This window comes from Scyliorhinus torazame, chromosome 24, assembly GCF_047496885.1.
Source record: "Scyliorhinus torazame isolate Kashiwa2021f chromosome 24, sScyTor2.1, whole genome shotgun sequence".
Lineage (NCBI taxonomy): Eukaryota > Metazoa > Chordata > Chondrichthyes > Carcharhiniformes > Scyliorhinidae > Scyliorhinus > Scyliorhinus torazame.
Genome location: NC_092730.1, coordinates 44,235,262 through 44,341,945, shown reverse-complemented (window position 1 = coordinate 44,341,945; position 106,684 = coordinate 44,235,262). Strand labels below are relative to the sequence as shown.

Sequence of the window (106,684 nt, the reverse complement as noted above, 5' to 3'; positions counted from 1 at the left end):
GGGGGAGTGAGTGACCCGGGGGAGTGAGTGGACCGGGGGAGTGAGTGGACCGGGGGAGTGAGTGGACCGGGAGAGTGAGTGGAGCGGGGAGCTGAGTGAACCGGGGGAGTGAGTGAACCGGGGGAGTGAGTGAGCCGGGAGAGCGAGTGAACCGGGGGAGCGAGTGAACCAGGGGAGCGAGTGAACCGGGGGAGCGAGTGAACCGGGGGAGCGAGTGAACCAGGAGAGTGAGTGAATCAGGAGAGTGAGTGTGTGAACCAGCTGAGTGAGCAAATCAGGAGAGTGAGTAAACCAGGGGAGCAAGTAAACCAGGGGAGTGAGTAAACCAGGAGAGTGAGCAAACCAGGGGAGTGAGTGAACCAGGAGAGTGAGTGAACCAGCATAGTGAGGGAACCAGGAGAGTGAGTGAACCAGGGGAGTGAGTGAATCAGGAGAGTGAGTAAACCAGGAGAGTGAGTGAACCAGGGGAGTGAGTGAACCAGGGGTGTGAGTGAACCAGGAGAGTGAGTGAACCAGGGGAGTGAGTGAACCAGGGGAGTGAGTGAACCAGGGGAGTGAGTGAACAAGGGGAGTGAGTGAAGCAGGGGAGTGAGTGAACCAGGGGAGTGAGTGAACCAGGGGAGTGAGTGAACCAGGAGAGTGAGTGAACCAGGAGAGTGAGTGAATCAGGGGAGTGAGTGAACCAGGGGAGTGAGTAAACCCATGGAGTGAGTAACCCAGGAGAGTGAGTGAATCAGGGGAGTGAGTGAACCAGGGGAGTGTGTGAACCAGGAGAATGAGTGAACCAGGAGAGCGAGTGAACCAGGAGAGTGAGTGAGTGAACCAGCGGAGTGAGCAAACCAGGAGAGTGAGTGAACCAGGAGAGTGAGTGAACCAGGGGAGTGAGTAAACCAGGAGAGTGAGTGAACCAGGGGAGTGAGTGAACCAGGGGAGTGAGTGAACCAGGAGAGTGAGTGAACCAGGAGAGTGAGTGAACCAGGAGAGTGAGTGAACCAGGAGAGTGAGTGAACCAGGAGAGTGAGTAAACCAGGGGAGTGAGTGAACAAGGGGAGGGAGTGAACCAGGGGAGTGAGTGAACCAGGAGAGTGAGTAAACCTGGGGAGTGAGTAAACCAGGGGAGTGAGTGAACCAGGGGAGTGAGTGAACAAGGGGAGGGAGTGAACCAGGGGAGTGAGTGAACCAGGGGAGTGTGTGAACCAGGAGAGTGAGTGAACAAGGGGAGGGAGCGAACCAGGGGAGTGAGTGAACCAGGGGAGTGAGTGAACCAGGAGAGTGAGTGAACCAGGAGAGTGAGTGAACCAGGAGAGTGAGTGAACCAGGAGAGTGAGTGAACCAGGAGAGTGAGTGAACAAGGGGAGGGAGCGAACCAGGGGAGTGAGTGAACCAGGGGAGTGAGTGAACCAGGGGAGTGAGTGAACCAGGAGAGTGGGTGAACCAGGAGAGTGAGTGAACCAGGAGAGTGGGTGAACCAGGAGAGTGAGTGAACCAGGAGAGTGAGTGAACCAGGAGAGTGAGTGAACCAGGAGAGTGAGTGAACAAGGGGAGGGAGCGAACCAGGAGAGTGAGTGAACCAGGGGAGTGAGTGAACCAGGAGAGTGAGTGAACCAGGAGAGTGAGTGAACCAGGAGAGTGAGTGAACCAGGGGAGTGAGTGAACCAGGAGAGTGGGTGAACCAGGAGAGTGAGTGAACCAGGAGAGTGAGTGAACCAGGAGAGTGAGTGAATCAGGGGAGTGAGTGAACCAGGGGAATGAGTGAACCAGGAGAGTGAATAAACCAGGGGAGTGAGTGAACCAGGATGAGTGAGTAAACCAGGAGAGTGAGTGAACCAGGAGAGTGAGTGAACAAGGGAGGGAGTGAACCAGGGGAGTGAGTGAACCAGGATGAGTGAGTAAACCAGGAGAGTGAGTGAACCAGGAGAGTGAGTGAACAAGGGGAGGGAGTGAACCAGGGGAGAGAGTGAACCATGGGAGTGAGTGAACCAGGAGAATGAGTGAACCAGGGGAGTTAGTGAACCAGGAAAGTGAGTGAGCCAGGGGAGTGAGTGAGCCAGGGGAGCGAGTGAACCAGGAGAGTGAGTGAACCAATGGAGTTAGTGAACAAGGAGAGTGAGTAAACCAGGGGAGTGAGTGAACCAGGAGAGTGAGTGAATCAGGAGAGTGAGTGAACCGGGGGAGCGAGTGAACCGGGGGAACGAGTGAACCGAGGGAGCAAGGGAACCGATGTAAACCAGGGGAGTGAGTGAACCAGGGGAGTGAGTGAACCACGGGAGTTAGTGAACCAGGGGAGTGAGTGAACCAGGGGAGTGAGTGAACCAGGAGAGTGAGTGAACCCGGGGAGTGAGTGAACCCGGGGAGTGAGTAAACCCGGGGAGTGAGTGAATCAGAGGAGTGAGTGAACCAGTGGAGTGTGTGAACCAGGAGAATGAGTGAACCAGGGGAGTTAGTGAACCAGGAGAGTGAGTAAACCAGGGGAGTGAGTGAAACAGGAGAGTGAGTGAATCAGGAGAGTGAGTGAACCAGGAGAGTGAGTAAATTAGGGGAGTGAGTGAACCGCGAGAGTGAGTAAATCAGGGGAGTGAGTATATCAGGGGAGTGAGTGAACCTGGAGAGTGAGTGAACCAGGATAGTGAGTAAATCAGGGGAGTGAGTAAATCAGGGGAGTGAGTGAACCTGGAGAGTGAATGAACCAGGGGAGTGAGTGAACCGGGGGAGTGAGTGAACCGGGGAAGTGAGTGAACCGGGGGAGTGAGTGAACCGGGGGAGTGAGTGAAGCAGGAGAGTGAGTGAACCATGGGAGTGAGTGAACCATGGGAGTGAGTGAACCAGGGGAGTTAGTGAACCAGGAAAGTGAGTGAGCCAGGGGAGTGAGTGAGCCAGGGGAGTGAGTGAACCAGTGGAGTGAGTGAACTAGAGGAGTGAATGAACCAGGAGAGTGAGTGAACCAATGGAGTTAGTGAACAAGGAGAGTGAGTACACCAGGGGAGTGAGTGAACCAGGAGAGTGAGTGAATCAGGAGAGTGAGTGAACCAGGAGAGTGAGTAAATTAGGGGAGTGAGTGAACCGCGAGAGTGAGTAAATCAGGGGAGTGAGTAAATCAGGGGAGTGAGTGAACCTGGAGAGTGAGTGAACCGGGAGAGTGAATGAACCAGGGGAGTGAGTGAACCGGGGAAGTGAGTGAACCGGGGGAGTGAGTGAAGCGGGGGAGTGAGTGAAGCGGGGGAGTGAGTGAAGCGGGGGAGTGAGTGAAGCGGCGGAGTGAGTGAAGCGGCGGAGTGAGTGAAGCGGCGGAGTGAGTCAACCGGGGGAGTGAGTCAACCGGGGGAGTGAGTCAACCGGGGGAGTGAGTGACCCGGGGGAGTGAGTGACCCAGGGGAGTGAGTGGACCGGGGTAGTGAGTGGACCGGGAGAGTGAGTGGAGCGGGGAGCTGAGTGAACCGGGGGAGTGAGTGAACCGGGGGAGCGAGTGAGCCGGGAGAGCGAGTGAACCGGGGGAGCGAGTGAACCGGGGGAGCGAGTGAACAGGGGGAGCGAGTGAACCGAGGGAGCAAGGGAACCGGAGTAAACCAGGGGAGTGAGTGAACCAGGGGAGTGAGTGAACCAGGGGAGTTAGTGAACCAGGGGAGTGAGTGAACCAGGGGAGTGAGTGAACCAGGGGAGTGAGTGAACCAGGAGAGTGAGTGAATCAGGGGAGTGAGTGAACCCGGGGAGTGAGTAAACCCGGGGAGTGAGTGAATCAGAGGAGTGAGTGAACCAGTGGAGTGTGTGAACCAGGAGAATGAGTGAACCAGGGGAGTTAGTGAACCAGGAGAGTGAGTGAAGCAGGGGAGTGAGTGAACCAGGGTAGTGAGTGAATCAGAAGAGTGAATGATCCAGGGGAGTGAGTGAACCAGGAGAGTGAGTAAACCAGGGGAGTGAGTGAACCAGGAGAGTGAGTGAACCGGGGGAGTGAGTGAACCGGGGGAGTGAGTGAACCGGGGGAGTGAGTGAACCGGGGGAGTGAGTGAACCGGGGGAGTGAGTGAACCGGGGGAGTGAGTGAAGCGGGGGAGTGAGTGAACCGGGGGAGTGAGTGAAGCGGCGGAGTGAGTGAACCGGGGGAGTGAGTGACCCGGGGGAGTGAGTGACCCGGGGGAGTGAGTGGACCGGGGGAGTGAGTGGACCGGGAGAGTGAGTGGAGCGGGGAGCTGAGTGAACCGGGGGAGTGAGTGAGCCGGGGGAGCGAGTGAACCGGGGGAGCGAGTGAACCGGGGGAGCGAGTGAACCGGGGGAGCGAGTGAACCGAGGGAGCAAGGGAACCGGAGTAAACCAGGGGAGTGAGTGAACCAGGGGAGTGAGTGAACCACGGGAGTTAGTGAACCAGGGGAGTGAATGAATCAGGGGAGTGAGTGAACCCGGGGAGTGAGTAAACCCGGGGAGTGAGTGAATCAGAGGAGTGAGTGAACCAGTGGTGTGTGTGAACCAGGAGAATGAGTGAACCAGGGGAGTTAGTGAACCAGGAGAGTGAGTGAAGCAGGGGAGCGAGTGAACCAGGGTAGTGAGTAAACCAGGGGAGTGAGTGAACCAGGAGAGTGAATGAAGCAGGGGAGTGAGTGAGCCAGTGGAGTCAGTGAACCAGAAGAGTGAATGATCCAGGGGAGTGAGTGAACCAGGTGAGTGAGTAAACCAGGGGAGTGAGTGAACCAGGGGAGTGAGTGAACCAGGGGAGTGAGTGAACCCGGGGAGTGAGTAAACCAGGGGAGTGAGTGAACCATTGGAATGAGTGAACCAGGGGAGTGAGTGAACCAGGGGAGTGAACCAGGGGAGTGAGTAAACCCGGGGAGTGAGTAAACCCGGGGAGTGAGTGAACCATTGGAATGAGTGAACCAGGGAAGTGAGTGAACAAGGAGAGTGAGTAAACCAGGAGAGTGAGTAAACCAGGGGAGTGAGTAAATCAGGGGAGAGAGTGAACCGGGAGAGTGAATGAACCAGGGGAGTGAGTGAACCAGGAGAGTGAGTGATCCAGGGGAGTGAGTGAACCAGAGGAGTGAGTGAAGCAGGAGAATGAGTGAACCAGGGGAGTGAGTGAACCAGGGGAGTGAGTGAACCAAGGGAGTGAGTAAATCAGGGGAGTGAGTGAACCGGGAGAGTGAGTGAACTAGGGGAGTGAGTAAGCCCGGAGGTGGAACAGTGATTTCCACTGCTGCCTCACTGTGGCAGGGACCCGCGTTGAGTGACTGCCTGTATGGCGTTTGCATGTTCTCCCCATGTGTGTCGGTGGGTTTCCTCAGGGTGCTCCGATTTCCTCCCACAGGCCATAGATGTGCAGGTTATGTGGGTCGGCAATGCTGAATTCCCGCTGTGTCCAAGGGTGTGTCGGTTCAGTGGGGTTACGGGTTTATGGGGATAAGGCGGCGAGTGGGCGGAGCTGGGGTGCTCTTTCAGCGGGTCGCTGCAGACTCGATGAGCCGAATTGCCTCCTTCACACTGTAGTAATTCTGTGGTTCAGTGGAATGGTAGTTTGCAGAAAGTGTGAGTTTGAGGGGCTGAGTGACAGAGTAATAACAAACAAGCTGCAGGCAATGACTGCAAATTGAATCTCTCATTGGCACAAACACACAGCTACAAAGGTGATTGGTTGAGCCCGAGGGCGCAGGGCCATTTGCAGCCACACACACAGTCCCCCCAACACGGGCTCTGTAGGAGGTTTTGCTCCACATGTGATGACAGTGAAATGGGGAATACTCCCATTGATTCTCAATGCGGAATTGCTGCGGGGATCTGCGCATGCCCGGTGAACCACGCCCCAGAGACGTCACTCTGAGATTAAGCGCATGCGCAGCCGCTCCCCCAGACATTCTCCATTTGGTCAGTGAGTGGAATCGCTTTGTTGAAGCTGAGGGAAATGTCAATGTCAGGGCCCAGGTCAGCGAGGAAACAGCGTTCTCATTGCAGCAGCACCTCCATCTGGGAGTGTGAGCAAAGAGGCTCAGAGATCATTACTGACTCGGGGGGAGTTCAGGGAGAATCGGGGGCTGTTTGCAAGAGGCGCAGCGGAGCACGATCTTGTTCCGGGACTTGGAGTGAGCGGGGGGAAGGGAGAGCTCTTTCTGGGCCTGGCTTATTGTCTGATTCTGGGTTAGGATTTGGAGAGTATTTTCTTTCTTTTACTGATTATCAGTTGAAAGAATGGATTGATCTATCATTGGCCTCATCTGACCCTAACTTACATGAAATTTGTTTTCTTCTTCCTAGTTCAACAGATGAAATGATGAGTTCCAAGATGATGATTATGATGATTCCTCAGCAACGTGAATGTGCAGCCGTCTCCTTCTAACTGACTGTAAGTACAATATTAATGCAACATTGCAGAGACACAGACACAACATCAGCTCCACCGTCACAGAGCAGAAGCAGACAGATTCGCAGAGACCTCAAGTCCCAGATGAACATGTCCAATCCAACAGTCCTCATTATCCAATTGAAGAAATTCAAGTAAATCTGGCCTTCTGGAGAACATGTAAATATTATTTACAGATACACGAGAGGACAGGTGGCATAATTTTTCACAATTCACCCCTACTCTCTCAAGGAATGTTGGATCAACTTTTGACAACAGCGTTTCATCTGTAAAGTAATCAGTATAGTATTAATTAGGCTATAGATTCAGCAATCAATGTGCAAGTATCCATTGGCACTTTTTTGTAACTTTCTTAGTTTAAAATATATCAGAAGCAAAACACTTGAATAAGGCATTAACAGAAAAATGATACATTGAAATAGTTCTCCAAAGGGACACTTATCAAATTGTAAGGCCATCCTTCATTCTCACAAGTTGTGAACCTTTGATACAAGTGGAAGGTCGGATAGTACAGCTTATTGAAAAGGGCCGAATTAATCATAAACTTCTACCGAGACACCTCCCAAAACAAAATATTAAATTCCAATCCAAATATCTCACACAATCTCAGATATAATGGTACAGTGTCATTCTCATGAAACAGACATGGAAATAGATCATTTAACATATCAATGTTATCACTAAAAGTAATAATGGAGGATCAATACTGAACAGAATGTTCACCCTTAACTCACAAAACAGATATTGACAAGTACAGAAAACACAGTAAAATCTTGCACATCAGAGAGGTGGACAGACTGAGATTACCTGTCCTCTCGTGTATCTGTAAATAATATTACAGACGGAGATTAAACCCAGAATCCCATAACAGAGACAGACAGCTACAAATGCAAGCACAGAGACAGGAGTTAGAGAATCAAATTAATTTTTCCCCTCACACTTATAACAGAGACAGACAGCTACCGTGGAAAACACAATCTCACACATTCAGACACCAACAACTGAGCAAGAAGCAGTAAAATATGCCATATATCATAAATAGACAGTGAGGGTAAAAAACACACTCGCGTTTTCTTATGCACATGCTCACTCACAAGTAACTCAGGAGGAAGCACTATATATGCAGTGTATATCACAGGGACTCTCACACCATTAACTGAGCATTAAGCAGTAAAATATGTCATATCGCACACATAAACAGAGAGGTTTATACACACTCACTCACACTCTGTCTCTCACACACTCTCACACACCCACGCACTGTCTCTCCCACACACTCACAAATCAATAACTGAGCAGTAATCAAGAATATATTAATTGTATATCACAGAGAGACTGTGAGGTTAATACACACTCACTCACACACTCTCTCTCACACACACACACACACACTCTCCCTCTGATACACACACCAGTCACTGAGCAGTAATCAATTAAATATGTGATATATACCACAGAGATACAGTGAGGGTAAAACATGCACTCACTCTCTCACTCACACTCTCTCACTCAGTCACACAGCAGTAACTGAGCAGTAAGCTGTAAAATATGTGTTATGCATCATGGACAGTGAGGGTAAAGCGCACACACTCTCATATTTTAACTCTCACACACACTCACGCTCTCTCTCTCACACTCTTGTTCCTTCTCTCACAGACTCTCTCTCACACACACACATACACACCAGTCATTGAGCAGTAAGCAGTTAAATATGCGTTTTATATCGCAGAGGGACAGTGGGGGTAAAACACACATTCGCACACCAGTAACTGAGCAGTAAAATATGTGTTTTTTATCACCGAGACAATGAAGGTAAAACACACACACTCACGCAGACTATTTCTCACACTCAGACACTCCCAAACACACAGTGGCACATTCTCTCACACACACACTCTCATATTCACATACTCTCATATTCACACACTCTCACAACAGTAACTGAGCAGTGAGCAGTAAAATATGCATCATATATCACAGAGACAGTGATGGTCAAATAGATTCTCACTCTCTCTCTCACACACTCAACACACACCCCAGTAACTGAGCAGCAACAGCAAAATATGTGTTATATATCAAAGAGAGACAATGAGGGTTAAATACACATAGGCTCACTCGCTCGCACACCCACTCTCTCTCACGCTCGCCCACTCTCTCTCACACACACCCACTCTCTCACACACACACCCACACTCTCTCGCGCACACCCGCTCTCTCTCGCGCACACCCGCTCTCTCTCGCGCACGCCCGCTCTCTCTCGCGCACGCCCGCTCTCTCTCGCGCACGCCCGCTCTCTCTCGCGCACGCCCGCTCTCTCTCGCGCACGCCCGCTCTCTCTCGCGCACGCCCGCTCTCTCTCGCGCACGCCCGCTCTCTCTCGCGCACGCCCGCTCTCTCTCGCGCACGCCCGCTCTCTCTCGCGCACGCCCGCTCTCTCTCGCGCACGCCCGCTCTCTCTCGCGCACGCCCGCTCTCTCTCGCGCACGCCCGCTCTCTCTCGCGCACGCCCGCTCTCTCTCGCGCACGCCCGCTCTCTCTCGCGCACGCCCGCTCTCTCTCGCGCACGCCCGCTCTCTCTCGCGCACGCCCGCTCTCTCTCGCGCACGCCCGCTCTCTCTCGCGCACGCCCGCTCTCTCTCGCGCACGCCCGCTCTCTCTCGCGCACGCCCGCTCTCTCTCGCGCACGCCCGCTCTCTCTCGCGCACGCCCGCTCTCTCTCGCGCACGCCCGCTCTCTCTCGCGCACGCCCGCTCTCTCTCGCGCACGCCCGCTCTCTCTCGCGCACGCCCGCTCTCTCTCGCGCACGCCCGCTCTCTCTCGCGCACGCCCGCTCTCTCTCGCGCACGCCCGCTCTCTCTCGCGCACGCCCGCTCTCTCTCGCGCACGCCCGCTCTCTCTCGCGCACGCCCGCTCTCTCTCGCGCACGCCCGCTCTCTCTCGCGCACGCCCGCTCTCTCTCGCGCACGCCCGCTCTCTCTCGCGCACGCCCGCTCTCTCTCGCGCACGCCCGCTCTCTCTCGCGCACGCCCGCTCTCTCTCGCGCACGCCCGCTCTCTCTCGCGCACGCCCGCTCTCTCTCGCGCACGCCCGCTCTCTCTCGCGCACGCCCGCTCTCTCTCGCGCACGCCCGCTCTCTCTCGCGCACGCCCGCTCTCTCTCGCGCACGCCCGCTCTCTCTCACACACGCACGCCCACTCTCTCTCACACACGCACGCCCACTCTCTCTCACACACGCACGCCCACTCTCTCTCACACACGCACGCCCACTCCCCTCTTGCACACACACCAACTCTCTCTCGCGCACACCCACTCTCAAACATATCAGTAACTGAGCAGCATAAACTAATATATGCCTTATGTATCACAGAGACAATGAGGAGAAAAATTCTTGGAAGTGCAGGGTCGGATTAGGACAAGTCAGCATGGATTTAGTAAGGGGAGGTCGTGCCTCGCAAACCTGTTAGAGTTCTTTGAAGAGATAACAAATAGGTTAGACCAAGGAGAGCCAATGGATGTTATCTATCTTGACTTCCAAAAGGCCTTAGATAAGGTGCCTCACGGGAGACTGCTGAGTAAAATAAAGGCCCATGGTATTCGAGGCAAGGTACTAACATGGATTGACGATTAGCTGTCAGGCAGAAGGCAGAGAGTTGAGATAAAAGGTTCTTTTTCGGAATGGCAACCAGTGACGAGTGGTGTCCCGCAGGGTTCAGTGTTGGGGCCACAGCTGTTTTCTTTATATATTAACGATCTAGATGACGGGACTGGGGGCATTCTGGCTAAGTTTGCCGATGACACAAAGATAGGTGGAGGGGAGGTAGTATGGAGGAGGTGGGGAGGCTGCAGAAAGATTTAGACAGTTTAGGAGAGTGGTCCAAGAAATGGCTGATGAAATTCAATGTGGGCAAGTGCGAGGTCTTGCACTTTGGAAAAAAGAATAGAGGCATGGACTATTTTCTAAACGGTGACAAAATTCATAATGCTGAAGTGCAAAGGGACTTGGGAGTCCTGGTCCAGGATTCGCTAAAGGTAAACTTGCAGGTTGAGTCCGTAATTAAGAAAGCAAATGCAATGTTGTCATTCATGCAAATGCAATGTCATCTTTTAAAATCTTTCCTACTTCAAGACTGTGACAAAAACAACTTTACACCTTGGTTTCGATAAAACTAACTTTGTCTTTATTGACCAAAGTCTGCATGCAGATGGCTACAGGTTAGAGAGAGAGAGAGCTGTTAAGGTAAACCTGCTCATTCTTTCTCAAGCTCGCAAAGACATGGAGAAAACGTTCAATATTTATACAAAAGCTGTATCATTTTACAAAAACAGACCTTGTTCAAAAATGTCAATACAGTCATAACTTCTGATCAAACATGTTGTCATGGAAAGACCCTGACTCGGCTTATTTGCAGTATTTTGTCTTTAGAGGGTTTAAGACGTGGTCCTATTTTGTTTTTACCTCTGCCCTCATGATGCCTTGACGCAGATGAACCTAGGACATGAGGAGGTTGTGTTATTAGGACATTCCTAGATCGTGGCTTTGTTATCAGGTTTTAATAAGGTCAGGCACTATTTTCCCTCTTCTGGCCTTGTATGATACAATTATGTGGATTCTTAGCTTTGTCTAGTTTGTCAGGGTCTGATCTTGGCACTTAGCTGACACAGCTGTCCTACACTTGGTTACATAAATTGGCTATTTTTCCCATCATGCTATTGCTGAGTTTGTATACTTTCACATCAAGTGGCTTGGAATATAAAAGCAGGGATGTACTTCTGAAGCTTTATAAAGCATTAGTTAGGCCCCATTTAGAATACTGTGAGCAATTTTGGGCCCCACACCTCAGGAAGGACATACTGGCACTGGAGCGGGTCCAGCGGAGATTCACACGGATGATCCCAGGAATGGTAGGCCTAACATACGATGAACGTCTGAGGATCCTGGGGTTATATTCATTGGAGTTTAGGAGGTTGAGGGGAGATCTAATAGAAACTTACAAGATAATGAATGGCTTGATAGGGTGGATGTAGGGAAGTTGTTTCCATTAGCAGGGGAGACTAGGACCCGGGGGCACAGCCTTAGAATAAAAGGGAGTCACTTTAGAACAGAGGTGAGGAGAAATGTCTTCAGTCAGAGAGTGGTGGGTCTGTGGAATTCATTGCCACAGAGGGCGGTGGAGGCCGGGACGTTGAGTGTCTTTAAGACAGAAGTTGATCAATTCTTGATTTCTCGAGGAATTAAGGGCTAAGGAGAGAGAGCGGGTAAATGGAGTTGAAATCAGCCATGATTGAATGGTGGAGTGGACTCGATGGGCCGAATGGCCTTACTTCCGCTCCTATGTCTTATGGTCTTAAAACTGACACCCACACACACTCTTCTGCTCGCACTCTCTCTCTCACACACACACACCGTTAACTGAATATTACAAGGTTTTAGACATCACTGAGAATCTCACACACACTCTCTCACTCACGCGCACACTCATAAACCATTAACTGAGCAGTAAGCAGTAAAATATATGTTATGTACCATAGAGTGACAGTGAGGATAAAGCACCCACTCATACACACACACTCTCTCACACACACCAGTGAGCATCATATATCACGGAGAAACAATGAGGGCAAATCACACCTTCACACTCTCCATACAGGCACTATCTCTCACACACACTCATGCTCTCTCACACACCAGTCACTGAGCAGTAAGCAGTTAAATATGCATTGTATGTCTCAGGGGGACAGTGAGGGTAAAACACACTCTCGCCACTCTCACATACTCACACACTCCAGCAACTGAGCAGTGAGCAGCAAAATATGTTGTATATGATAGACAGACAGTCAGGGTAAAACACACACTCGCACACTCTCCAACACCTGTTACTAAGCAGTAAAATGTGTTATATATCACAGAGATGATGTGGAGATGCTGCCGTTGGACTACGGTGAGCACAGTAAGAAGTCTTACAACACCAGGTTAAAGTCCAAAAGGTTTGTTTCGAAGCACCACCTGTGGGACTTGAACCTGGTGTTGTTAGAACATAGAACAGTACAGCACAGAACAGGCCCTTCGGCCCTCGATGTTGTGCCGGGCTTTGTCCGAAACCAAGATCAAACTATCCCACTCCCTGTCATTCTGGTGTGCTCCATATGCCTATCCAATAACCGCTTGAAAGTTCCTAAATGTCCGACTCCACTATCACAGCAGGCAGTCCATTCCACATTCTAACCACTCTCTGAGTAAAGAAACTACCTCGGACATCCCTCCTATATCTCCCACCCCAAACCTTATAGTTATGCCCCCTTGTAACAGCTACATCCTCCCGAGGAAATAGTCTCTGAACGTCCGCTCTATCTATCCCCCTCATCATCTTGCAACCCTCTATTAAGTCGCCTCTCATCCTCCTTCACTCCTATGAGAAAAGCTTTAGCTCCATCAACCTTTCCTCATAAACCTACCCTCCAATCCAGGCAGTATCCTGGTAAATCTCCTCTGCACCCTTTCCAATGCTTCCACATCCTTCCAATAATAAGGTGACCAGAACTGCATACAATACTCCAAATGTGGTCTCATCAGGGTCGTGTAAATTGCAGCATAACCCCACGGCTCTTAAACACAAGCCCCTGTTAATAAACACTAACACGCTATAGATCTTCTTCACGGCTCTGTCCACTTGAGTGGCAACCTTCAGAGATCTGTGGACATGAACCCCAAGATCTCTCTGTTCCTCCACATTCCTCTGAACCCTGCCGTTGACCCTGTAATCCGCATTCAAATTTGTCCGACCAAAATGAATCACCTCGCACTTATCAGGGGTTAAACTCCATCTGCCATTTTGCGGCCCAGCTCTGCATCTTATCAATGTCTCTTTGCAGCCTACAACAGCCCTCCACCTCATCCACTACTCCATCAATCTTGGTGTCATCAGCAAATTTACTGACCCACCCTTCAGCCCCCTCCTCCAAGTCATTGATAAAAATCACAAATAGCAGAGGACCCAGCACTGCTCCCTGTGGTACACCGCTGGTAACTGGTCTCCAGTCTGAAAATTTTCCATCCACCACCACCCTCTGTCTTCTATGTGATAGCCAGTTACTTATCGAATTGGCCAAATTTCCCTCGATCCCATACCTCCTTACTTTCTTCATGACCTGACCATGGGGAACCTCATCAAAAACCTTACTGAAATCCATGTATAGTACATCAACTGCTCTACTTTCATCTGCACACTTCGCTCCTCAAAGAATTCAATCAAATTTGTGAGGCAAGACCCTTCACGAATCCTTGTTGACAATCCCGGATTAAGCTGCATCTTTCCACATGGTCATTAATCCTATCCCTCAGGACACTTTCCATGAACTTATCGACCACCAAGGGCAGCACGGTGGCACAGTGGTTAGCATTGCTGCCTATGGCGCTGAGGACCCGGGTTCGAATCCTGGCCCTGGGTCACTGTCCGTGTGGAGTTTGCGCATTCTCCCAGTGTCTGCGGGGGTTTCACCCCCACAACCCAAAGATGTGCAAGTTAGGTGGATTGGACAAGCTAAATTGCCCCTTAATTGGGCAATCTTTCCAAATGGTCATTAAACCTATCTCTCAGGACCCTTTCTACTAACCTACCGACCACCGAAGTAAGACTAACTGGCCTATAATTACTAGGGTCATTCCTATTGCCTTTTTTGAACAGAGGAACAACATTCGCCACTCTCCGGTCCTCTGGCACTATCCCCGTGGACAGTGAGGACCCAAAGATCAAAGCCAAAGGCTCTGCAATCTCATCCCATGCCTCCTAAAGAAACCGAGGATATTTCCCATCTGGCTCAGGGGACATGTTGCCCCTCAGATTTTTCAAAATTCCTCATAAATCTTCCCTCAGAACATCTACCTCCTCCAGCCTACCCGCCTGTCTCACACACTCATCCTCAAAAACATAGCCCCTCTCTTTGGTGAACACTGAAGAAAAGTATTCATTCAACGCCTCTCCTGTCTCTTCTGATGCCACACAGAAGTTCCCACTACTGTCCTTGACCGGCCCTAACCTCACCCTGGTCATTCTTTTATTTCTCACATAAGAGGAAAAAGCCTTGGGGTTTTCATTGATCCGACCCGCCAAGGACTTCTCATGCCCCCTCCTCGCTCTCCTAAGCCCTTTTTTAAGCTCATTCCTTGCTACTTTCTAACCCTCAAGCGACCCTACTGAACCTTGTTTTCTCATCCTTACATACGCTTCCTTTTTCCTCTTGACATGACATTCAACCTGTTTTGTGAACCATGGTCCCCTCACACGGGCATTTGCTCCCTGCCAGACAGGGACATACCTATCAAGGACACGCAGTATTTGTTCCTTGACCAAGCTCCACTTTTCATTTGTGCTTTTCCCTGACAGTTTCTGTTCCCATCTAATGCTTCCGAATTCTTGCCTAATCGCATCATCATTAACCCTCCCACAATTATTATTATTTTTTTTAAAATAATTTTTATTAAAGGTTTTCATAAAATATCAATAACAAAATGAAAAAGAAACCCACCAGGGTTAAGTACAAAACACAGTCCAGAAAAACAACCCTCCATATCCCCCTCCCGCCCTGTACATAAATAATAAATTAACATTGACACCCTGACTTAATACAACAAGTATATCCAACCCCTCAGACCCTCCAGTGTAAATAACAAAACCAAAAAAAATAAAGTGAACCCCCCCCCCCCGCCCCCCCCCCCCCGCCCGAGTTGCTGCTGCCATTAACCAATGTCTACCGCTCTGCCAGGAAGTCTAAGAACGGTTGCCACTGCCTAAAGAACCCTTGTACCGACCCTCTCAAGGCGAATTTCACCCTCTCCAACTTAATAAACCCCGCTATATCGTTGATCCAGGATTCGACGCTTGGCCGCCTCGCATCCTTCCACTGAAGAAGAATCCTTCGCCGGGCTACCAGGGATGCAAAGGCCAGAATTCCGGCCTCTTTCGCCTCCTCTGCCCCCAAATTTTGAGGGCAGCCACCACCACCGGGCTCGTGGTATACCTCCTTGGAGGGAGCGGCAGCGGTGCCGTTGCCAGCGCCCCCAGTCTCATACCCACACAAGATGCCGTCTCCAGCCTCTTCCATGCGGCCCCCTCCCCCTCCATCACCGACTTGCGCACCATCGTCGCATTGGCGGCCCAGTAGTATCCACAGAGGTTGGGCATCACCAGTGCCCCCCTATCTCTCCTCCGCTCCAGGAACACCCTTCTCACCCTCGGGGTCCGTCGCGCCCACACAAACCCCATTATACTCCTGTTAACCCGCCTGAAAAAGCCTTCGGGATAAACACTGGGAGGCACTGGAACAGGAATAAAAACCTTGGGAGCACCGTCATTTTGATTGACTGCACCCTACCCGCCAAGGACAGCGGCAACGCGTCCCACCTCTTGAACTCCTCCTCCATTTGCTCCACCAGCCTTGTAAAGTTAAGCCTATGCAGGGCCCCCCAGCTCCTGGCCACCTGGACTCCCAGATACATGAATCTCCTCTCCGCCTTTTTTAGTGGGAGATCGCCAATCCCCCTCTCCTGGTCCCCTGGATGAACTACGAACAGCTCGCTCTTCCCCATGTTGAGGATGTACCCCGAAAAGTCCATGAATTCCCTAAGAATCCTCATTACTTCTGGCATTCCTCCCACCGGGTCCATCACAGACAGCAGCAGGTCGTCCGCATAAAGTGACACCCTATGCTCCTCCCCACCACGCACCAACCCCCTCCAGTTCCTTGACTCCCTCAGTGGCATAGCCAGGGGTTCAATCGCCAGTGCGAAGAGAAGGGGGGATAGGGGACACCCCTGTCTCATCCCTCGGTGCAACCGAAAGTACTCTGACCTCTTCCTGTTTGTGGCCACACTCGCCATCGGGACCTCATACAACAGCCTAACCCACCTGACAAACCCCTCCCCAAACCCAAACCTCTTCAGCACCTCCCACAGATACCCCCACTCTACCCTATCGAAGGCTTTCTCAGCGTCCATCGCTACCACTATTTCCGCCTCCCACTCCCTCGCCGGCATCATGATAACGTTCAAAAGCCTCCGCACATTCGCGTTCAACTGCCACCCGTTCACAAACCCCGTCTGGTCTTCATGGATGATCTGCGGCACACAATCCTCAAGGCTAAGACCTACGCCAGCACCTTGGCATCTACATTTAGCAAGGAAATCGGTCTGTAAGACCCACACTGCAGGGGATCCTTGCCCGCTTCAGGATCAAGGAGATCAGTGCCCGGGACATCGTCGGGGGCAAAGCCCCCTCCTCCCTTGCCTCATTGAAGGTCCTAACTAACAGCGGGCCCAACAGGTCCAGATATGTTTTCAAGAATTGGACCGGGAAACCGTCCGGCCCCGGTTCCTACCTTGCCTGCATGCTTCCTATCCCTTTGATCAGCTCCTCCAGCCCTATTGGGGCCCCAAATCCCGCCACCAGTCCCTCTTCCACCTTTGGAAACCTCAATTGGTCCAGGAAGCGGCCCATCCCTCCCTCCTCCCGTGGGCTCGGATCGGTACAATTCCTCGTAGAAGTCCCTGAAGACCCCATTGATGCCCGCTCCACTCCGCCCCCCCCCCCCCCCCCCCCCCCCCCCCACTGTCCTTAACTTAGCTGCGTCCTGCTTCTGAAGCTGATGTGCCAGCATCCGGCTTGCCTTTTCCCCATACTCGTAAATCGCCCCCTGGGCCTTCTTCCACTGCACCTCCGCCTTCGTGGTGGTCACCAGGTCGAATTTGGCCTGGAGGCTGCGCCTCTTCCTCAACAATCCTTCCTCGGGCTCCTCCGCATACCTCCTGTCTACCCTCACCATCTCCCCCACCAGCCTCTGTCCCCACTCCCTCCGCTCCTTGTGGGCCCTAATGGAGTTCAGCTCTCCCCTCACCACCGCCTTCAGTGCCTCCCATAGCATCCCCACTCGGACCTTCCCGTTGGCGTTGGTCTCCAGGTACCTCTCTATACTTCCTCGGACCCACTCGCTCACCTCCTCGTCCGCCAACAGCCCCACCTCCGAGCGCCACAGCGGGCGCTGGTCCCTCTCCTCCCCCATCTCCAAGTCCACCCAATTCGGGGCGTGGTCCTAAATGGCTATTGCCGAATACTGAGTATCCTCTACTCTCGCTATCAACGCCCAACTCGAGATGAAAAAGTCGATTCGGGAATAACCCTTATGGACATGTGAGAAGAATGAAAATTCCCTAGCCCCCGGCCTTGCAAATCACCAAGGGTCCACCCCTCCCATCTGGTCCATAAACCCCCCTCAGCACTCTAGCCGCCGCCGGCTTCCTACCCGTCCTAGACCTGGAGCGATCCAGTGTCGGGTCCAGCACCGTGTTAAAGTCTCCCCCCATGATCAGGCCCCCCACTTCCAAGTCTGGGATCCGACCCAACATACGCCGCATAAAACCCGCATCGTCCCAGTTTGGGGCATACACATTGACCAGTACCACCCTCTCTCCCTGCAACTTACCACTTACCATCATGTACCTGCCGCCATTATCTGCCACAATGCTCGACGCCTCAAACGACACCTTCCTTCCCACGAAGATCGCCACCCCTCGATTTTTGGCATGCAGCCCCGAGTGAAACACCTGACCTACCCACCCTTTCCTCAATCTTACTTGGTCTGCCACCTTCAGGTGTGTCTCCTGAAGCATAACCACATCCGCCTTGAGCCCCTTCAGGTGTGCGAACATGCGGGCCCGCTTAATCGGCCCATTCAGTCCCCTTACATTCCAGGTTATCAGCCGGATCAGGGGGCTACCCGCCCCCCTCTCCCGCCGACTAGCCATGGCCCCTCCTTGGCCAGCCACGTGCCCACACCCCACACCCGGCCCGTTCCCCACAGCGGCATACCCCCGTCTAGTCCCCCCCCCACCTCCACTCTCTCCAGCTCCTCCTTGACCATAGCAGCAGCTCGATTTCCCCCCCCACTCAACCCCCCTCCCCCGGTTAGGACCCATCCTAGCTGATTTACTCCCCCCATTGCACTTCTGCAAGTCAGCTGTCTCCTGCTGACCCCGGCCACTCCCGCCTCTCCTTCGACTCCTCCCATTGTGTGGCACACCCTCCTCTCCCATCCCCATCCATAGGCTCTCCCCCTCCCCCTTCTGTTCTAAGCGCGGGAAACAACCCTCGCTTCCCCGCCCCGGCCCCGCCCCCTCCAGTCTTCAGCGTGGGAAAAAGCTCACGCTTTCCACCTACCAGGCCCCGCCACCTCTGACGCAGCTCCTTTTACAGGCCCTGTCCCCTCACCCCTGACTCAGGCCTCCCCATCCCCCGCGGGGCCCCATCTCACCTTCAAGAGCCCCCCGACCAACCCAACCAAAACAGTGCCCAACCCGCCCCAGCCACCTTCTCCGACCCAAAAGAGAAAAAACACAAAGAAAAAGAAACCCGGAGCAATACAAAAGCCCCCCCCTCGAAACAAAAAGAAACATAGCATATCAACCATAGTCCCCAATCGCCCGTCCCGACCCTCAATCTGTGTCCAACTTCTCGGCCTGAACAAAGGCCAACACCTCCTCTGGAGACTCAAAATAGTGGTGCCGGTCCTTGTAGGTAACCCACAGTCGCTCCGGCTGTAACATGCCAAACTTCACCCCCTTCCTGTGCAGCACCGCCTTCGCTCGATTGTACCCGGCCCCCCTCTTCGCCACCTCCGCTCTCCAGTCCTGATATATCCGAACCTCCGCGTTCTCCCACCTGCTGCTCCTCTCCTTCTTGGCCCACCTGAACACACATTCCCGATCGACGAACCGATGGAACCTCACCAGCACCGCCCGCGGAGGCTCATTAACCTTGGGCCTCCTCGCCAGCACTCGATGGGCCCCTTCCAGCTCCAGGGGCTCCTGGAAGGACCCCGCTCCCATCAGCGAGTTCAACATGGTGACCACATAGTCCCTCACGTCCGGCCCCTCCGGGAGGCCCAGAATCCGCAGATTCTTCCACCTCGACCGATTCTCCATCTCCTCGAACCGCTCCTGCCATTTCTTGTGGAGCGCCTCGTGCGCCTCCACCTTTCCTGCCAGGCCTCAGATCTCGTCCTCATTGTCAGAGATCTTTTGTCGAGCCTCGCGGATCGCCACTCCCTGGGCCGTCTGTGTCTCCAGCAGCTTATCAATAGAAGCCTTCATCGTCTCTAGCAGGTCCATTTTATTCTCTCTGAAGCAGCGCTGGATACCCTCCTGCTGCTCTTCCGCCCACTGCATCCACGCTGCCTGGTCTCCACCCGCCGCCATTTTGTCCTTCTTCCCTCGCACCTTCTTCGGGTCCACCACCACCTTTTTTTTCACCCCGCTCCTAGTTGAAGCCATATACTGACGGGGAGCTGTTGTAGACTCCTTCCCACACCGGGAAACGTCGAAAAAGTACGGATGGGGGCATTGAAAAGAGCCCAAAAGTCCGTTTTAGCGGGAGCCGCCGAATGTGCAACTTAGCTCCGCATAGCCGCAACCGGAAGTTCCCCCCTCCCCCAATTATAAACCTTGCCCTGCCGTATGGCCCTATCCCTCTCCAGCAAGACTTCTTGCTGTTTTCACAGAGGGACAGTGAGGGTACAACACATGCTCACACGCGCTCTCCCCACACACAAACTCTCTCTCACACACACGCCAGTTACTGAGCAGTGAAATATGTTATTTTTGATAGACAGTGAGGATAAAACACTCACACACCTGTGACTGAGCAGTAAAATATGTTATATATCACAGAGAGACAATGAAGGTAAAACACACACTCTCTCCCCCCACACACTCACACTCCTGCAGACTATTTCTCTCACACACACACTCCCTCAATCAGACTGACACACTCACTTGCACATGCTCCCTCACACACACACTCTTTCATATTCACACTTTCTGATACTCACACTCTCTGACACAACAGTTACTGAGTAAAAAGCAGTAAAATATGCATCATCTATCACAGAGAGACAATGATGGTAAAACACACGCTCACTCTCTCATACACACACCAGTAACTGGGCAGGAACAGGAAAATATGTGCAATATATCAAAGAGAGATAGAGGGTAAAATGCAAACATGCTCACACACACACATGCTCACACACACACATGCTCACACACACACATGCTCACACACACACATGCTCACACTCACACATGCTCACACTCACACATGCTCACACACACACATGCTCACACACACACATGCTCACACACACACATGCTCACACACACACACATGCTCACACACACACACATGCTCACACACACACACATGCTCACACACACACATGCGCACACATGCTCACACACACACATGCTCACACACACACACACATGCTCACACACACACATGCTCACACACACACATACTCTCTCATGCTCTCACACGCGCTCGCTCTCACACGCGCACTCGCTCTCACGCACGCGCTCGCTCTCACGCGCGCGCTCGCTCTCACGCGCGCGTTCGCTCTCACGCGCGCTCGCTCTCACACGCGCGTGCGCTCTCACACACGCGCTCAATCTCACACGCGCTCGCTCTCACACACGCGCTCGCTCTCACGCGCGCTCGCTCTCACACACAATGCGATCACTCACACTCTCTCACACACATAAACACACACTCACTCATCAATAACTGATCAGTAAGCAGTAAAATACGTGTTATATATCATAGAGTGATATTGAAAATAAAACACACGCACACACACTCACATTCTCTCACTCTGACACACCAGTAACTGAGCAGGAAGGAGTAAAATATGCATTATATATCACAGAGACATTGAGGATAAAACTCACACACACTAACTTAGCAGTAAACAGTAAGTATGCGTTCTATATCACAGCGAGATTGCGAGTCAGACGAACAAGGCAGATGAAGTGAGAACATGGGGTTATGATGTATTTGCTGTCACTGTATCACGGTTGGGAGAGGGGAAGGATTGGAAGCTCAATATTCCAGGATGCAGGATCTCCAGGAGAGATAGGGCAGGAGGTAAAAGAGGAGGGAGTGTCACAATTTTGATCAGAGAATGAATTACAGCAGTAAGGAGAGATGACATCTTAGAAAGCTCTTCAACTGGATTGGATTTTGTTCATTGTCACGTGGACCGAGGTACAGTGAAAAATATTTTTCTGCGAGCAGCTCAACAGATCACCAAGTACATGAAAAGAAAAGGAAATAAAAGAAAATACATAATCGGGCAACACAAGGTACACAATGTAACTACATAGACACCGGCATCGGGTGAAGCATACAGGGGTGTAGTGTTAATGAGGTCAGTCCATAACAGGGTCGTTTAGGAGTCTGATAACAGTGGGGAAGAAGCTGTTTTTGAGTTTGTTTGTGCGTGTTCCCAGACTTTTGTATCTCCTGCCCGATGGAAGAAGTTGGAAGAGTGAGTCAGCCGGGTGGGAGGGGTCTTTGATTGTGCTTGCCGCTTTCCCCAGGCAGTGGGAGGTGTAGATGGAGTCAATGGATGGGAGGCAGGTTTGTGTGATGGACTGGGCTGTGTTCACGACTCTCTGAAGTTTCTTGCGGGTTTGGGCCGAGCGGTTGCCATACCAGGCTGTGATGCAGCAGCTAGGATGCTTTCTATGGTGCATCTGTAAAAGTTGGTAAGAGTTACTGTGGATATGCCAAATTTCCTTAGTTTGCTGAGGAAGTAAAGGCCCTGTTGAGATTTCTTGGTGGTAACGTCGATGTGGGTGGACCAGGACAGATTTTTGTAGATGTGAACCACTAGGAATTTGAAACTGCTAACCATCTCCACCTCGGCCTCATCGATGCTGACAGTGGTGTGTCCAGTTCATAGCTTTCTGAAGTCAATGACCGGCTCTTTAGATTTGCTGGCATTGAGGGAGAGGTTGTTGTCGCTACACCACTCCACTAGGTTCTCGATCTCCATCCTGTATTCTGACTCTTCATTATTTGCGATTCGGCCCACTATGATCGTATCATCAGCAAACTTGTGGATGGGGTTGGAAACAAATTTTGCCACGCAATCATGTGTGTACAAGGAGGATAGTGAGGGGCTAAGTAGGCAGCCTTGCGGGGCCCAGATATTAGAACTCTCCTGAAGCCAAATGGGAAGAACTTAAAAACCAAAAAGGAGCAATCACATTGCTGGAGTGTTCCATTGGCCCCCTAACCATCCGAGAGAAATAGAAGAGTGAATATGGAGGCAAATTTCAGAGAAGTGGAAAAGTAATAGGGTTGTGATAGTGGGAACAGTGGGGGATCGCAACTTCCTCAATATGAACTGGGGTAGTCATAGTGTGAACGGTTTAGAGGGAGCGTAATTCTTAAAATGCATCCATGAGAACTTTTTAAGCCAGTACGTAGAAGGACAGACAAGAGAGGAGCGGTCTTGGACTTCATTTTCAGTAACGAAGCTGGACAAGTGGTTGAAGTATCGTTGGGGGAGCATTTTGCAGACAGTGATCATAACTTCATTAAATTCAAGATAGTTCTGGAAAAGGAGATGGATGGACCTGAGATCAAAGTTCACAAATGGAGGAAGGCTGATTTTAATAAGATCAGATATGATTTGGCCAGAGTTGATAGGGAACAGACACCATTAGGTAAATCTGTGACAGAACAGTGGGACACATTCAACAAGGAAATAGGCAGAGTACACGGCCAACATGTTCCAATCAAGAAAAGGGTGGGACCAACAAATCCAGTCAACCATGTATATTGAGGGATATACAGCGTTGGATAAGTAGAAAAGGGGAGGCTTGTGGCAGATATCAAGGGCTCAAAACAGCAGACGTGCTAGAGGTGTATCGAATGTGCAAGAGGGGACTTAAAACGCAGTACAGGCCCTTTGGCCCTCGATGTTGTGCCGACCTGTGAAACCACTCTAAAGCCCATCTACACTATTCCCTTATTGTCCATATGTCTATCCAATGACCATTTGAATGCCCTTAGTGTTGGCGAATCCACTACTGTTGCAGGCAGGGCATTCCATGCCCTTACTACTCTCTTAGCAAAGAACCTACCTCTTTCCTATATCTATCTCCCCTCAATTTAAATCTAAGTCCCCTCGTGCTAGACATCACCATCCAAGGAAAAAGGCTCTCACTGTCCACCCTATCCAATCCTCTGATCATCCTGTATGCCTCAATTTAAAAAAAAAAAATTTTTGTGTACCCTATTCATTTTTTCCAATTAAGGGGTAATTTGGTGGGGCCAATGCACCTACCCTGCACATCTTTGGGTTGTGGGCGCGAAACCCACGCAAACATGGGGAGAATGTGCAAACTCCACATGGACAGTGACCCAGAGCCAGGATCGAACCTGGGACCTCAGCGCCGTGAGGCAGCAGGGCTAACACACTGCGCCACTGTGCTGCCCTATTGTATGCCTCAATTAAGTCACCTCTTAACCTTCTTGTCTCTAACGAAAACAGCCTCAGTCCCTCAGCCTTTCCTCATAAGATCTTCCCTCCATACCAGGCAACATGCTGGTGAATCTCCTCTGCACCCTTTCCAATGCTTCCACATCCTTCCGATAATGCGGCGACTAAAATTGCACTCAATACTCCAAATGCGGTCGCACCAGATACTGAAAGGATACTGGCAGGTAAAATAAAGTTGTTAAGTTGTTCTAAAAGTACATTAAGGGTAAAATGATAACTTGGGGCAGAGTAAGGCCCATGATGGATCACAGTGGTAACATGAGTGTGGAGCCGGGGGATGTAGGTGGGGTTCGAAATGGGTACTTTGTGTCAGTGTTCACCCGTGAGAAGGACAGTGTGGGTATAGAAAGCAGGGAGAAGGAATGTAATAAAACTAAAGAGATTAATATAGACAGAGAGGAGGTTCTGAGTGGGAGGCTTCAAAGTAGACAAAGCTCCAGGGCCAGATGAAATGTATCCCAGGCTGATGAGTGAGGCAAGCGAGGAAATAGCAGGGACACTGGCAATAATTTTTAATTCCTGTCTGGCCACAGGAGAGGTGCTGGCGGACTGGAGGATCGCCAATGTGGTACCATTATTGAAGAAGAGAGGAAAGGATAAACCAGGAAACTACAGGCCAGTCAGTCTAACCTGTGTGGTGGGGAAACTATTGGAAGCAAATCTGAGACACAGAATTAATCTGCATTTGTAGAGGCAGATATTAAAAGGTCAGCGTGGTTTGGTTAAGGGGAGGAGATGTCTGACCAACTTGATTGAATTTTATGAAGAGGTGAACAGGTGTGTAGATGAGTGAAATGCATTTGACGTAATCTACTTGGACTTCAGCAAGGCTTTTCATCAGGTCCCACATGGGAGACTGATGTGAAGACACATGCCCCAGGGACTGAAGGAAATTTGGCAAATTGGATCCAAAATTGCTGAGTGGCAGGAAGCAGAGGCTGTTGGTGGAGGAGTGTCTTTCTAATAATAATAATAATCGCTTATTGTCACAAGTCGGCTTCAATGAAGTTACTGTGAAAAGCACCAAGTCGCCACATTGCGGCACCAGTTCGGGGAGGCCGGTACGGGAATTGAACCCGCGCTGCTGGCATTGTTCTGCTGTTTAGTCCACTGTGCTAAACCAGCCCCGAGCCTCTGATTGGAAGATCATATCCAGTGGTTTCCCACAGGGATCAGTGTTGAGGCCCTTGCTGTTTGTGGTTGATACAAATGCTTTAGATATGAATATAGGAGGGTTGATCAGTAAGTTTGCTGCAAATATGAAATTTGGTGGGGTGGTAAATGTTGAGGAGGATAGCCTCCGAATACAGGAGGACACAGATGGACTGATCAGTGGCAAACGGAATTCAATTTGGAAGAGATGCAGTTGGGCAGGACAAACAAGACCAGAGAATACATGATAAATGGCAGGACGCTGGGAGGCACGAAGGACCGGAGGGATCTTGGTGTGCATGTACACCAGTACCTTAAGGTAGCAGAGCAGCTGGATACAATGGGTAAGGAAGCCTATGGCAGTGTGGATCAAACTTTTTAACCGGGGTCCCATTTTTACCAACCGGCCATCCTTCGGGACCCTCGCTGGGCGGCCTTTGCGACCATCGCCGGCTGATCTTCGCGACCCACCATTTTCACTTGACTTTAATGTGACAGGTGAGCCTGCTTGGTCCCCACGATCTCACTTGCTTTGTTATTCAATGTTACATTTCTGATAATGACTTCAGCTGATGATTGAAGATTTCACTGCATCCACTGAAAAAATTACAGAGGTTTGTCCTCGAACTCGCCAGAATGTCTTTGACAATTTGAGGTTTAAATTTTCATTTGCCAGTAATTCCCTGCATGTAACACCCATGAAATTTGACTCCTGATTGCAGTGGCACAATTTATAAACCCACCCCTCAAATAATCATCATTGTGCTGCTTTGTTCCTGTTTTCAGCTTCTTCATGGGTTGTTCACCAGAGGCCCTGGAGTTCACTCCAGCACTGCTGGCAGCTGCTAAATGGAGGAATCTCTCTCGGGCCCAGAACACGTGATGTCAGCGTACGGGGCGTGTGACCTGCTCGCTGGCGCCACCTCCGGTGGGAGGATTCCAGAATTTGCTGAAAATAACTGGCCTGGGACTGTGCACTGACATCAGGAGGAGCCGGTCCACCTTGCGCACTACTTGATAAGGCAGGCATGCGCGGGATGGCCGTTAATCTTAAAACGGCCATCACAGCCAGCACTTTTAAAAGCTGGTCGTGACCATCGGCCATTCCTCCTGCAATCTGGATTACCGCCACCCTCCTGAAACGTTCCCGAGATCCACCCATAGGTCACGACCGTGAGCTTTAAAATGCAAGGCCTATGGTACCCTTGTCTCTAATAGCCGATGCACAGAGTTTAAGAACAGGCAGGTTCTGCTGGAACTATAAAAACGTTAGTTAGGCCTCAGCTGGAGTAATACAACCACACTCACAATGTATCAGAGAGTGAGTAAATCCCACACTCACACACTGTATCAGAGAGTGAGTAAATCCCACACTCTCACACTGTATCAGAGAGTGAGTAAATCCCACACTCACACACTGTATCAGAGAGTGAGTAAATCCCACATTCACACACTGTATCAGAGAGTGAGTAAATCCCACACTCACACACTGTATCAGAGAGTGAGTAAATCCCACACTCTCACACTGTATAAGGGAGTGAGTAAATCCCACACTCTCACACTGTATCAGAGAGTGAGTAAATCCCACACTCACACACTGTATCAGAAAGTGAGTAAATCCCACACTCACACACTGTATCAGAGAGTGAGTAAATCCCACACTCTCACACTGTATCAGGGAGTGAGTAAATCCCCCCCACACACATTGTATCAGGGAGTGAGTAAATCCCACACACACACTGTATCAGGGAGTGAGTAAATCCCACACTCTCACACTGTATCAGAGAGTGAGTAAATCTCACACACGGGCACTGTATCAGAGAGTGAGTAAATCTCACACACACACTATCAGAGAGTGAGTAAATCCCACACTCGCACAGTATCAGTGAGTGAGTAAATCACACTCTCACACACTGTATCAGACAGTGAGTAAATCCCACACACACACTGTATCAGAGAGTGAGTAAACCCCACACTCACACACTGTATCAGAGTGAGTAAATCCCACACTCACACACTGTTTCAGAGAGTGAGTAAATCCCACACTGTATCAGAGAGAGTAAATCACACACACACACACTGTATCAGAGAGAGAGTAAATCCCACACTCACACACTGTATCAGAGAGTGAGTAAATCCCAAACACACTGTATCAGAGAGTGAGTAAATCCCACACACACACACAGTATCAGAGAGAGAGTAAATCCCACACTCACACACTGTATCAGGGAGTGAGTAAATCCCACACTGTATCAGAGAGAGTAAATCCCACACACACACACTGTATCAGAGAGAGAGTAAATCCCACACTCACACACTGTATCAGGGAGTGAGTAAATCCCACACTCACACACAGTATCAGAGAGTGAGTAAATCCCACACTGTATCAGAGAGAGTAAATCCCACACACACACACTGTATCAGAGAGTGAGTAAATCCCACACACACACACTGTATCAGAGAGAGAGTAAATCCCACACTCACACACTGTATCAGAGAGTGAGTAAATCCCACACTCTCACACAGTATCAGAGAGTGAGTCAATCCCACACTCACACACTGTATCAGAGAGTGAGTAAATCCCACACTCTCACACAGTATCAGAGAGTGAGTAAATCCCACACTCTCACACAGTATCAGAGAGTGAGTAAATCCCACACTCTCACACTGTATCAGAGAGAGTAAATCCCACAGTCACACAATGTATCAGAGAGTGAGTAAATCCCACACACACACACTGTATCAGAGAGTGAGTAAATGCCACCCTCACACAGTGTATCAGAGAGTGAGTAAATCCCACACTCACACACTGTATCAGGGAGTGAGTAAATCCCACACTCACACACTGTATCAGAGAGTGAGTAAATCCCACACTCTCACACAGTATCAGAGAGTGAGTAAATCCCACACTCTCACACAGTATCAGAGAGTGAGTAAATCCCACACTCTCACACTGTATCAGAGAGAGTAAATCCCACAGTCACACAATGTATCAGAGAGTGAGTAAATCCCCCACACACACACTGTATCAGGGAGTGAGTAAATCCCACACTCACACACTGTATCAGGGAGTGAGTAAATCCCACACTCACACACTGTATCAAAGAGTGAGTAAGTCCCACACTCACACACTGTATCAGAGAGTGAGTAAATCCCCCACACACACTGTATCAGAGAGTGAGTAAATCCCACACTCTCACACTGTATCAGAGAGTGAGTAAATCCCACACTCACACACTGTATCAGAGAGTGAGTAAATCCCACACTCACACACTGTATCAGAGAGTGAGTAAATCCCCCACACACACTGTATCAGAGAGTGAGTAAATCCCACACTCTCACACTGTATCAGAGAGTGAGTAAATCCCACACTCACACTGTATCACAGAGAGAGAAAATCCCACACTCACACTGTATCAGAGAGTGAGTAAATCCCAAACTCACACACTGTATCAGAGAGTGAGTAAATCCCACACACACACTGTATCAGAGAGTGAGTAAATCCCACACTCTCACACTGTATCAGAGAGTGAGTAAATGCCACACACACACACTGTATCAGAGAGTGAGTAAATCACACACTCTCACACTGTATCAGAGTGAGTAAATCACACACTCTCACACTGTATCAGAGTGAGTAAATCCCACAGTCACACACTGTATCAGAGAGTGAGTAAATCCCACACTCACACACTGTATCAGAGAGTGAGTAAATCCCACACTCACACACTGTATCGGAGAGTAAGTGTATTCCACACTCAAACTACATCAGAGAGTGAAGAAATCCCACACTCACACAGTATCAGAGAGTGAGTAATCCCCACACTCAAACACTGTATCAGAGTGAGTAAATCCCACACTCACACACTGTATCAGAGAGTGAGTAAATCCCACACTCTCACACTATATCAGAGAGTGAGTAAATCCCACACTCACACACTGTATCAGAGAGTGAGTAAATCCCACACACTCACACTGTATCAAAGAGTGAGTAAATCCCACACTCTCACACTGTATCACAGAGAGAGAAAATCCCACACATACACTGTATCAGAGAGTGAGTAAATCCCACACTGTATCAGAGAGAGTAAATCACACACACACACTGTATCAGAGAGTGAGTAAATCCCACACTCTCACACTGTATCAGAGAGAGTAAATCCCACAGTCACACAATGTATCAGAGAGTGAGTAAATGCCACACTCACACACTGTATCAGGGAGTGAGTAAATCCCACACTCACACACTGTATCAAAGAGTGAGTAAATCCCACACTTACACACTGTATCAGAGATTGAGTAAACCCCACACTCACACACTGTATCAGAGAGTGAGTAAATCCCACACTCACACACTGTATCAGAGAGTGAGTAAATCCCCCACACACACTGTATCAGAGAGTGAGTAAATCCCACACTCACACACTGTATCAGAGAGTGAGTAAATGCCACACACTCTCACTGTATCAAAGAGTGAATAAATCCCACACTCACACGCTGTATCAGAGAGTGAGCAAATCCCACACTCACACACTGTATCAGAGAGTGAGTAAATCCCACACTCACACACTGAATCAGAGAGTGAGTAAATCCCACACTCTCACACTGTATCAGAGTGAGTAAATCCCATACTCACACACTGTATCAGAGTGAGTAAATCCCACACTCACACACTGTATCAGAGAGTGAGTAAAGCCCCACACACACACTGTATCATTGAGTGAGTAAATCCCACACTCACACACTATCAGAGAGTGAGTAAATCCCACACACACTGTATCAGAGAGTGAGTAAATCCCACATTCACACACTATCAGAGAGTGAGTAAATCCCACACTCACACACTGTATCAAAGAGTGAGTAAATCCCACACTCACACTGTATCACAGAGAGAGATAATCCCACACATACACTGTATCAGGGAGTGAGTAAATCCCACAGTCACACAATGTATCAGAGAGAGAGTAAATCCCACACTCACACACTATGTCAGTGAGTGAGTAAATCCCACACTCTCACACTGTATCAGAGAGAGTAAATCCCAGTCACACAATGTATCAGAGAGTGAGTAAATCCCACACACACACACTGTATCAGAGAGTGAGTAAATCACACACTCTCACGCTGTATCAGAGAGTGAGTAAATCCCCCACACACACACTGTATCAGAGTGAGTAAATCCCACACTCACACACTGTATCAGAGAGTGAGTAAATCCCACACACACACACTGTATCAGAGAGTGAGTAAATCCCACACTCACACACTGTATCGGAGAGTAAGTGTATTCCACACTCAAACTACATCAGAGAGTGAAGAAATCCCACACTCACACAGTATCAGAGAGTGAGTAATCCCCACACTCAAACACTGTATCAGAGTGAGTAAATCCCACACTCACACACTGTATCAGAGAGTGAGTAAATCCCACACTCACACACTATATCAGAGAGTGAGTAAATCCCACACTCACACACTGTATCAGAGAGTGAGTAAATCCCACACTCACACACTGTATCAGAGAGAGTAAATCCCACACTCACACACTGTATCAGAGAGTGAGTAAATCCCACACTCACACTGTATCAAAGAGTGAGTAAATCCCACACTCACACTGTATCACAGAGAGAGAAAATCCCACACATACACTGTATCAGAGAGTGAGTAAATCCCACACTCACACTGTATCAGAGAGTGAGTAAATCCCACACTCACACACTGTATCAGAGAGTCAGTAAATCCCCCACACACACTATCAGAGAGTGAGTAAATCCCACACTCACACAGTATCAGAGAGTGAGTAAATCCCACACTCACACACTGTATCAGAGAGTGAGTAATTCCCACACACTCACACTGTATCAGAGAGTGAGTAAATCCCACACATACACTGTATCAGAGAGTGAGTAAATCCCACACTCACACACTGTATCAGAGAGTGAGTAATTCCCACACACTCACACTGTATCAGAGAGTGAGTAAATCCCACACATACACTGTATCAGAGAGTGAGTAAATCCCACAGTCACACAATGTATCAGAGAGAGAGTAAATCCCACACTCACACACTATGTCAGTGAGTGAGTAAATCCCACACTGTATCAGAGAGAGTAAATCACACACACACACTGTATCAGAGAGTGAGTAAATCCCACACTCTCACACAGTATCAGAGAGTGAGTAAAACCCACACTCACACACTGTATCAGAGAGTGAGTAAATCCCACACTCACACACTGTATCAGAGAGTGAGTAAATCCCACACTCTCACACTGTATCAGAAAGTGAGTAAATCCCACACTCACACACTGTATCAGAGAGTGAGTAAATCCCACACTCACACACTGTATCAGAAAGTGAGTAAATCCCACACTCACACACTGTATCAGAGAGTGAGTAAATCCCACACTCTCACACTGTATCAGGGAGTGAGTAAATCCCCCCCACACACATTGTATCAGGGAGTGAGTAAATCCCACACACACACTGTATCAGGGAGTGAGTAAATCCCACACTCTCACACTGTATCAGAGAGTGAGTAAATCTCACACGGGCACTGTATCAGAGAGTGAGTAAATCTCACACACACACTATCAGAGAGTGAGTAAATCCCACACTCGCACAGTATCAGTGAGTGAGTAAATCACACTCTCACACACTGTATCAGACAGTGAGTAAATCCCACACACACACTGTATCAGAGAGTGAGTAAACCCCACACTCACACACTGTATCAGAGTGAGTAAATCCCACACTCACACACTGTTTCAGAGAGTGAGTAAATCCCACACTGTATCAGAGAGAGTAAATCACACACACACACACTGTATCAGAGAGAGAGTAAATCCCACACTCACACACTGTATCAGAGAGTGAGTAAATCCCAAACACACTGTATCAGAGAGTGAGTAAATCCCACACACACACACAGTATCAGAGAGAGAGTAAATCCCACACTCACACACTGTATCAGGGAGTGAGTAAATCCCACACTGTATCAGAGAGAGTAAATCCCACACACACACACTGTATCAGAGAGAGAGTAAATCCCACACTCACACACTGTATCAGGGAGTGAGTAAATCCCACACTCACACACAGTATCAGAGAGTGAGTAAATCCCACACTGTATCAGAGAGAGTAAATCCCACACACACACACTGTATCAGAGAGTGAGTAAATCCCACACACACACACTGTATCAGAGAGAGAGTAAATCCCACACTCACACACTGTATCAGAGAGTGAGTAAATCCCACACTCTCACACAGTATCAGAGAGTGAGTCAATCCCACACTCACACACTGTATCAGAGAGTGAGTAAATCCCACACTCTCACACAGTATCAGAGAGTGAGTAAATCCCACACTCTCACACAGTATCAGAGAGTGAGTAAATCCCACACTCTCACACTGTATCAGAGAGAGTAAATCCCACAGTCACACAATGTATCAGAGAGTGAGTAAATCCCACACACACACACTGTATCAGAGAGTGAGTAAATGCCACCCTCACACAGTGTATCAGAGAGTGAGTAAATCCCACACTCACACACTGTATCAGGGAGTGAGTAAATCCCACACTCACACACTGTATCAGAGAGTGAGTAAATCCCACACTCTCACACAGTATCAGAGAGTGAGTAAATCCCACACTCTCACACAGTATCAGAGAGTGAGTAAATCCCACACTCTCACACTGTATCAGAGAGAGTAAATCCCACAGTCACACAATGTATCAGAGAGTGAGTAAATCCCCCACACACACACTGTATCAGGGAGTGAGTAAATCCCACACTCACACACTGTATCAGGGAGTGAGTAAATCCCACACTCACACACTGTATCAAAGAGTGAGTAAGTCCCACACTCACACACTGTATCAGAGAGTGAGTAAGCCCCACACTCACACACTGTATCAGAGAGTGAGTAAATCCCACACACACACTGTATCAGAGAGTGAGTAAATCCCCCACACACACTGTATCAGAGAGTGAGTAAATCCCACACTCTCACACTGTATCAGAGAGTGAGTAAATCCCACACTCACACACTGTATCAGAGAGTGAGTAAATCCCACACTCACACACTGTATCAGAGAGTGAGTAAATCCCCCACACACACTGTATCAGAGAGTGAGTAAATCCCACACACTCACACTGTATCAAAGAGTGAGTAAATCCCACACTCACACTGTATCACAGAGAGAGAAAATCCCACACTCACACTGTATCAGAGAGTGAGTAAATCCCAAACTCACACACTGTATCAGAGAGTGAGTAAATCCCACACACACACACTGTATCAGAGAGTGAGTAAATCACACACTCTCACACTGTATCAGAGAGTGAGTAAATCCCCCACACACACACTGTATCAGAGAGTGAGTAAATCACACACTCTCACACTGTATCAGAGTGAGTAAATCCCACAGTCACACACTGTATCAGAGAGTGAGTAAATCCCACACTCACACACTGTATCAGAGAGTGAGTAAATCCCACACTCACACACTGTATCGGAGAGTAAGTGTATTCCACACTCAAACTACATCAGAGAGTGAAGAAATCCCACACTCACACAGTATCAGAGAGTGAGTAATCCCCACACTCAAACACTGTATCAGAGAGTGAGTAAATCCCACACTCAGACAGTATCAGAGAGTGAGTAATCCCCACACTCACACACTGTATCAGAGAGCGAGTAAATCCCACACTCACACACTGTATCAGAGAGTGAGTAAATCCCACACTCTCACACTATATCAGAGAGTGAGTAAATCCCACACTCACACACTGTATCAGAGAGTGAGTAAATCCCACACACTCACACTGTATCAAAGAGTGAGTAAATCCCACACTCTCACACTGTATCACAGAGAGAGAAAATCCCACACATACACTGTATCAGAGAGTGAGTAAATCCCACACTGTATCAGAGAGAGTAAATCACACACACACACTGTATCAGAGAATGAGTAAATCCCACACTCTCACACTGTATCAGAGAGAGTAAATCCCACAGTCACACAATGTATCAGAGAGTGAGTAAATCCCACACACACACACTGTATCAGAGAGTGAGTAAATGCCACACTCACACACTGTATCAGGGAGTGAGTAAATCCCACACTCACACACTGTATCAAAGAGTGAGTAAATCCCACACTTACACACTGTATCAGAGATTGAGTAAACCCCACACTCACACACTGTATCAGAGAGTGAGTAAATCCCACACTCACACACTGTATCAGAGAGTGAGTAAATCCCCCACACACACTGTATCAGAGAGTGAGTAAATCCCACACTCACACACTGTATCAGAGAGTGAGTAAATGCCACACACTCTCACTGTATCAAAGAGTGAATAAATCCCACACTCACACGCTGTATCAGAGAGTGAGCAAATCCCACACTCACACACTGTATCAGAGAGTGAGTAAATCCCACACTCACACACTGAATCAGAGAGTGAGTAAATCCCACACTCTCACACTGTATCAGAGTGAGTAAATCCCACACTCACACACTGTATCAGAGTGAGTAAATCCCACACTCACACACTGTATCAGAGAGTGAGTAAAGCCCCACACACACACTGTATCATTGAGTGAGTAAATCCCACACTCACACACTATCAGAGAGTGAGTAAATCCCACACACACTGTATCAGAGAGTGAGTAAATCCCACATTCACACACTATCAGAGAGTGAGTAAATCCCACACTCACACACTGTATCAAAGAGTGAGTAAATCCCACACTCACACTGTATCACAGAGAGAGATAATCCCACACATACACTGTATCAGAGAGTGAGTAAATCCCACAGTCACACAATGTATCAGAGAGAGAGTAAATCCCACACTCACACACTATGTCAGTGAGTGAGTAAATCCCACACTCTCACACTGTATCAGAGAGAGTAAATCCCAGTCACACAATGTATCAGAGAGTGAGTAAATCCCACACACACACACTGTATCAGAGAGTGAGTAAATCACACACTCTCACGCTGTATCAGAGAGTGAGTAAATCCCCCACACACACACTGTATCAGAGTGAGTAAATCCCACACTCACACACTGTATCAGAGAGTGAGTAAATCCCACACACACACACTGTATCAGAGAGTGAGTAAATCCCACACTCTCACACTATCAGAGAGTGAGTAAATCCCACACTCACACACTGTATCAGAGAGTGAGTAAATCCCACACTCACACACTGTATCAGAGAGTGAGTAAATCCCACACTCACACACTGTATCGGAGAGTAAGTGTATTCCACACTCAAACTACATCAGAGAGTGAAGAAATCCCACACTCACACAGTATCAGAGAGTGAGTAATCCCCACACTCAAACACTGTATCAGAGTGAGTAAATCCCACACTCACACACTGTATCAGAGAGTGAGTAAATCCCACACTCACACACTATATCAGAGAGTGAGTAAATCCCACACTCACACACTGTATCAGAGAGTGAGTAAATCCCACACTCTCACACAGTATCAGAGAGAGAGTAAATCCCACACTCACACACTGTATCAGAGAGTGAGTAAATCCCACACACTCACACTGTATCAAAGAGTGAGTAAATCCCACACTCACACTGTATCACAGAGAGAGAAAATCCCACACATACACTGTATCAGAGAGTGAGTAAATCCCACACTCACACTGTATCAGAGAGTGAGTAAATCCCACACTCACACACTGTATCAGAGAGTCAGTAAATCCCCCACACACACTATCAGAGAGTGAGTAAATCCCACACTCACACAGTATCAGAGAGTGAGTAATTCCCACACACTCACACTGTATCAGAGAGTGAGTAAATCCCACACATACACTGTATCAGAGAGTGAGTAAATCCCACAGTCACACAATGTATCAGAGAGAGAGTAAATCCCACACTCACACACTATGTCAGTGAGTGAGTAAATCCCACACTGTATCAGAGAGAGTAAATCACACACACACACTGTATCAGAGAGTGAGTAAATCCCACACTCTCACACAGTATCAGAGAGTGAGTAAAACCCACACTCACACACTGTATCAGAGAGTGAGTAAATCCCACACTCTCACACAGTATCAGAGAGTGAGTAAATCCCACACTCTCACACAGTATCAGAGAGTGAGTAAATCCCACACTCTCACACTGTATCAGAGAGAGTAAATCCCACAGTCACACAATGTATCAGAGAGTGAGTAAATCCCACACACACACACTGTATCAGAGAGTGAGTAAATGCCACACTCACACACTGTATCAGGGAGTGAGTAAATCCCACACTCACACACTGTATCAAAGAGTGAGTAAATCCCACACTTACACACTGTATCAGAGATTGAGTAAACCCCACACTCTCACACTATCAGAGAGTGAGTAAATCCCACACTCACACACTGTATCAGAGAGTGAGTAAATCCCCCACACACACTGTATCAGAGAGTGAGTAAATCCCACACTCACACACTGTATCAGAGAGTGAGTAAATGCCACACACTCTCACTGTATCAAAGAGTGAATAAATCCCACACTCACACGCTGTATCAGAGAGTGAGCAAATCCCACACACTCACACTGTATCAGAGAGTGAGTAAATCCCACACTCACACACTGAATCAGAGAGTGAGTAAATCCCACACTCTCACACTGTATCAGAGTGAGTAAATCCCACACTCACACACTGTATCAGAGAGTGAGTAAAGCCCCACACACACACTGTATCATTCAGTGAGTAAATCCCACACTCACACACTATCAGAGAGTGAGTAAATCCCACACACACTGTATCAGAGAGTGAGTAAATCCCACACTCACACACTATCAGAGAGTGAGTAAATCCCACACTCACACACTGTATCAAAGAGTGAGTAAATCCCACACTCACACTGTATCACAGAGAGAGATAATCCCACACATACACTGTATCAGAGAGTGAGTAAATCCCACAGTCACACAATGTATCAGAGAGTGAGTAAATCCCACACACACACACTGTATCAGAGAGTGAGTAAATCACACACTCTCACGCTGTATCAGAGAGTGAGTAAATCCCCCACACACACACTGTATCAGAGTGAGTAAATCCCACACTCACACACTGTATCAGAGAGTGAGTAAATCCCACACACACACACTGTATCAGAGAGTGAGTAAATCCCACACTCTCACACTATCAGAGAGTGAGTAAATCCCACACTCACACACTGTATCAGAGAGTGAGTAAATCCCACACACACTGTATCAGAGAGTCAGTAAATCCCACACTCTCACACTATCAGAGAGTGAGTAAATCCCACACTCACACACTGTATCAGAGAGAGAAAATCTCACAGTCACACAATGTATCAGAGAGTGAGTAAATCCCACACTCACACACTGTATCAGAGAGTGAATAAATCCCACACTCTCACACTGTATCAGAGAGAGTAAATCCCACAGTCACACAATGTATCAGAGAGTGAGTAAATCCCACACACACACACTGTATCAGAGAGTGAGTAAATGCCACACTCACACACTGTATCAGGGAGTGAGTAAATCCCACACTCACACACTGTATCAAAGAGTGAGTAAATCCCACACTTACACACTGTATCAGAGATTGAGTAAACCCCACACTCACACACTGTATCAGAGAGTGAGTAAATCCCACACTCACACACTGTATCAGAGAGTGAGTAAATCCCCCACACACACTGTATCAGAGAGTGAGTAAATCCCACACTCACACACTGTATCAGAGAGTGAGTAAATGCCACACACTCTCACTGTATCAAAGAGTGAATAAATCCCACACTCACACGCTGTATCAGAGAGTGAGCAAATCCCACACTCACACACTGTATCAGAGAGTGAGTAAATCCCACACTCACACACTGAATCAGAGAGTGAGTAAATCCCACACTCTCACACTGTATCAGAGTGAGTAAATCCCACACTCACACACTGTATCAGAGAGTGAGTAAATCCCACATTCACACACTATCAGAGAGTGAGTAAATCCCACACTCACACACTGTATCAAAGAGTGAGTAAATCCCACACTCACACACTGTATCAGAGAGTGAGTAAATCCCTAACTCACACACTGTATCAGAGAGTGAGTAAATCCCACACTCACACACTGTATCAGAGTGAGTAAATCCCACACTCACACTGTATCACAGAGAGAGATAATCCCACACATACACTGTATCAGAGAGTGAGTAAATCCCACAGTCACACAATGTATCAGAGAGAGAGTAAATCCCACACTCACACACTATGTCAGTGAGTGAGTAAATCCCACACTCTCACACTGTATCAGAGAGAGTAAATCCCAGTCACACAATGTATCAGAGAGTGAGTAAATCCCACACACACACACTGTATCAGAGAGTGAGTAAATCACACACTCTCACGCTGTATCAGAGAGTGAGTAAATCCCCCACACACACACTGTATCAGAGTGAGTAAATCCCACACTCACACACTGTATCAGAGAGTGAGTAAATCCCACACACACACACTGTATCAGAGAGTGAGTAAATCCCACACTCTCACACTATCAGAGAGTGAGTAAATCCCACACTCACACACTGTATCAGAGAGTGAGTAAATCCCACACTCACACACTGTATCAGAGAGTGAGTAAATCCCACACTCACACACTGTATCGGAGAGTAAGTGTATTCCACACTCAAACTACATCAGAGAGTGAAGAAATCCCACACTCACACAGTATCAGAGAGTGAGTAATCCCCACACTCAAACACTATCAGAGTGAGTAAATCCCACACTCACACACTGTATCAGAGAGTGAGTAAATCCCACACTCACACACTATATCAGAGAGTGAGTAAATCCCACACTCACACACTGTATCAGAGAGTGAGTAAATCCCACACACTCACACTGTATCAAAGAGTGAGTAAATCCCACACTCACACTGTATCACAGAGAGAGAAAATCCCACACATACACTGTATCAGAGAGTGAGTAAATCACACACTCTCTCACTGTATCAGAGAGAGTAAATCCCACAGTCACACAATGTATCAGAGAGTGAGTAAATCCCACACTCACACACTGTATCAGAGAGTGAGTAAATCCCACACTCACACTGTATCAGAGAGTGAGTAAATCCCACACTCACACACTGTATCAGAGAGTCAGTAAATCCCCCACACACACTATCAGAGAGTGAGTAAATCCCACACTCACACAGTATCAGAGAGTGAGTAATTCCCACACACTCACACTGTATCAGAGTGAGTAAATCCCACACTCACACAATGTATCAGAGAGTGAGTAAATCCCACACATACACTGTATCAGAGAGTGAGTAAATCCCACAGTCACACAATGTATCAGAGAGAGAGTAAATCCCACACTCACACACTATGTCAGTGAGTGAGTAAATCCCACACTGTATCAGAGAGAGTAAATCACACACACACACTGTATCAGAGAGTGAGTAAATCCCACACTCTCACACAGTATCAGAGAGTGAGTAAAACCCACACTCACACACTGTATCAGAGAGTGAGTAAATCCCACACTCTCACACAGTATCAGAGAGTGAGTAAATCCCACACTCTCACACAGTATCAGATAGTGAGTAAATCCCACACTCTCACACTGTATCAGAGAGAGTAAATCCCACAGTCACACAATGTATCAGAGAGTGAGTAAATCCCACACACACACACTGTATCAGAGAGTGAGTAAATGCCACACTCACACACTGTATCAGGGAGTGAGTAAATCCCACACTCACACACTGTATCAAAGAGTGAGTAAATCCCACACTTACACACTGTATCAGAGATTGAGTAAACCCCACACTCACACACTATCAGAGAGTGAGTAAATCCCACACTCACACACTGTATCAGAGAGTGAGTAAATCCCCCACACACACTGTATCAGAGAGTGAGTAAATCCCACACTCACACACTGTATCAGAGAGTGAGTAAATGCCACACACTCTCACTGTATCAAAGAGTGAATAAATCCCACACTCACACGCTGTATCAGAGAGTGAGTAAATCCCACACTCACACACTGAATCAGAGAGTGAGTAAATCCCACACTCTCACACTGTATCAGAGTGAGTAAATCCCACACTCACACACTGTATCAGAGTGAGTAAATCCCACACTCACACACTGTATCAGAGAGTGAGTAAAGCCCCACACACACACTGTATCATTGAGTGAGTAAATCCCACACTCACACACTATCAGAGAGTGAGTAAATCCCACACACACTGTATCAGAGAGTGAGTAAATCCCACACTCACACACTATCAGAGAGTGAGTAAATCCCACACTCACACACTGTATCAAAGAGTGAGTAAATCCCACACTCACACTGTATCACAGAGAGAGATAATCCCACACATACACTGTATCAGAGAGTGAGTAAATCCCACAGTCACACAATGTATCAGAGAGAGAGTAAATCCCACACTCACACTGTATCAGAGAGAGTAAATCCCAGTCACACAATGTATCAGAGAGTGAGTAAATCCCACACACACACACTGTATCAGAGAGTGAGTAAATCACACACTCTCACGCTGTATCAGAGAGTGAGTAAATCCCCCACACACACACTGTATCAGAGTGAGTAAATCCCACACTCACACACTGTATCAGAGAGTGAGTAAATCCCACACACACACACTGTATCAGAGAGTAAGTAAATCCCACACTCTCACACTATCAGAGAGTGAGTAAATCCCACACTCACACACTGTATCAGAGAGTGAGTAAATCTCCCCCCCACACACACACACACACACACACACACACTGTATCAGAGAGTGAAGAAATCCCACACTCACACACTGTATCAGAGAGTGAGTAAATCCCCCACACACACTATCAGTGAGTAAATTCCACACACTATGTCAGTGAGTGAGTAAATCCCACACTCACACACTATCAGAAAGTGAGGAAATCCCACACTCACACTGTATCAGAGAGTGAGTAAATCCCACACTCACACACTGTATCAGAGAGTGAGAAAATCCCGCACTCTCACACTGTATCTGAGAGTGAGTAAATCCCACACTCTCACTGTATCAGAGAGAGTAATTCCCACAGTCACACACTGTATCAGAGAGTGAGTAAATCCCACACTCACACGCTGTATCAGAGAGAGTAAATCCCACACTCACACACTGTATCAGAGTGAGTAAATCCCACACTCACACACTGTACCAGTTAGTGAGTAAATCCCACACTCACACACTGTATCAGAGAGTGAGTAAATCCCACACACACACTGTATCAGAGAGTGAGTAAATCCCACACTCACACACAGTATCCGAGAGTGAGTAAATCCCACACACACTATCAGAGAGTGAGTAAATCTCTCACTCACACACTGTATCAGAGAGTGAGTAAATCCCACACACACTGTATCAGAGAGTGAGTAAATCCCCCACACACACTATCAGTGAGTAAATTCCACACACTATGTCAGTGAGTGAGTAAATCCCACACTCACACACTATCAGAAAGTGAGGAAATCCCACACTCACACTGTATCAGAGAGTGAGTAAATCCCACACTCACACACTGTATCAGAGAGTGAGAAAATCCCGCACTCTCACACTGTATCTGAGAGTGAGTAAATCCCACACTCTCACTGTATCAGAGAGAGTAATTCCCACAGTCACACACTGTATCAGAGAGTGAGTAAATCCCACACTCACACGCTGTATCAGAGAGAGTAAATCCCACACTCACACACTGTATCAGAGTGAGTAAATCCCACACTCACACACTGTACCAGTTAGTGAGTAAATCCCACACTCACACACTGTATCAGAGAGTGAGTAAATCCCACACACACACTGTATCAGAGAGTGAGTAAATCCCACACTCACACACAGTATCCGAGAGTGAGTAAATCCCACACACACTATCAGAGAGTGAGTAAATCTCTCACTCACACACTGTATCAGAGAGTGAGTAAATCCCACACACACTGTATCAGAGAGTGAGTAAATCCCACACACACTATCAGAGAGTGAGTAAATCTCTCACTCACACACTGTATCAGAGAGTGAGTAAATCCCACAGTCACACACTGTATCAGAGAGTGAGTAAATCCCACAGTCACACAATGTATCAGGGAGTGAGTTAATCCCACACTCACACACTGTATCAGAGAGTGAGTAAATCCCACACTCACACACTGTATCAGAGAGTGAGTAAATCCCACACTCACACACTGTATCAGAGAGTGAGTAAATCCCACATTCTCACACTATCCATGAGTAAATCCCGCACTCGCACATTCCAAGAGGCTCACAGTTCCTGAAGGAATCCCACACTCCCGCACAGTCTCTCTGTGGTGAAGGGTACCTCTCACCGACAGCCAGGTGACTTTTCCCGGTGGATCTTTACACACTGACAAACTGGGACTGGAGACATTCTTTCTGAAATGTACTTCCTGTTTGTAATATGATTGTAATCTGAGGTTTATGATTGGTGGAAAATCCTAATTCTGATTGGTCTGTTTTTATATCCAGTCAATTAAGCAGAACATAACTGTCTGTCCTCATTCTCACAATGTCCAATCATAATCATTCCTTTCCCCATTCCTCATTAGCATAGATGTGAGGCTCTGTCTATTTAATCAGCTCTCGGAAGGGGTTTGCTTTATTTCTGGGTGATATTGACGATGGCTGACGAGAAGAAACCAACATCGAAACCAACTTCCAAGAAGGGAGCCAAGAAAGTCATTAAGAAACCGGCAGTAAAGGGCGGCAGGAAGCGGCGAAGGTCGAGGAAGGAGAGTTACTCCATCTACATCTACAAAGTGATGAAGCAGGTTCACCCCGACACCGGCATCTCCTCCAAGGCCATGAGCATCATGAACTCGTTCGTCAACGATATTTTCGAGCGCATTGCGGGTGAGGCTTCCCGCCTGGCCCATTACAACAAGCGCAGCACCATCAGCTCCCGGGAGATCCAGACCGCCGTGCGCCTGCTGCTGCCCGGGGAACTGGCCAAGCACGCCGTGTCGGAAGGGACAAAGGCGGTGACCAAGTACACCAGCTCCAAGTAAAACTCCACAATGGACTGACAACCACCCCAAACACAACGGCTCTTTTAAGAGCCACCCACAATCTCTGTGAAAAAGCTGCACCATCTTTTCCCGCATTGACTTGATGAGAAATCTCTTTGTGGAGGAGAGAGATTTGTCCCGTTCCAGAATGTTGTGAATGTGGCTTCATACCCGCCCGTCACAGACAGTTTCACACAGAAGATAATCAAACTGAATTGAGAGCCGATTTTAAACGCAGTCTGGCATTTGTGACGGACAATGAGGAGAAACACAATTTCAGGAGGGAATTATTTCAATTTAATGATAACTATATTCAGAGTTTAACAACTGGTGAGTTAAACTCATAAGGAAATTACTATTTTTTTTCTCTCGGGTGATGTGTCTCCCGCTCTCGGGACACAGTAAAGGCGGCAATGAAGAGGTTATTTTCGCGCTGATCTGTTTATTCCGCAGTTTTCCCAGGGACGGAATCATCGAAATTTGAGCACACACAGGACCTGAGTCCAATGTAACGCTTTAAGATCTGCCTCTCCCCGGCCCTCCCTATTCTCCGGACACATAGCTGCCTGTTCCACCGGCTGGATAGAGTCGGGGATTCTCTCCACACTTCCCAGTGTAACATTCCCGGCCGCTTTCAGGAGAGGCTCAGAAATCAGCCCTTTCCCTCTGTCCCTGTGAAGCCTGTGTGAAGGAGTTGGTTGGTAATCTCTGTTTCTGCTTTTGCAGTGAGCTGAGATTTGCTCCGTTTTAAATTGCTGAACGGGGTCTTATTACCGCCGGTTACAGATAAGAGATTGACAAATTAAAACTGTTCCGAAAATAGCGCCCGGATTCTGGGATGGAAAAATCAATAAACAGATCACCAAGTGTGAGATTCAAATAGTTTCCTGAACATTGAGCCGGTCCGTTATTTGGGATTTTCCTGCACTGAAATTGGCGGGAGTTTGGAATTTGAAAATGTCAGCCAATCAAAACCTGTAGCTCCTTCTCTCCAGCTCTCCGATTGGTTGAGGCAGAATTCACTCCGCCGCCTTGGCTTTGTGCTGAAAGCTGTTATTATTCTGTTATTTTCACAGCCCCCAAATCACCTCATTAGCAGCTGTTTTTAGCGGGAACGGAGCCTTCTCCCAATTCCTGAAATGTTCATTGATCCATCATTTTATTCCCAGTAATTCCCGCAGGGTAACAGTCCGGAGTGGGATGATTCCAGAGCGGAATAAGGAGAGTCTGAGGACTCAATCCCACTCCCTGTTTTCAGTGAAGGACACTCGGTCCTGACTGAAGACTAAACGGAGCGTTTTCCTTCCGGGAATGCTGTGAACAGGGATTGATTCCCGCCCGGGACAGTTAGACAGCGAGAGGAGAATGAATCACATTTAAACTAAATGTTAAACCCGCGCCTGTGATTGGTGACGGGAAGCGCTGAATTAAACCAAATAAATAGAAGGGATTTGAAATCTCTGACTAAGGACGACATTTATTTGAATTCGCTCCTTTGCCACAATGAAATTGGCGGCTTTTTGAAATGGACAAATTCTCAGCTTCTGCCGGTTGTTGTGGGTAAATCCCGCCGTCTTCTGTTTCCAGTGAGCTGATTGGTGCAGAATATAGGCAAATGAGGTGAACTGAGCAGCGACCAATCAGAGGAGCCGTCAGTTTATAAAAGAGTAAATGCTGCAGAAATTGTTCATTCTGTGAAAGTGTTTGTGAGACTGTGACAATGTCTGGAAGAGGAAAGACCGGCGGTAAAGCTCGGGCCAAGGCCAAGTCTCGCTCCTCCCGGGCTGGACTGCAGTTCCCGGTGGGCCGTGTTCACAGGCTCCTGAGAAAGGGCAACTATGCCCAGCGTGTGGGGGCCGGAGCCCCGGTCTATCTGGCTGCTGTGCTCGAGTATCTGACCGCTGAAATCCTCGAGCTGGCCGGCAACGCGGCCCGGGACAACAAGAAGTCCCGCATCATCCCCAGGCACCTGCAGCTGGCCGTCCGCAACGACGAAGAGCTCAACAAGTTGATGGGAGGGGTGACCATCGCTCAGGGCGGGGTGCTGCCCAATATCCAGGCCGTGCTGCTGCCCAAGAAAAGCAGCGCTGGCGCCGGCAAGAAGTGAAGCGACCATTCTTTAATCTAATAACCCAAAGGCTCTTTTCAGAGCCACTCACTTTATCTGAAAAAGGGCCAACTATTGTCTGTCCCTCAGATTCTGCTCGGCTACTTAATGTGCAAATGTTTCACGCTTTATGACATCAATCCGCAGCGCATTCTGTGCAGATTATTTACATGTTCAGTATTTATGATACATGTGAATTGACGGTGTTTATTGGGGATAAAAGTCTGAACTGAATTGATCTTAGTTTCAATAATATTCCTCAAATAAGTAAGTCTGTTACTTGTAATCTATCCGCAAGTGATTCCGCTCTATTTAATGTGTAGATGTTTCTGCAATGACTATATCTGTAAGTGGGTTACTGTGTGACTCGCTTCATACTCGGAGCCTCAGATTAACCTCAACCCCTGGCTCACAATTTGCAGGAAAGTTTTTATGGAAGCAGTTTATTGGGGTAAGAAATCCTGGGTAACTGAAATTGTAGATCCAATAAAAATGTTTTGATATTACATACTGTGCGGCAAAACTGACAACACCATCGTTTATAAACTATGAATTTTCTTTGAGATATGGAGACGAGAAACGTCATTATGATGCAGAGTAAATTGTGAGAATTCCCCTCAAACCTCCTCCTGCTGTGATGTCAACTTTTCTGTGAGTGAGTTGGCCTTTACGGTCTTTCTACCTATCTATCGATCCATCCATTTATCTATGCAAGTTTCTACCTCACTATCTACATATCAATCGTTGGACTCGAAACGTTAGCTCTTCTCTCCCTACACATGCTGCCAAACGACGAGTTGCCATTACAGAGACCTGGTTGAGGGAAGGGCAGGATTGGCAGCTAAACGTTCCAGGATTTAGATGTTTCACGCGGGATAGAGGGGGATGTAAAAGGGGAGGCGGAGTTGCGCTACTGGTTCGGGAGAACATCACAGCTGTACTGCTAGAGGACACCTCAGAGGGCAGTGAGGCTATATGGGTAGAGATCAGGAATAAGAAGGGTGCAGTCACAATGTTGGGGGTTTACGACAGGCCTCCCAACAGCCAGCGGGAGATAGAGGAGCAGATAGGTAGACAGATTTTGGAAAAGAGTAAAAACAACAGGGTTGTGGTGAATGGAGACTTCAACTTCCCCAATATTGACTGGGACTCACTTAGTGCCAGGGGCTTAGACGGGGCGGAGTTTGTAAGGAGCATCCAGGAGGGCTTCTTAAAACAATATGTAGACAGTCCAACTAGGGAAGGGGCGGTACTGGACCTGGTATTGGGGAATGAGCCCGGCCAGGTGGAAGATGTTTCAGTAGGGGAGCATTTCGGTAACAGTGACCACAATTCAGTAAGTTTTAAAGTACTGGTCGACAAGAATAAGAGTGGTCCTAGTATGAATGTGCTAAATTGGGGGAAGGCTAATTATAACAATATTAGGCGGGAACTGAAGAACATAGATTGGGGGCGGATGTTTGAGGGCAAATCAACATCTGACATGTGGGAGGCTTTCAAGTGGCAGTTGAAAGAAATTCAGGACCGGCATGTTCCTGTGAGGAAGAAGGATAAATACGGCAATTTTCGGGAACCATGGATGACGAGAGATATTGTAGGCCTCGTCAAAAAGAAAAAGGAGGCATTTGTCAGGGCTAAAAGGCTGGGAACAGACGAAGCCTGTGTGGAATATAAGGAAAGTAGGAAGGAACTTAAGCAAGGAGTCAGGAGGGCTAGAAGGGGTCACGAAAAGTCATTGGCAAATAGGGTTAAGGAAAATCCCAAGGCTTTTTACACGTACATAAAAAGCAAGAGGGTAGCCAGGGAAAGGGTTGGCCCACTGAAGGATAGGCAAGGGAATCTATGTGTGGAGCCAGAGGAAATGGGCGAGGTACTAAATGAATACTTTGCATCAGTATTCACCAAAGAGAAGAAATTGGTAGATGTTGAGTCTGGAAAAGGGCGTGTAGATAGCCTGGGTCACATTGAGATCCAAAAAGACGAGGTGTTGGGTGTCTTAAAAAATATTAAGGTAGATAAGTCCCCAGGGCCTGATGGAATCTACCCCAGAATACTGAAGGAGGCTGGAGAGGAAATTGCTGAGGCCTTGACAGAAATCTTTGGATCCTCACTGTCTTCAGGGGTTGACCCGGAGGACTGGAGAATAGCCAATGTTGTTCCTCTGTTTAAGAAGGGTAGCAAGGATAATCCCGGGAACTACAGGCCGGTGAGCCTTACTTCAGTGGTAGGGAAACTACTGGAGAGAATTCTTCGAGACAGGATCTACTCCCATTTGGAAGCAAATGGACGTATTAGTGAGAGGCAGCACGGTTTTGTGAAGGGGAGGTCGTGTCTCACTAACTTGATAGAGTTTTTCGAGGAGGTCACTAAGATGATTGATGCAGGTAGGGCAGTAGATGTTGTCTATATGGACTTCAGTAAGGCCTTTGACAAGGTCCCTCATGGTAGACTAGTACAAAAGGTGAAGTCACACGGGATCAGGGGTGAACTGGCAAGGTGGATACAGAACTGGCTAGGCCATAGAAGGCAGAGAGTAGCAATGGAAGGATGCTTTTCTCATTGGAGGGCTGTGACCAGTGGTGTTCCACAGGGATCAGTGCTGGGACCTTTGCTCTTTGTAGTATATATAAATGATTTGGAGGAAAATGTAACTGGTCTGATTAGTAAGTTTGCAGACGACACAAAGGTTGGTGGAATTGTGGATAGCGATGAGGACTGTCGGAGGATACAGCAGGATTTAGATTGTTTGGAGACTTGGGCAGAGAGATGGCAGATGGAGTTTAATCAGGACAAATGTGAGGTAATGCATTTTGGAAGGTCTAATGCAGGCAGGGAATATACAGTGAATGGTAGAGCCCTCAAGAGTATTGAAAGTCAAAGAGATCTAGGAGTACAGGTACACAGGTCATTGAAAGGGGCAACACAGGTGGAGAAGGTAGTCTAGAAGGCATACGGCATGATTGCCTTCATTGGCCGGGGCATTGAGTATAAGAATTGGCAAGTCATGTTGCAGCTGTATAGAACCTTAGTTAGGCCACACTTGGAGTATAGTGTTCAATTCTGGTTGCCACACTACCAGAAGGATGTGGAGGCTTTAGGGAGGGTGCAGAAGAGATTTACCAGAATGTTGCCTGGTATGGAGGGCATTAGCTAGGAGGAGCAGTTGAATAAACTCGGTTTGTTCTCACTGGAACGAAGGAGGTTGAGGGGAGACCTGATAGAGGTCTATAAAATTATGAGGGGCATAGACAGAGTGGATAGTCAGAGGCTTTTCCCCAGGGTAGAGGGGTCAATTACTAGGGGGCATAGGTTTAAGGTGAGAGGTGCAAGGTTTAGAGTCGATGTACGAGGCAAGTTTTTTACGCAGAGGGTAGTGGGTGCCTGGAACTCGCTACCGGAGGAGGTGGTGGAAGCAGGGACGATAGTGACATTTAAGGGGCATCTTGACAAATACATGAATAGGATGGGAATAGAGGGATACGGACCCAGGAAGTGTAGAAGATTGTAGTTTAGCCGGGCAGCATGGTCGGCACGGGCTTGGAGGGCCGAAGGGCCTGTTCCTGTGCTGTACATTTTTGTTCAAACCTGCTGAGATTTTCCAGCATTATCTCTTTCGTATTTATCCCTCCATATCTGTCGGTCTTTCTACCCATTAATCTATCTAAGTTACTCTTTCGAAGGGTCGGTGCAGTCTCGATGATTACGAGATATTGTTGATGTTTGTATCAGCAATCACCGCAAGTCTAGTGAATTGGGCTGTAATTAAATACAGGCTGGCCCACAACTATTTGAAGCCTACTTGTGACAACAAGCGATGTTCATTTCATAAATTAATTCCATCCTATTAATTCTGGTATGTGATAATTTCACTAAAGCTTCCTGAAGCCGATGCTTATATTCGAAATCACGTCAAATGAGTATTGGGTGGTGAAGCTCCCTTCCTGACAGACTTGGTGGCTCTTAAAAGAGCCTTTGTTGTTGTTATTGGTGAAGCCGAGGTTTAGGCGCGTTCCCCGCGGATGCGGCGGGCCAGCTGGATGTCTTTGGGCATGATGGTGACTCGCTTGGCGTGGATGGCGCACAGGTTGGTGTCCTCAAAGAGCCCCACCAGGTAAGCCTCGCTGGCCTCCTGCAGGGCCATGACGGCGGAGCTCTGGAAGCGCAGGTCTGTCTTGAAGTCCTGAGCGATCTCTCGCACCAGGCGCTGGAAGGGCAGTTTGCGGATCAGCAGCTCGGTGGATTTCTGGTAGCGGCGGATCTCCCTCAGAGCCACAGTGCCGGGTCTGTAGCGATGGGGCTTCTTCACTCCGCCCGTGGCTGGAGCGCTCTTGCGGGCCGCTTTGGTAGCCAGCTGTTTGCGAGGAGCTTTGCCTCCGGTCGATTTGCGCGCTGTCTGCTTGGTCCTGGCCATGATGTGAAACTGGGGGAAACGCACACGCTGAGAATGCTGGCGCCGCTCTCTCGCTGCCTATTTAAGACATTATAGTGACCGCCCACTTCTCCTCATTGGATGCAGCCCGATCCCGTGGACAAGTTTGAAAAGAGCGATGAGCGGCAAGGATATCAGGGCCCTGATTGGTGGACCTGCAACTGACACCCCATCAATTTCAAAAAGCCCGCCAATTTCACAGGGACCAGGAACGGATATTTAACAAAACCGAAAAAATCAATTTCAAGATGTAAATATCAAAAACTTCTCAATGATTCCTTCTCCAATTTTTGTCTCGGATTGGACGCAACCGAGATAAGATGAATAAAATCGAGCAGGTACATAATTCCCGCTCGCATTACAATGTCAGTGTTCACTATGTGCGGTTACAGGTTTGACTTTGGGGAATGGTTGTTTCAGACTGTACAACGCATCTATGTCGCCTTGCAATGAGAAAACAAATCAATGATGGGAAATGATTTCCTGCTCTAACGCTACCCGTCTTAACAGAAAACCGCGGTTTCCAAGCTGACTCGCAAAACCAGCTCGATGAGTTATTCTGCTGCAATTCTAAGGTCAGGTCTCTCAATGTGAGGATTTGGGCGGCTCTTAAAAGAGCCTTTGTGTTTTATTAAATTGTCAAATGGATTTTCTCAGCCGCCGAATCCATAGAGAGTGCGGCCCTGGCGTTTGAGAGCGTAAACCACATCCATGGCGGTGACGGTCTTGCGCTTGGCGTGTTCAGTGTAGGTGACGGCGTCCCTGATCACATTCTCCAGGAAAACCTTCAGCACCCCGCGAGTCTCCTCATAGATCAAACCCGAGATGCGCTTGACGCCGCCACGGCGAGCCAGGCGGCGGATTGCTGGTTTGGTGATGCCCTGGATGTTATCACGAAGCACTTTGCGGTGCCGCTTTGCTCCGCCTTTGCCCAGTCCTTTGCCTCCTTTCCCTCTGCCAGACATGATGCTTGTTCAGTCAAATCGCTGCTGAATGAGAGACGAGCTGCTGCTCTTTCCTTTATTATACAGCCCGCCCCGACCTGACCGAGAGAGAGAGGCGGGGAGCAGACCGAGTGACAGACAGAGCAGTGAAATGTCTTTGATCATCCAGCTCCTCCTCCTGCCTGCTCCAACCCACATTTTATATTCCAAACAGAAGTGAAAAGAGGGCGCTGAACAACACGTACAAACTGTAACATCAGACAGCAGCTAGTTAGAAACGCGGATCTATTAAATCCAGACTTGTCAGTAATATTCCCGCCTCAGTTCGCTCCTTTCTCGAACCAGCCCAACTATCTGCTCCCATTTCAACCCCAGCTCCTATTCCATCCCCACACAACTCCTCTCCCAGACGGGTTGGGAATTTTACCAACATCCCTTCCAGCTGATATAGTGTTTAAGTTGTCAGGCGGGATTTCTCCGCCATGTTAACTCTTTTACAGACTCTCCCCTGAATCTGTGAATAATGAAACTAACACAAACTGTGACTGTTCCCCCGGACACATCCCCGGTTCGGAAGAGACAGCAACATCCCTGTTTTAGTGCAGAGTGGGGGGAGAGGCCCGGTGCAGAGCATGTCAGCGAGTGAGCGGCAATACAGGATTGACATTTCTGTCTGAAATCTGCTCCCAGCACCGGGACAGCGATTCATTGGTCGGGGGATCAGCTCTTTCCTGAGAGATGTGTGTGGCTCTGAGAAGAGCCTTTGGGTTCAGAGGTTTACAATTTGCTCGCCTTCTTTCACTTCTTTGCTGGTTTCTTAGCCTTTACTGATTTCACTTTGGGCTTGGCCTTCAATTGGGTCGGATTTATTCTGCCCGTGGTCTTTTTCACAAGTGACTTTTTCTTCGGGGCTGCTTTCTTCGCGCTCTTTTTGGGAGTTGCCGCCTTCGTGGCTGCTGGTTTCTTGGGAGATTTCTTTGCTGCTGGTTTCTTGGGAGATTTCTTGGTTGTTGGTTTCTTGGGAGATTTCTTGGCTGCTGGTTTCTTGGGCGATTTCTTGGCTGCTGGTTTCTTGGGCGATTTCTTGGCTGCTGGTTTCTTGGGCGATTTCTTGGCTGCTGGTTTCTTCACTGAAGGTTTCTTGCCTGCTCCGGTCTTTCTCACATTCCCCCCGGTTGTCTTCTTAACGATCTTGAAGGAGCCGGAGGCGCCCGTGCCCTTGACCTGAGCCAAGCTGCCGTTGTCCACACTCCTCCTGACACTTTGCTTGATCTGGGCCCCCCGTTTATCCACATCGACCCCTTTGCTGCGCAGCGCCTTCTTTATGGCCTGTAAGGAAATCCCCTTGCGATCGCCGCTTTCCGCCACAATCTGGAGGATCAGCTCGCCCAGCCCGGGACCTTCTTGTTTCTTCCGGGGAACCGCCTTCTGCTTCTTGACAGCCTTGACTGGGGCGGCGGCTGGAGGAGCCGTTTCGGCGGCTGCACTATCGCTCATGTCCGAGACTCTGCACAAAATCTCTCCGTCAATGTGGGTGAGAAATGAAGCCTCTGGTGGCGGCACTGAGCAACTTAAAGGCAGCGAGCGGACGGGGCGGAGACAACCTGCTCTCAGCTCCAGGCTGCTGCTGCCTCTGTGTTTTTCTCTCGTCCCAAACTCTCCAATTCCACTCAAATTCCAGCTCCACAGTGTCCCAGGATAATTCCTTCCTGTCTCTCACATTCTCATGTTTGCTGTAGAAAAGGTTTCACGCGATTTGAAGGCTCCATTTTGCATTTAAACCCGTTTTACTGATGCACTGTTCGCGCTCTCTCACCCGATCGCTCTCATTTTCCCAACCTTTCCACAGAAATCTGGAAAGCAGCATCGAAACTGCCCTGAAATCCAACTTGGAAAAGTAGGAGGGGAACAGGGGGACTGTTGGAATGAAAAATATTTCCATTTAGTCCCAGAGGGATTGGGAGATCTCCTGGTCAGAGCGGACACACAAACACAGTTGGTTTCTCCTGTTTGGCCCGCCCCTTTCACACACTCTCTCTTCCACAATATTCACATCCACACACAAGGTCTGGAAATGACATTTCCCAGGGCAGAATTCTCCCTCTTCTCAACACTTGTTTCCCAATCCGTGTCTTAATTGTAGATTTTCATCTCACTTACTGATCAATTCTCTGAGTTTTCTGTTTACCTAAATACCCGGCAGCAGCCAGTCATATTTTTAAATCTAAATTCATTGATGACACACCTCCCTTAAAGGTGAAAATACAATTGATCTCTCTATCAGTGGAGATTTTCCTATTTGATGTGATCCTCCTGCACTGCCCGGTAACACTGAACCCCAAACTCAACAAACAGGGACCCCCAGTTAAAGAATAATCCCACCCCCTCTGAGAGTGGAGCTTTTCACAGTGACACACACATTCTGACCATTCTGATCCCAATAGCAAATTTAAAAAATAAAGATGGACTCGCAGAGCCGGACTTTCTGTGTGGAGGAGGGACAGTGACCGTCTCACCCACAACACGGCAGCTGTGTTCACAGTGAGGGCCAGTGTTTCTCGTGTTATCACTGTATCCAGTGTTCACAGTGAGGACCAGTGTTACACGTGTTATCACTGTGTCCAGTGTTCACAGTGAGGACCAGTGTTACACGTGTTATCACTGTATCCAGTGTTCACAGCGAGGGCCAGTGTTACACGTGTTATCTCAGTGTCCAGTGTTCACAGTGAGGGCCAGTGTTACACGTGTTATCACTGTACCCAGTGTTCACAGTGAGGGCCAGTGTTGCACGTGTTATCACCGTGTCCAGTGTGCACAGTGAGGGCCAGTGTTACACGTGTTATCACTGTATCCAGTGTTCACAGTGAGGGTCAGTGTTACACCAGTTGTCACTGTGTCCATAACACTCCTGATGAAATATTGAAAATTTGAGACAGAGAAAAATAGAGAGTGACAGAGAAACAAGGATAAGGATGAACTCATAGAGCTGGACTTTCTGTGTGGAGGGGAGACACTTCCACAATCCGGGCACCTGGAAATCAGAGGAATATTTACAACCAGGGGAGTTTCCATCCAGGAGAGTGTTTAAAATTAGTGAGTGTAAACCAGGAGAGTGTGCAAAACCATGAGAATGTGCACAATAAAAGGTGTGTAAACCAGAGAGTGTGTAAACCAGGGTAGTGTGTACAACAGGGGAATGTATAAAGCAGGGAGTGTATTCACCAGATGATTGTGTGAATCATGAGAATTGTAATACCAGAGAAGTGTGTAAATCTAAAGGTGAACAAAGAAAAGTACAGCACAGGAAAAGGCCCTTCGTCCCTCCAAGCCTGTGCCGACCATGCTGCCCGACTAAACTACAACCTTCTACACTTCCTGGGTCCGTACCCCTCTATTCCCATCCTATTCATGTATTTGTCAAGATGGCCCTTAAATGTCACTATCGTCCCTGCTTCCACTACGTCCTCTGGCAGCTAGTTCCAGGCACCCACTACCCTCTGTGTAAAAAAGACTTGCCTCGTACATCTACTCTAAACATTGCCCCTCGCACCTTAAACCTATGCCCCCTAGTAATTGACCCCTCTACCCTGGGGAAAAGCCTCTGACTATCCACTCTGTCTATGCCCCTCATAATTTTGTCTATCTCTGTCAGGTCGCCCCTCAACCTCCGTCGTTCCAGTGAGAACAAACCGAGTTTATTCAACCGCTCCTCATAGCTAACGCCCTCCATACCAGGCAACATCCTGGTTAATCTCTTCTGCACTCTCTCTAAAGCTTCCACATCCTTCTAGTAGTGTGGCGACCATAATTGAACACGATACTCCAAGTGTGGCCTAACTAAGGTTCTGTACAGCTGCAACATGACTTGCCAATTCTTATTCACAATGCCCCGGCCAATGAAGGCAAGCATGCCGTGTGCTTTCTTAACTACCTTCTCCACCTGTGTTGCCCCTTTCAGTGACCTGTGGACCTGTACTCCTAGATCTCTCTGACTTTCAATACTCTTGAGAGTTCTACTATTCAATGTCTATTCCCTACCGGCATTAGACCGTCCAAAATGCATTATCTCACATTTGTCCGGATTAAACTCCATCTGTCATCTCTCCGCCTAAGTCTCCAAACAATCTAAATCCTGCTGTATCCTCTGACAGTCATCATCACTACCGCAATTCCAACAACCTTTGTGTCATCTGCAAACTTACTAATCAGACCAGTTACATTTTCCTCCCAATCATTTATATATACTACGAACAGCAAAGGTCCCAGCACTGATCCCTGCGGAACACCACTAGTCACAGCACTCCAATTAGAAAAGCATCCTTCCATTTCCACTCTCTGCCTTTATGACCTAGCCAGTTCTGTATCCACTTTGCCAGCTCACCCCTGATACCATGTGACTTCACCTTTTGTACCAGTCTACCATGAGGGACCTTTGACAAGGCCTTACTGAAGTCATTATAGACAACATCCACTGCTCTACCTGCAGCAATCATCTTTGTGACCTCTTCGGAAAACTCTATCAAGTTAGTGAGACATGAACTCCCCTTCACAAAACCATGCTGCCTCCCACTAATATGTCCATTTGGATAGAGAGTGAACCAGGAGAGTGAGTGAACCAGGGGAGTGAGTGAACCAGGGGAGCGAGTGAACCAGGGGAGCGAGTGAACCAGGGGAGCGAGTGAACCAGGAGAGCGAGTGAACCAGGGGAGCGAGTGAACCAGGGGAGCGAGTGAACCAGGGGAGCGAGTGAACCAGGGGAGCGAGTGAACCAGGGGAGCGAGTGAACCAGGGGAGCGAGTGAACCAGGGGAGCGAGTGAACCAGGGGAGCGAGTGAACCAGGGGAGCGAGTGAACCAGGGGAGCGAGTGAACCAGGGGAGCGAGTGAACCAGGGGAGCGAGTGAACCAGGGGAGCGAGTGAACCAGGGGAGCGAGTGAACCAGGAGAGCGAGTGAACCAGGAGAGCGAGTGAACCAGGAGAGCGAGTGAACCAGGAGAGCGAGTGAACCAGGAGAGCGAGTGAACCAGGAGAGCGAGTGAACCAGGAGAGCGAGTGAACCAGGAGAGCGAGTGAACCAGGGGAGCGAGTGAACCAGGAGAGCGAGTGAACCAGGGGAGCGAGTGAACCAGGGGAGCGAGTGAACCAGGGGAGTGAGTGAACCAGGGGGTTGAGTGAACCAGGGGGTTGAGTGAACCAGGGGGTTGAGTGAACCAGGAGAGTGAGTGAACCAGGAGAGTGAGTGAACCAGGAGAGTGAGTGAACCAGGGGAGTGAGTGAACCAGGGGAGTGAGTGAACCAGGAGAGTGAGTGAACCAGGGGATATAGTGAACCAGGAGAGTGAGTGAACCAGGAGAGCGAGTGAACCAGGAGAGCGAGTGAACCAGGAGAGCGAGTGAACCAGGGGAGCGAGTGAACCAGGGGAGCGCGTGAACCAGGGGAGCGCGTGAACCAGGGGAGCGCGTGAACCAGGGGAGCGCGTGAACCAGGGGAGCGCGTGAACCAGGGGAGCGCGTGAACCAGGGGAGCGCGTGAACCAGGGGAGCGCGTGAACCAGGGGAGCGCGTGAACCAGGGGAGCGCGTGAACCAGGGGAGCGCGTGAACCAGAGGAATGAGTGAACCAGGGAAGTGAGTGAACCAGGGAAGTGAGAGAACCAGGGGAGTGAACCAGGGAAGTGAGTGAACCAGGGGAGTGAGTGAACCAGGTGAGTGAGTGAACCAGGGTAGTGAGTGAACCAGCGGAGTGAGTGAACCAGGGGATTGAGTGAACCAGGGGAGTGAGTGAACCCAGAGGTGGAACAGTGGTTCGCACTGCTGCCTCACTGTGCCAGGGACCTGGGTTCAATTCTAGCATTGGGTGACTGCCTGTATGGCGTTTGCATGTTCTCCCCGTGTGTGTAGGTGGGTTTCCTCCGGGTGCTCCGATATCCTCCCACAGGCCATAGATGTGCAGGTTTGGTGGGTCGGCATTGCTGAATTCCCGCTGTGTCCAAGGGTGTGTCGGTTCAGTGGGGTTACGGGTTTATGGGGATAAGGCGGCGAGTGGGCGGAGCTGGGGCGCTCTTTCAGAGGGTCGCTGCAGACTCGATGGGCCGAATTGCCTCCTTCACACTGTAGTAATTCTGTGGTTCAGTAGAATGGTAGTTTGCAGAAAGTGTGAGTTTGAGGGGCTGAGTGACAGTGTAATAACAAACAAGCTGCAGGCAATGACTGCAAATTGAATCTCTCATTGGGACAAACACACAGCTACAAAGGTGATTGGTTGAGCCCGAGGGCGCAGGGCCACTTGCAGCCACACACACAGTCCCCCCAACACGGGCTCTATAGGAGGTTTTGCCCGATATGTAATGACAGTGAAAAGGGGAATATTCCCATTGATTCTCAATGCTGAATTGCGGCGGGGATGTGCGCATGCCCGGTGTAACCCCGCCCCTGCTTGTCGTCATTCTGAGATTGGGAGCGCATGCGCAGCCCCTCCCCCACACTCTCCATTTGGTCAGTGAGTGGAATCGCTTTGTTGAAACTGAGGGAAATGTCAATGTCAGCGCCCAGGTCAGCGAGGAAACAGCGTTCTCACTGCAGCAACACCTCCATCTGGGAGTGTGAGCAAAGAGGCTCAGAGATCATTACTGACTCGGGGGGAGTTCAGGGAGAATCGGGGGCTGTTTGCAAGAGGCGCAGCGGAGCACGATCTTGTGCCGGGACTTGGAGTGAACGGGGGGGGGGCGTGGAGGGAGAGCTCTTTCTGGGCCTGTCTTATTGTCTGATTCTGGGTTAGAATTTGGAGAGTATTTTCTTTCTTTTACTGATTGGGGGCAGCACGGTGGCATCGTGGTTAGCACGGTTGCTTCACAGCTCTAGGGTCCCAGGTTCGAATCCCGGCTTGGTCACTGTCTGTGCGGAGTCTGCACATTCTCCCCGTATCTGCGTGGGTTTCCTCCGGGTGCTCCAGTTTCCTCCCACAGTCAGATGTGCGGGTTAGGTGGAATGGCCATGATAAATTGCACTTAGTGTCCAACACTGTCCAACAGCGCACATGGGCTGGTTTCGCACACTGGGCTAAATCGCTGGCTTTTAAAGCAGACCAAGTGCAGGCCAGCAGCACGGTTCAGTTCCCGTACCAGCCTCCCCGAACAGGCGCTGGAATGTGGCGACTAGGGGCTTTTCACAGTAACTTCATTTAAAGCCAATTTGTGACAATAAGCGATTTTCTTTTCATTTCACATGGTTAGGTGGGGTTACTGGGTAAGGGTGGAGGCGTGGAACACTCTTTACAAAGATGGGCTCGATGGACCGAATGGCCTCCTTTTGCACTATAAATTCTGTGATTATCAGTTGAAAGAATAGACTGATCTATCATTGGCCTCATCTGACCCTGATTTACAAGAGATATGCTTTCTTCCCCCTAGTTCAACAGATGAAGAAATGAGTTCCAAGAACAAGATGATGATTCCTCATGTGCCGCCATCTCCTTCTAACTGACAGTAAGTACAATATTAATCCAACATTGCAGAGACACAGACACAACATCAACTCCACCATCACAGAGAACAGAAGCAGTCACACTCACATTGACCTCAAGTCCCAGATAAACATGTCCAATCCAACAGTGATACACGAGAGGGCAGGTGGGATAATTTTCCACAATTCGTCCTCCCTCCCTCCATATCATGGAACGTTGGATCAACTTGTTCTGATAACAGCTTTTCATCTGTAAAGTAACCAGTATAGTATTAATTAGGTATAGATTCAGCAATCAATGTGGATGTAATCCATTTGCACTTTTTTTGCACCTTAGTGCAAAATACATAATAATAATCGCTTCTTGTCACAAGTAAGCTTCAATGAAGTTACTGTGAAAAGCCCCTAGTCGCCACATTCTGGCACCTGTTCGGGGTGGCAGTTACGGGATTGAACCCGCGCTGCTGGCCTTCTTCTGCATTACAAGCCAGTTGTTTAGCCCACTGTGCTAAACCAGTCCCTGGTTTATCTCGAACGATCTCCGATATAACGGTACAGTGTCATTTTCATGAGACGTGGATACAGATCATTTGTTATATCAATATTATCACTAAAAGTAATAATGGAAGATCAATATTGAACCAAAAGTTCACCATTAACTCAGAACAGATATTGACAAGAACAGAAAACACAATAAAATCATGCTCATCAGAGAGGTGGACAGATAGAGATTAAACCCAGAATCCTCTAACAGAGATAGACAGCTACAAATGCAAGCACACAGAACAGAGGCAGAGAGTTATAGAATCAAATTGATTTTTCACTAACACATGACCCATAACAGAGACAGACAGCTACAGTGGAAAACACACACTCTCACACACATTCAGACACCAACAACTGAGCAGAAAGCAGTAAAATATGCCATAGATCATACACAGACAGTGAGGGTAAAACACACTCACACATTCTCCCACAGTAAGCAGTAAAATATGCATTATCTATTACAGAGAGACAGTGAGGGTAAAACACACACTCATATTTTCTTATGCACATGTTCACTCACAAGTAACTTAGCAGTAAGCACTACATAAGCATTATATATCGCAGAGTCTGAGGGTGAAACACACACACACCAATCACTGAGCATTAAGCAGTAAAATATGTTATATAGAGCACAGAGTAACAGTGAGGTTTATACACACTCACTCACACTCTTTCTCTCATACACTCTCTCTCTCACGCACACACCCATGCACTGTCTCTCCCACAGACACTCACAAATCCAGAACATAGTAGTAATCAATAAAATATTAATTATATATCACAGAGAGACAGTGAGGTTAATACACACGCACTCACTCACTCTCTCTCTCTCTCTCACACACCAGTCACTGAGCAGGAAGCAATTAAATATGTGACATATATCACAGAGATACAGTGAGGGTAAAACATGCACTCACACTCTCTCTCACATGCACACTCTCTCGCCAACACACCAGTCACTGAGCAGTAAGCAATAAAGTATGCGATATATACCACAGAGATACAGTGAGGGTAAAATATGCATTCACTCTCTCACTCACACGCGCTCACTCAGACAGTCACACAGCAGTAACTGAGCAGTAAGCTGTACAATATGTGTTATACATCATAGAGAGACAGTGAGGGTAAATCACACACTCGCGCTGTCTCTCACACACTGTCTCACATTTTACTGCTTACTGAGCAGTAAAATATTTGTTACATATCAGAGAGAAACAGTGAGGGTAACACACACACACACACTCTGTCTCTTGCACACACTCTCAGACACAGTCACACACACTCACAAACACTCTCTCTCTCATAGAAACCCTACAGTGCAGAAGGAGACCATTCAACCCATCGTGTCTGCATTGACCCTCTGAATGAGCACGCCACGCTAAGACCAATCTCCCACCCTCTCCTTGTAACCCCACCGAGGGTCAGTTTAGCATATCCAAACCCCATAACTTGCATATCTTTGGACTGTGGGAGGAAACCGGAGGAAACCCAAACAGACACGGAAGAATGTACAAACTCCACACAGTCGCCCGAAGTCGGAATCGAACCCAGGTCTCTGAAGCTGTCAGGCAGCAGTGCTTACCACTGTGCTACCCTGCTGCCCATCAGCAGCACATCCACTTTTCACCCTGTTGCTCTCTCACGCACATACACAAACACTCACTATCCCTCACACATACAGACTCTCCCTCACACACACTCTCACTCCCTCACACACACACTACCTCACACACACTGTCACTAACACTCACTATCTTACTCGCACACTTTCACTCACACTCACTATCTCACTCACACGCTCTGTCACACTCCTTCCCTCTCACTCACACACTCTCGCTCACACTCACTCCCTCACACACACTCGGACTGACACTCACTATCTCACTCACACACTTTCGCTCACAGTCACTATCTCACTCACACACTCTCACTCACTCCCTCTCACACACACACTCTCTCTTGCACACTATCTCACTCACACACTCACACATACTCACTCCCTCTCACACACACTCACTCCCTCTCACACACACTCACTCCCTCTCACACACACACCATCTCACTCTCACTCTCATTTATGCTCACTATCTCGCACATTATCTCACTCCCTCTCACACATACTATCTCACGCACACACACGCTATTTACTGAGCAATAAGCTGTATAATATTTGTGATGTATCACAGAGAAACAAAGAGGGCAAAACACACACACAACTGTCACACACACTTACGCTCTCTCTCACACAAAGATGCTGCTTCTCTCTCTCACACACTCTCTCTCTCACACACACTCAGTCACTCTCACTCACACACATACCAGTCACTGAGCAGTAAGCAGTTAAATATGTGATATATATCGCAGATACATAGTGAGGGTAAAACACACACACACACCTGTAAGAGTAAAATATGTGTTATATATCACAAATACATAGTGAGGGTAAAACACACACACACACCTGTAAGAGTAAAATATGTGTTATATATCACAGATAAATAGTGAGGGTAAAACACACACACACCTGTAAGAGTAAAATATGTGTTATATATCACAGATACATAGTGAGGGTAAAACTCACACACACCTGTAAGAGTAAAATATGTGTTATATATCACAGATACATAGTGAGGGTAAAACACACACACACACCTGTAAGAGTAAAATATGTGTTATATATCACAGATACATAGTGAGGGTAAAACACACACACACCTGTAAGAGTAAATACTGTGTTATATATCACAGATACATAGTGAGGGTAAAACACACACACACCTGTAAGAGTAAAATATGTGTTATATATCACAGATACACAGTGAGGGTAAAACACACACACACCTGTAACAGTAAAATATGTGTTATATAATCACAGATACATAGTGAGGGTAAAACTCACACACACACCTGTAAGAGTAAAATATGTGTTATATATCACAGATACATAGTGAGGGTAAAACACACACACCTGTAAGAGTAAAATATGTGTTATATATCACAGATACATAGTGAGGGTAAAACACACACACACCTGTAAGAGTAAAATATGTGTTATATATCACAGATATATAGTGAGGGTAAAACACACACACACCTGTAAGAGTAAAATATGTGTTATATATCACAGATACATAGTGAGGGTAAAACACACACACACACTTGTCAGAGTAAAATATGTGTTATATATCACAGATACATAGTGAGGGTAAAACACACACACACCTGTAAGAGTAAAATATGTGTTATATATCACAGATACATAGTGAGGTTAAAACTCACACACACCTGTAAGAGTAAATAATGTGTTATATATCAAAGAGAGACAGTGGGGGAAAATACACACAGGCTCACACACACACAATCTCATACAAACTCACACCCCAGTAACAGAGCAGCAATCACTAACATATGTGTTATATATCAAAGACAGTGAGGGTAAAACTGACAGCCAAACTCACTCACACACACACACACACACACACACACACACACACACACACACAACAATAACTGAGCAGTAAGCAGTAAAATGTTATATATCATAGAAACAATGAGGATAATACTCACACTCTCTCACTTACCCACTCTCACTCACCAGTAAATGAACAGTAAGCAGTACAATATGTGTCCTATATCACAGAGAGATATGGAGGGTCAAACACACTCTCACACACCAGTACCTCTGTGAATCAATCTTATCATAAACTTTCTTGTCACAAGTAGGCTTACATTAACACTGCAATGAAGTACCTGTGAAAATCCCCTAGTCGCCACATTCTGGCACCTGTTTGGGTACACGGAGGGGGAATTCAGAATGTCCAAATTACCTAGCAGCATGCCTTTCGGGACAATCGACCCATGAGCGCGTGCAGTAACCTCACTGTCTCTCTGTGATATATAATGTAATATTCCACTGCTTATTGCTCAGTTACTGGTGTGAGGGAGTGTGAGTGTGTGTGTGTGTGTGTGTGTGTGTGTGAGAGAGAGAGAGTATGTGATTATGTGTGTACCCTCACTGTCTCTCTCTGCTTTATAACTCATATATTTCACTCTCTCCCGCATTCTCTCTCTCACACACTCGTACACTATCTCATTCACACACACCAGTAACTAAGCGGTAAAATATGAATTATATATCGCAGAGAGACAGTGAGGGTAAAACACACACTCACACTCTATTTCTCTGGCAAACACTAACTCTCACACACACTCACGCTCTCTCTCACTCTCTCGCTCTCTCTCTCACTGACTCTCTCTCTCTCACACACACACACACCAGTCACTGAGCAGTAAGCAGTTAAATATGCGCTATATATCACAGAGGGACAGTGAGGGTAAAACACACACTCGCACATCAGTAACTGAGCAGTAAAATATGTGTTATATATCAACAGAGACAATGAAGGTACTCACACCAGAGACACACACACAGATTATTTCTCACACTCATACACTCACACACACACAGTGACACATTCAGAGGTGAGGGTAAAACATACACTCACACTCTATTTCTCTGGCAAACACTAACTCTCACACACACTCACACTCTTGCTCCCTCTCTCACAGACTCTCACACACACCAGTCACTGAGCAGTAAGCAGTTAAATATGTGTTATATATCGCAGAGGGACAGTGAGGGTAAAACACACTCTCTCCACTCTCACACTTAAGTAACTGAGCAGTAAGCAGTAAAATATATTATATATGATAGCCAGATAGTGAGGATAAACACGCACTCCCACACCAGTAACTGAGCAGTAAAATATGTGAAATATCAGAGACAATGAAGGCAAAACACACACACTCACAAGCAGACTATATCTCATACTCATACACTCTTGCACACACAGTGACACATTCTCTCGCACACACTCACACATACTCTGATATTCACACACACTTTGACACAAGAGTAACTGAGCAGTAAGCAGTAAAATATGCATCATATATCACAGAGACCGTGATGGTAAAACACACTCTCACTCTCTCGCACACACACACACACACACACACACACACACACACACACACACCGGTAACTGAGCAGCAACAGCAAAATATGTTATATATATCAAATAGTGACAATGTCAAATACACATAGGCTCACTCGCTCACACACGCACTCCCTCACACGCACTCCCTCACACGCACTCCCTCACACGCACTCCCTCACACGCACTCCCTCACACGCACTCCCTCACACGCACGCACTCGCACACGCGCGGACTCGCTCACGCACCCACTCCCCCTCTCACGCACCCACTCCCCCTCTCACGCACCCACTCCCCCTCTCACGCACCCACTCCCCCTCTCACGCACCCACTCCCCCTCTCACGCACCCACTCCCCCTCTCACGCACCCACTCCCCCTCTCACGCACCCACTCCCCCTCTCACGCACCCACTCCCCCTCTCACGCACCCACTCCCCCTCTCACGCACCCACTCCCCCTCTCACGCACCCACTCCCCCTCTCACGCACCCACTCCCCCTCTCACGCACCCACTCCCCCTCTCACGCACCCACTCCCCCTCTCACGCACCCACTCCCCCTCTCACGCACCCACTCCCCCTCTCTCTCACCCACTCCCTCTCTCTCTCTCTCACGCACCCACTCTCTCTCTCTCTCACACCCTCTCAAACATACCTGTAACTGAATGGCAGACACTAATATATGCATTATATATCACAGAGGCAGTGAGGAGAAAACTGACACCCACGTGCACACACTTCTGCTCACACTCTCTATCACACACTCACTCACACACCGCACTCCAGGAACTGAACAGTAAGCTGTAAAATATGTGTTATACTTCACTGAGAGTCTCACACACACTCTCACTCACACACACACTTACACACCATTAACTGAGCAGTAAGCTGTAAAATATTTGTTGTATCTCACCGCGAAACAATGACGCAAAACACATCCTCACACTCTCACTCGATCATACAAACACTATCTCTCACGCGCACTCAGGCTCTCTCACGCACGCTCAGGCTCTCTCACGCACGCTCAGGCTCTCTCACGCACGCTCAGGCTCTCTCACGCACGCTCAGGCTCTCTCACGCACGCTCAGGCTCTCTCACGCACGCTCAGGCTCTCTCACGCACACCCAGGCTCTCTCACGCACACCCAGGCTCTCTCTCGCACGCCCAGGCTCTCTCTCGCACGCCCAGGCTCTCTCTCACATGCCCAGGCTCTCTCACGCACGCTCAGGCTCTCTCACGCACGCCCAGGCTCTCTCTCTCACACACACAAGTCACTGAGCATTAAGCAGTTAAATATGCGTTTGTATCGCAGAGGGACAGTGAGGGTAAAACACACTCTCGCCACTCTCACACTTCAGTAACTGAGCAGTAAGCAGTAAAATATGTTATATATCACAGAGAGACAATGACGGTAAAGCACACACATACTCTCTCCCCTCACACTCCTGAAGACTATTTCTCACACTCACACACTCTGTCATATGGACTGACACACACTCTTGCACACAGTCCCTCACACACTCTCAGACTCTCACATATTCACACACTTTCTGATACTCACAAACTCTCTGACACAACAATATCTGAGTAATAAGTAGTAAAATATGCATCATACATCAAAGAGAGACAATGAGGATAAAATACACATAAGTGCACTCTCTCACAAACACACATACATGCTCGCACACACATTCTCACACATACACACTTTCACACACACATGCACACTTATTCTCACACACATGCTCTCTCACACACATGCGCTGTCTCTCTCTCTCTCACACACATGCTCTCACATACCAGTAATGAGCAGCAGACACTAATATATGCATTATATATCACTGAGACAATGAGGGGAAAACTGACACACACACACACACACACAAACGTTCGCTCTCACACTCACACTCTCTCTCACACTCACACTCTCTCACACACACACTGAAAGTAAGCAGTAAAATATGTGTTATGTATCAATGAGAGACAGTGAGGGTAATACACACTTTCGCACACATTCATGCAGACTCTCTCGCACACACGAACACACACTTACTCATCAATATCTGATCAGTAAGCAGTAGAATATGTGTTATATATCATAGAGTGACATTGAAAATAAAACACACGCACACATACTCACATTCTCTCACTCTGACACACCAGTAACTGAGCAGGAAGCAGTAAAATATGCATTATATATCACAGGGACATTGAGGATAAAACTTACACACACACAAACCGCTAACTGAGCACTAAACTGTAAGTATGCATTATATATCACAGCGAGATTGGGAGTCTGACGAACAAGGCAGATGAAGTGAGAATCTGGGGTTTGATGTATTTGCTGTCACTGAATCACGGTTGGGAGAGGGGAAGGATTGGGAGCTCAATATTCCGGCATATAGGATCTCCAGGAGAGATCGGGCAGGAGGTAAAAGGGGCGGGGGTGTCACAATTTTGATCAGGGAATGAATGACATCAGTAAGGAGAGACGGCATCTAAGAAGGCTCTTCAACTGAAGCCAAATGGGTATATCTTAAAAACCAAAAAGGAGCAATCACATTACTGGAGTGTTCTATAGTCCCCTAACCATCCGAAAGATATAGAAGAGCAAATATGTAGACAAATTTCAGAGAAGTGGCAAAGTAATAGGAGTGTGATAGTGGGATCAGTGGGGGATTCCAACTTCCCCAATATGAACTGGTGTAGTCATAGTGTGAAAGTTTAGAGGGAGCGGAATTCTTAAAATGCATCCATGAGAACTTTTTAAGCCAGTACGTAGAAGGACAGACAAGAGAGGAGCGGTCTTGGACTTCATTTTCAGTAACAAAGCTGGACAAGTGGTTGAAGTATCGTTGGGGGAGCATTTTGCAGACCGTGATCATAATTCATTAAGTGCAAGATAGTTCTGGAAAAGGACATGGATGGACCTCAGATCAAAGTTCACAAATGGAGGAAGGCTGATTTTAATAAGATCAGATATGATTTGGCCAGAGTGGATCGGGAGCAGACACCTTTCGGTAAATCTGTGACAGAACAGTGGGACACATTCAACAAGGAAATAGGGAGAGTACACGGCCAACATGTTCCAATCAAGAAAAGGGTGAGACCAACAAATCCAGTCAACCATGTATATTGAGGGATATACAGCGTTGGATAAGTAGAAAAGGGGGGGGCCTGTGGGAGATATCGAGGGCTCAAAACAGCAGAAGCGTCACAGGTGTACAGAATGTGCAAGAGGGAACTTAAAACGGAAATTAGGAGAGGAAAAAGGAGACGTGAAAGGATACTTGCAGGTAAAATTAAGTTGTTTTACAAGTAACCACTCAGGTTAGACTGATTGGTCTGTAGTTTCCTGGTTTATCCTTTCCTCCCTTCTTCAATAATGGTACCACCTTGGCAATCCTCCAGTCCGCCAGCGCCTCTCCTGTGGCCAGAGAGGAATTGAAAATTATTGCCAGTGTCCCTGCTATTTCCTCACTCAGCAGCCTGGGATACATTTCATCTGGCCCTGGAGCTTTGTCTACTTTGAAGCCTCCCACTCAGAACCTCCTCTCTGTCTATATTAATCTCTTTAGCTTTATGACAGTCCTTCTCCCTGATTTCTATACCCACACTGTCCTTCTCACGGGTGAACACTGACACAAAATACTCATTTTAAACCCTACCTACATCCTCCGGTTCCACACACAAGTTACCACTGTGCTCTGTCATGGGCCCTACTCTGTACCGAATTATCATTTTACCTTTAATGTGGAAACTATTGGAAGCAATTCTGAGACACAGAATTAATCTGCATTTGTAGTGGCAGGGATTAATCAGGAACAGTCAGCATGGTTTTGTTCAGGGGAGGACATGGCTGACCAACTTGATTGAATTTTTTTTAAAGAGGTGAACAGGTGTGTAGATGAGCGAAATGCATTTTGACGTAGTCTACTTGGACTTCAGCAAGGCTTTTCATCAGGTCCCACATGGGAGACTGATAGCGAAGGTCAGTTTCTATGGGACATAAGGAAATTTGGCAAATTGGATCCAAAATTGGCTGAGTGGTAGGAAGCAGAGGCAGTTGGTGGAGGAGTGTTTTTCTGACTGGAAGACTGTGTCCAGTGGTTTCCCACAGGGATCAGTGTTGAGGCCCTTGCTGTTTGTGGTTGATACAAATGCTTTAGATATGAATATAGGAGGGTTGATCAGTAAGTTTGCAGATGATATGAAATTTGGTGGGGTGGTAATTGTTGAGGAGGACAGCCTCCGAATACAGGAGGACACAGATGGACTGATCAGTGGCAAATGGAATTCAATCTGGAAGAGATGCAGTTGGGCAGGACAAACAAGACAAGAGAATACATGATAAATGGCAGGACGCTGGGAGGCACGAAGGACCGGAGGAATCTTGGTGTGCATGTACACCAGTACCTTAACATAGAACAGTTGGATACAATGGTTAAGAAAGCCTTTGGCAGTGTGTATCAAACTTTTTAACCGGGGTCCCATTTTTACCAACCTCCCATCCTTCGGGACCCACGCTGGGCGGCCTTTGCGACCATCGCGGCTGATCTTCACGGCCCACCATTTTCACTTGACTTTAATGTGACAGGTGAGCCTGCTTGGTCCCCACGATCTCACTTGCTTTGTTATTCAATGTTACATTTCTGATAATGACTCCAGCTGGTGATTTAAGATCTCACTGCATCCACTGAAAAAATTACAGAGGTTTGTCCTCGAACTCGCCCTGCTTAGTCTTCAAACGTCTTTGACATTTTGAGGGTTTTAAACTTTCATTTGCCAGTAATTCCCTGCATGTAACACCCATGAAATTTGACTCCTGATTGCAGTGGCACAATTTATAAACCCACCCCTCAAATAATCATCATTGTGCTGCTTTGTTCCTGTTTTCAGCTTCTTCATGGGTTGTTCACCAGAGGCCCTGGAGTTCACTCCAGCACTGCTGGCAGCTGCAAAATGGAGGAATCTCACTCGCGCCCAGAACACGTGATGTCAGCGTACGGGGCGTGTGACCTGCTCGCTGGCGCCGCCTCCGGTGGGAGGAGTCCAGAATTTGCTGGTAAAAACTGGCCCGGGACAACGCACTGACATCAGGAGGAGCCAGTCCAACTTGCTGAGCTCCGGACCTGCGCACTACTTGACAAGGCAGGCATGCGCGGAATGGCCGACAATCTCAAACGGCCATCACGGTCGGCATTTGTAAACACTAGACGTGACCATTGGCCATTCCTCCCGCGATCTGCATCACCAGCACCCTCCTGAAACCTGCCAGAGATCCACCCACAGGTCACGACTCTGAGCTTGAAAACCCCGGGCCTGTGCTATCCTTGTCTCTATTAGCCGAGGCACAGAGTTTAAGAACAGGCAGGTTATGATGGAACTGTATAAAACATTGGTTAGGCCTCAGCTGAGTAATACGCACATTCACACTGTATCACAGAGTGAGTAAATCCCGCACTCACACAATGTATCAGAGAGTGAGTAAATCCCACACTCACACACTGTATCAGAGAGAGTAAATCCCACACTCACACACTGTATCACCGAGTGAGTAAATCCCACACTCACACACTGTATCAGAGAGAGAGTAAATTCCACACTCACACACTGTATCAGAGAGAGTAAATCCCACACTCACACACTGTATCAGAGAGTGAGTAAATCCCACACTCACACAATGTATCAGAGAGAGAGTAAATTCCACACACACTCACTGTATCAGAGAGAGTAAATCCCACACTCACACACTGTATCAGAGTGAGTAAATCCCATACTCACACACTATATCAGAGAGTGAGTAAATCCCACACACACTGTATCAGAGTGAGTAAATCCCACACTCACACACTGTATCAGAGAGTGAGTGAATCTCACACTCACACACTGTATCAGAGAGTGAGTAAATCCCACACTCACACTGTATCAGAGAGAGAGTAAATCCCACACTCACACACTGTATCAGAGAGTGAGTAAATCCCACACTCACACAATGTATCAGAGAGTGAGTAAATCCCACACTCACACACTGTATCAGAGAGTGAGTGAATCTCACACTCACACACTGTATCAGAGAGTGAGTAAATCCCACACTCACACACTGTATCAGAGAGTGAGTAAATCCCACTCACACACTGTATCAGAGAGTGAGTAAATCCCACACTCACACTGTATCAGAGAGAGAGTAAATCCCACACTCTCACACTGTATCAGAGAGTGAGTAAATCCCACACACACACACTGTATCAGAGAGTGAGTAAATCCCACTCACACACTGTATCAGAGAGTGAGAAAATCCCACACTCACACACTGTATCAGAGAGTGAGTAAATCCCACACACACCCTGTATCAGAGAATGAGTAAATCCCACATTCACACACTGTATCAGAGAGTGAGTAAATCCCACACTCACACACTGTATCAGAGAGTGAGTAAATCCCACACTCACACACTGTATCAGAGAGTGAGTAAATCCCACACTCACACACTGTATCAGAGAGTGAGTAAATCCCACACTCACACACTGTATCAGAGAGTGAGTAAATCCCACACTCACATACTGTATCAGAGAGTGAGTAAATCCCACATTCACACACTGTATCAGAGAGTGAGTAAATCCCACACTCACACACTGTATCAGAGAATGAGTAAATCCCACATTCACACACTGTATCAGAGAGTGAGTAAATCCCACACTCACACACTGTATCAGAGAATGAGTAAATCCCACATTCACACACTGTATCAGAGAGTGAGTAAATCCCACACTCACACACAGTATCAGAGAGTGAGTAAATCCCACACTCAGACACTGTATCAGAGAGTGAGTAAATCCCACACTCTCACACTGTATCAGAGAGTGAGTAAATCCCACATTCACACACTGTATCAGAGAGTGAGTAAATCCCACATTCACACACTGTATCAGAGAGTGAGTAAATCCCACACACTCACACTGTATCAGAGAGTGAGTAAATCCCACTCACACACAGTATCAGAGAGTGAGAAAATCCCACACTCACACACTGTATCAGAGAGTGAGTAAATCCCCACACACCCTGTATCAGAGAATGAGTAAATCCCACATTCACACACTGTATCAGAGAGTGAGTAAATCCCACACTCACACACTGTATCAGAGAGTGAGTAAATCCCACACTCACACACTGTATCAGAGAGTGAGTAAATCCCACACTCACACCCTGTATCAGAGAATGAGTAAATCCCACATTCACACACTGTATCAGAGAGTGAGTGAATCCCACACTCACACTGTATCAGAGAGTGAGTGAATCCCACACACACACTTCTGGATAACTGGGGCTCTTTCTGGGGAAGGTGGGACCTCTACAGACAGGATGGTCTACATCTGAACCTGAGGGGCACAAATATCCTGGGGTGGAGATTTGTTAGTGCTCTTTGGGCGGGTTTAAACTAATGCAGCAGGGGCATGGGAACCTGGATTGTAGTTTTAGGGTAAGGGAGAATGAGAGTATAGAGGTCAGGAGCACAGATTTGACGTCGCAGGAGGGGGCCAGTGTTCAGGTAGGTGGTTTGAAGTGTGTCTACTTCAATGCCAGGAGTATACGAAACAAGGTAGGGGAACTGGCAGCATGGGTTGGTACCTGGGACTTCGATGTTGTGGCCATTTCGGAGACATGCATAGAGCAGGGACAGGAATGGATGTTGCAGGTTCCGGGGTTTAGGTGTTTTAGTAAGCTCAGAGAAGGAGGCAAAAGAGGGGGAGGTGTGGCGCTGCTAGTCAAGAGCAGTATTACGGTGGCGGAGAGGATGCTAAATGGGGACTCTTATTCCGAGGTAGTATGGGCTGAAGTTAGAAACAGGAAAGGAGAGGTCACCCTGTTGGGAGTTTTTTATAGGCCTCCTAATAGTTCTAGGGATGTAGAGGAAAGGATGGCGAAGATGATTCTGCATATGAGCGAAAGTAACAGGGTAGTTATTATGGGAGACTTTAACTTTCCAAATATTGACTGGAAAAGATATAGTTCGAGTACAATAGATGGGTCGTTTTTTGTACAGTGTGTGCAGGAGGGTTTCCTGAAACAATATGTTGACAGGCCAACAAGAGGCGAGGCCACATTGGATTTGGTTTTGGGTAATGAACCAGGCCAGGTGTTGGATTTGGAGGTAGGAGAGCACTTTGGGGACAGTGACCACAATTCGGTGACGTTTACGTTAATGATGGAAAGGGATAAGTATACACCGCAGGGCAACAGTTATAGCTGGGGGAAGGGCAATTATGATGCCATTAGACGTGACTTGGGGGGATAAGGTGGAGAAGTAGGCTGCAAGTGTTGGGCACACTGGACAAGTGGGGCTTGTTCAAGGATCAGCGACTGCGTGTTCTTGATAAGTATGCACCGGTCAGACAGGGAGGAAGGCGTCGAGCGAGGGAACCATGGTTTACCAAGGAAGTGGAATCTCTTGTTAAGAGGAAGAAGGAGGCCTATGTGAAGATGAAGTGTGAAGTTTCGGTTGGGGCGATGGATAGTTACAAGGTAGCGAGGAAGGATCTAAAGAGAGAGCTAAGACGAGCAAGGAGGGGACATGAGAAGTATTTGGCAGGAAGGATCAAGGAAAACCCAAATGCTTTCTATAGGTATGTCAGGAATAAGCAAATGACTAGGGAAAGAGTAGGACCAGTCAAGGACAGGGATGGGAAATTGTGTGTGGAGTCTGAAGAGATAGCCGAGATACTAAATGAATATTTTTCGTCAGTATTCACTCAGGAAAAAGATAATGTTGTGGAGGAGAATGCTGAGCCCCAGGCTAATAGAATAGATGGCATTGAGGTACGTAGGGAAGAGGTGTTGGCAATTCTGGACAGGCTGAAAATAGATAAGTCCCCGGGACCTGATGGGATTTATCCTAGGATTCTCTGGGAGGCCAGGGAAGAGATTGCTGGACCTTTGGCTTTGATTTTTATGTCATCATTGGCTACAGGAATAGTGCCAGAGGACTGGAGGACAGCAAATGTGGTCCCTTTGTTCAAAAAGGGGAGCAGAGACAACCCCGGCAACTATAGACCGGTGAGCCTCATGTCTGTAGTGGGTAAAGTCTTGGAGGGGATTATAAGAGAAAAGATTTATAATCATCTAGATAGGAATAATATGATCAGGGATAGTCAGCATGGCTTTGTGAAGGGTAGGTCATGCCTCACAAACCTTATTGAGTTCTTTGAGAAGGTGACTGAACAGGTAGACGAGGGTAGAGCAGTTGATGTGGTGTATATGGATTTCAGCAAAACGTTTGATAAAGTTCCCCACGGTAGGCTATTGCAAAAAATACAGAGGCTGGGGATTGAGGGTGATTTAGAGATGTGGATCAGAAATTGGCTCGCTGAAAGAAGACAGAGGATGGTGGTTGATGGGAAATGTTCAGAATGGAGTACAGTCACAAGTGGAGTACCACAAGGATCTGTTCTGGGGCCGTTGCTGTTTGTCATTTTTATCAGTGACCTAGAGGAAGGCGCAGAAGGGTGGGTGAGTAAATTTGCAGACGATACTAAAGTCGGTGGTGTTGTCGATCGTGTGGAAGGATGTAGCAGGTTACAGAGGGATATAGATAAGCTGCAGAGCTGGGCTGAGAGGTGGCAAATGGAGTTTAATGTAGAGAAGTGTGAGGTGATTCACTTTGGAAGGAATAACAGGAATGCGGAATATTTGGCTAATGGTAAAGTTCTTGAAAGTGTGGATGAGCAGAGGGATCTAGGTGTCCATGTACATAGATCCCTGAAAGTTGCCACCCAGGTTGATAGGGTTGTGAAGAAGGCCTATGGAGTGTTGGCCTTTATTGGTAGAGGGATTCAGTTCCGGAGTCGGGAGGTCATGTTGCAGCTGTACAGAACTCTGGTACGGCCGCATTTGGAGTATTGCTTACAGTTCTGTTCACCGCATTATAGGAAGGACGTGGAGGCTTTGGAGCGGGTGCAGAGGTGATTTACCAGGATGTTGCCTGGTATGGAGGGAAAATCTTATGAGGAAAGGCTGATGGACTTGAGGTTGTTTTCGTTGGAGAGAAGAAGGTTAAGAGGAGACTTAATAGGAGGCATACAAAATGATCAGGGGGTTGGATAGGGTGGACAGTGAGAGCCTTCTCCCGCGGATGGATATGGCTGGCACGAGGGGACATAACTTTAAACTGAGGGGTAATAGATATAGGACAGAGGTCAGAGGTAGGTTCTTTACGCAAAGAGTAGTGAGGCCGTGGAATGCCCTACCTGCTACAGTAGTGAACTCGCCAACATTGAGGGCATTTAAAAGTTTATTGGATAAACATATGGATGATAATGGCATAGTATAGGTTAGATGGCTTTTGTTTCGGTGCAACATCATGGGCCGAAGGGCCTGTACTGCGCTGTATTGTTCAATGTTCTATGTTCTATGTATCAGAGAGTGAGTAAATCCCACACTCACACACTGTATCAGAGAGTGAGTAAATCCCACACTCACACTGTATCAGAGAGTGAGTGAATCCCACACTCGCACTGTATCAGAGAGTGAGTGAATCCCACACTCACACACTGTATCAGAGTGAGTAAATCCCACACTCACACACTGTATCAGAGTGAGTAAATCCCACACTCACACTGTATCAGAGTGAGTAAATCACACATTCACACACTGTATCAGAGAGTGAGTGAATCCCACACTCACACACTGTATCAGAGAGTGAGTAAATCCCACACACACACACTGTATCAGAGTGAGTAAATCCCACACTCACACACTGTATCAGAGAGTGAGTAAATCCCACACTCACACACTGTATCAGAGAGTGAGTAAATCCCACACTCACACACTGTATCAGAGAGTGAGTAAATCCCACACTCACACACTGTATCAGAGTGTGAGTAAATCCCACACTCTCACACTGTCAGAGGGGGAGCAAATCCCACACTCACACACTTTAGAACATAGAACAGTACAGCACAGAACAGGCCCTTCGGCCCTCAATGTTGTGCTGAGCCTTATTGATAACCAAAATCAAGCTATCCCACACCCTGTCATTCTGGTGTGCTCCATGTGCCTATCCAATAAGCGCTTGTAAGTTCCTGAAGTGTCCGACTCCACTATCACAGCAGGCAGTCCATTCCACATCCTAACCACTCTCTGAGTAAAGAACCTACCTCGGACATCCCTCCTATATCTCCCACCCTGAACCTTATAGGTATGCCCCCTTGTAACAGCTACATCCACCCAAGGAAATAGTCTCTGAACGTCCGCTCTATCTATCCCCTTCATCATCATATAAACCTCTATTAAGTCGCCAGTCATCCTCCTCCACTCCAAAGCGAAAAGCCCTCGCTCGCTCAACCTTTCCTCATAAGACCTATCCTCCAAGCCAGGCATCATCCTGGTCAATCTCCTTTGCACCCTTTCCAATGCTTCCACACCCTTCCTGTAGTGAGGAGACCAGAACTGCACACAATACTCCAAATGTGGTCTCATCAGGGTCCTGTACAGTTGCAGCATAACCCCACGGCTCTTAAAGTCAAGCCCCCTGTTAATAACGACTAACACACTATAGGCCTTCTTCACGGCTCTGTCCACTTGAGTGGCAACCTTCAGAGATCTATGGACATGTACCCCAAGATTTCTCTGTTCCTCCACATCCCTCAGAACCCTGCCGTTGACCCTGTAATCCACATTCAAAATGAATCACCTCGCACTTATCAGGGTTAAACTCCATCTGACATTTTTCAGCACAGATCTACATCGTATCAATTTCTCTTTGCAGCCTACAACAGCCCTCCACCTAATCCACTACTCCACCAATCTTGGTGTCATCAGCAAATTGACTGACCCACCCGTCAGCCCCCTCCTCCAAGTCATTGATAAAAATCACAAATAGCAGAGGACCCAGCACTGATCTCTGTGGTACACGGCTGGTAACTGGTCTCCATCCTGAAAATCTTCCATCCACCACCCCTCGTCTTCTATGTGATAGCCAGTTACTTATCCAATTGGCCAAATTTCCCTCTTTCCCACACCTCCTTACTTTCTTCATGAGCCGACCATGGGGAACCTTATCAAACGCCTTACTAAAATCCATGTATACGACATCAACTGCTCTACCTTCATCTACACACCTAGTAACCTCCTCAAAGAATTCAATCAAATTTGTGAGGCAAGACTTACCCTTCACGAATCCGTGTTGACTATCCCGGATTAATCTGCATCTTTCCAAATGGTCATAAATCCTATCCTTCAGGACCTTTTCCATTACCTTACCGACCACCTAAGTAAGACTAACCGGCCTATAATTACCAGGATCATTCCTATTCCCTTTCTTGAACAGAGGAACAACATTCGCTGCTCTCCAGTCCTCTGGCATGGGCAGGGGCAGCACGGTAGCATAGTGGTTAGCACAATTGCTTCACAGCTCCAGGGTCCCAGGTTCGATTGCCGGCTTGGGTCACTGTCTGTGCGGAGTCGGCACGTTCTCCCCGTGTGTGCGTGGATTTCCTCTGGGTGCTCCGGTTTCCTCCCGAGTCCAAAGATGTGCAGGGGCTGGTTTACCACAGGGCTAAATCGCAGGCTTTTAAAGCAGACCCAGGCAGGCCAGCAGCACGGTTCAATTCCCGTACCAGCCTCCCTGAACAGGCATCGAAATGTGGCGACTAGGGGCTTTTCACAGTAACTTCATTTGAAGCCTACTTGTGACAATAAATGATTTTCATTTCATTTCATTTTCAGGTTAGGTGGATTGGACATGGTAAATTGCCCTCAGTGTCCAAAATTGGGGTTACTGGGTTATGGCGAGACGGTGGAGGTGTGGGCTTGGGTAGGGTGCTTTTTCCAATGGCCAGTGCAGACTCGATGGGCCGAATGGCCTCCTTCTGCACTGTAAAATCTATGTCAGTGGACACTATCAACGTGGACAATAGGGACCCAAAGATCAAAGGCTCTGCAATCTCATCCCTTGCCTCCCAAAGTATCCTAGGATATACCCCATCCGGCCCGAGGGACTTGTCGACCCTAAGGTTTTTCAAAATTGCTAAAACATTCTTCCTTAGAACATCTACCTCCTCCAGCCTACCCGCCTGTATCACACTCTCATCCTCAAAAACATGGCCCCTCTCCTTGGTGAACACTGAAGAAAAGTATTCATTCAACGCCTCTCCTATCTCTTCTGACTCCATGCACAGATTCCCACTACTGTCCTTGACCGGCGCTAACCTCACCCTGGTCATTCTTTTATTTCTCACATAAGAGTAAAAAGCCTTGGGGTTTTCCTTGATCCGATCCGCCAAGGACATCTCATGCACCCTCCTAGCACTCCTTGGCCCTTTCTTTAGGTTTTTCCTTGCTACCTTGTAACCCTCAAGTGACCCAACTGAACCTTGTTTCCTCATCCTTACATACGCCTCCTTTTTCCTCTTGACAAGCCATTCAACCTCTTTTGTGAACCATGGTTCCCTCACACAGCCATTTCCTCCCTGCCTGACAGGGACATATCTATCAAGGACACGCAGTATTTGTTCCTTGAACACGCTCCACTTTTCATTTGTGCCTTTCCCTGACAGTTTCTGTTCCCATCTTATGCTCCCTAATTCTTGCCTAATCGCATCACAATTACCCCTCCCCCAATTATAAACCTTGCCCTGCCGTATGGCCCTATCCCTCTCCATTGCAATAGCGAAAGACACCGAATTGTGGTCACTATCTCCAAAGTGCTCTCCCACAAACAAATCTAACACTTGGCCCGGTTCATTACCCAGTACCAAATCCAATGTGGCCCCACCTTTTGTCGGCCTATCCACATATTGTGTCAGGAAACTCTCCTGCACACACTGTACAAAAACTGCCCCAACCTATAGAGGTTCCAATCAATATTTGGAAAGTTAAAGTCAGCCATGACAACTACCCTGTGATCTCCACACCTATCCATAATCGGTTTTGCGATTTCTTCCTCCACATCTCTATTACTATTTGGGGGCCTATAGAAAACTCCTAACAACGTGACCGCTCCTTTCCTATTTCTAACTTCAGCCCATATTACCTCAGTAGGTAGATCCCCCTCGAACTGCCTTTCTGCAGCCGTTTAACTATCCTTGATTAACAATGCTACTCCTCCACCTCTTTTACCACCTTCCCTGCTCTTACTGAAACATCTAAACCCCGGAACTCCCAACAACCATTCCTGTCCCTGTTCGAACCATGTCTCCGTAATGCCCACAACATCGTAGTCCCAGGTACCAATCCTGCTCCAAGTTCACCGATCTTATTCCGGATGCTCCTTGCATTGAAGTAGACTCACTTCAACCCACCTTCTTGTCTGCCGGTACACGCCTGCGACCTTGATACCCTCCTCAGTATCTCACTACTCTCAACTCTGGCTTCTGGACTACAGCTTGTTTCCCGATCCCCCAGACAAATTAGTTTAAACACCCCTGAAGAGCCGGAGCAAATTTCCCTCCCAGGACATTGGTGCCCCTCTGGTTCAGGTGCAAACCGTCCTGTCTGTACAGGTCCCACCTTCCCCAGAATGTACTCCAATTATCCACGTAACTGATACCCTCCCTCCTACACCATCCCTGCAGCCACGTGTTTATCTGCACTCTCTGCCTGTTCCTCAACTCGCTAGCACGTGGCAGCGGCACAAACCAGAGATGACAACATGGTTTGTCGTGGCTCTCAGCTTCCACCCTAGCTCCCGGAATTCCTGTTTTAAATCCCCGACCCTTCTCTTACCTTTGTCGTTGGTACCGATGTGAACCGCCCAATTTCAATACAGGTAAAAATAAAAAATTTAGCCAGCAACCACTGCGCCCTGCACGATAACAGCAATCAGCTGTTATGGGCCCGCACAAACAATTTAAATCTTTACTCCTTACCCAGCAGTCACTCTGACCTCACTCCGACCGAATTCAGCTGCAAACCCCCAACAGTAAATTTTTAAAAATGTACTCCCCTTAACAAGCACTCACTCAGCAACCACTGCGCCCCACACGATAACAGATTTATATGAGACTGAGTAAATTCCACACTCACACACAGTATCAGAAAGTGAGCAAATCCCACACTCACACTGTATCAGAGAGTGAGTAAATCCCACACTCACGCACTGTATCTGAGAGTGAGTAAATCCCACACACACACTGTATCAGAGCGTGAGTAAATTCCACACTCACACACTGTATCAAAAACTGATCAAATCCCACACTCACACACTGTATCGGAGAGTGAGTAAATCCCACACTCATACACTGTATCGGAGAGTGAGTAAATCTCACACTCACACACTGTATCAGAGAGTGAGTAAATCCCACACTCACACACTGTACCATATAGTGAGTAAATCCCACTCACACAGAGTATCAGATAGTGAGTAAATCCCACACTCACACACTATATCAAAAGTTGAGCAAATCCCACACTATATCAGAAGTTGAGTAAATCCCACACTCTCACACTATCAGAGTGAGTAAATACCTCACTCACACACTGTATCAGAGTGTGTAAATCACACACTCAAACACTGTATGAGAGAGTGAGTAAATCCCTCACTCACACATTGTATCAGAGTGGTCTTTCCCCATTGCGCCTTGTGAGCAAATCCCACACTCTCACACATTACAAGACACTCACAGTTGCTGAAGGAATCCCAGACTGCCGCACAATCCCTCTCACCGACAGCTAGGTGACATTTCCCGGTGAATCTTTACACATTGACAAACTGGGACTGGAGACATTCTTTCTGAAATGGATTTCCTGTTTGTAGTAAGAAGGTTTCTGATTGGTGCAAAATCCTTAATCCGATTGGTCTGTTGTTATATCCAATCAAATAAACAGAACATAACTGGCTGTCCTCGTTTTCACAATGTCCAATCACAATCATTCCTTTCCCCATTCCGCATTAGCATAGATGTGAGGCTCTGTCTATTTAATCAGCGCTCGGAAGGGGTTTGCTTTATTTCTGGGTGATATTGACGATGGCTGACGAGAAGAAACCAACATCGAAACCAGCTTCCAAGAAGGGAGCCAAGAAAGTCATTAAGAAACCGGCAGTAAAGGGCGGCAAGAAGCGGCGACGGTCGAGGAAGGAGAGTTACTCCATCTACATCTACAAAGTGATGAAGCAGGTTCACCCCGACACCGGCATCTCATCCAAGGCCATGAGCATCATGAACTCGTTCGTCAGCGATATTTTCGAGCGCATCGCGGGTGAGGCTTCCCGCCTGGCCCATTACAACAAGCGCAGCACCATCAGCTCCCGGGAGATCCAGACCGCCGTGCGCCTGCTGCTGCCCGGGGAACTGGCCAAGCACGCCGTGTCGGAAGGGACAAAGGCGGTGACCAAGTACACCAGCTCCAAGTAAAACTCCACAAGGACTGAAAACCACCCCAAACACAACGGCTCTTTTAAGAGCCACCCACAATCTCTGTGAAAAAGCTGCACCATCTTTTCCCGCATTGACTTGATGAGAAATCTCTTTGTGGAGGATCGAGATTTGTCCCGTTCCAGAATGTTGTGAATGTGGCTTCATACCCGCCCGTAACAGACAGTTTCACACAGAAGAGAATCAAACAGAATTGAGAGCGGATTTTAAACCCAGTCTGGCATTTGTGACGGACAATGAGGAGAAATACAATTTCAGGAGGGAATTATTTAAGTTTAATAACCATATTCAGATTTTACAACTAGTGAGTTAAATTAATCAAATTGTTTTTTTATGTTTCCTCTGGGGTGATCTGGGCGCCGCTACATGAATCCTGTTTTCCCAGTGAGCTGAGATTTGCTGCGTTTTAAATTGATGAACGGGGTGTTATTACCGCCGGTTACAGATAAGAGATTGACAAATTCAAACTGTTCCTAATATAGCGCCTGGAAACTGGGACTGCAAAATATAATAAACCGATCACAAAGTGAGATTCAAATCGTTTCCTGAACATTCCACTGCAGTGAAATTGGCGGGATTTTGGAATTTGAAAACATCAGCCAATCAAATCCTACTATGTCGTCTCCCTTGGCCCTGTGATTGGTTAGTTATTGAATTGACAAGTGTTAACCAATCAAAGCTGGAGACTTGCTGTTGATACTGAAAGCGGTTTCAATGATTATTAATTGGGATTAAACTGATGAAATCTGTAACTTCTTCCGGACTGTACTTGAGATTTAAAATATAATTTGTTTCCACAGACAAATACCAGAATATTCTGAAGATGAATAAATGTGGTGTTTCCTCCACACAAGTTACAGGGAAGAGTGTCGCCAGCTCCTTCCCACACACAGTCCATACATTGTCACTGACAGAGGAAAGAGACAGAGACAGGTCATCAGTTCCACAGTCTCAGGCAGCAGAAATAGTTCCAGAGACATATTTTCAACCCATCAATCTAACAGAGCAGGAGAGACAGACGCTGTGTCCATGTCACCCTAACGGGGCCCCATAAATCCCAGTCCAAATTCTCACCCACTCTCATCATTACTGTATCAGATCCACAATAGCACAGCCTTAGTGAAATAATAAATATAAGAGAAAACTGACACGTGATTGCCGGTTAAAAGTTACACAATTAACCTTAATAATGTACTCTGAGATTCGAGTTAAATACCAGTCACATCGCGCAATAGGGGGTTTAGAAGTGGCTGCACAAATCCCCAGAGTGTGTCCTCACAAATACATTAGCTGCAAACCCAAATATCTGCTACATTCTCAGATTGAGATATGTTGAAAGCGACAAAGATACAAACTCTGATTCTCGTTTAAAACTCACCCAATTTATGAAAATAAAAGATACAATCTGATTTCGATGCCTATGAACTGAGCTGTAACTTGCAAACTATTACAAAATCCTCACTCACTCTGTTCCAGATGGAAGACACTGTAGCGATTCCAGACTGTGGTCCATTTTACATTCATGTCAAAATTCTGACTCCGAATCAGACTGAGTGTCAGAGATCAAATCAATGTGTACAACCTGAGTTAAACTTTCAGAGCAATCCAGTATCAGATTGAAGGTTACATTATTTTTCACTATTGTGTTCTGATATTAAATGCTCACGTTGTTTGCTTAAAACCTCCCACATCAGTTGTCTCTTTCTGTGCTGGAAATTTACGTGGAATGAATGCAAATTTATAAACAGTCCCAGAGATTGAAGGTCACATCCTCAATCCCATCCTCACAGTGAGTCACGAAGCCTGACAGATACAGGATTATTCTCAAACACATGTTCAGAGTAAGTTACAGCAGCCATACCTCCAAGACCTGATCTGTAATAGTTTCAGACTCACAGAATAACACAGTGTCCCCTCGTGACATACCCTTCTACTGAGTTGAACAGGTGCGCCCTATCCGCCCTGTCTATACCCATTATAAACTTGTACTCTTCGATCAGGTCACCCCTCCGTCTTCTCTGTTCCAGCAAAAAAAATCAAGCCTATCCAACCTCTCTTCATACCTTAAATGTTCCATCCCAAGCAACATCCTGCTAAATCACCTCTGCACCCCATCCAATGCAGTCACATATTTCCAAAATGTGGTGACCAGAATTGCACACTGTACTCCAGCTGTGACCTCCCCAACATTCTATACAACTCCAACGTGACCTCTCTGTTTCTGTAATCTGTGCCCGGATTGATAAAGTATTTCATATGCCTTTCCAGCACCCTATTAACCTGCCCACCTGCCTTCAGAGATCTCTGGACAAACACTCCAAGGTCCCTTTGTTCCTCAGGACTTCCCAGTGTCAGGCCATTCACATTAATCCTATAATAATAATATAATATTCTTTATTGTCACAAATAGGCTTATATTAACACTGCAATGAAGTTACTGTGAAACCCCCCTACCAAGTGGATCACATCTCATTTTACAGCTTTAAATTCCATCAGCCACTTTTCTGCCCATTTGACCATCCCGTCTGTATCTTCCTGTAACTCAAGACACTCAACCGAACTGTGAGCTTGAAACTCAGTGAAAGGATTTCACCCTCCTCTCGGAATCTGATCACCACCTCAATCCCAACATTCAGCTTGGGTGGGCAGACAAGACGACTTCCTTCCCGCAGCCCCCCAGCACAGACTGGATAATATCCCAAACTCGTATCCTGCTATTGTCACATTGCTCCACCACCTTGTTCTATTCACAAAACGCCAGGAATCTCAACCCAAATCCTCAGACCATTGATTCTCTCTTAAACCAACATCTTGTCCCTGATTAAGTCCATCCTGGGAAGCGGGGCTCCGTATTCCGAGTTCCTCTGCATACACCCGGGTGCTGTTGATGGACCAAAAGAGGCTTCAAACCTGAAAGAAAGCCTCTCTCACAGCCCTGTGAGCATGTCTCCATTAGACGGTGCAGTCAATACCTGCAGAGTAGATAACAATGGAGAGAAGTGTGCGCAATTTCAGCGTCACAATTCTGTGGAAATAGAGTATTCGAAATGAAACATTATTGGAAATACTGAACAGATCCTCTGGGATCAGGACTCAACAGGGGAACAGGCGCTTGAACAGATTAAGCTACAGAGCGTGAGGATGTTCAGCTAATCGCAAGGAAATGCTGGAAATACTGTACGGATCTGTAGTATCTGTGAAAAGAGAAATAGTTAACATTTCACATGCTGACCTTTCATTGGAACGACCTGTTTCTCTCTCCACAGAAGCTGCCGGATCAGCTGAATATTTGCAGCATTTTCTGTTTTTGTCTCGAGTTTGCAGCATCCGCAGTATTTTGCTGTTGGGCCAAAGGACAATGAGTTGCCTTTCCTGCTGTGAGGGTTATTGCAGGTCTCTCTGGCTGTGATTATCGCTGATTCGGCCAAACATTTACAATCTATCATTAATTGACCGTGAGAATGGGCGGTGAGGGGATTCTGGAACCGCTGCAAGTCCACATGGTGTATGTACACACACAGTGCTGTTAGGGAGGGGTTCCAGGTTTGGATGGTGCCTCGCGGAGTAAAGGTCAATGTCAGTTGTGGGATTCGAGCCCTGACCTCCAGAGGAGACTGCGACCTGCGCTCAGCCATCCTGACGTATTCGAAAGGTTAGGTGCGATTGGGCCGAAGTCGGGTGGTCTTTCCGTGGGTCAGTACCGACTCGATGGGCCGTATGGCCTCCTTCCGCACTGGAGCCATTCTACGATAGGGTGAAAACGGCAGCATCAGGACACAAGGACAAGTTACGGTCTCAGGCCAGAGCAAGTGTCCAAAGTAATGATACACACAACATTAGAAATCAATGAGATAAATACATTTATTGTGGACTGGTGCCATCTCCTGGCAGAACGGGAGCCGTGCGACACGGACACTCTCATTCAGGAGCATTTGAAATTGGAGCGAAATAACTTACGCGAAGTATGAAAGTGTTCCAAAACAGTTTAACAAGCTAATCTAAAGTACCAATTGGAATCTGATTCTTTCAGTGAGCGATGGTGGTATAGTGGTGAGCATAGCTGCCTTCCAAGCAGTTGACCCGGGTTCGATTCCCGGCCATCGCAATAAAAAGCTGGTTGTATATTTTTGCGCCACTTCGTGAGTTTCAAACCGAGAAAGAGAAACAGTTCCGAACTCAGAATTTGGGCGCAATTGGGGAGTGAAATAAGTAACTTTCTCATCATTTTTTAATGTGGTTTCATTATGGACAGTGTTCCACTATTCACCCACAAGCCGTCAAACAACAGCTAAAAGCCGCAGCTTTTTCACTTCATCATCATGAAGTGGACCAAACAGAGACACAACAGACACGTTACAGACCAGGATGGGATTTGAAGCCACGTGTACAGAGCACAATGGATTATTGTGCATCGCCTTAACCACGTGGTACAGCTGCTTTACTTCATGGCCCTTTCGTATCCCTCAATCTGACTTCTTTGAGTTTGTTTCGCACAGTTGCTGATGTACAGAACACAGTCACAGTGTAAATAAATAAAAATAATCTCTGAGTTAATTTGCGCTTGTGGCGCAACGGGAGCGCGCCTGACTCCAGATCAGAAGGTTGCGTTGGAATCATGTCCGGCGCGCGGAGTTTTTCTGCAGCTGGTTCCAGGAATTTCTGTCTGTAGAAATGTTCTCGAAATGACTCCATTCCACGATGCAAATAATATATTTCATATTTACCCGGTTGAGCAAATTTGTCAAATAGCAGGAAATTCATCTCGTCCTGTTGAAGCAGAATGACAGTGAGTTCAGTAAGAAATGTTTACAAACAACAGCAATTTCTTTCTGCTCAATGTACACAGTTATAGTGATCTGTATTAAACAGCAGGAGCGGGAACCGCAGTCCGCAGTCTTCACCTTCACGGTGAGTCTGAATTTCAGTTTGGGGGTTTCAGAGAGAGCGGATGTTATTGTGGAAACTGAAGTCACTTTTCCTGTGAATGGAGCCGGTTAAAGAGCCCTGGCCGGCCTGAGAGTCCCCGAGCCTCCATGAATCTTCACAGCTCACAGAGTGAAGGGCTTTTCCACTTTGAAAATGACCATGTCCGGCAGCTGGAGCTTTCCCTTGTATTTTCTGGGATCTGGGAAACAGCGGATCATCAAAAAACATAAATGAAACACATATAATCGCAGTATTTATTTACGTGGGCTGAACATCAGTGCGCATGGCCTAATGGATAAGGAGTCTGACTTTGGGGAATCTAGTGATGATATCAGAAGATTGCAGGTTCGAGGTCCTGTCGCGGTCGTTTTATACAGAAATCCGGTATAACTTGCTGACAATCCAGTTTTCCTTCCTCAGCTCAGTTCATTCAATTCTCTCTCATCTCAGTATTTCGTTTACCCCCTAATTAATCCACAATATCTGTTTGATTTGGATAAAGAAATGATTATGTATCAAGCGGTTCAATACAATTCTGTGGAGGGAATTCTAATGTCCTCAGGAAGATGGTTAGAGTCATAGAGTCATAGATGTTGACAGCATGGAAACAGGCCCTTCGGCCCAGCTTGACCATGCCGCCCGGTTTCTATCACTAAGCTAGTCCCACTTGCCCGCATTTCGCCCATATCCCTTTCTACCCACCCTGCCCATGTAACTGTCCAACTGGTTTTCAAAAGATAAAATCGTGCCCGCTTCCTCCCCACTGCCACTGCCTCACGAAGCCCGTTCCAGATGCCCATCACCCTCTGTGTGAGGAAATTTCCCTTCTGGTCTCTTTTGTATCTCTCCATTCTCACCTTAAACCTATGCCCTCTCCTTCTAGACTTCTCTACCTTTGGGAAAAGATGCCGACTACCTTAGCTATGCTCTTCATTATTGTATAGACATCTGTAAGTTCACCCCCAAGACTCATACGGTCCAGGGGGGAAAGTCCCAGCCTAACTAGCCTCTCCTTATAAATCACCATCAAGTCCTGGGAACACCCTCGTAAATCTCTTCTGCACTCTTTCTAGTTTAACAATATGCTTCCTATAATAGGGTGAGCACAACTGAACACAGCATACCGTGTGTGGTCTTACCAATGCATTGTGCAACTTGGTAGCACGGTAGCATTGTGGATAGCACAATTGCTTCACAGCTCCAGGGTCCCAGGTTCGATTCCAGCTTGGGTCACTGTCTGTGCGGAGTCTGCACATCCTCCCCGTGTGTGTGTGGGTTTTCTCCGTGTGCTCCGGTTTCCTCCCACAGTCCAAAGATGTGCAGGTTAGGTGGATTGGCCATGGTAAATTGCCCTTAGTGTCCAAAATTGCACTTAGTGTTGGGTGGGGTTACTGGGTTATGGGGTAAGGGAGGATGGGTTGACCTTGGGTCGGGTGCTCTTTCCAAGTGCCGGTGCAGACTCGGTGGGCCGAATGGCCTCCTTCTGCACTGTAAATTATATGGTCTATAAACTCCAGCAAGACGTTCCAACTCCTGTATTCAATATTCTGTCCAATAAAACCGAGCATACTGAATGGCTTCTTCACCATCCTGTCCACTTGCAACTCCAGCTTCAAGGAGCTGTGAACCTGTACTCCTAAATCTCTTTGTTCTGTAACTCTCCCCAACTCCCTACCATTAACTGAGTAGGCCCTGCCCTGATTTGATCGACCCAAATGCATAACATCGCACTTATCCAAATTAAACTCTATTTGCCATTCATCGGCCCACTGGCCCAAGATGTTTAATAATGAGCTGAATCAACTGTTTTTTTGTTCAGAGGGATGTGAGATTATGTTACTGGATTGGGAATCCAGAGGCCAGAACGAATCTTTGGAACACGGAATAAATCCCACCATTCAAATTCACTGATATAATAGATTTTCAGGGGCGGGGGGCGGGGCTTGACAGAATAGATGCTGAGAAGCTGGTTCACCATGTGGGAGAGTCTTGGACCAGAAGGAATAATCTCAGAATAAGTGGCCGCCCATTTCAAACAGAAATGATGAGTAGTTTCTTCTCTCGGAGTACAGTGTATCTGGAGAAATGTTTGTATGAACCGAATAGGGGCTGTAAAGGGTGGGTCAGTTAATATGTTGATATTATGATTTTGAACATCTCGATCATATCTCCTCTCAGCCTTATCCTCTCCAAGGAGAACGTTCCCACTATCTCCAATCTAGCCTCATAAATGGAATCAATCCTGTAAACCTCTTCTGCACGGTGCCCAATACGTCCACAGCCTTCCAATATTGTGGCTCCCAGAGCTGTGCAAAATATTCCATCTGATGTCTAACTGGCGCCTTGTACAGATTCAGCATAACCTCCTTCCTCTTGTTCTCTTTTCCATTCGTTATAAAGCCCAGAATAAGATATGCTTTATTGCCTGCTCTCTCCACCCGTCCACCTTCAATGATCTATCCACATATACACCCAGCTCTGTCTGCTCCTTCACCCCATAAATAGTTGAGGGGCAGCACGGTAACATAGTGGTGAGCACTATGGCTTCACAGCGCCGTGTCTCAGGTTCGATTCCCGCTTGGATCACTGTCTGTGTTCTCCGTGGGTTTCGTCCGGGTGCTCCGGTTTCCTCCCACACTCTAAAGATGTGCAGGTTAGGTGGATTGGCCAGGCTAAATTGCCCTTAGGTTAGATGGGGTTGCTGGGATACGGGGAAATGGTGGAGGTGTTGGCTTCATGGGGGTGCTCTTTGAAGAGCCGGTGCAGATTCCATGGTCCGAATGGCCACCTTCTGCACTGTAAATTCTATGATTCTATACTTCCCTACCAAAATGCATCATCTCACACGTCTCCAGACTGAAAATCATCTTTTGTCGTTTGAAGTTCTAGACTGTCCGCGTCTCACTTTCCAAAATTTCCAAGATTGTACCATCCCCAAACTTTGAAACTGTTCCCTGTACACCATGATCTAGCACATTGTTATATATCAGGGACAGCAAATGTTCCAGTAGGATCCCATGTGGAACACTACAAACCTTCTTCCAGTCCGAAAAGTCTCTATTGACCATTATATTCTGTTTCTGATTATTCAACCACATTTATATCCATATTGCTACTGTCCCTTTTATTCCAGGAGCTACATATTCCGCTAATTCTGTGCAGTTTTGGTTTCCTTATTTAGGGAAAGATGTAAATATGTTGGAGATGGTTCAGAGAAGGTTTCCTCGATTGGTGCCAGGAATGAGCCTTTCGTCAGTGGTAGGGAAATTACTGGAGAGAATCCTTCGAGACAGAATCTACTCCCATTTGGAAGCAAATGGACGTATTAGTGAGAGGCAGCATGGTTTTGTGTCTCACTAACTTGATAGAGTTTTTCGAAGAGGTCACAAAGATGATTGATGCAGGTAGGGCAGCGGATGTTGTCTATATGGACTTCAGTAAGGCTTTTGACCAGGTCCCTCATGGTAGACTGGTACAAAAGGTGAAGTCACACGTGATCAGGGGTGAGCTGGCAAGGTGGATACAGAACTGGCTAGATCATAGAAGGCAGAGAGTAGCAATGGAAGGGTGCTTTTCTAATTGGAGGGCTGGGACTAGAGGTGTTCTGCAGTGATCAGTGCTGGGACCTTTGCAGTTCGTAGTATATACAAATGATTTGGAGGAAAATGTAACTGGTCTGATTAGTAAGTTTGCAGATGACACAAAGGTTGGTGGAATTGCGGATAGCGATGAGGGTTGTCAGAGGATACAGCAGGATTTAGATCTTTTGGAGATTTGGGTGGAGAGATGGCAGATGGAGTTTAATCCGGACAAATGTGAGTTAATGCATTTTGGAAGGTCTAATGCACGTAGGGAATATACAGTGAATGGTAGAACCCTCAAGAGTATTGAAAGTCAGAGAGATCTATGTCTACAGGTCCACAGGTCACTGAAAGGGGCAACACAGGTGGAGAAGGTAGTCAAGACATACGGCATGCTTGCCTTCATTGGCCAGGGCATTGAGTACAAAATTGGCAAGTCATGTTGCAGCTGTCTGGAACCTTAGTTAGGCCACACTTGGAGTATCGTGTTCAATTCTGGTCGCCACACTACCAGAAGGATGTGGAGGCTTTAGAGAGGGTGCAGAAGAGATTTACCAGGATGCTGCCTGTTATGGAGGGAATTAGCTATGAGGATCGGTTGAATAAACTCTGTTTGTTCTCACTGGAATGACGGACGTTGAGGGGCGACCTGATAGAGGTCTACAAAACTACGAGGGGCATAGACAGAGTGGACAGACAGAGGCTTTTCCCCAGGGTAGAGGGGTCAATTACTAATCAATTACATAGATTTAAGGTGCGAGGGCAAGGTTTAGAGGAGATGTACAAGGCAAGTTTTTTACAGAGAGGGTAGTGGGTGCCTGGAACTCGCTGCTGGAGAAGGTGGTGGGAGCAGCGACGATAGTGACATTTAAGCGGTATCTTGACAGATACATGAATATGATGGGAATCGAGGGATACCGACCCAGGAAGTGGAAAACATTTTAGACTCGTCATTGGTCAGGCAGCATGGTCGGCACGGGCTTGACGGGCCGAAGGGCCTGTTCCTGTGCTGTACTTTTCTTTGTTCTTTGTTGTTCTTTGAGCGGGTTTGCTATTGAGGAAAGGTTACACAGACTGCACTTGTTTCCAGTGGAGATGTGAAGAGCGACAGTTGATTTGATTGAAGTGCATCAGATTTTGAATGGTCTTGACAAGGTGGACGTGGAAAGGATGTCACTGCTTGTGGGTGAGACCAGAACTACTGGGCAGTTAAAAACAAGGATGTCGCCCTTTTCGGATGGAGATATGGAAATTTCTCCCTCTCAGAGAGTTGTGCGACTTTGGAACTCTGCCACAGAAGGCGGCGGAAGCGGGACATTGATTATTTTTAAGGCGGACATTCAGCAAATAAATCAAAGGTTTATCGGGGTTACGTACAAACAGTGCATTCAGCCAGCTACCTGGATGCACAGGCGTTCGTTTGTTTTACTAATTTGAGGATACATTCAGCGTCCAACACCATGGTGAAACGGTCTTTAAATAACGTGTTCGTTTCTTCACGTGTTCTCTGGGGCTCAAACCTGCTCCCGACTTCAATGATCGTCGTGATAAAAATAAACAGGGCTCGTCCGGGATTTGAACCCGGGACCTCTCGCATTTTATCGCAAATGGAAGCCCCTAAGCGAGAATCATACCCCTAGACCAACGAGCCAAATCACAGTTAAGACTTACTCAAACCAGCTTATCATTGCCTCCCGAAGCTTATTGTATCAGCTCAATGCGCTTCTGAATTCCTGTTCAATTTCGTTTCGTTGTTAAAATAAATTCAAAAGAAACAATTTTTGTCCCTTGCTTTTCGTACTGGGATCATTGGGTAAATTGGTTAATTTTGGTTAGTTGGCCTCCACTGCGAACAGAATAAAAGACATAGGGGACCAGTCTTTGCCGTTGCCGAGTAAGCACTGTGCAATGGTCACTCCGAACGATTCTGTCATGAAGCTGCTCTTCAAGTATTCTCTTTCTCAATCTGCTGAAGGCTGAGCTGACACATTGGAGGTGAGGGCGAATCCTGTCTGCTGGATCTGCCTTTTTCCAGTGGTGGCTTCCGGTCATGGAAAATGGTCCCCATTTTCCACGATCTCGCCATTTTATTCTGTGTGCCATTCTATGTGAGTGTTCACAACATAATTCAGCTCTTGGTATTCACCAGGATTCACCACGAAGCGCAACACCTCCATACTCCCAGAACGCCTCGATCCACTGCAATTCGCATACCTCTGCAACCGGTCCACATCAGACGACATTTCATAGAATTTACAGTGCAGAAGGAGGCCATTCGGCCCATCGAGTTTGCACCGGCTCTTTGAAAGAGCACCCTACCCAAGCCCACACATGCACCCTATCCCCATAACCCAGTAACCCCACCAAACACTAATGGCAATTTTGGACACTGAGGGCAATTGAGCATGGCCAATCCACCTAATCTGCACATCTTTGGACTGGGGGAGGAAACCAGAGCACCCGGAGGAAACCCACGCAAACAAGGGGAGAATGTGCAGACTCCGCACAGATGTTGACCCAAGCCAGGAATCGAACCTGGGACCCTGGAGCTGTGAAGCAATTGTGCTAACCACTATGCTACCGTGCTGACCCGAACTGTTTCCCTGGCCCGACACTCATCCCTGGAGCATCTCGAAAACAAGGACTCCTACATCAGACTCCTATTTATTGACTCCAGCTCCGCCTTCAACACCATAATCCCAGCCAAGCTCATATCAAAGCTCCAAAACCTAGGACTTGGCTCCCCACTCTGCAACTGGATTCACAATTTTCTGATCAACTGACCACAATCAGTAAGAAAGAATAACAACACCTCCTCCACAATAGTCCTCAACACCGGGTCTCTGCAAGGCTGCGTACTTAGCCCCCTACTCTACACCCTGTACACACACGACTGTGTGGCAAAACTTGGTTCCAACACCATCTACAAGTTTGCTGACGATACGACCATAGTGGGCCGGATCTCGAATAACGATGAGTCCGAATACAGGAGGGAGATAGAGAACCTAGTGGAGTGGTGTCGCGACAACAATCTCTCCCTCAATGCCAGCAAAACTTAAGAGCTGGTCATTGACTTCAGGAAGGAAAGTACTGTATACACCACTGTCAGCATCAACGGGGCCGAGGTGGAGATGGTTAGCAGTTTCAAATTCCTCGGGGTGCACATCTCCAAAAATCTGTCCTGGTCGACCCACTCCGATGCTACTACCAAGAAAGCACAACAGCCCCTATACTTCCTCAGAAACTAAGGAAATTCGGCATGTCCACATTAACCCTTACCAACTTTTACAGATGCACCAAAGAAAGCATCCTATCGGGCTGCATCACAGCCTGGTATGGCAACTGCTCGGCCCAGGACCGCAAGAAACTTCAGAGAGTCGTGAACACCGCCCAGTCCATCACACAAACCTGCCTCCCATCCATTGACTCCATCTACACCTCCCGCTGCCTGGGGAAAGCAGGCAGCATAATCAAAGATCCCTCCCACCAGCTTACTCACTCTTCCAACTTCTTCCATCGAGCAGGAGATACAGAAGTCTGAGAACACGCACGAACAGACACAAAAACAGCTTCTTCCCCACTGTCACCAGACTCCTAAATAACCCTCTTATGGATTGACCTCATTAACACTACACCCTGTATGCTTCATCCGATGCCAGTGCTTTTGTAGTTACATTGTATATGTTGTGTTGCCCTATTATGTATTTTTAAAAATTCCCTTTTCTTCTCATGCACGATTTTGATCTGTTGAGATGCTCGCAGAAAAATACTTTTCACTGTACCTCGGTACACGTGACAATAAACAAATCCAATCCAATCCAATCCAGTCAGTGGTGTTGTGTGGAAAGTAGGATTCAGTCTGTGGAACTCTGTGTCCCATACACTATATGTTCAGAGTGACCATTGCACAGTCCTTGTGGAGACAAGGCCCCATCTTCACATTGAGGATTCGCTCCATTGGGTTATTTGACACTACCACCCTGCTAAATGCAATCAATTTTGAAATATAATTCATGTATATTTCAGTCTCTGACACTGTATGACAGAGTCAGATTTATTCCATATTTGTAATATTCCGGTAATTCCTAGGATTGTTGCACATCTACTGTAACACTCTGTCTTTGGGATTCAGTTAAATCGCGTTGTGAGTGTCTCTGGGACTGTATGAGAGTCTGTCATTCATTCAGTATCTTTCATTCTCTGAAAATCTGTGTGAAGGTGGAACTAAATCTGTAATGATCAATCTCTGATATTGTTATTGAGTGGATAAAATCATTCTGTTGTTTGCCAGTTTCCGTTAAAACGTCTGCATATCAGAATCATGACAAAACTTTCAGTGGCGTTGCGCTTGTGTGTCCGTTGGGGGAGGGGCATATAGGCATTTGGGTGGTGAATGAATCTTTATCTGTCAGTCTCTGATGTGCGCAGTAAGAAGTCTGACAACACCAGGTTAAAGTCCAACAGGTGTGTTTCAAACACTAGCTTTCGGAGCGCTGCTCCTTCCTCAGGTGTATGAAGAGATATGTTCCGGAAACATGTATATAGACGAAGTCAAAGATGTAAGAGAATGCTTTGAATGCCAGCATTTGCAGGTAATTAAATCTTTACAGATCCGTAGATAGGGGTAACCCCAGGTTAAAGAGGTGGGAAGTGTCTCAAGTCGGGACAGTTGGTAGGATTCTGCAATCCCAGGCCAGATGGTGCGGGGCGAATGTAATGCGACATGAATCCAAGGTCCCGGTTGAGGCCGTACCCATGTGTGCGGAACTTGGCTATAAGTTTCTGCTCGGCGATTCTGTTGTCGCGCGTCCCGAAGGCCGCCTTGGAGAACGCTTTCCCCGAGATCAGAGGCTGGATGCCCTTGACTGCTGAAGTGTTCTCCGATGTGTTCTCCGGTGTGACATGTGAATATTCGAGTCATTCTCTGTCTGCAGTCTCTGCTGTTGTGTGTGGCTCAGGTCTCCCCAGACCAACGAGCCAGCCGCTGATTTGATCTCACTTAAAACAACTTTTAATTGCGTCCCAAAGCCCATCAGTTTCCCCACAATTATAAATCAGAAATATGAATGAACAATGTGACATTTATCTCTCTGTTCTGGAGCTGATCAGAAGCAGTGATGTCAGATTTCACCACTCGACAAGTCGGCCTGTGGATGCGCCTCGCCAATCACGTGGGTAATGTAATTCTGCCAGTCAGTGGGTTCAGTTGGCATTTTAGGAGAAATTCGAAGCCATCATGACTTCATCAGTGGCCTCATGGTTAAGGTGTGAGTGATGTTAATCATGATGCGATCAAATGTGTGTCTGTTTCAGTCTTTCCGCGGGGAGTTTTCATGCTGAGGAGAAACATGTTGGACATGGTCTGGGAATGTTTCACTCCGGTCCATTCCCAACATTTCCTGCCCTGATGGGATGGGCTTTTCCTTCCAAACTGCACCCGCTGCAAACAGATTCCCCAAATTACCGAACAAAACAAAAACACGCGCAACTGATCTTTTAAGAAATTATGACATTTTCTCTGAAAACAATATACCAACACCTCTTGAAGATTTGATTTGCTGTCACAATTCACTCTGAACTGTCTCAATGTCAACCGTCATTCCTTCCCAGCTCTCAGACAGGCGCTGACTGGTTAAAAGTCTGCTTCACTTTTCTAGGTCCGGCTCAATAAAATCAATCACAGGCCCATGATCTGCTTTCCTCCTGTTCTCAGACACATCCACTTTGTACAAGGGCGCACTAACTGGTTTTCAGAGTGAGAGTCAGACTGCAGTCACCTCGTTCTCTCTCGATCCCTTTATCCCAGAGCCACCTCACAACCAGGAATGGAACTTCTCACAGAGCCAAGAATGGAATAGTTTGTCGATTCTTCCACTGATTCAGGACCGTCCATCACCAGGACGTGTTTGTCCAAAAGAGTTGGGATGAGATGGGGCTGAGTTTCACTGTGTATCCAATCAGTCCCCGGAGAAGCACAAAAACAATGAGTGAGGGAGAGAGAAAGAAACAACGAAACAGATAGAGAGATAAAATATGTTCTATTTCTGCCACGATCTTTTTACAGAGATATACATGCAGCTGAATGAAAGCAAACCACGTTTCCATCTTTATATTTCGTTCAGTTTCCCCCCAAAAATGTTAAATATCGGACTGAACTCGATGAAGGTTCCAACCGTTTATTTGCAGCCAATCAGAATTCCGATTCATTCCGGAGTCAGCGGCTTGTCCGCCGAGTTGAACAAACATTTCGAATCACAGTCGCTGCGAACAAAACTCGAACCTGCGCGGGGAACGCCCATTGGATTTCAATCCCAACGCCTTAACCACTTGGCCATCGCAGCTGTGTCTGGTATGCCATTCATTAGTAATTTGGTCGATAGAATACATTCTAAAACCAGCCTGGAATAACTCCAGGAAGTTATTGCATTCAAACGATCAACGGGGCCCCGGGGTTTATGTGAGGAGGGGTTGAATCTTCGTGGAAAATGACCATTGGATTTGGAGAGAAGCCTTGAGAGACTCGAAAACCTCAGCTCCCTAAACGCACAATTCCACTGATTAAATAGTTTGTGGAACAACATCAGTTACATTGGAAATATATTAGAAATTCAAATGCAGCAGCACTACACTTCCGAGTCTGGAAGAAAATTAAAATGATGAATCAAGAAATTACAGAGGGAGACCTGTGCAGACCGAAAGGTCACGTGATGACGCAACTAACATGATCACGTGTCGGGATTCCGGCAGTTCCCCGGATCGCGGTCAGAGCACAAGCCAGGAGCCGCTGCTCAACTATTAAATCAGTTATTTTTATTCCAACTCCTTGGTCGCCAGTCATTGAGAGAGCAGCATTTCTACATGGTGTCAGGAGTGGGCAGTATGGCAGAAGGTCTCCACCGCATCAACCTCCTTGGATCATAGAATCGTAGAATATCCAGCGCAGAAGGAGGCCATTCGGCCCAACGTGGACTGCTTAACCACTTCCTTACCTTGCAGGTCAGCTGTTCGGGAGAGAGAGAGAGCCGGGACCTTGGAAACAGCGCGGGAGTTTGAAAAAGCGCGGGAGCTGCGAGTCAGAGCGGAGAGTTTAAAAGGTCGCGGCGTGGGTGAGGTAAGTACTGCTTAACAACTTCCAGACCTTGCAGGTCAGCTGTTAGTTTCGGGAGATCAGTTTCGGGAGCAGGCCTATTGGCCGACTGTATATCAGGAAGGATACAAAGGGTGTGGCTGAAGTGCCTTTAGAAACAGAGTGCTGGAGGCAAACAGAGTGTATCTGAGTTTGGGTAAGACTGAGTTCGGGTAAGAGGTGAGTGAGGGCTGTGTTTTATTTTTGGAGTTTGGTGTTTGGGGTTGAGTTTTCCCCCCCCCCCCCAAAAAAAAAATCCAATTAATTAAGTAAATTAATTAACTAGTTAAGGGAATTTGGTGCTCATCTTAAGGAGGTGCAGAGAAGCAGACCTGTGAGGGAGCCTCGGGAGCAATTACATCACAGCCAGCAGGTGTGATGGCTTGTAGCTGGTAAGTGATTTCTCTCTCTTTGACTTTCTCTTAGCTGTGTAGTGTAGTTCAAATTTAACTTCAGGTTTAAGTCATGGCAGGAGAGCTCAGACCCGTGTCATGCTCCTCTTGTGAGATGTGGCAAGTCAGGGACCCTTCTGGTGTCCCTGACTCCTTCATCTGCAAGAAGTGTGTCCAACTGCAGCTCCTGTTAGACCGCTTGACGGCTCTGGAGCTGCGGATGGACTCACTTTGGAGCAACCGCGATGCTGAGGAAGTTGTGGATAGCACATTCAGTGAGTTGGTCACACCGCAGATTAAAATTACTGAGGCAGATAGGGAATGGGTGACCAACAGACAGAGGAAGAGTAGGAAGGCAGTGCAGGGATCCCCTGCGGTCATCTCCCTCCAAAACAGATTTACCGTTTTGGAAACTGTTGGGGGAGATGGCTCACCAGGGGAAGGTGGCAGCAGCCAGGTTCATGGCACCGTGGCTGGCTCTGCTGCACAGAAGGGCGGTAAAAAGAGTGGCAGAGCTATAGTGATAGGGGATTCAATTGTAAGGGGAATAGACAGGCGTTTCTGTGGACGTAAACAAGAATCCAGGTTGGTATGTTGCCTCCCTGGTGCAAGGGTCAAGGATGTCTCGGAGCGGCTGCAGGGCATTCTGGAGGGGGAGGGTGAACAGCCAGCTGTCGTGGTGTATATAGGCACCAACGATATAGGTACAAAACGGGATGAGGTCCTACAAGCTGAATTTAGGGAGTTAGGAGTTAAACTAAAAAGTAGGACCTCAAAGGTAGTAATCTCAGGATTGCTACCAGTGCCACGTGGTAGTCAGAGTAGGAATGACAGGATAGCTAGGATGAATACGTGGCTTGAGAGATGGTGCAAGAGGGAGGGTTTCAAATTCCTGGGACATTGGGACCGGTTCTGGGGGAGGTGGGACCTGTACAAATCGGACGGTCTGCATCTGGGTGGGACTGGAACCAATGTTCTCGGGGGTGTGTTTGCTAGTGCGGTTGGGGAGGGTTTAAACTAATGTGGCAGGGGGATGGGAACCGATGTAGGAAGTCAGTGGGGACAGAAACAAAAGGCAGGAAGGGAGAGTGTGTCAAGCATGACCAGAGAAAGCAGGGCAGAGAGCAAGGAAGGTTTACATTAAACTGCATTTATTTCAATGCAACGGGCCTGATGGGCAAAGCAGATGAACTCAGGGCATGGACGGGCACATGGGACTGGGATATTATAGCTATGACTGAAACATGGCTAAGGGAGGGGCAGGACTGGCAGCTCAATGTTCCGGGGTACAGATGCTATAGCAAGGATAGAACAGGAGGTAAGAGAGGAGGGGGAGTGGCGTTTTTGATTAGGGAGAACATCACGGCAGTACTTAGAGGGGATATATCCGAGGGTTTGCCCACTGAGTCTATATGGGTGGAACTGAAAAATAAGAAGGGAGAGATCACCTTGGTAGGACTGTACTACAGGCCCCCAAATAGTCAGCGGGAAATTGAGGAGCAAATATGTAAGGAGATTACAGATATCTGCAAGAATAATAGGGTGGTAGTAGTAGGGGACTTTAACTTTCCCAACATTGACTGGGACAGCCATAGCATTAGGGGCTTGGATGGAGGGAAATTTGTTGAGTGTATTCAGGAGGAATTTCTCATTCAGTATGTGGATGGACCGACTAGAGAGGGGGCAAAACTTGAGCTCGTCTTGGGAAATAAGGAAGGGCAAGTGACAGAAGTGCTAGTGAGGGATCACTTTGGGACAAGTGACCATTACTCCATTAGTTTTAAGATAGCTATGGAGAATGATAGGTCTGGCCCAAGAGTTAAAATTCTTAATTGGGGCAAGGCCAATTTTGATGGTATCAGACAGGAACTTGCAGAGGTAGATTGGGGGAGACTGTTGGCAGGCAAAGGGACGGCTGGTAAATGGGAGGCTTTTAAAAATGTGTTAACCAGGGTGCAGGGTAAGCACATTCCCTTTAGAGTGAAGTGCAACGCTGGTAGAAGTAGGGAACCCTGGATGACTCGAGATATTGAGTCTCTGGTCAAAAAGAAGAAGGAGGCATATGACGTACATAAGCAACTGGGATCAAGTGGATCCCTTGAAGAGTATAGAGATTGTCGAAATAGAGTTAAGAGGGAAATCAGGAGGGCAAAAAGGGGACATGAAATTGCTTTGGCAAATAATGCAAGGGAGAATCCAAAGAGATTCTACAGATACATAAAGGGGAAAAGAGTAACTAGGGACAGACTAGGGCCTCTTAAGGATCAACAAGGACATCTTAAGGATCAACAAGGACATCTATGTGCAGAGCCACAAGAGTTGGGTGAGATCTTGAATGAATATTTCTCATCGGTATTCACGGTGGAGAAAGGCATGGATGTTAGGAAACTAAGGGAAATAAATAGTGATGTCTTGAGAAGTGTGCATATTACAGAGGAGGAGGTGCTGGAAGTCTTAAAGCACATCAAGGTAGATAAATCCCCGGGACCTGATGAAATGTATCCCAGGATGTTGTGGGAGGCTAGGGAGGAAATTGCGGGTCCCCTAACAGAGATATTTGAATCATCGGCAGCCACAGGTGAGGTGCCTGAAGACTGGAGAGTGGCGAATGTTGTGCCCTTGTTTAAGAAGGGCAACAGGGAAAAGCCTGGGAACTGCAGACCGGTGAGCCTAACGTCTGTAGTAGGGAAGTTGCTAGAAGGTATTCTGAGAGACAGGATCTACACGCATTTAGAGAGGCAAGGACTGATTCGGGGCAGTCAGCATGGCTTTATGGGTGGAAAATCATGTCTCACAAATTTGATTGAGTTTTTTGAGGGGGTGACCAAGAAGGTAGATGAGGGCAGTGCAGTAGACGTTGTCTACATGGACTTTAGCAAAGCCTTTGACAAGGTACCGCATGGTAGGTTGTTGCAGAAGGTTAAAGCTCACGGGATCCAGGGTAAGGTTGCCAATTGGATTCAAAATTGGCTGGACGACAGAAGGCAGAGGGTGGTTGTAGAGGGTTGTTTTTCAAACTGGAGGCCTGTGACCAGTGGTGTGCCTCAGGGATCGGTGCTGGGTCCACTGTTATTTGTGATTTATATTAATGATTTGGATGAGAATTTAGGAGGCATGGTTAGCAAGTTTGCAGATGACACCAAGATTGGTGGCACAGTGGATAGTGAAGAAGGTTATCTAGGATTGCAACGGGATCTTGATCAATTAGGCCAGTGGGCCGACGAATGGCCTTTTGGCAGATCGAATCAGGCCAGGACCTACTCAGTTAATGGTATGGCGTTGGGGAGAGTTATAGAACAAAGAGATCTAGGAGTACAGGTTCATAGCTCCTTGAAGGTGGAGTCGCAGGTGGACAGGGTGGTGAAGAAGGCATTCGGCATGCTTGGTTTCATTGGTCAGAACATTGAATACAGGAGTTGGGACGCCTTGTTGAAGTTGTACAAGACATTGGTACGGCCACACTTGGAATACTGTGTGCAGTTCTGGTCACCAAATTATAGAAAGGATATTATTAAACTAGAAAGAGTGCAGAAAAGATTTACGAGGATGTTGCCGGGACTTGATGGTTTGAGTTATAAGGAGAGGCTGGATAGACTGGGACTTTTTTCCCTGGAGCGTAGGAGGCTTAGGGGTGATCTTATAGAGGTATATAAAATAATGAGGGGCATAGATAAGGTAGATAGTCAACATCTTTTCCCAAAGGTAGGGGAGTCTAAAACTAGAGGGCATAGGTTTAAGGAGAGAGGGGAGAGATTCAGAAGGGCCCAGAGGGGCAATTTCTTCACTCAGAGGGTAGTGAATGTTTGGAATGGGCTGCCAGAGGTAGTAGTAGAGGCGGGTACAATTGTGTCTTTTAAAAAGCATTTTGATAGTTACATGGGTAAGATGGGTATAGAGGGTTATGGGCCAAGTGCGGGCAACTGGGACTAGCTTAATGGTAAAAACTGGGCGGCATGGACTGGTTGGGCCGAAGGGCCTGTTTCCATGCTGTAAACTTCTATGATTCTATGAGTTCACACTACATCAGGAAATGAATTTTTAAACTCCTCCAAAAGTATAATTTTCTGAGAACTTAATACATTTGGTCTATTTTCAAAGCCCTTATCCACCGATCAAAATTACTCTGTTTCAGCCTTTCAAACTCCATGTATATTTGACCAAATTCTTTCCTTAAATGTCTAAACCTTAGTCTGTAAGCTTCAGGCACTCGCTCAGATGCACTTAAGATGGGTTTCTTCACCTGCTCATACGTTCCAGATACCACCTCCGGTCGTGATGCAAACACTTCACTAGCTCTACCTACCAGCTTTGTTTGAATCAGTAACGCCCACAAGTCCTGTGGCCATTTCATTTGTTTAGCTACCTTCTGAAATGAAATGAAAAAGGCTTCCACTTCCTTCTCGTCAAACCGTGGCAATGCTTGGACATATTTAAATAGATTCCCACCAAGCCTTCGACTAGGACGCGCTTTCTCACTATCCTCGTCACTATCATCCAACTGTACATTTCCCTTTACGTCTGCCAATTTTAACTGATTGTCATGTTTCATGGCCATTTTCTGAAGTTCAAACTCGCTCTCTTTATCTTTTTCCCTAATCTGTGTTTCCCTTTCTTTTTCTTTTTTTCTCCTAGGACTATTCTTTCTTTTCTCCTTTCTGCTCTCTCCTTTTCTTTTTCCTCTCTCTCTCTTTCTCTTTCTTTTTCCTCTCTCTCCCTCTCGTATTCAAGCCGCTTTCATTCTTTCTCATGTTCCATTTGTTTAATTTGCAACTGAATTTTTGCCATTTCCAATGAGTCAAACTCTATCGCATGCAACTTTAAATGCTTAACCACCGCCATAATTACTTTATCTTTTCGCATTTTGTCAGGTAAGGTTAACTGCAATGTTCTTGCCAAATCTAACAGTCTGCTTTTCGTTTCTGCCCGTAAAGTACTACGTGTGACATTCTCCACCACCAAAAACTTCTGAGCCTCTGAAAGAGACATTGTTCACAACACTCTCCCCACGTAAACTAAAATACCACACCGGAAAAGCAACAATCCTTCACTGTCTTTAAGTTCACAAAAGCCAATCCAATAGATAGACTTTTATCCCGGATGAGCCCCCAATTTTTATGGGTGAGGCGTTTTCAGAACCCCAAAATGTATCATGGAGTTCAACCAACCTCTCCCTTTAATGGATTTGTTGCTTTTCCTAGCACACGGCTTTTTCCCTCGGTGTATTGTTATTATACAATTATGGACACGTGGGCTTTTAAACACAAAACACTGTTTATTCCATGAACTCAACTTCACATCTTAAATAAACATAGGATCTCTTAACACCCCTTACTTCAAAGATAACTCAGAAAATATTGCAACAGTAAATAATTCCTTAAAATGTTCCTTCAAACTTCCAAGAGACTTAACACCTTTAAACAGAATCACATCAGGTTAAAGGTTTTATAATTATCAGTTTAAATCACCCAAATGATCCAGAGCTGGTCTTTTATGCCAGAGATCCAGCTCCCTGCAAACGAAGACACTCCCAATCTCTTTTCAAACTTGCAGCTCTCTGGAAACACACAGACACACACAAGGTGCTTTTTAAACTGAAAGTAAAAATCTGCAAAATGGCTGACCTAAAGCCGAGCTCCACCCACTCTCTGACCTCACTGTTTTCTTAAATGTACATTGCTTAAACAGCTAGGTCTTAAAGGTACAATCACATGACAGTGCACTATGCAACCATGTGATTTATCTACGTCCTGTATCTGATTCGTCATTGTTTGCGATACGACCTACCGCAGTGGTATCATCCACAAACTTATAGATTGAGTTGGAGCTAAATCCTGCCACACAGGATATGCCTCCATATTCAGCGGGTCCGTCCATGATAAGACTGAAGAACGATCACTCGTCTATCCAATCAGTGAGGTTTGCCTCACTGTGAGACAAGATTAGCAGAAGGAAAACCAAATTAATTAGATTCAGATCACACGGTTATACTCGACCTGAAACATGAAAACCCCGCCATCTCACAATTCCCGTTCCAGCCTCCCCGAACCGGAGCCGGGATGTGGCGACTCGGGGCTTTTCACAGAACCTCGATTGAAGCCTACTTGTGACAATAAGCGATTATTATTATTATTATTATTGCTCCTCGCCTGAGGTATGGTGATCCTCAGGTTAAATCACCACCAGTCAGATCTTACCCTCAAAGGGCCTATGGTCATCAGGGACTAGAGTGACTTAATTTACTTTAGAACTGGATCAATGTATGACATTTCCAGGATGTGACTTCACTCAAGACTGGCCAAATGACTGACAGCCGGGACATTAACGACCATTGAGGAGTTACCGCTACCTGAGGCTTGGTGGGATTGCTGGTTTTAAAGGTTCATCATGAAATCTAGAGATAAAAAGCCGGGAAAGTGGACATGAGGATTATCATGAGATCATTAAAATGTAAAAGGAGGCCATTCTGCCAATGGACTCTGCAACGATATTCTGAAAGAGTTTCTGTGTCCCCACCACATCCCTGTAACACCACCCAACTTTCTGAACACTAAGGGGCAATTTAGCATGGACAGTCCACCTAACCCGCACACATTTGGACTGTGCGAGGAAATCGCAGCATCCGGAGGGAACCCACACAGACACGGAGAGAAAGTGCAAACTCCACACAGTCCGTGGCTAAAGGCTGGAAATGAACCCGGATCGCTGGCGCTGTGAGGTAGCCACTGTGACAACGTGCCACCGTATGAGGTCATAACACGTCAAATATCAGATCAAGCATGATCTCATTGCAATACGGAGCATATTCGATGGGCTGAATGGCCTGCTTCTGCTCCTACGTCTTATACCCTGATATTGTGTAAATCTGTTCCTGTTCTTGGGCAAAACTCTTGTTAAACCAACACAGGCGCCGCATGTCGTCTGCATCTGATTATCTGGCGCGGTGATTGTGGAATACATGTCGTACCCATCAAACTCTGCTACTCACCTGACTGAGATTTGTTCTGTATCTGTAAATCACAGGTAGTATTCGCGAGTGGAGGGAACACTCTGCACCTCAGTCTCTGGAACAGTTTGTGAGAGCAGGATTTCTTCATTATGAGTCAATGTCTGGGACTGTATGTGAGGGTGGGTTTCAGTCTCTATCAGACATTGGTACTGAATGTCAGTGTGGAATCTTCCTGTATCTATCAATCACAATTACCGTTTGGGAAAAGTGAGATTAATACACAACAGCAGCACTGCTGTAACAGACAGAGAAAGAGACACAAAAAATCAGAAAGAGACGATCAGGACACACACAATGACACACAGAAAAGGTGCCGAGATGGAGAAACTGTTTTTTTCGGAAAATGTTGTTTTCTGCTGCACACAGAGGGGCCCTGTTTGTAAAATTATATCTTGCTGTGTAACTGAGCTCTCTGTAACCGTGACACTGCCGGTGACAGATCTGTACTGTGTTTGTGCCAAATCATTACTTGTTGTGTAATGTGGTCCAGTTGTGGAAATAAGATCCATCGGAAGCGGAACCGTTACTGAGACGACATTTTAATTCCATATTTATTAAATTTTGTCACGAAATGTTCGTTTAGACCTCTGGATTCCCAGTCATAACCTTGCGTTCTTGTTACGAAGAAAGTTCATTCTGCATCAATATTTTCAGATAATAACACAGAAGCGCCCAACGTGGGGCTCGAACCCACGACCCTGGGATTAAGAGTCCAATGCTCTACCGACTGAGCTAGCCGGGCTGCTGGTGCACTATTTATTAAGCGTCTTCTTGAAGAGAGCTGATGCGGTGAAGTCCTTCTGCCATACTTCCCACTCCTGACACCATGTAGAAATGCTCGTCTCTCAATGGCTGGCGACCAATGACATGTAATAAAAAATAACTGACTTAATAATTGAGCAGCTCCTCCTGGCTTGTGCTCTGACCGCGATCCGGGGAACTGCCGGAATCCCGACACGTGACCATTTTAGTTGCGTCATCAGGTGACCGTTCGGCCTGCACAGGTCTCCCTCTGTGCTGTAATTTCTAAATTTCATCATTTAAATTTTCCTCCAGACTGTAAAGTGTGGTCCTGTTCCATTTGAATTTCTAATATATTTCCAATGTAACTGATGTTGTTCCACAATCTATTTAATCGGTGGAATTGTGCGTTTAGGGAGCTGAGGTTTTCGAGTCTCTCAAGGCCTCTCTCCAAATCCAATGGTCATTTTCCACGAAGATTCAACCCCTCCTCACATAAACACCGGGGCCCCGTTGATCGTTTGAATGCAATAACTTCCTGGAGTGATTCCAGGCTGGTTTTAGAATGTATTCCATCGACCAAATTACTAATGAATGACAGCTGAATGTATTTCTGTGTAAAAAGATCGTGGCAGAAATGGAACATATTTTATCTCTCTATCTGTTTCTTTGTTTATTTCTCTCTCCCTCACTCACTGTTTTTGTGCTTCTCCGGGGACTGATTGGATTCACAGTGAAACTCAGCCCCATCTCACCCCAACTCTTTTGGACGAATACGTCCTGGTGATGGACGGTCCTGAATCAGTGGAAGAATCGACAAACTATTCCATTCTTGGCTCTGTGAGAAGTTCCACCCCTGGTTGTGAGGTGGCTCTGAGATAAAGGGATCGAGAGAGAACGAGGTGACTGCAGTCTGGCTCTTACTCTGAAAACCAGCTTTGTACAGCGCCCTTGTAGAAAGTGGATGTGTCTGAGAACAGGAGGAAAGCAGATCATGGGTCTGTGATTGATTTTATTGAGCCGGACCTTGAAAAGTGAAGCAAACTTCTAACCAGTCGGTGCCTGTCTGAGAACTGGTAAGGAATTACGGCTGACATTGAGACAGTTCATCTTTAATTAGTTACAGCAAATCGATTCTTTCAGAGGTGTTGGTGTGTTGTTTTCAGAGTCACTGTCATAGTTTCTTAAAATATGATTTGTGCTTGTTTTTGTTTTGTTCAGTAATTTGGAAATCTATTTGGAGCGGGTGCAGTTGGTCAGTATCTGTGCCTCTTGCTTGGCAGCTCCCCAGGAAGCAGCAGCTCCATTCCTATCCAGATCTGTGGACACAATCAGGAGATCCAAACTATTGCGCACGGCTGCCATCTCCTGGCTGAAAGCAAGTTGTGCAACAAGGTAACGATGTATTCGTGACACGTTTCAATTGGAGCAAAATAACATTAACATGGTTAAATATTATCATTGTAGTAATCACATTTAAATCCCCAGATATCTGATTTTTGACTGAGCGACCAGTTCATCCCGATTTATCGGAAAATGAAGGATTCCCATTCCAGCCATATTGGTTACAAGAATATCCAATCTCTGATTTAATACATTCTCTCGCTTCATTGTTTGTGTATTCGTTTTATATATGGAGGCAAAGTCTGAAGAACTCAGTAACAGGTTGATCAATGTACCCGGAGAGGTGAAACTGCCGCCCCGAACTTCCTTCTATAAAGGTGATTCCAGTCACTCCCCACTTTCCCATCAGAACTACGTCACAGAAGAAATCACACCAGCTTCACAGAACAATCATTCAGCACGAAAGTAAATTATCTGAACTATGCTGACCAGAATCAGTGTGCTCAAACATGTGTTCTTGTTGAAAGAAAAAATGAGGAAGTGAATAGCTGTGTGGCTACCGCAGGGCAGTAATGTTGTAGCTCCTGGTTTAAGGAGCAGAGTGCCGCAGCGGAAGCGTGCTGGGCCATTAGCCCGAGGTCGAGGAATCGAGGCTATTCTCTGCTATTTACATCCTCCCTGACACGAAAAGTAAACATAACGCACGTTCCTGTTTGCTTTGCAGCAAATACCTATCAGAAAATTTCTTGCAGTCTCATCCCGACATTAAATCCAGGAATGAAGCAGACAGCATGACACATTACAACATTGTAAAGCTCACACAGAGGGAACCACAGAGAAAATGCTTTAAAGTCTCAGCAGGTCTGACCAGATCTGTAGGGAGAGAAAGAGCTAACGTTTCGAGTCCAGATGACACTTTGTCAAAGCTGGACCGGACACGTTATCCAGTAGTACCCCACAAAGGGGCAATATAGATATATAACGATATCCAGTAATAACTCACAGGGGGCATCTAAGGAAATAAAGCTTTATCGAGCAACAAATCACAATAGAAACCAAGTTCCCATCTTCCCCTCTCGGACGGATGTGAACAATCGAACCTGCCGGACTATTTACAAGAGAAGACGAATTTTACCCGGAGTCCTGGGATCAATATTAATTCCTCAACCAAAGTCACTGAAGCAGATTATCGAGTCATTAACTGCGCTTTTGCCTGTGTGGTCTCGCTGTGCGTATCTGAGCAGGAATCTCATGTCCTGAGACCAACGCTTTTCCATTGAAAGGAAGGTATTGGACAATCGTGAGGTTGAAAATCTCCTTGGAGAAATTTAACCTCGTGGGGGAAAGGTCAATATCAGGAGTGGGATTCGTATCCACGCTTCCATAAGAGACTGCGACCTGAACTTCAGCGCCTTTGACCGCTCGGTCACCCTGATGCGTTGTCGCCGAAACTAAGATCCGTGCACAAATCGACTCAAATTCTATGTTCATCATCATTTCATTTCAAACAAGATATGCTTATCCTACTTTTGAACACCAGCCATAATCCTGTATCTGAGTGCCATCCTTGTCCAAGCCGCTGGGGGTTAAGGAGCTTCTCATTGCTGCACTGATCAGTTTGCTCCAATCAACCAGGACCGAATTCCCGCTCTACCTGTTCCTCACTCGAAGATATTGAGAGCCTAAGTCCTGAGCGACGTGAAGTATCCAATTGAAGAGTTGCATTCCGGCAAAAGGAATCTCTCTCCACAG

General features: G+C 47.3%; 1 protein-coding gene, 1 long non-coding RNA gene and 4 other non-coding genes across 6 annotated transcripts; 2 read left to right on the top strand and 4 right to left on the bottom strand.

The window, feature by feature from the left end:
- Positions 1 to 6,239: 6,239 nt before the first annotated feature.
- On the top strand, positions 6,240 to 81,497 carry LOC140400030 (histone H2B-like). The gene is made up of 3 exons (XM_072489517.1): positions 6,240 to 6,318; positions 57,858 to 57,932; positions 79,337 to 81,497. The coding sequence occupies exon 3, from the start codon at positions 79,409 to 79,411 to the stop codon at positions 79,793 to 79,795; it is 387 nt and encodes a 128-aa protein (XP_072345618.1). The 5' UTR covers positions 6,240 to 6,318; positions 57,858 to 57,932; positions 79,337 to 79,408; the 3' UTR covers positions 79,796 to 81,497.
- On the bottom strand, positions 57,888 to 79,167 carry LOC140400031 (uncharacterized). Its single transcript, XR_011937987.1, has 2 exons — positions 79,065 to 79,167; positions 57,888 to 58,159 (listed from the first exon to the last, which is right to left on the bottom strand). It is a non-coding gene; the product is annotated as an uncharacterized lncRNA (long non-coding RNA).
- Positions 81,498 to 83,849: 2,352 nt separating the features above from the next.
- On the top strand, positions 83,850 to 83,921 carry trnag-ucc (transfer RNA glycine (anticodon UCC)). Its single transcript has one exon. It is a non-coding gene; the product is annotated as a tRNA-Gly (tRNA).
- Positions 83,922 to 89,883: 5,962 nt separating this feature from the next.
- trnap-agg (transfer RNA proline (anticodon AGG)) lies at positions 89,884 to 89,974 on the bottom strand. Its single transcript is given in 2 exon segments — positions 89,884 to 89,919; positions 89,939 to 89,974. It is a non-coding gene; the product is annotated as a tRNA-Pro (tRNA).
- Positions 89,975 to 94,582: 4,608 nt separating this feature from the next.
- Positions 94,583 to 94,664, bottom strand: trnas-uga (transfer RNA serine (anticodon UGA)). The gene has a single exon. It is a non-coding gene; the product is annotated as a tRNA-Ser (tRNA).
- An 8,852-nt stretch (positions 94,665 to 103,516) lies between these two features.
- On the bottom strand, positions 103,517 to 103,589 carry trnak-cuu (transfer RNA lysine (anticodon CUU)). The gene has a single exon. It is a non-coding gene; the product is annotated as a tRNA-Lys (tRNA).
- Positions 103,590 to 106,684: the final 3,095 nt, after the last annotated feature.

Bases quoted from the DNA above. Each gene is read 5' to 3' on its own strand.
- LOC140400030 (XM_072489517.1), top strand. From the start codon at position 79,409: ATGGCTGACGAGAAGAAACCAACATCGAAACCAGCTTCCAAGAAGGGA.